The sequence below is a fragment of the Sander vitreus genome, chromosome 13 (assembly GCF_031162955.1).
Source record: "Sander vitreus isolate 19-12246 chromosome 13, sanVit1, whole genome shotgun sequence".
Lineage (NCBI taxonomy): Eukaryota > Metazoa > Chordata > Actinopteri > Perciformes > Percidae > Sander > Sander vitreus.
In genome coordinates, this window is record NC_135867.1 from 13,529,402 (window position 1) to 13,657,799 (window position 128,398).

Genomic DNA, 128,398 nt, shown 5'->3' on the forward strand with positions numbered 1-128,398 from the left:
AAGTATAGTCTAATGAACAATGCACATGAAAGGGGGGCACTATTCCCTATGTGACAAAGTTACACATTATTGTCATCTCTGATCTGAGAAATACGCCAAAGCAACTGAGAAGAACTGCAGCCTACTGTTGTGAGCTGCGAAAACCAAATACCAAGTTGATTATACAGCTCCATACAGGTATTTGTAGGATATATTTGTATTTTTTATTAAAAAAAAATTATAATTTATACTCTTTATTGATCCCCAATGGGGAAATTACAGTTTACACTTGGTTGTTATTACACAATAATAATATTGTATTTGCATTTTTATATGATTGACACAAGTCATGTCAAGTTCACATATAGGTAGGTATATGGCCTTTACACAGAATAACTACCCATTTCCAAATGTGTAAGCTCCAGTTTTGGAGGAATTAATTGCACATATGCATTAAACAAAGTGTTTTCCAGAGAATGAATGATGCATGTATGAATGTAGGCTCATATCTAAGCTTTATTATACCCAACTGCAATGACTGCAGACCTCTTAAGTATATAAACATGCAATGACACAGTGTTGAAATGCAACATTTTATTTAGAAATGAAAATAATCCACACGTCTTCATCTATTTAGAGGAAGAGTGTAAGAAAAGGTGGAAGAACCTAAGGGACAGGTACATAAAAGAGGAGACAAAAAAGTGGTGCAGGGGCAGACTCGGAAGTACTTTTCCATACTGTCTTGTCTGGAGCCACACGTCAGGGAGTGACAAATAGACAGACGCTCCGTTGTAGAAATGGGCTTTCGGAATGTTGTTCGCATCCGGGAAATCGTAGGCCCGACTCTCGTCAGCAGACTGTCAAATTGCTCCCTGTTGAGCCGAAAGTACCCCTGGAACCGGTCACAGTGAATGCGGAGCTCCTTCACCAGCCGGAATTCCCCCAACTGCTCTCTGGACCTGAGGGTCTCATGCACCCACACCCTTCTTCCTGCTGCCTTCCTCCGTCTTCTCCTCCCAACCAGGGCAAGTGCCAAGGCTTTCTTTTGTTTCAAAGACAGAAACATCGTCTCCACCAAATCACTACTGTGTATCCACAATGTCGTATGTACTGCACGTCTGATGTAAACACCGGAGACACACGCAGACGTGACGTGCATTCAAATATTGGCGCATATATGACGTAAATTTGCGCTGAGCCCAGCGGCAAGCACAACAAATATAGTTGAGAATAGGACAACCTAGCGGCGAGCGCAGCGCATGCCACGTACAATGTGAATGGCCCCTGAGGAAGGAAATCTAAACATTTATAGAGTTGTGATTAGTGCAGTTGCCCCTGCGCAGAAAAAGATCAGGGACACACTGCACTGTGGGTACGCTTCTCTCTGCCTTACTTGCCTCAGGTGAGGGAGAGAGTGGAGTGACTCTGCCTGGAATAAAATATTTCAGTTTAATACAAAAATCACAAATTGCAAAGAAGTCCTTTGTTGAAGAACCCTTGCCTTGTATGTGTGGTGTGTGTAAAAAGAGATGGAATTATCTGTGGAATAAAAGTATCAAAAAAAGATTTATGGGAAATGTATTCAGAGTTTAGCCTCTTTGGCAGCATTAAATATGTTGACAAATTAAACCTTGTAGAACCACATCCAGTCATGAACCAAACCCTTTACCTTAAAGAGTCGTTTCACCCAAATCACACAAATAATGTACTCCTCCGCCCCTTGTGGGTATCTCGCCATGCAGTTAGTTTTAGTTTTATTTGCCAAGGCTTTCATATGTCCATCTCTGAAACCTGTCGCCACGCTGATACAACAGAGGTGAATTGAATTTCGTTTCATGATGTGAAAAACCTCAACAGTGACATGTCTTCCCAGAAACAGTGTCCCAGTTATCCTTGATAATCCACAGACCTCTCTGTGAACGGTTTTCATTCAAACGACTGTACCCAAACAAATAGCGGCAATGAACTCAAAGCTACTGCACTCTATGAAAGCAGATAAATAAAACGTAGAGAAAGACAGGAAACAGGGGGAGCATACACATTGTGGACACAAAGCCAGAAAACTTAAGACCCCAAAAGGTAAAAAGGATCTGAAGCAAAAAAGGGAAATGGAAACAGGAATTAGAAGTGAATAAACAGAGAAGAGTAAAAGGTGCAAAAAAAAAAAATATATAGAGGAATGAAGTGATTGAATTATGGTGGCTGAGTGTAGAAATATTCACTGTCAAGAAATCTCAAGCATAGCCTGAATCATGCGAACCGATGCCATGCCACATTACTTCTGGAGTGCACCCATTCAGATGCTCCAGCAAAGCAACAAAGAGCTTCCCGCTCCACTCTTGAGCTCTTGTTCAATTCAAAAATATGCCACACTCAAACTATACAACTTCTGGTACTTTATTGACCCCATCAGCATTGCCAGGCCCTGAATGTTTTGACTGTAGCCCCGGATGTCATTTTAAATGTTGGCAATACCAAGTTTAGGTGCGCAATAATATTGCTAGATCTTGTTTGAAGTTCCCGTGACGTGACGTTTACAGTCTATGGTTCAGGATCAAACACACGAAGCTCTGACGCAGACCCATACGTCGCTTTGTGTCCGCTGGAATAGAGATGAGCAGCGTGGCTTCCGTGGTCTGTGCAGCTTCAGTTGATTATAGTGGACGCGCTCTGCTGTGTGTCACAGATTGCCGAGGGATGGACAAGGCTTGGACCCAAATGCAGTAGAGAAGGAATTTATTAAACAAAAACTTACAAGTGTCCAGAGGTTGGCAGGCAGGAATACTACAAAAAACCAAACAGGCATGAAGACCAGGAAGCAAAACACAAAAGACTAGCCACGACGACAGCAAACAACTTGACATGAAGCGACACTGAACAGAAAACATTAATCCGACAAGAGACAAAGACAGAACAGAGACTAAATACACAGGTAATGAGGGAACGAGAGGCAGGTGACACAAGGCTGGGAACATTAGGGCTGGGAGAACAATCAAAAAAGGCGGGAAAACACAGGAAGTAAACTAGACAAGACGAGGGAGACAAGACAGACTATCAAAATAAAAACCGGAAACAGAGCAAAACAGAAAAACAAGACTACCACAATAAAACAGAACATGGAACAAAATACCAAAACCCTGACACTATGGACATGGTGCGGCAGATTTGTCGCGCTTGTGCTCCATGTATTTCTGCCGTAGGTTCGGTTTTCCACCTCCGATGTAGAGAAGGGTTCAGCCGCTTCCCTAAACTTTGTCTCATTCAGAGACCCAAACCGGCATCTCTTATGCCTCTGTCTGTCAGGCGGTCTGAAAGAGATACTACCATATCAGCAGAGCAATAACGTAATGCACAGCAGACTATAGGGCAGGAGGATTGTTTCGTGAAATATGGTGACTTTATTCTTGTAATATTATAACTAGATTTTTCTCAAAATATCACGACTCCTCCAACTCTCAGAGAAAACAGATGGGAAAAGTTATATTTTGAATGTGCAGAACGTTTTGAACACTAGCAGAAATCTTGCTGAAACACATCTGAGCTGTTCAGGGGTTAAATGTATCCATGAGGTGAATAAGTGCCCCATGCACATTTAAAGAGGTTACTTCTCTAACAAAAGACGCAAGAGGAGGGAAGAGTAAATCATGTCTACTAGTGTGCTGACTCAGTCAGCAGAGATAATGAGAAAAATTGATCGACAGGAGAATAAATATTTGAACGCAATACAGAATGCCCGAGAGCCTTACTGCATTAGATTCCATTATAATTTTATACTTTGAATTGTCATCTGTGTTTCCCTTTACATAAACAAAGATATGTCCAGCATAAATTGATAATATTCTGGTGCATAACAATTCACCAGAATGCTGGAAATTAAGTGTTCAATCTCAACATTTTCTGGGGGAGGACCCCCTGATCCCCCCCACATCATGTGTGTCCCCACAAATGGAAACAAAACATTTGCCTTGGGGTTGCCTGGCCAGCTGTGAGTAGCCCAACTATTTGTGACATCTAACTAGCATCTACAAACTGGGCAGCTAAAATGAACATTAACATATTAACAAACTGGGCAAGCCAATCGCCGTTTTTGTGATCTGCTCTGTGTGCATTGCAATTAGTTTATTTGAATGGGTCCGGGCTAAGCTCCGAACCTCTTCAAGTCCTAGAAACACCCCTGATTGACCCTTGTGTATTCTAAGTCAAACTTAAATATAGATGAAATTGAATGTACTAGTGGGAACACAGAGTGAAACATCTCCGTAAAATGTGTGGCAGTTTTTCAGATTTTTAAATCAAGCCCCAGTGGAGTTGATTCCCAAGTTCAAGTCCCTAAAAATCATCATTTGTCATTTGCTGTTTAGGGCTTGAACACATTTCACTGCTTCATCAACTCTTATCTTATCGCCTAGATGAGAATCTTCATAGACATTACGCTTGACATTTAGAGACAAAACAATTGAAACTAGAACTCTCACTCTCTCTTGATGCCATTTATGTAAACTTATATTTATACTACAGAAAGACTGTCTTACAGTATATAAAGCATTACCATCTTCTTTTAATCCCTCTCATACTGCACTACATAAAAGTTATTTATAGAGCGAATCTCGAGTTTCTTTATTTTTAGAAATATTAGATTTCCAAACACATAAATGCCGTGTGCCTCTGGCTATTTTTATCTGTCTTCTATTAGGGTGCAAAATGCAAGAAAGTCACAATTCAGATCAGCAATAAAACACACAGAGTGACTTAATTACAGTGTGGACAGTGAGCATATAGCTCAACAGCAGAGAAGATGATTGTACTGCAGGAGTGGTTTGAGAGGTTTCTGTGAATGTTTTAGAAACATCATGCCTTGACTCAGTCATCACTGGAATCCATTGTTAACTGCCGTGAATGCAAGCTGTATGGCTGCCATAGAGGAGCAGGCTACAAACTTTCCAGAGCCACTTTTTAATCCTACAGGCGGATTTAAATAGAAACAGGACCTCCACAAATGGGAGGACAAACAGGTACATGATCAAAATCAAGAGGTAGTTGAGAAAATAACAGAGCACGACTTTACATGAACCACAGAAGAAACGCAGCATGCGGTGCTTGTTTCTAACTTGACATATCCCGATTTTTGTTGATTTATTTATTTATTTTATGAGTTGGCTCCTGTTTGTTCATCTACTAAAATAGCAGCATATTTGGGATGTATGCAAATTTACTGTTTTTACTTGTGTGTATATGGGAGAGGAGGGGGATCAGTTGTTGTTGGTTGTTGGAGTCAGGCTTGGGAATGATGTATGTATTTGTGAATGTATTTTGTGTTCTGTATTTACTGTTTAATTTTTTTAAGGGCCCCCTCGAAAATGAGATGATTCATCTCAAGGGGTTATCCTACTAATAAATACATCTAAATAACAAACTAGAAAGCAGAAGAAAAGCCGGACAAGACATTTCCAGATGATTCTAACTTTCACAGAAGCCGAACACTATGACTGATGGCGGTTTAACCAGCAAGCTTCAGATTAGCTAGATCCGATGACTGATCGAGGGAGTTCAACAGATATGCCTCCTCTCGCTTCATCCATCTCTCTTTGGCTGATGGAGCAAAGCTGTGACACCTCCTCCTGTTCGCTTGTCATACATCCTTCCTCTCCCTTTCACTGCCCTTCTCATATTTCCTGACTGATGTCTTCTCTCTGCTATTTCTCTGTCACGCCACCTGAATGTATTTTCCTCTACGTTCTACCTCTACGGTGTGAAAAATGTCAACAAGAAAAAGCATGCTAAACAGGGGAAGTATTAGCACTCTGCTACAGTAATATCGTGCTAATGGTGTTGTGAGAACGCTTAAAATTGCTGTCAGCTGTAAGCTATTAGAAACATTTTATTCTGACACTTTGGATTTAGATGGACAGGGTTGATCAGGCAATGTCATTCCAGCACAGCATAGTGTATATGTGCTCTCAAGTCATTAATCATTTTGCTGTAGGTCTCACATTTGTCAGCTGCTAGATAACTAATTTTGGAACAAAACTGATCGCATCAATTGCTGACAGTTCTATAGTGCTTAAAATCCTTCTCCATGGGGAGGTTGTTTAATAAGAGAACTGATGTCGCTTGTTTTGGCCAATCAGTGTGAAAAATGGCCCATGCCTGCCTGTGATTGGCTCAGTCAAAAGGCAAGTGTGCAGTAACAGCCTGTTATCTGATAAAAACACCTCGGTGACAGATGATCCCTCGGACATGTCACTGTGTTAAAATATCTTTCACTTCATTGTCATTCTGGATGTAACCCTTCATCTTGGTCGCCTTCTGCCTCCCTCCTCTTTTTCTTGAATCTGCGCGTGTCTGATTTACAAGTGTAATCCCCGAGCATGACAGAAATGTGTCACTCAGAGAGCCTCAAAAACAAATACTGTGGAAACAAGGTGCAAGAATGCAGACAGGCATTGCCATAAAAGATGTATGCAATATTAAGTCCTGATGTACTTTTACCAGTCTTTGTAATAGAGACGAATGGGAAACTAAACGAACAACAGGGAGAAGAGCGGAGGAGGGTGACAAATGGTGATTCATACCTGCAGCGTAGAGGAGAGAGCAGGGAATGATGTAGTCATAGGAAGAGAGATTTTCCTGTGCTGTGGGGAATTGGACAAACAGCTATTAAGAGAAGAAACAGCTCACCCCCATGCTGCACTTTCCCTTTTTCTTCTCATTCGTTCCCTTCCTCTTCTCATTGGCTTGTTGGACAGGCTCATTTCTCCCCACTCTCCACTGAGGATATCTGCCAAAGAGCGTTCCAGATCCAGTCATGGCAAGACATACACATACACATACACACACAGACACACACACACACACACACACACACACACAGACACACACACACAGAGACACACACACATGCACATGCACACACGCACACACACACACACCTTCTGCCAGATCAGGGTCAAATTCCTGTGAATTAACTCCATTGGGGTTGTACGTCTGTGTGTTAGTTGTTGTATAAGTGTCACTTTGCATCTGCATTCATGCCTGCAAGCTTGTGTGTGAATAGTGTACTTCTTATCGTTACTTTTTTCACATTTTCAACAAAATACTTTCACCCACACACCTAAACGTTGTGGTTCCTGCTTTGATGATGACATCAATTTACAATAAACAAGGTTTTATTTCAATAATAGCAGCTTAGATACTTAGATAACACCTCTGGGAATAGAAAGTGAAGAAAAAAATGGCACTAATGAGCATCTGATTGTGAACCAGTGTATCTCTAAGTAATTCAGAAAAGAGCAGTTAAAATAATTCTTTGCACTGCAAATTTTTAATAGGTTGTATTCCTGTTTTCAGGAAGATGATCAAAATAATGCTCCCCAAGAACAGGGTTAGAAGTCTGAAGTCTGAACATGCCCCCTCTTCCAATTGACACGTCAATACATTGTCACCCTGTCGGTCTGCGTTATCATCGTAGTTTTAGTGAGGCAGGACAAGACGGAGAGCAGCAGCAGCAATACTGTACTCCTGCTTACATCTTTCCTCCACTAATAGACAGGAGTTAAATAGGGAAAGCTGTGACCTGCATCATCTGATTATGCATGTGGAGAGTGTGCGTATATGAGAGGGAGGGGTGGGCAACGTTTTTCTGAGTATAATTAGAGCTTGATTAGTGTTGAGATAAGCTTAGCCTTTCAAATGACCCAATTACTGCATGCAAAGAGGGTAGAGGTTATTTTTGCATGTTCTCTCTTTCTCAATGTCTCTGCTTCTCTGTCTCCATCCTACACACACACACACACACACACACACACACACACACACACACACACACACGAGTAAAGTGTGTGTATTTTCTTTTCTTTTTTAAATCAGTTCAGTTCAGTTTTATTTATATAGCACATTTAAAAACAACCATAGTTGACCAAAGTGCTTAACAAGCACAAAAAAACAACCCAAAATAGACAATACACAATACAAAATAATCAACAGTTGAAAAGGGTCAAGGTGTCAAAGCACAACTTGAATTGAAAACCAATGCATAGTAATGGGTCTTAAGCAAGGACTTGAATGTTTCAACAGTCCGAGATGTTCTTATATGAATAGGTAGACTATTCCAGAGGTTTGGAGCAGCCACTGCAAAGGCTCGGTCACCTTTGTTTTTTAACCTGGATCTGGGCACATCGAGGAGCATATGATTGGAAGACCTCAGTGCTTTGACAGGTGTGTGGACATGTAAAAGCTCCGATAAATAATTTCTGGACTAACTGTAACCGACGAAGGGATGACTAATCCAATCCAACATAGAAAGAGTTACAGTAGTCTAATCGAGACGTAATAAATACATGTATGACTCTTTCAAAGTCATTGCGCAGCAGGTAGGGCTTAACCTTAGCCAAAAGTCTCAACTGGAAGAAACTGGTTTTAACAACAGAACTAATCTGTTTGTCAAATTTAAAAGCACTGTCAAAAATCACACCCAGATTCTTAGTAAAAGGACGAATATGGGAACCTAGAGTATCTAGAGCATCAACACAGGCACTAAAATGTCCAGCACGACCAAACACAACAATTTCAGTCTTATTGTCATTGAGACAGAGAAAATTCTGATCCAACCAATATTTTGAGATCTCTCAGGCAGTTAAGCAAAGGCTGGATAGTGTCCTTAACGTTGTTTTTTACAGGCAAATGAACGAAATGTTGAATGTTAAATGCTTTTTTAAAATGGACCCCAAGGGCAGCATGTACAGAGAAAATAGCATGGGTCCCAAAATGGTGCTTTGGGGGATCCCACAAGAAAGAGGGGCAGCAGATGAAGAGCAATTACCAAGGTGGACAGCAAACCTCCTATCTGTCAAGTAAGATTCAAACCATTTGAGGGCTATGCCCGTAATGCCAACACTTTGTTTGAGTCGGGATAAAAGGATAGAAGTTGATTAAAAACAACCCTCTCCAAGACTTGGGACAGTATTTTGTGTGCTGAACAGATGTCACAACGCCGGGCCGAGAGGGCCGCAGCAGAGAATCAGACCAGGAAGTGTCAGGCGGGGTAGACCACACAAGACCGCCGCTAATTATAAGACACCTACTGTAGATACCTTGAAAAATAGCTTTCAAGCAGGCCTTCTCGGATTTGTTAAACAGGTGAGGTACCACTTAAGGAGCTTCATGATAATGAACATAAATTTTCCTTTCAACTTTAAAGACTTCCCTGCTCGACAGAGGCAGGCAACGCCGCTGTGCTGGGAATCCTGGGGTTAAAGAGTCTGCAGTTTCCTATTATAACTATAACTGGTGGATTTGCATGCTTTAGTGCATTAACAATGGCTATTTTCCAAAGTACACTATACTGTAAGTTTTAAGATGCAATCCTCTCCAGGCAGCCACGGTGCTTAAGACATCAACTTGCTTGAGATGGGTAGTCCAACACAGTGCAGCACTTCATTGCTATTTATTTGACACTGTATATTCACAAACCAAGGATGATTTTGAAAACCACCATTGATGGTGTGTTCAAGGACACTTCAACATCCAAAACATCCAGAGAGTCGGCTGTTGAAAATCCTTGCATTGAGTAGTTATGCTTTCACAAAGCAGAACCTAGAAGAGTGATGACAACCAAACATGGAGGTTGTAAAAAAGGGTCACATCAGTTTGGTTGTTTCTGTTTGGAAAATCAAGGACACCAAAAACATACATTTCAATTCAATTTCAATTCAATTTTATTTATAGTGTCAAATCATAACAGGAATTATCTCAGGACACTTTACAGATAGAGTAGGTCTAGACCACACTCTGTATGGTTTTACTCTGTATAATTTACAAGGACCCAACAATTCCAGTGATTCCCCCAAGAGCATGCATGAATGCGTAAGTGCGACAGTGGCGAGGAAAAACTCCCTTTTAGGAAGAAACCTCGGACAGACCCAGGCTCTTGGTAGGCGGTGTCTGACGGTGCCGGTTGGGGGTATGATGAACAATGGCAATAATAGTCACAATAAAGATATTGTAATAGTTATAATAGTTCATGGTGTCGTAGAACACAGCAGGGTGTAACAGGGCGTGGCAGGGCGTTGGCCGGACATAGCAAGTCGAAGCCGGGCATTGCAATGCGTAGCAGGGTGTAATAGGGCACAGCAGGGGCATGACCATGATGTAGGTGCCATCATGATCCAAGATGATGATGCTGGGCGGAAAAAGAACATAAGGACATGATATGATATGTATATGTTAGTAACAAGCATTTCTGTGACACAAATACACACAGATGGAAAGAGAGAGGAGAGAGAAGCTCAGTGTGTCAAAGGAGGTACCCCGGTAGTCTAGATTTAGATCATTTAAAATGAGTATTCTAATAGATTTGAATGTGTAAACTCTTTCTGGGTCTGCAATATTTTTGTTCTTCAAGCCACATCCTAAAGGCATTACTATCCCAACTTCTAAGATGCTCTGTTAACATTCAGACAGGATCATCATGGATCAAGACTCGGATGTAGATACTATCATGTCTGTTTCACAAAATCAATTGCCCGTTCAGCCAGTGATTTGCCTGTAAGCTATGTTTAGTTTTTTTGTTTGGGGTCACAGAAGTGGGACTTTAAATAAAAGAAACTTTCAGTATTATGAAACAGTAATTCCTAGGTCACAGAGGATCAGTGGTGCAGAGACGGCAATATTGACCTGATTTGTCTCCAATATGAAGATGGATGTAATGGTTATGTACTATATTACATGAGGGGAGGATTATATAGTGCAGAGATATTTCAGCTGTGTCTTTGAGGCAATGACGCCACTTAAATCTCTCATTAACTCTGCCAGAGATTTATCACCATTTGAATGAGCAACGCTAAATGATCTTTAGGATTATGCTAAGCTAAATCAACCACCAACAAGAGAGGAGCAGCATCTATATTGAGTGTCTGAGCTAGCCGTCGTCCCTGCTGCACCATTTCTCACTCTATTCCCTTCCTAATTTTTGTAAATTCCACTCTTATTTATCTCCCTTTTCACTGAATTTTGCTTTTGCTTAAAAAAAAAAAAAAATCTGGTTAAATCCTGCCACTGCTTACCTAATTAGGGCTGATTATCTGTGTCTGTATGTGGGTGTATGCGCCTCCGGCCTGCATGCACATGGTTCTGCGCACCTGGATGCACAAGAGAATACATGTGTTTCAGTGTGACTAAATTATCTGCAAGTTGTGTATGCATGTGTATTAATCAATTTGCAAGTGTTCATCTGACTCACCTCACAGAAGGTCATAGAATTAGTTGGCAATTCATCGGAAATCACAGTTGTGTTCTGTGCAGCGCACACAGACATTTACACACCTACCTATATAATGGTCTACACTTCGCAGTAGATCCCTGTCACCCCCATCCTGCTTTTTTAGCTACAGTCTCACTCACTCTGGTCTCTTTCCCTCCCACACCGCCATGCTGTGCCTCTCTCCCCTTGCCTCAGCTTTCATGTTTTAAGAGCTCCTCATTCCCTTTGAGTATGATATTGCCCATTCCTCCATCCTCTCCCTTTCCCTCCCTCTCTCACATTCCCTGCTCTGTTACTTTTTCCTTGTGTTTGCCAGAATGAATGGCAGGTGTCTCCTCCAGATGCCAAGTTGTAGTTGAGAGGCAGTTGTGATGATGGCCTGACAAGCAGCATGTGTATGTGCTTATGTGGGGTTTCTTTTCTTTTGTGTGTGTGTATGTGTGGGTTTGTGAGTGCACATGATGACTGGTGTGGAGTGATGGGAGAGAGACAGAGGAGGGAGATGGCTCTTGTAATTGAACCCTGGCTGTGCTTGATGAAGCTTCAGCAAATATCTAACCGGGGAGGCTAAGATGAGAATTTAGACAAACAACCAGCGGAAAACGGATGCATGAGCAGAGAGAGCGAGAGAGAGAGAGAGAGAGAGAGAGAGAGAGACAGAGAGAGAGAGAGAGAGAGAGAGAGAGAGAGAGAGAGAGAGAGAGAGAGAGAGAGAGAGAGAGAGAGAGAGAGAGAGAGGGAAAGAGAGAAAATGAGAGTTGTGATTAAAAAGGCATCAATGCTGAAATGGACAATTATTGGAATAAAGTGAAAGCCATGTGTCTACACCAACCCAGAGAACAAAAGGGCATCACCAATGTGATTAAGTTCCAATCAAGCTCAAATTTGAACAGTAAAACATCTTTGTCTGTGTGGTGTAGTAGAAAGTCCAATTTTATTTGTGAGTTCCAATACATAAAAGCTTACAATAATGCTACAGCATTCAGTGATATTTTAAGTGAAACTGAAATGTGAATTATCTACACTTTTTGTATAAACAGAATAGAAACTTAAATGATACTGCAGACATTTTGCATAAGTTTCCATCTTTCAAAGTAGGATAAAACTGTTTTGGTCACATTTGTGGAAAACCAATACATGTATGTCCAACTCTCAGATGTACCGTAAGTGATTTAGGCATCTGTCCCTTCACCACATTTAGGAGGACCAATTGTGCTATTAAGTTTGTGTTTCGCTCAGTTAGTGGAAGCCAGCAAGTTAGGCTAACCAGTTTCCACTCCAAAAGTCAAAGCAAGTTAGCCTAGCTTTCTAACAACAGCACTGATTCCCATTAACAACATGCAATACAATGCTTATAATGCAGGTTGGGTTCCTAATATCACGTGGTGATATTATGAACTATGTTTAGTCCCTGCCCACACAGACACTGAACCAATCAAATTACAGTACCAACATCCTTAGTTTGAACAAAAAAATCCAAAAAACATGGCCCTGTGGGGAACAATAATGTAGAGGGGGGCTATCACAGTCACCCCCTCCTTATGAACAATAACAATTTTGGCCAGAAAACTTCACGTCAAAAGAAAAAACACAGAGCATATGTATACAGATTTCTGAAAACTAATTTTATTTCAGTTCAACTTTAAGACAAGAGCCTTTAAGACCATAAACAAGGCCAGGTCGAGTTTGCTGTGAGATCCAGGCCTGCACAGAGCCTTGACCTCTGACCTCAACCTCACCTCACAACACTTTTAGGATTAACTGGAATACCGACTACGAGCCAGGCCTCATCGTCGGTGTCTAATCTCTGATCTCACTAATGCAAATCCCTGCAGCCAGGTTCAAAAATATCGCATACGCTTTTCCAGAAGAGTGGAGGCTGTTATACTGTAACAGCAGATTTCTTTATGTATTTTTTGGGGCATTTTAAGCATTTATTACAGACAGAGGTGAGATTACAGGAAAAGCGGGAGGAGATACAACAAAAGATCCTTGGCTGGACATTGTGGTTCATGGTCAGCATCTTAACCCCTGAGCTGATGGGGCACCCCATAGCGGCAAATTAATGCCAATGGTTTTGGAATGAGATGATTAACAATTACATGCTGTGTGCTCAGGTGTCCACATACTTATGTACTGAATGTATGTGTAATGACTGAAGTTTATTGTGATAGTCTAAGCCTTCAGGTATTTTATCAATATTAGATGAACAGTAGAGAAAATATATATATATATTTCTTTGATGGTTGCCTTTTTTGCTTTCCCCATGCTTGAGTAATCAAATTTGCAAATGATTTAGCACAAGCAAACATAATATAATTAAGCGGCAGCCCACATACAATACTCCACCCTTGTTGCCTGGTTGATGAAATTACTAGAAATATTTCAATCTTAATAATAATAATAAGTTTATTTGATATAGCACATTTTACAGACAAAGTCACAAAGTGCTTCACATGATAAACATTTGTAAAAAATATAGTAAGATCCAACAGAAAATAAGCAAGGAAAAAATAATTGAAAGAACGCTGAAAATCATTTTAAAGACCCAAAGTTACAAACATGAGTCAAAAGCAAATTTAAACAAGTGCGTCTTCAGCTGCTTTTTAAAAGCTTCAACAGAGACTGCAGAACGTAAGACAATAGGAAGAGCGTTCCACAGGTTTGGAGCCACCGATTCAAAGGAACGGTCACCTTTAGTTTTTAAGCGAGTGCAAGGGACCAGTAATCCTTGGTTAGAAGACCTGAGGGACCTGTTAGTAGTGTACGGATGGAGCAGGTCTGAGATATCAACAGGTGCCTGACCATGCAACGCTTTATAAGTCACAACAAGAACTTTAAATTGGATCCTGAACTTGATCGGAAGCCGATGTAATGAGTATAAAATTGGAGTGATGTGCAACTGCTGGACCTGGTCAACAGCCTTGCAGCAGAGTTCTGGACCAGTTGTAGATGGTCCTGGGACGACTTGCTGAGAAAGGTGAAAATGGAGTTGCAGTAATCAAGCCAGGATTATATAAAACCATGAATGATCATCTCAAGCTCAGAATGCGAAACAACAGCTCTAAGTTTGGCAAACCCTAATAAACCGGAGCAAAAACAATAGGGTTCTACCCCTTCGGGGTTTGAAACGTAAAAATTAAAGACTGCAGGGGTAAACAGAATGCAACGAAGAAGCAAAAGCAAGTGGGAATGCAAACGCTAGAAGCACTATCACAAGGATGTGTCAAGCAGACTAAAGACAATTTGAATGTAAAAATAAATAAATAAATGGGACCAGTGGGGACACCCCATTGGCGAGTTTAAAAATTGTAAACATACACCAACAACTGAGAAATCACAATTGTCATTTGTGATGCAGTTGAGTTTTAAACAAAGAAAATGGCTTAACTCTAATTTATGGAACCCTTTCTAGTCACAGATAGAGCATAAGACATGACGACCTTAAGATATACATGAAGAGCTAAATCTCCCAGTCATGTGAATTATTTTACAATAAAATGTTTCCCACTAAGAAACACAAAGACACAAAGTCACCGATACTTACAGACATGCACATACAATGCAGATTTGTACACGCTCGCATACACAAAGTAGCAAAAAGCAGCTTTCTATCTAATTAACAGACACAGCAGGCGAGGCAGAGCAGTGCATGAAGATAAAGATGTGGAGGAAGGGAAGAGTAAACGTGCAGAAAGAAGGCAGAGAAGCATGAAGCAAAGGGCAACACAGATGGATAGATAAAGCAGAGGAGTAGAGAAGAGGAGGAAAGAACAGAAAGATATTATTTTGATTACCCAAGGGACTGAATACACACTTTACAGTATGTTACAGTGTATAACAATAACATTTGACCAATCAAAGCTATCGACAGACTGTGAGAAAACAAATCTGTGTAAAACAGATAAGGCAGAGTAGAGGGGAAGAAAGAGGAAAGGGAGACCAGGGCACACGTAAATGCCTCACACTTCAGCAAAAGCATCAATAATGAAGTGAATTGAGCATTGTTCAATATTTATTATTCAACCTTCCTCCAACCCAACACTGGGTCTATCAATACGATCATATTTCAAATGGCCAAACTGTTTACACCAAGAGATCTTGGTGATGAATGGAAATGTGTGTAAAATGAGGCACCATTTGATGTGATATATATACACACATAAATATTTCTTTTTTCTTCCTTTGTATGATACAGCTGCAAAGACTTGACCGCAGAAGGAGATACAGAATATATGCATAGTGTTGTTATGTGTTGTTAAACGTGTAAACAAATATTGCTCCAACTGTTAATTAGCAGTTAGTTTGTTAGAAGTTTGTAGATTGGTTACTCACTAACGTAAAATGACAAAATGGCACACTGTATATTCATTTGTCTATAATAATTGTTAAAGAAGAAATTACTTCACATTTGTTATTATTACTTTGTTGTTATCTAGATAACTCCGATAACAAGACTAAGAGTCAGTCATGAAAGTGGCTCTGTGAGACTCTCTTGTACTGTACAGCGGTGCTTAAAGCTAAAAGCTATCATCAAGCTATCAACTGCTAGCATGGCCACAATTACAATGGTAGTGTGCTCATGTTTAGCATGCATAATGTTTACCCATGTTCACCATCTTCTTTTGGTCTGTTAGCATGCTAACATTTGCTAATTAACATTAATTAAAAGTACAGTTGAGGATGGAATGTCTCATTAATTTAGAATTTGTTAAATATTTTTTTTTAAATTTAAATTTAAATATTGACCTGATGATGGCGCTAGATGGGAAGTCAGCAAGTGGTGGATCGACTGGCAGAAGGACATTGCCATCCAGTCTAATATAGGCTCATAATAGAAAGTTGTAAATAATGTTCACAATAACTAATTAAAAAAAAGGTTGTATTGTTTTAGTCATATGTCATAAAAAAAAGTCTTGTTTCATAAACTAGTGATGAATGTGTATTTTTCTCAATTGAATAGTAAAATCCACAATTAATTTAAGAAGTTGCTGCTTAACCATCCATATATATATATATATATGTTAAATAGTCAATCATTCATAGAGTATTAGAAAAGGACTGCACAGTATGGTACTACTCTGGTTTAATGGCATTTCTTTAAACCAATCACAATCGGCGCTAAGCTCCGCACAGAGCTGCTGCGAAATAGTCGTGTGAGAGAAAACTCAGATTGGACAGATAGTCTAGCTAGCTGTCTCAATTTACCATGCAGAGATCTGAGGAGCAGTCAAAAATAGTCCTCATAAATCCACCGAATTTAAGATTCTAACACAAAGAAAGCAGAAGGAAATGGATAATACATGCATCCGGCGGAATTTCCTGCGGCACTGGAACAATCCCGGAAGTGGAACGTCAAGGATATAGACTAGCCTTGTCAAATGCAACAGACACAGCTCTAACAATATGTTTCAGATAAAATGTCACGTATACAGAGAGACATGCGGACAAACACATACGCACCTGTGTGAACATGGTTACACAAGTATACAGAGCTATACAGACACATGTGTACCACACAGGATAATACGGCTCTGTCCTCAGCTGGAATTTTAGAACATGTTGTTCTTTACAAAGCAGAGCAGCAGTGTCCTGCCCATCACATCTGCTCATGCCACTGACACACACAAGGCTGGACACATGTCAGCATGATATTCATACTGTATCATATCGAAATTACTCTGCGGATCAGCATGTCTCCACCCTCATCTCTTTTTCATTTACAACGTTGTTACCTCTTTGGCCCCACAATACATCAAACACTGGAGTAGAAAAAAATAATAAAAATGAATAAGGAGTGAGACGAGGGGAATCTGAACACAAAAAGTAATATCCACTTCACAGGCATGCTGCAGATGATTCCCGCTTCATCCTCTACCTCTTCTCTCTCCCTCTTTCTCACTTTCCTTATTGTGGAACTGTATAACAGGTGAGGTGCGCGTTCACTTGTAAGCAGGAGAAACATCGATTTTCTGTCGCCTTTAGAGGATAACCAAAGAATATAACACTGTAAGGTGCGTGCATGGGCGTGAATCTGATCTAACAGTAGGGAGGGACAATAAACATCAAATTTCGTAAAGAGCAATTTTTGAAGGGGACACAAATAATACAGCCAATTATACTCGTAGAGGACATGTGTACACAGAGGAAAGCCTTAATAATATCATTAGTGTAGCATGGAGACTGTACCATTATCCTTCTTTTCAGCGTTTCTCTTGATTCAATGAAAAAGCTGACTAAATTGACCAAAATATTCTTCTTTAAAACTATGTATTTATTTTTAAGTTGTTTAAAATACCTTAAAACATAATGACTTATTTTTAAAAAGTGTCCCCATATAAAAGAAATACAATGCTTTTGTACACTTGTTAAATTAGCTGATCATAATGTAAATTAGTGAGCCACTAGTAAAGCTCATCTGCTCACCCTGACAGCCACATACCTCCAAAAATATGAACTAAGCTCAACACACTTACCTGAGACTCTACACCTGACTGTCCCTGGTCTCCCTGTTCCTCAGTTCTTTCTGTCTCCTTTGCCAGTGACATAGTGACGTTAGTATTTCCATAAGCACCCATTCTTATAAAGATGTTACAAAATTGTCTTGATATGAGGACTTATTGTACTTACTTGGCGTTTTGGTGTAAGCCCACTGAAAAAGGATCTTATGTCTGTTTTTCTTTTCTCTTGTCATTTTATCTGGGCAACGACAACACAAATCTTTAACGTCAGATGTCTAAATATGAGTTCATAGGTTCACCACGCGGTCATATTATAATTATGAAATGATCTTGCGTCCTCCACATAAATATTAGGTTTCGTCTGGGACAGAGGATATATATTTAACTGATCAGCCACTTAACTTCATATTGAGCAAAACACAACTGTAGATCTTCAATATTAACCCTAATATCAGTTCACACACATAACGTTAGTCTTATCGCTGTGGTAACGTTGTAGTGGGTGCATTTCTATCCAACAAGCTATTAAATAAGCTAGGTAACGTTACGTTATATTACACTAACATAGCAAACTTTTTTGTCATGACTAATTCATTAATTACTCAGCATAATTTCTATTTGAGAAAAGAACAACTTCATCCGATGTTTAATGTGAATAAAACAGCCTTGAACCGCCTACTTACTACATTCCTGTCACTACCCGATGTGACTGTGAGTCTAGTGCAGATCCTGAGTACAGCAGGCAGTGGACCAAACCACTGTGAGGCAAGGGAGGGGGGACCCAAAATGTTTCTAAACTTAAAAAGTTTTTTTTGGGGTTTGTATTGTTTTACTACTTACACAGATATTTTAAGTATACATCATTATGTTATTTATAATACACAGCATTGTTTTAATGATATTTCTAGGGGGGGACAACCCTTAGATGGTTGGGGTCCTGACCCCCCCGACCCCCCTGGGATTTATGCCCTTGGGTGCGTGATGGGATGCTGTGTGTGTGCTGTATCGTCAAGATTGGTCCAAGGAACACAAATACAAATGTCACAATCACATTACCGCACTATAAAATAAAATAAGACTACACACACATTCTGATCCGAAAAAAAGCTCCTAGCAGATTTTCTTTTCTACGTGGTGTAGGAGCCTCTTGCTATTAACGATTTCCAAGGTTTTTGCAAAACAACCAAAATGCACTGTAAAACATTACAGACCCATTTAGTTATGTCCACTTATTTCTTATTTTTAATTGATGCTTATACAAGTTGTGGATTTTGAACTTAACTTTATGAGTTTTTGAAAGTTAAACTTGCATTTATTCATTGGGTCAACTATTTAAATTTTTTGTCAGATATGTATGTGTTGATTGAACTGGGTATGTAAGTTAAGTTATCAGTTGAAAAGCGGTTGTGTGTGTTGCAACAAAAAAGAGTTGCCTTTCGAGTCTTCTTTCACGGCAGAGTTAAAGCATGGACACAATAAATGAATTATACACCACAGATAAGTGATGTAGCCTATTCAAATTTCAACTAAAATATAACACGTGTTGTGGCAAACAAGAAAGCACTAGTGCCACCGGCGAAGGGATTACCTGTCAAAGGCTTGTGAATTTGGCATTTCACTCTTCTCAAATTGAAATGGAAAGTACTTTTGAAAAGTCAAACGTTTAGCTCCACCCACATTTAGCCCAACCCCGATCTGCATACTGCAGTCAGGTGCAATTGGTTCATTGGCTGGTCAATTCCCATGATGCAAGGCGGTAAATAGAGTTGTGTTAAAATTTGCTGAAAAGTTTGCAGTTTGTTCAAAATACAAATGTAACTTTATGAATTCCGTTTATTAAACATGTCTGCTTAGAATGTAGTATTTTTTTGCCTGGTAATTGTCATTGTTGTGCTGGTTTACATTTGTAACCATGAGTTAAGTGACTGTTACGTTTGATAAGAAGAGCTGGAGTATGACAGTGTTAAACTTTGAGCAGTAATAGGCTTCCTTCAGCATGTCACTTCACTAGCAGCCCTTTAATGTCAAGTCACGCAAGATCAGCAGCTTTAGAGGGGCAGCCGCACCCATGCTGTCTCTGCTATAAATGTGGTTATGTTGTTTTAACTTGAAACTGTGAGTTGTAATAAAGCAGAAAAGTATGTCTGTTATACTAGGCAAGGAAGGTTTCTTGCATTATTAAAGAAAATAAGTTATTTGTTTTAAAGTATAAAGTTAAACCAAGTAATAAAAAGTTAAATCAACTAAAAGAACAACTTTAACAAAACCAGAACCCCAACCTCATTAACTTTAATTTCTAAGTTGAAACAAAGGCAGTCTTCAAGATGAGTGAACTTCGATTTTCAAGGCAGCAGGTGAACTTGCATTTCCAAGTTAAACTACCATGACATTTCTTACAGTGTGGTCCCCTGAGTTTGGATTTGAAGGGTGGGCAATGTTAAAGTTAAGAGTAAACTGTTGGGAAGGAAAATATGTGAGAAGAACGGGCTCAAATAACAAAGTGTGTGTAAGTGTGTGTGTGTGTGTGTGTGTGTGTGTGTGTGTGTGTGTGTGTGTGTGTGTGTGTGTGTGTGTGTGTGTGTGTGTGTGTGTGTGTTTTGAGTGTGTTTTGTGTGTGTTTTGTGTGATTTGTGTCAGCATTGTAATTTGCCTGCACTGAACCATGCCTATTGTTGTCCTTGTAAACTGAGAGCAATGAGTGTTTCATTTAAGATGTGTCTGATAACAGGAGCTCTGCCGTATGAATTCAATTAATTCTGCTTCTCTTTCTCTCATGCTCTCTTTATTTCATTTTCATCCTCCTCTCCTCTTTCAGGTTATGGTGGGGTGGAGTTACTGTTGGTGCTGTGTGGCCTGGATCTCTCTCTGCCCTGCCCTCGCCACTGCATCTGCTACACTTCACCCAGCACTGTCTCCTGCCAGGCCCACAACTTCCATGCCGTGCCTGAGGGCATCCCTGCCCAGAGCGAGCGCGTCTTTCTGCAGAACAACAAGATCCAGAGGCTACTTCGAGGCCACTTCTCGCCCACCACAACCATGTTGTGGCTTTACTCTAACAACATCTCCTACATACAACCCTCAACCTTCCACGGCTTTGACCGCCTGGAGGAGCTCGATCTTGGGGACAACAGGCACCTGCAGGCCGTTGCGTCAGACACCTTCCTGGGCCTGGGTAGGCTACATGCCCTGCACCTATACCACTGTGGCCTGATCACCCTGCCTCCAGGGATCTTTGCAGGCCTCCATAATCTCCAGTATCTCTACTTACAGGTACATGGATAAAAGCTTGCTTTTATCTGTACTGAATATTGCATCTGCCATCACAATCGCATTATGGTGCAATCTGTCCATCAGCCTGGCTCAGCACTTACTGTCTATTCTGATTTATTAATCAATTTTAACTGGACACTGATGAAATGCTAGCTGCTATCCTCTGTGCAGGTAAAACGCCACAAATCAGCCCTCACATCAAAGTCCAGTAGAGCTTCTGTGATTAAGTATGATAACAGTACTGGAATTGATATCTAAGATTGGTAATATGATTTAATTTACATGGTGGGTTTATGAGGAGAACATCTTCTATTACATGGAAAAGATCTAACCATATTATTGATGGGAAAATCAATTGATATTGAGTGAGTGGGGTGAAGGTTACAGCTTGAATGTTTAACAGCACTGTTATGTCATCTATAACAGCTTGTCAAGCGTACAGCTAGTTGTGAGTAAATCACCCACGATCATTGGCCACTGATCCCCTTTCTTTAACAGGGTCCTCGACCTCAAAACGCACCATTCAAATGGCAAAGAAATCCTTTCCGACCCCATTTACACTGCTCACCACTTTTTTAGCTACTGCCCTCTAGAAGCTGTACAGATCACGGATTATCCACCCATCCTGCATCCAAAAATAATAAAGACTTTGAATTCCTTGCATAGTCCAGCTCTTTCCTGCACTTAGAATAGACTTTATTGCAATTGCACAAGCTTATGTACAACGCAATTTGCAGTGCCGTAACTGAATACAAAAGTAATAAATTTACAAATACTCTTACATACACTCGTGCACATCATCCCGTCATCCCAGTCAATAAATATATGAACAAGCATTTTAAAAGCATGGAAGCAGTATTGCACAGGTTGTATTATTGCACATATAGTTCATGACACCAAGATGGGGAAATGTTCAAATTTGCTTAGTCAATTTATTCTGTGCAATAAGACAAACCTGTTATTTGAGTTGCATAATGTATGCAATACTGTGATATTATTCATTTGTTGTGTGATGCCGGAACTGAGCTATTAGCCATACAAGGGCAGACTACTGCTGATATTAATGTTACAATAGGATATAAATGTTTTTTCAATAACAATATATCACAATACAGTGAATAAATGTACTCAAACAATATCAAAGTGATGTCCAATGCACTGCACTCCATTTTAAGCTTCTGTTTTTATCTTCCCCTTCCCCTACATCCTGGCAGGACAACCAGTTAGAGTTCCTGGAGGACGATCTGTTCATCGACCTCCTGAACCTCAGTCATCTTTTCCTGCATGGCAATAAACTATGGAGCCTTCGCCAAAACACTTTCCGTGGTCTGGGGGTCTTAGACCGCCTGCTTCTCCACCAGAACCGAATCCAGTGGGTTGACCGCCAGGCTTTCCATGACCTGCGGCGCCTCACCACCCTGTACCTGTTTAACAACTCTCTGACTGAGCTATCCGGATCCAGCTTGACTGTACTGCCTGCCCTGGAGTACCTACGACTTAACGACAACCCGTGGGAGTGTGACTGCAAGGCGCTGTCACTTTGGGATTGGCTGCGGAGGTTCAGAGGCTCCACCTCCTCTCTGATGTGTGTTTCACCACCAGAGCTGGCAGAGAAGGACCTGAAAATGCTGAAGAAAGAGGAGCTGCCCAGTTGCCTGTCAGGAGAAGGTCATGCACATGGTGCCCCAGGTGGTGAGATGGAGCATGGAGAGTCTTTGAACCACCTGAATCGTCACAGAAACCATCACAACCACCATCAGCGGCCATACCTGCCCCACGGGGATCAGTACAGCTTGCCTTCACCCTCGCCCCTGCCGCGGCCACCTAAGGGAGGCCGCAGAAACTGCACCCGCCGGGGCCGCAAGGCTAAAGGGGGAGTCAATGAGGTGCAGGTACTACAGGAGGAGGGTGAAAAAGACTATACTCCAGATGGAGGTAAATATGACCTGTCTGGAACTGCAAGGAGGAAGAACAAGTGCATCCCCAGGACTTCTGTCGGCCCACCAAGTGGGGTCCAGAGAGCCAATAATAAAGCAGGGTCACAAATTGCAGATTATATTTTCTGTTTACCATCAGCTCTGCTGCTGTCACTCATCTCTGTCATCCTACGCTGAGACAAGAAATGGACACTTTGATTCATTCTCCTGAACAACCCTGCCCTGGTTCTTTAAATTAGGCATGTGTGCATTAACTATTGGTGTACATGACTGTGTATAAAGAACATGATCAAATATCTAATGTTATAGTATCCCTGCGTTATAAAGGCAGGAAACTTAATGAGTCATAATCAAAACTTGGAAGTCAGGGAAAACAATTTAGCCCATTGCTTTGATGATGTCACCAAGGGAAACATCAGGAAAACTGTCTTCTATCTGTCTCTGTGGCATCGATTGCTTCACTAATTCATGTTAAAAACTGTACGGCCACATAAAATAACAAGCCAATGATTAATTCAAGTAATAGCGAGAACAATGCACAATAAGGATCAAAACAGCTCAGTCTCTATGTTTAGCCCTCTTGACACAATAGTGATCTCTCAGTGCACCCTCCATCTGTCACTCATGTTGAGAGTCATTCATAACTGTCACACTGCTCACTCAACAGCACCTCAAGATCCAGAAACAAGTTACTGCAGGCACAAGTGGCATTAAAATGAGTGATCATAGAGCCATAGCAGTAATAACTACAATCACTATATATCTACTAATAAAGTGGTTTTACTTAAATGTCTCACAGGAAGGTGAACCCACTTTAATGCCTATCTGTATCCTTGGCTTTTAGTCTAAACTCTAAAAAAACACCACTGAAGTTGTGACACGTCGATAGAATTGACACCTCTAACTAGTCCTGTTAAAAGGTGTCCCATTGTCCCCTTGCAACCCATCAACTTAAAAGCCATTCAGAACTAACCTTTCATTATGAGAGCCAATCAGTCATAGTCAGTGTAAATGAGCAAGTGAATGAATGTCTGTTTCACTGTGTATGAGTGTGTGTCCAGAAAACACTAAAGCCATGTGGGTAAAACGACACTAGATAAGAGTGCCTAATTAAAGCCAGTGGCCAACGAGGACAAACTATGGAGGTAAGGGATGGTTTCATTCACTCTTCAAACTCACTGGCTACTGTACGAAACGTCGAAACGTACGAAAGGTCAACACACGCAGGCCAAGGAAAAGCTGAGGCTAGAGTCTGGCTCACAAAACGTCTGGACTCCCAGAAACTGGTATGTACTTTAATACTGTGGAGATTAATGGCAAAAAGATATCCTTCAAGCAGAGATGATTCAATCTAAATAGTCACAGGAGGGTTTCAAATGCCATACAATCATCAGGAGTGCTGATGACCACCACACCACCACAAAAGATCTCCTGCAATGGTCTAATCAACTGCTTAAACTGGAAAACAAAAGCAGTTAGAGTATGTGACGATCACCACAGGCACTGACAAACTTTTACTGCATTTCTGTCCTTGTCCTCTCTGGTGTATTTAGTGTGCTCCAAAACAGATGGATTTGACAATCTGTAAGCCCTAATTGGAGAGTTGTATATTATTGCTGCTACGTCCGAGAAGACCGGCACTTTCTGAGTCTTCTTCAGGAAATAACAAGGACAGAGAGGACTATGGGACATGGTGCCCTGGATGAACTGGAGCAGTTCAAACACACACACCCCTAACGAAGCTCGATCACCTTCACAGCCTTCCTGTCCCACTGCAAACTACTAACCCTTGTCAGTCCAGGGCTTTCAAATCCAAGAGCAGAGCACCACAACTATTTCAAGTGCTACAAAAGGTAAAACCTGTACCGATACACATGAGCCATCCGGGTACCTTAACTAGCAAGTAATCTTAAAAGTCTATTTCTTATAGCATTACAAAGTTATAACTTCTATTTTAAGATGGAGCTGCTCTTGTATGCAAAGGATGACCCAGCAAAAAGGTTAAATTATGACAAGTTGACAAAAAGCACAAGAAATTATTAGTATGGTTTGCTGGCGACCTAAAAAATGTGTGGTTTGGATGGGAATCAAAGATCAGGGGCTACATTTGTACACGGCTTGTGTGTGTTTCCTGCTGAGCCCCGCCTTTTCGTGTCCATCTATCTAAATGTTGGGGACGAACAGAAGCCTGTCACTGGTGTCATTTTCCTGACATGTAGGATTAGAGACCCCTTCTGGTGAACATGTTTGTGCTGCTGTGAACCCACAGATGATGTAAATTGTGTCTGTTAATTCCTGTGAGGATGACTTTTTTTTAAAATAAAATAAAAAATGAAGAAAAAAAAACTCTGTTATGTCTCGCTAGTTCCCTAAAAAAATAAAACAGGGAACTAGGGGATGGAACTTTAATTTTTATTTAATACGATTATTATAATTTTTTCAGTTTTTTTTGTTTTGCTGACTCATTCAAGATAAACTGTACACTGCATCCCCCCCCTCTCCTCCTCTATTCATTCTTCTCTTTCTCTCCCTCCTTCTCCTCTCCTCCCCTCCCTCCGTCTGCTTTTTCTCTTCCTCCCTCTCCACCTTCTATGCTTCGTTCTCCTCCACCGCCGTTGCTCCCTCTTTTCCCCCCCTCTATCTCCTTATTCTTTTCCTCTCCTAACTTCCTTTGTGCAACCCAAAATGTTTTGTATGTGGTTATCAAACAATGCCAGACTCAAAAGCTGTTTATAAATAACATTAAACAGAAAGTGTCCTCGAATAGCTGAGGTGGTCTGTGTTTGTTGCCTCCCTTTTGTAAGAGCATATGCGCATCTGTGTGTGTGTGTGTGTGTGTGTGTGTGTGTGTGTGTGTGTGTGTGTGTGTGTGTGTGTGTGTGTGTGTGTGTGTGTGTCTCTAATGGTCAGACCTCCAAAATGAGCTCTGAGGCTGAATGATAAGGCAATGAAAGGAAAGAAAAATTGTTAAAAAGTAAAAAAAGGTAATGGAATAAGTACGCATAACCAGGATATAGTTTGGCCTCCTTCATGCCCTAGTTTCCCTTGTACACTCAGCAGCCTCATATAAAATATGCATCTGAATGACTGTAAGCACATGCATGCACACACACAAACTCACAACTGCACACACCAGTCGAGCTGTATTAGCTGTGAGGGTGCGAGGGAGGTGTCTTGTGTCAGGTCAAGGTGAGGTCAAATGGAGCGCTAGCATGTGCTACGTCTACTATGATCGTTTACACGGTGTTCACATTTATGCATGTGTGTTTGCACGTGACACTGAATTGTTCTACGTCTGTGTGTGTTTGTGTATTATTTGTGCGTGTCCACCGGTGTACCAAGTATGCCCACTGTCACGGCAGATCCAGCCTGACAGCCGGCTAGGGCAGGGGAAGAGGTGTGCCTCTGAGAGACGGTATCACTGCTCTGTTTGTAAAACAAAGCTGACAATTGGGAGAGAGGGAGAGAGAGAATGAGTACAATGATTTAAAAAGCAGAGGGGTGGAGATGTCTGCAAAAGAAATCCAGAGCAGCAGCCAGGGGAGAGGCAGTGGGCATACAGTAATATGGGTGGCTGCAGCATCAGCTCCGAGTTGTGTGTCAATCGCTGCATGCGTCCCAAACAAAGCCTGGGGTGCAGTTCACGTGTGTTCACCCATGAAGAGACACTACATGTGAGGAGGAGCAGCATTTGAATCAGAGCACAGAGCTTCTGTCTTAATGAGTTCAGGGTGAATATGAAAAATGAATCAGTTCCTAAAACAGAAGTCACACGGGTAAAGGCACATTAATTAGTGAAGCAACTTAAAAGAAAAAGGTTATTAGAACAATAAAGAATGACCGATGAGATGGAGGGAAGAAAGATGAGTGAATGGAAGGAGGGAAGAAACAAACAAATGAGGAAAGGAACAATACAAAGTATTAAAAAAGGATTGCAACATTAAAGATACAACAATAAAGAGAATGATGAAGCAAGGGAGGATCTCATTAAGGAAGAAGAGGGACGAAGAAATGCAGTGATAAAAGTTAGAAAGATGGCAGAAACTTAGTAAAATAGTAGAACAGTGAAGGCAAAATGAGAAAAAACTAGAGCTGTCAAACGATTCATTTTTTTAATCGCGATTAATCGCTGAATTTATATAGTTAATCGCGATTAATCGCATTTTTATCACATGATTAAAATTCTATTATTTTGCATTTCAGAACAGTTTTTAAGTACATATTAACAATGGAAAGCAATTCTTACCAGTGTATCTTTACTGGGAATCAAATAAATGCAAAGAAAGTTATACAAATACAAATCTTAAAGTCAAGTTCATAAAGTAATTACTTAATGAACTTGACTTTAACATTTGTATTTGTTTATTATTTATTTACTGTAAACAAAAGAATGCGTGAATCTGTCATTATTGCACAATTCCTCCAAGTACCTAACTAAAAAACTAAAAAGCCCTATCCTTACCAGAGTCAATATAGTGTTTAGTAACTCCTAAATAATGTTGATTACTCACTGACGTCCAGTGATCACCGGTTAATGAGACAGCGTTTGCAGCACTTTGCAGCAGTTCCAGTTGGGCTGCTTTCTCCGTGTCGTACAGGCTGTGTACGCGTGAAAGTACTGTCCCCCTCGACGGCAATGTATAAGACGGATCAGAACATGCCAACCGTAGTCTTTAAGACCAGAGTCTTCTACGATGCTGACAGGTCTGCAGTTAGTTGCCACCCATTTCGCAAGAGCTGTAGTAATCTTTTTGGATTTGGTTTCATCAACAGGTCGGCAAGTAGCACTCTCCAAAATAATGCTTTGCCTGAGCCCACTAGCATCAACGTGAGTCACGTTAATTAGCTCGTAGGTGGTAGCTCAAGCTTGACGTGCTTTGGTGATAGTTTTATTCGGTTTTACACAATGTGCATGTGGCTTTCGACTTGTCTAATGACCTGTCCAGGAGTTTTGGAAAGTAAAAAGCGCCATTCAGAATTGTGTTGCTGCTGTCTTTCTCCATCATGCCTGCAGCCTGCAGCATCAGGATGTGTTACGAGGAAGTATGGCAACTTTGATTATAAGTAAAGGTGCGGCAAAGGGTCAAAATAGCAGCCTGTTATGCACGACACAAAGCCGAGTGAAGTGTAAAATAAATTAATAAATGGCGGCAGGCGATTAATGCGATTAAAAAAAATGTACGCGTTATGCTCGGCCCTTAATTGCATCGCGGTTAACGCGTTAATGCTGACAGCCATAGAAAAAAGTTAAGGATAAAGAGGATAAGATAATAAGTTAGGAGGGAAGGAAAATGAAAAAGAAACAGAGTGAGGGAAGGATGGATGGATGAAGAGAAAAAAGGAAAGGAAAAGGAATAAAGTCAAGAAGGAAAGTTGATAGGAGGCAAAAGAGAAGGAAAAATATAAAAATGCTGTAAAGGACGATCAGAAGAATTTGAGAAGTTAAGGAAGGGAGGCTTTCAGGGGGGAAAAAAGGTAGTGAAAAAGGTAGTGAGGAGAGAAATCATCCATAGAGACACATGTATACAGGCTTCATGATCAAACAGAAGAACAGCTCATCCACTAGTTCAGTCCCTAAGCTGAGGATCTGAAATAGCCGCATGTGAATATTTATACATGCCTATGTTCCCTTCCAAAGGCAAAGAGGCCAAGCAAAATTGATTTCTCTGTGTGAATCCCCGAAGAGTTGAGACTCCGCAAAAGAAAAGCAGAAAAGAGCTAGGGAGAGTTAAAAGAAAGAAATAAAACACTGCTAGAAAGAACAGTGTTGGGAGATTTTGTGAAACAAGCGGAAAACTAAGAAATGGGAGACACCTTCAGTAAAATGCAAATGTATGATGTTTCCACCAATCTGATGCACACACCATGTGTCCTGTATTCACTTTCTCTCAGAAGCAGGATGTTTCCACAGACGCAATTTGATTTTCGTTTCCATTGCCATCCAAGCACATAGCATCTATCACACACCAGCTCACGTGCCTTACAGGACCTTCCTGTAAGCACCATTTAACACCAGCCGTCTTTTCAGTACCATAACTCCGTCAGGCTTCATTACAGGCAGATATCTGATTCTAATTACGAAGAAGGTCAAAGTGTGGGGCCGTAACGAAGGTGACGAGGATGTGCAGCCATAAAACCATGAGCCTATAATATTTAGGATCAGACTTGAACTGTCTGGAAAAATGCCTGTCTGTTTCAAGTCAAAACATTCACTTGCACTTTTACATTTATTGACGGCTCCCTTTATTCCATTTTAGTCATACTGAATGGTTAAATTACTCAATATGTCTACATCTTTTTAAAAGGGTAACAAAAGTTAATGTGCACTTGAACAAAAAGGGGGAACAGTCAGCCACAGTTTGTTTACATTTTCAACCTTTCAGCACCCGAGTCTTACACAAGGAAATCTGAGAAATGGCATTTGAATATGCAGCTGATGTCTTCATCATCTGTTGGCATACGCATGCTGAATCAAAACTGGCAGCGTGTGTTTCAGTCTTGCTGCAGCTTTATTAAATGTTTCATCATCCTGGATTCATGTTTTGAATAAGTGAAAGTATCTGCACTGTAACACGGAGCCCTGTGTTGTGTCAATAACAATATTTATGTTTCTACATTTTTAATGCTCTGTTCCCTCATCCAAACAATCTCAAAAACACATCTAACAATTTAATTGAAGCATCTCTAGGGAAGTAACAGTAGTCAGATGTTATTATCACCATGGTATCCATCTGAGAGCTGATGAATACCACTGACAAACCATGATTGAATAGAAAGTATTTGTGGGCCAAAATAATAAATACTACAGAGAGCAAAACAAAGACGGAGTTGGCCAAAATTAATTTTAGACCAAACATATCTTAATAAGAGTCTGCAGCCACACTAGCAGCTCTGTTAGCCTGTACATAAGCACTATTTAGCTAAATGTAACATCAGCATCCTAATATGCTCACAATGACAATACTACAATAACATGCTAATTTTTAACAGGTAATGTTTACTATCTTAGTTTAGTGTGTGTTAGCATTTACATTTACACAGTACAGCTGAGGTTGATGGGAATGTCAGTTTTGCATGTGATGGAGCAAGATGAGAAGTTTAAGGATCACCAAAGTTATTACAGATCATCTTGAGGGGGAAATGAATGTGTGTAAGAAATATAATGGTAAATTAATTTGAATAGTTGTTGAGACATTTCACTTAAAACTACAAATGTCAACCTCGTGGTGACGCAAGAGGACAAGTCAGAGGATCACCAAAGTCAGTGGGATTTATTCTCTGGGAACCATGAATTTCTGTACAAGATTGTATATCAATCAATCCAGTAGTTGTTGAGATATTGCAGTCAGGATCAAAGTGGTGGACCGATCAACCAACTGCCAGCAGAGTCACGCTGTTAGTAGGCCGGTATGAGTATGCAATATGGGATAAAATTGTTGAATATCACAATAACGATAATGCAATAAACAGATATTAAAGCGTACTCAGTTCTGCCTTTCTGCTGCTTTTAGTGTACTGCTTAAATACAACAAATTATTTGTTATATTAAAAAATGAAACATTGAACTGAGCACAAAAGGCACCAAAAATATAGTTACATTTTGTCTTTTGCTCTGTGTCTATAGTGCAAGTTGACATTGTGATATATTGTGCAGCACTAGCCACTAGCGTGACTAAAATGTGTCAATGGTGGTCAACAGCAGTAATAATGGAAGCAACTGCACATGATCATGCAGTTAAATCTCACAGATATCTCAGATATCCACCCCCCATCCCCCCCCTCCACCACTGGCTGCCCACAGGGGACTGTGCGTGGCTGCCTGAACGATGACTTTAGTGCAACTGCCTGCTGCCTCACCACAAAGTGGTTTTCAGTGGTCTTGGCTGATTAGACCTCTACGGAAAATGCTTGACTGTCCTACTTTATACTCCTAACCCAAGATCTGACGACCCCCTTTAAAAGGAACACGCCGACTTATTGGGATTTTAGCTTATTCACCGTATCCCCCAGAGTTAGATAAGTCCATACATACCCTTCTCATCTCTGTGCGTGTCGTAACTCTCTGTCGCACCCCCCGCTAGCCTAGCTTAGCACAGATCCTGGAGGTAACCGGCTCCATCTAGCCTGCTGCTCCCAATAAGTGACAAAATAACGCCAACATTTTCCTATTTACGTATGTTGTGATTTGTATAGTCACAGCGTGTACAAATAAAGATAGAACTCCAGGCGAACTCTCTGCTCCTCACCATGGGGCTTCTAAGGTGCTGCGAGCAAATCACTCCACCCAAGTAGCAGGTGTAAACAGAAAAAGCATCACTATGCCAAGAATTACCACAGTTGTAGAATGCTTTTCAATGTGAGGCCATATACTCTAAACTCCTCCAGCTAAAAACCTTCCACGAGAACTATGAAACATATTTTTTTCCTACTTTTTTCTAAAAATAAAAAGAAGAAAAAAAGTTAAGAACATCACCCAGAGCTTCCCCACTAATGGGGTCCTATCTATTATTTCTCAGTGCTCTGCTGTGCTGGTTGGTTTCCTAGAAGAGACAGCAGCTCACTTTCAGTCCTCTACCTGTCATCTAGATGCCGTCCCAACTTAATTCCTACAGTGTAAGTCCTTCTATATTATTTATCATTTGCAGCTTTTTAGCAGTAAGTCATTCTCTTTTTAGTTTTTAAGATGCTTCACCTCGCATTGATTTTTGATCTCATCACCAACTACATATACAGTCAGGTCCATAAATATTGGGACATCGACACAATTCTAATCTTTTTGGCTCTATACACCACCACAATGGAGTTGAAATGAAACGAACAAGATGTGCTTTAACTGCAGACTTTCAGCTTTAATTTGAGGGTATTTACATCCAAATCAGGTGAACGGTGTAGGAATTACAACAGTTTGTATATGTGCCTCCCACTTTTTAAGGGACCAAAAGTAATGGGACAATTGGCTGCTCAGCTGTTCCATGGCCAGGTGTGTGTTATTCCCTCATTATCCCATTTACAAGGAGCAGATAAAAGGTCCAGAGTTCATTTCAAGTGTGCTATTTGCATTTGGAATCTGTTGCTGTCAACTCTCAATATGAGATCCAAAGAGCTGTCACTATCAGTGAAGCAAGCCATCATTAGGCTGAAAAATCTAAACAAACCCATCAGAGAGATAGCAAAAACATTAGGTGTGGCCAAATCAACTGTTTGGAACATTCTTAAAAAGAAAGAACGCACCGGTGAGCTCAGCAACACCAAAAGTCCCGGAAGACCACGGAAAACAACTGTGGTGGATGACCGAAGAATACTTTCCCTGGTGAAGAAAACACCCTTCACAACAGTTGGCCAGATCAAGAACACTCTCCAAGAGGTAGGTGTATGTGTGTCAAAGTCAACAATCAAGAGAAGACTTCACCAGAGTGAATACAGAGGGTTCACTACAAGATGTAAACCATTGGTGAGCCTCAAAAACAGGAAGGCCAGATTAGAGTTTGCCAAACAACATCTAAAAAAAGCCTTCACATTTCTGGAACAACATCCTATGGACAGATGAGACAAAGATCAACTTGTACCAGAGTGATGGGAAGAGAAGAGTATGGAGAAGGAAAGGAACTGCTCATGATCCAAAGCATACCACCTCATCAGTGAAGTATGGTGGTGGTAGTGTCATGGCGTGGGCATGTATGGCTGCCAATGGAACTGGTTCTCTTGTATTTATTGATGATGTGACTGCTGACAAAAGCAGCAGGATGAATTCTGAAGTGTTTCGGGCAATATTATCTGCTCATATTCAGCCAAATGCTTCAGAACTCATTGGACGGCGCTTCACAGTGCAGATGGACAATGACCCGAAGCATACTGCGAAAGCAACCAAAGAGTTTTTTAAGGGAAAGAAGTGGAATGTTATGCAATGGCCAAGTCAATCACCTGACCTGAATCGATTGAGCATGCATTTTACTTGCTGAAGACAAAACTGAAGGGAAAATGCCCCAAGAACAAGCAGGAACTGAAGACAGTTGCAGTAGAGGCCTGGCAGAGCATCACCAGGGATGAAACCCAGCATCTGGTGATGTCTATGCGTTCCAGACTTCAGGCTGTAATTGAATGCAAAGGATTTGCAACCAAGTATTAAAAAGTGAAAGTTTGATTTATGATTGTTAATCTGTCCCATTACTTTTGGTCCCTTAAAAAGTGGGAGGCACATATACAAACTGTTGTAATTCCTACACCGTTCACCTGATTTGGATGTAAATACCCTCAAATTAAAGCTGAAAGTCTGCAGTTAAAACACATCTTGTTCGTTTCATTTCAACTCCATTGTGGTGGTGTATAGAGCCAAAAAGATGAGAATTGTGTCGATGTCCCAATATTTATGGACCTGACTGTATGTCCCAACTTCTGAGCTCACATTTCTATCAAACCACTGCACTTTGCTTGGGAAAGTAGGATTGTTCCATCTTACCGGTTTACTCAGAGTGAGGTTTTTTTTTTTCACACCTCGTCAATCATTCACTTTAATGGTATGAGAAAGGCTAGATTGGCTCAACTGCTTGAAGTCACCTGCATAACTAAGCAGCTCTAGCCTGGATGTCAACCAAACTTAGCCCCGCCCACAACCAGAGCTGTTCGGACCAATCAAATTGTCAGGGCGGGCTTTATATGATGATAGAGAGATGATCAACAGTAATGTAATCAACCACGTCACCAAATAGCGCTTGGGTTGAATTTGTTTACAACAAAGATGGCTGCCGCTGGAGAATTGAGCTGTATAGGTACCGTTAAACCATTGCGTCTGTTATAGAAGATATCGACAGCGCATTCATTTTAAAAGAGGAACAGAGAACCGCGATCAAGGCATTTGTCGATCGGAAATATTTTCTTGCCGTCCTGCCTACGGGATTCGGCAAAAGTTCAATTTATCAGCTGGCCCCGATGGTCGCTAAGAAGATGGGGCGCTCTGATTGGTTGTAGGTCTATCCAATTGAGTGCAGGGGCATTGTCTTTCCTGGTTCGGTTGAAACACGCCCCATAATCACAGCCCAATGGAGCAGTATCAGACTCATATTCTGACTAGAATCTGAGTATGACGACGTCAGGCTAAAGCAGCTCCTCTCAAAAGTAGGAAGTGTTACTATAATACATACATTTATGAACCTGTAAATCTTCCACATTAACACTCTTTTTGTTGTAAGACTGCCAAGTCAGTAGTCATGAAATAGCAGTTTTGTGGTTTTTTAACTGTCTTTTTTAAATTTGAGGTCAGAAAGCTAAGTGGCAAGCTAAAAAAAGTGTTAAAAAAGATGACACAACATGACACAATGACATAATAAAAGGCATCAGTAAATGACTCTGGACAGGTAGCAATTTGTAATTAGACCTGAACTAACCATTTTAAACTAGTGCTGAACGCATTAAAGAGAGACATGAACACACAATACACGGTCAGACAACTTACACAGACTAGATTCATGTGAACGGGGGTTGATATTTCACATCTGTGCTCTGATCTCATCATTCTCCATGAGCTCACACCAAGCTCAGCTCAGCAGAGATCCTACAGTGATGATAAACTTCCTCCAAAACCACATTAGATACAGAGCCCAGATATTATGTGGACCCCGTGTGGTTATTCCCCAAATGAGCAACTCCAACCAGTGCAGGGAATATACTAATTAGTGCACTGATATGGATAAATCTAATCTAAACCCAGCAATCCACCTGATTTGCAGCAGCAGGCTAACACACATCCACTGCACATAGAGTAATTATTCACTCACTGACATGAGCACATTAAAAATTAAAACAAATTCTCGGCTTGGATCAGACAATCATAAAGCAGCAGACCATCCCTGCATGGAAACAAGTTCATTATACTCAGATATCCTATTGAAATCAAAGCATCATGATGCACCAGCCAAACAACAACCAAATGAAAAGAAAACTGAGCCACGACAAAAAAGTAATTCATAATGAATACCAATGCAGATTATTCACAGAGATAGATTGCAGCAGCAAGCAGACACCAATGTATCACCCACAACAGATCAACACTAGAGCCCGACCAATACTGGATATCAACAATATCTTTAACATAAACACATGGCATAAGCAAACATTTTAAAAAGGATCTTTTGAATTAGGTTCGGAAAGAACTGAGACAAAACGTGAGATATCTAATCGAAAATGTGTTTACAACGTCGGGGGATTTCACAGGTGGGACTGACTGGCAAGTTAGCCCATAGCTAGCATGATGCCTTCTATTTCTAGATCTAGATAAGTTTACCTACTTATCTGAACTACCGACATGATCACTGTCACTTGATATAAAGAAAACCTTGACTTTCACTCGGTGCTATTCACTGACAGTAAAAACCCCTCTTCCTCATCCCAGTCAGTCACCATAGTTCTAGTACTAGGCTGAGGCACATCTCCCCAACGTGACGTCATCACCAAATTGCGTTAAAAATAGAGATGGTCCGATACCATTTTTTGCTTCCCAATACCGATTCCGATACCTGAACTTGCGTATCGGCCGATACCGAGTACCGATCCGATACCAGTGCGTCATATATTTTATTATGTTTCAAGAACTGTATACTACTATCCCTGTATGGATGTGATATTATTTCTATCTTTGTTGTCAGTCTGGCTCAGGTTAAACTCTTTGTGAAACATGAACGCCACAGAACTTTCTTTTATTATCCAGTTTGACAGTCAGTTATAACGGAAAAAGAACATAAATAAACTACTTTAACGTATTTTTTCTTTAGGGCTTTATTACGTGGTATCGGATCGGTGCATAAACTCCAGTACTTCCCGATACCAGCGTTTTAGGCAGTATCGTATCGGTATCGGAACATCTCTAGTTAAAAAAAAAAACCACTATTTGGAGACATTTTTAACAATGATATACATATGTTGAGTGCTTTATGTACCCATTAATCAACAGTGGTGGTTAACCTGCAACATGGGCTTTAACGTTTAGGGAACATTATAACCATGAGGGAACGTTCCATAAACGTTAGTTTTTGGTTTGGTTCGAACTAACCTTTAGGGAACCAGAAACTAACGTTCCCCAACGTTCCCTAAACGTTCTGTGTTAGTGAGGATATTGCCAAGCACACAAACAGAGTGAACCCACTCATGTAAGCATGTTAGCACAAGCAGAGGATACATTACTTACCTTTGTAAAGTGTATCTCAGCAGTGCTTTCAGCCTGAGGCAAATAGCTGACATGGCAACCTTCAAGGAGAGGGGAGTTGCAGCTGCAGCCTGGAGTGGACACACACTTTTTCCTCCACAAAACCATCCTGAAGAGACATGACTGGACTGTTGGCAGGATAAAATGCTACATAAGCAGCAGTAGCAGGAAGAGTTTGAAACAGAGTTTGCATATGGCAGCAACAGCAGAGGAAAAGAGGAGGCATATTGTACAGCTGGTTTAAATAGACCGCCTTAATGCAAGGGTGCGATACGTTGCAGCAAGTATAACGTTATGTCACATGTAGCAGGGGACAACTGGTGTCGGTGTCAGCCCAAACTTTGTGGTTGAACGGTTAACTGTCTGTATTAAAACTACAATTTGAAAGAGCACTGTCAAACCGAGTGCCATAATTTTAACTACTACTTACATTATTGTCTTGACAAGCTCTTAGAGGTAAACGTTTAAGTTGGCGACTCAATTTCAATGGCAGAAATGATAACTCGAATTCATCGAAACTAAAATAAGTCATATACTTTAAATACATATTAGGCTAATTCCACGAGTTGGCTAACTACAAAACATGGCTTTTGCTCGGTTTGTACACTCGGTGAAAGATAGTTTATTAAAGCACGACACTCCACTCTGTATCATTTTGATGTCACAAGAATAAACGATTTATTTTTGCTATTCAAAAACACGAACAAAGTGGTGACTCTTTCACCACATAAACGCTCTACGTGATCGCGTAGATAGCCTACCTTAGTGTAAAAAGTAAAAGTGCTCGTTATTCAGAAAAATGTCCCCCGTCAGATATGACTTTGCATCAACATGTAAGCAGCATTTTAATGGTGTAGCTAGTCAAGTGGAACTCATTTTAATTATGTTGTATACTACGTAGTTTGTTCTATAACAATGCATCATATTTTATAAACTCACAGTTTTTCTTTGTAAAATCTTAAAATGCAAAGTAACTAGCAACTACAGCTTTAGATAGCTGTTAGATTAGACAAAAAGAATATGTCCCTCTGAAATGAAGTGTAGTATAAGTATAAAGTAGCAGGGAATAGAAATACTCAATTTAAATAAATGTACGTACATACAGAAGTGATATCTTACTGAATGTGGGACAGGAAACTAGCTAAGGTTACTCAGAAGTTGAATTTTATCCCTATGACTGGATTAAAAATATGCTTGGAGGGACCTCAAAAACATGTGACTCCATTATATGCATTATTTTTGGATTATGCATAGTTTATGCATTATTTTTGGATTATGCATAGTTATGTATATTGCTATGTAGGCCACCAGGCCTTTAGTTCATAAAATATATTTGCAGTGTATTGCAGTGCTGGTCAGGTAAATTACAATTAGATTTCCCCCAAAACTGTTCAGTCCTACCTGAAGGAGGCAGACTTCATTGCAGCTTCAGCACATTGAAAACAGTAGATGGGTGTATCATCTAGTTGCAGAGTTGCAAATGCACCATATGGCCAACAAGAGTCTACTCCTCCGACAGTTATGAATGATTATGAATCTGTAGTCAGCGAACACAAGATGTTCAGTTTTAATACTCTTAGAGTGCAAGGATCAATACTGTACCAAACCACTTTGAATTATGTCGTGATTTTGGCAGATCTTATGAATATTGCACATCTGATAAATGGGCACCTAGTCATTTTAAAATAAATAATAATACAGAGAAAATGGACTGTGTGAGAGTGGAATTAACAGAATGACAATATACGTTTACACTTTTCCAGCCAGTGTAGAGCTGTAAGTATCCCAAAGTGCAGTAGGCCAATGTACAATAGGGCCAATCAGGCCTCAGCACACAATACTGAGACTGTCGCTGCCCTAAAATCAAGAATGACTTTCGTCTGGCCGTGAACACTGGATGATATTCAGCTGTAATCCTATTAGCCAGAAGTGCAGGTTTCAACCCATTTTGATTGGCTGTGTCAGAAACTATCCCTAAGGTGACTTACATGGCTTCTTTTATTGTGCCATACATACATCACATGAGGCCAAAACATGCTTTCATGCATACGTCACATCACACACGTATTGTTGGAGAAATATTGTGAAATTTAACGAATTTGTCCTTCAGTATTTTTATATTATTTGGTGCAGTTTATAATGCATGGTATGAAATATGTGGTGTTGTGGTATGAGGAGTGTAAGGAATTGCATTGTTATGGAGAAAATAGAGCTGTCCTCAGGAGTAGTTTTTGTCTCTGGAATGCTTTCCATTAAGAGCTCCTCTTTTCCTTTATTAATTAAAGTCTAAGCATTTGGAAAATTAAAACCACATAGAGGGGCAGACAGAGAGAGAGAAAACAATGACTTAAGTGTAGGTGGCTGCTTGTGCCTTGAGCTTTGTGTGTGTGTGTGTGTGAGTGCACATCTTTAGTGTTCACATAATGGCAGGCAAAACAATCAGGAGGAGGTAGAAAGCATGGTGGGAGCAGGACTCAGAAAATGAAGGAGAAACAAAAGAGCTTCTTGTCATTCTCATCCTTATCTTCTTCTCCTCTTCATAACCTCACCCTGTTTTTCTAACTTGTGTTGCAGATTTCCTGATCCATCATGGTTTAATCTGTTGTTTATGAGTGTGTGTGTGTGTGTGTGTGTGTGTGTGTGTGTGTGTGTGTGTGTGTGTGTGTTTGTGCAAGAGGCTGGTTACGACGAAGAATGCTGTGTTTATTTGTTTATCATCAATTCAGTCAAAACACTGCTCAGTGTGTCCTTAGAAACCTAGGCTGATGTAGCATTCATGTACTGTAAGTCCTCAAGGCAGGAATACTACGGACAACATGGTGAAATGGTATTCATTGACAAATCCTTTGCAGGGATTGTTGCCACGGTATTTATCATCATTACAGATAAGAATTTTGTTTGGTGGGCAGCTCATTTGTAGACCAGCAGAAAGTAGTTAAGCATAATATGACTAATGAGAGAGATCATCGCTGGCTCCAACATATATACAGTACTGCATATTTCCTGTGTACAAGCAACTGTGCAACATCTGCAGTCATACGTGATGCATGTCTTCTTTTTATATTCCTTTATTCAAGTAGGTAAAAGTTTCATTGGGATTAAAATCTTTTTCAAGAGACGACAAAAACGATGCAGATAATATAAACAAGCCATAATAAGTATACATTTTATTTGATGGTGCCTTTCAGGACACCCAGGTCACCTTACAGTGGATAGAAACATTCATACAGATAAAACAGCGAGACATGGCAAAGACATGCCGCACACAGAGCGTAGAGAATACTGCACACAGTTTAGGTGAGCTTTTAAAGGTATTTAAATTTCCAAGTGACCGTCCAAATAAATTATAATACAAAACTTTTGACTGAGAGAGTTGGGTGAAGTCAGTTTAAACAATGACTTGAATTTATCAAGGCAATTTCATATCAAGGGAGCAGCATATTTAACCCTCAAACCTCACTGACCTGCAGGTGGGTCAGTCATTGCAAACCCTTAATTCTTGTTTCAAATATTTCAGGCTGAAATTAGCATACAGTAATAATTTCATTTGATGGAAATATTCTAGACAATGCAGCCATTAACATGTGGTGTAAGCATTATACAGCTTCAATTCAATTCAAATCAATTTTATTTATAGTATCAAATCACAACAAGAGTTATCTCGAGACACTTTACAGATAGAGTAGGTCTAGACCACACTCTGTAATTTACAAAGCCCCAACTATTACAGGGATTGCCTCAAGAGCAAGCAATAGCAGTAGCTATTGCGACAGTGGCGAGGAAAAACTCCCTTTTAGGAAGAAACCTCGGACAGACCCAGACTCTTGGTAGGTGGTGTCTGACGGTGCCGGTTGGGGGTGTGATGAACAGTGGCAATAATAGTCATAATAAAGATAGTGGAACAGTGACCACAATGGTAGTCGTAGTAGTTCATGTCATAGTAGGGCACAGCAGGGCGTTATGGGGTGTAGTGTGGCACAGCAGAGCATGGGTGGACGCGGCAGGATGCAGCCGGACACTGCAGGGAATCGCAGAGCGTAGCTTGGTGTAGTAGGTCCACAGCGACAGCTGCACCCAAGACCCAGGTCTTGGTGCCACCCTATTCCAAGGCGATATTCTGGGTGGAGAAGAAACATAAGGACTCCGGGGAGTAAACTCCCCAGAGCTAGGTTAGTAACAAGCATTTCTGGGACTATGATGGACACAAAAGGAAACAAGTGAAAGAGAGAAGAGAGAGCAGCTCATTGTGTCCTTGGAAGGAAGGAATTTCCAGAGCAGTCTAGAGTTATAATAGCATAACTAAGAGAGGCAGGCTATCAATGGAGAGTTGGAACAAGCTGATATAGAATATATAGATACTGTCAGACAGTGTGGAATAAGATGATTATTCCAAACGTACAAACTGTATGTTTATGGGGTGAAATGCCAGGAAAACAGCATTATTTGTTTTTTCAAATGCCTGAAATGACCTATGTTTACTTTTACCTGAGAAGGACTTCTTATAGAATGTGCAAATTATGGCCCCTATCTGTCTGAAGCAAAGGTTAACCGTGAAAGTAGTGTGGCTTCCGCAAAACCACAAATCAGTAAATTCTGTTACATTACTGAAACCTTGAAAGAAATTTGATTTAGATCCTCATAAATTGATGTGTTGTCCCTTTTGAGTGAGTACTTCATTTTAGGAAATGTATACTGTCTCTTCTCCATCTTCTGAAGCTAGGTGGAGGCTGATGCTTCCAAGGTGAATAAGCCTTCTAGAAGATAAATGGTATAACCACTTATTATATCAAATAAGCTTTTGCTTTAATGGAGCAAGCTTTCATCCAAATATATCAAACAAAGTGTTGGCAGAGATTGTTCAACACTGATGTTCAACGAAGTTCATGGACCTTTTTAACAGCAGACATTTGGGCTTGTCATAGTAGGAAAAGCACATCTGAAATTGATAACCTTAACAATTGCTCAATTCCATCAAGTGTCCCAATAAGCTATTTCAGTGAGTCAGCATGCACAATACCAGGGCCTCTCCTAAGTGGAATGCAGCCGTCATTAATGGTTTTGAATACACCTGTGCTTTTCCTACTATGACATGTCAACATGTCTGCAGTGAAAAAGGTCTATTGTTGACCTTGGGATGAGTACAAGTGACAAACCCGTCATCAACTCAGGCTCCACTTGAGTTTAGATTATTTTGTCATTTCATTAATTCTCCAGCTTGTAAGTGGATCGTTGAGATTTCTTTTCACACAGTCGTATCATTTATTTTTGTAAAGGGGGGATTTAAAATGGTTTGGGAGACTAGGAAACAATGTTGTCCTATGTAGTTAGTTAATGTAGAGGAGTCTCTTAATGCAGAGAGATGATATAAACACAAAAACACTAAAAATCACTGGGTCAAATTGGTTAAATGTTTTGTTAGTTGTACAATATAATAAACATAAGACATTTCATACTGCAAAGGATAAACATTATTAACAATCAGTAACAACAAATAGTAACATGTAAGTTTAAAAAGAGCGAGAGAGTATATAACAATCTGAAACCATACTGAATTTAGTTTGGGTAAATAACCCAAGAGTAAAATAAAAAAGTAACACTAACACTGGGTAAACGAGAAGTATTAACCCAATATTGCACTGGTGCTATGTTGACCCAAATTAGAAAACATCATGACACGGCACCCGGATAACTCAGTTGGTAGAGCGGGCGCTCGTATAAAGAGGTTTACTCCTCGACAAATCGGGTTCAACTTTAACCTGCGGCCCTTTGCTGCATGTCATTCCCCCTCTCTCTCCCCTTTCATGTCTTCAGCTGTTCTGTCAAAATAAAGGCCGAAAATGTCCCAAAAAAATCATCTTTAAAAAAAACATCATGACCGAACAGGTCATATTGGTTTAAAAATGAACTCTAGAATATTAGTTATACAAAAACTGATTAGATTTTTTGATAAAAACCTTCAAATTCTTATATTGAAGCTGAACCTGAATTCAACCTGAGTTCAAACAGGCACGTTATCAGCAGGGAACTGCTGTGCTCGTCTTGTGAGTGACTAAATTCTAAAGAATGAATTCTCCAGAAATGAAGGGAATCCATAACTTGCTGGTTCATGATAAACTCAATGAAGCTGTGAATTGCTCATACTGTCTACTGAAAAACTCTCCTGAATAAAAACGATCCAATACTCATTGTCACTCACTGTTTCTCTCTAAAGCTTTTCTCAGCTCCCTGTCCGAGAGCCCATTAATATCTGAAGAAAAAGTGATGGAATTGAATTTTTCTTTTCTTTTTTGCTGGGTAGAAAGCTGTCAACAGATTATGTGGGAGGACAGCGAGTTGACAAGATTTGTCAGTTTTCACTCCTTCTACCGCCCACTCTCACACACACACACACACACACACGCAGGCACGCACACACACACGCACACACACACACACACACACACACACACACACACACACACACACACACACACACAAGCAGAGAAAGCCCCCCACTAAATAAATAAGTGCCACAAAGAAGGACATATGGATAAACTTGCTGATTTACATGTATTACACTTTATTTGCCTCTCCTTCTCTGCTCATCATCCCTGCCTTACTTGCTGCTTTTGTTCCCTCCATCAAACTGACTCTGCCTCTCATTTTCTCCATCATTCTGTCTACTTTTGTCTTACTCACCCACTCTCTAACTCTGTCACCTCTCCTTATGTCTCACATCTCAGTCCCCATCCCCTACTCCCTCTCCTCTCCTGCCAGATGCCTGATTCAAGTCATATGTTTATACCTCCTGCTGTTCCTCTCTTTCCTCCCACGCTCCCACTCTTACCTCATCCTCACGGTTTCTCCCTCTTTTTCAGCTCTGCTCCTCTCTCTCTCTCTCTCTCTCTCTCTCTCTCTCTCTCTCTCTCTCTCTCTCTCTCTCATTCCTTCCCTCTCCTCATTTCTTCTTCTTCTCCCACTTTCTCCCTCCTCCTGTGCCTCTTAGATAACTGTCTAAGCTGCTGACACTTTTATCACTGTAAGACCAATAGAAATTGAGGAGGGTGCGACACCCATCCATGTCACCCTGTCACTCCCTCTTCATCCCCCCATATGGATTCCTTCCATCTTTTTTCTACAGCAGCTTTCTGAGATCCATCACATCCTCCATCCTTGTCAAGTAAATCACCTCCTCTCCTCCTTGTTACTCTGTGAGACTTTTTCCTTGTTGTGCTGTGACAAAGTTGCTTAAACATCTTCTCTTGGCAGCCTCAATAGAAGGTTGCTATATATACTGTATATGGTTCATATAGCCTATGGTTCAAACAAAAAAAGACTACCATAGAAGTTCCCTTTTCCAACACAGAGCTACATGATGCATTAACATGAAAGATTTGGGAATGATTCAGTCATGTATTCCGCTATAATCTTGCAGCATTGTCTCATTTTAAATTTCCTTTAATTGTTCCGCAGGTGGCAACGAGGGCTAAAAAATATGATTAAAGTTGTGGTTATCTTGATAAAATACAATACACAAGTTCAAGTTTTGGCAAAAATAAATCTCTACATAACCCAAGGCTGCTTTTCAGATATTTATGAGCCTCTGGTGACCTTTTCTATGAAAGAAAAAGTGCATAGTGAGTGAGGTGAGCAACTCACACCAGTCTGTATTTGAAACCATTGATATGCTCCACTAAATAAAGGCTTTAACATAACTTCTCTCCTTGCTCTGCCCAGGATTGTATGAAGAATGTTAAAAAAAAATAATTGTTGTTGTCACTAACAGTCTTTGTGGTTTAAGCACTTCAGCCTGATGTAATATTTGGTCTCAGTGCTGGCAACATATTACAGCATCCAATAACCACATCCAACTTCTCCCCATCACTCCTCACATGCTATTTGATTGCTGCATGGCTGTTGTTCAAAATTTAAGAGAGAGCTCAGAGAAACACAGCACATTTGCTTTTCATACAATTTCCTATAATTCACAACAATTTCTAGCTTAACTCACACACACAGACAGACACAGTTACAATGGACAAATTCAGCTGGCCATGCTTGTACACTCCACTAAACCAATTGTTCTGCAAACACACGCCAATGCTCTAGACACAAAAACAAACACACACATTCAAAATTGCCCACATGCGCGAGAAGATGTTCACTTGGCACTGAGTTCTGTCAAAAAAATGCATACTAGCCCTGATCACTTATGTAACATTTCTCAGTTGAATTGCCATCATTTTCAAAACTTATATAGCCTTTTTACTTCTGCTTTTATCATTTTCCTCACTAGGCGATATGAGGGGGGATGCCCTCCCTATTGTTAGCAAAATTACCAAAATGCATGCCCCTTGTTAACCTGCCATCCCCCTTTCTGTCCCCTAGTAGCAGAGAAAGTGCAAGGGCAGAGGGGTTGTTTAGTTGAATATGTTAGTCTAGTTTGCCTGACTCGTTAATCCTTTATCTGACCAAGGTTAGAATCTATGGCCCTAACCGTGGCTCTGAAATATCAATAGTCTAACTGTGTATTCATAATTCCATGGTGCTGTCCATGGTGCTGAAGAAGCAGATGGATTTGTAATTTTAATTTATTTAATCACCAACTACAGTATTATTTTACATGCTGAGATTAAAATAATGCTGATCTGATAAGGTTCCGACTGTTCCCATATGCTGGCCTTTAGTTCTTCCAGATCAGCACTAGTAAATATTCCTCTATTTTTGCCACAAAAGACAACTGATAGAACTCTGACCCAGGTTTTTTTTTCTTCACATAAAGCGCTGTCCATTAAAAAGTTGTGCAGAGGAATGCTGAAGTGAAGCTCCACCTGGCTCTGTTGTCAATCCTCATTATTTCTGCCTGCCCAGTGGTCAGTACCACACAGGCAGCTATTTACTAATGACAAATTGACAACTAACTTATTCCCCAGGCCGGGGAACTTTTGCTCATGTTCTTTCTTCTGGGTAGTAGACACACACACACACACACGCATACATAGGCTATAATCATGCCTCTTGGGTATTACTTCTGAGGTTATACACACAGACATGCACACACTTTGTCTCTGGTGTATTGTCCCAGACAGATAGTCCTGCTACCTCATAAATGTTAACCTACATTGTATGTGCGTCCTAGATCTGCCTGGTGGTCTGCATAAATTCTTTGTCTTACAAATGTGAACAGTCACACACACACACACACACACACACACACACACACACACACACACACACACACACACACACACACACACACACACACACACACAAAGTATCTCTTTTGGCTATAAAGTGGGTAACCTCATAAGTCCTCTAAGACAGTTACCCAAAATCATGTTGTTATTCCTACAGAAATCAAGCATCTCTCATATAAGGGAAACCTCAATGTGTACAAGGTTTGTGTGTGAGAGTTACAAAACTGTAGCCTATATAATATATCAGGTTTAAAATACTACACACTATAACATAACTGCAACTTAATTGTGGCTCTTTTGGACTCCACATGAAGACAAATACATGCCTTTTATCACCTTAAGAATATATCAAGAATAAAGAAAATATGTCTCCGCAGGGTTTAGAAAAATGCTTTACAGGTCTCTCTTAAACGTCAATCAGATTCAGAAAGCTGCTGCTAGAGTCCTCACTTAAGCAAAGAAAGAGGAGAACATGGGTGAATTTTAAAATCAAAGATTCCAAAATACATTTCTGACCTGCTGCTACATTATGAACAGTCCAGACCGCTCAGATCGTCTGGGACAGGTCTGCTTACTGTCCCCAGAGTCAAAACTAAACATGGAGAAGCAGCATTCAGTTTCTATGCACCACATATATAATAAAATACATTCATTTCTGACACTACTCTAACTGTGTTTTGTATTGCCTTTGTGCATTTTTTTGCACCCCTGACTCAGTGAATTTCCTTTTTGGATAATAAAGTGTCACAAGGAGAGAGTCCACGCAAGAAATACATTTATGAAAACTAAAGTTAACACAATATAAACAACAGGGTGTGAGATGAGCAATAAAAGTGTGGATGTGTGAGATGTGTGCTGTGAAAGTGTTAAAGATGCACAAAAAAAAGGAAAGGCAGGACTAAGCATACGGGCAAGCTTTTGTAGCTGGGGAACCTTCAACTACAGTAGATGAACTGACGACCCCCTACTGTCAACAAGACTTGACCAGGACAGCTCTCTGGACAATGTAGGATGCCATACCGCCCCCTCATAAGAATACGGTTCCACCGTGACATCTGAAACATTATACAAATTTAAACTCTAAGTCAAAGACAATACAATTTCCTAAGTTTTAACTTATGGCCTTTCTCAAGTAGCACCATTAGACCATCACAACATACCACCTATAGAAACATAATGGCCTAATGGCTCCACAAAACCCTGAAATATTCCGGTGTACACAGAGGAATGGCTGTTTAATTTTGATGTGTTTGAGTTTACTTTGTTTCAAAAGTCTGAAAATTACGACAAGATGGATTATTGAATTAGTATTTAGTTAACTTTCGTCAGTACTTGTAGTATTATGTTTTTGTTGTTGCTTCTCTATTTTTCTTTTTCTTTTTATTTTGGACTATACTGTTGTTTGGAAATGTATATGCAGCATTCTGGTCCTGGCTTGTATGAATTGATGGTGTCTTGAAGAATAATACTGGCTGGGCATAGTTATACTGTATGCATGACATAATAATAACACATTTCATTAATTAATCCATTCATATGTTAATCAAGACTTCAGTAGAGAAAATATAAGCTATTGTCTAAATGCTTTAAACCAAACATTATGGGTTAGTTTATGTCAGCGTACATATATTTACAGACAAACAAACCTTGGTAATGTTACACAGCAAATGTTGGCAAATTTACCTGATGCATTTACTGCTTCCCTTTAAACTATGAAAACATTTCACCTGGATCCACTTTTTATCGCAGCCCTAACACTTATTCTAACAGCATACTCAACACTATAAGATCAATTGTCACTCAGAACCTGAGTATCACCTGGAACTCAGTGACTCTTCATAACAACTTGATGTTAAGTGGAGCATCAGCACTGAACTATCCAAAAATGTCCAAATGCTTTACAACTTCCAACTCATGCACCAGTTCATGTTCAAATTAAAATATTATTTCAATCCCTTTTTTCACAAGTTGGGGGTTCAACATTTTCTGAAAATAGATGAACACTAAAACTTAATAGTTGACGGATGTCTTGTGTACAAATACAGGCTTGTGGAATCGCTGCAGTACTGTAATTCTTCCTGTGACTGCAAATACAGTAGCTGCTGTGTTTCTCACTCCTTCCTTACCTCTGTGTATCTTACAAACACACACTTAGCAGAAGGAGGTGTGTCATTGATCGAAGCAGCCTACTCACAGCATGTTGCCTTCTAAATTATTTGGAAACAGGACAGAAGCATAAATAAGCCCATACTTCAGCTACAATGCTTAAGAACAGTACTACATTTCACTGTATGAGCCTGCTGAATGCAGCATATTACATACAGTAATTTTTCTGTGGCGCTCATATCTTCAGAATTGTGGTCTATAAGGGACTGGAGGAAGGCACAATAGCATTTGTGAACAATGTCCTTCAGCAGTCTTAAGACAACACAATAAGTCACTATTCCCCTGAAAAACCCTCACTACAAGGCTATCTGTAATGAAATATGGCATTATTCCTCTGCAAAACACCTCTTTCAGTTTCCACAGTATGATCACCTTTCCTCTAATTATATCTGTGCTCCAGAAACACACTGCAAGAAAAGAATTCTTTGTGTTAAAGTAATCTACTGTGACTCTTGAACAGGCACAAAGAAAACGGCTGTATTTAAAAAAATAAAACAAGACAGACTGAGCAAGAAATCTTTTTATTAAATGAAAACTCCCCATGAATGATCTCACCATTTCATTGGTTTCTAAGTGAAATGGGATGCCTGATTAAACCCAACTCATTAGCAGAAGGTGCAGGATAAATGGGAAGGCAAAGAACTGAGGAGAGAGTGATTCTAATTAGACTGAAGACATAACGACCAAAAAGGATCTCAGTCATAATATTACAAAGATGGCTACATTTAAAAAGGGAAAAAAGATTGCCACTTACAGAATATTAACACTTCTGTTGCTTTAAAGAGAAAATGCCCTTATTAAAGCACTAACCACACCCAAATATACACTCTCCTTTTGTTAGTATCAATTTTGATTTATGAAACAACAAACAAGAATTTTTATTTTGCAACTTTCTGTCATGTTTGAGACTTAATGAAAATGGATGCTTGCTGCCAAAATGTGGCAGATTCCAAGAATTGAAATATCTGAGAAATGAATAATAAACATTTCAATCAAGGTTTTAAAGCATTTATTGCTGAATAATTTTAATTTTAATTTGGCGATGTGGTTCTGCACTTCTGATTGGAGCATGCTTGACACAGACTGTCCCTAAGCTCACAACCCCCCAGGTACAGCCTGAGATTCACAACATTTGATGAAACTGGAAGACATTAAATAAAACATTCAGCATTCACAACTTACAGCTAAATGCTGATAGGGAGGCTGGGGAGGTGGAGGGAGTTACATTTCTAAAAGCAGGCAGCCATGTAACAGCGAGGAGAACAGAGCTCAGCCTTGTGACTGATGCAGACAGAATGAGCGCCAAATGTCTATATGGACAGCCTGTTTCTTGAGAGCAATAGGTCGTGGACATACATGATGGATGTATGGAACATGTGACTATAAAATTAATCATGCTGTGTGAAAAGCTTACGAATACAAAGTCTGCTTCAAAAATGTGTAAGAAGCCAGGATGCTAAATACATTTTTCTTAAAGGGATATCACAGTCCTAGCTTGTTTTTATACACATAGTTCATGCGTATCTTTAAAATATGGTAGGAATACACATAGATTTGTTCATTTAAACCAAAATGTCTTCGGACTGATTGCGTTTACAGCAAATGTTGCATTTCTTTCTACTCTTCACTGCCATATACCTTGCTCATGGGCTAAACAGAGGGTTCAAGCATTTCATATTCAAAGCTAGAACAGTGATAAGTACAAGATACTGGAGTTTAGGGACAAATAAACTATACATTATTACATTCATTAATATTGCCAGCATATTATATGAGACTGTTAACAATGACAGCAAATGTCACATAGGTGGAGAAGACATGAAGAGAATAGCACGTTGGTATCCATGTAAAGAGCAGAAAAGTATACACAGTCTCATGGAAGTGGTGGTTGAGCTGAAAAAGTTGTAAATATGCAACTTCAGACAGGCTGGTAAAGGCTGGTGAAATCCATAATGCCCACAAAAGATACTGAAACAAAAAGATACCAGCTGTTGTCTGCACACTCATTTCCTGTCAAGAAGTTTGGAAGAGGACGAGATGACAAAAGGACTGTCCATTAGCCAGTCACAGGACTTAATCATGTCTTGGCAGATTAAAGTTCCTATTGTTTGATTGGACTATTACAATTAATCAACATGCCATCACTAAACATGCATTAACAAAGGGTTATGTAGTGTTATGAGAATGTGTTATTTGTCTTCTTTATAGGATACCAACATTTCATGGAGTTTAGAATCAAGCCTACATGATACCAACATTGATAGAAACATAGAACATGACAGCCAACATTAATGATTCCTACAAATTATCATCAGAAATTTTCTGTAAAATCTGTCATCAGTAATAACCAGGGATATTTGTGATGTCACTTTGAAATAGAGTTTATAGTTTGGCTTTACTGCTCACTGCCTTCTAATCAGCCAGAAAATCCAAAAGTTTGCACAGCAAAGTTCAATAAAGAAACTGCAACACTGAGTGTGATAGGGTGAGACAAGGATCTGACAGTACACAAAGTATCACACAAAACATACTTGTCTTCAGGCTTTAAAGTCCTTCATTGTGATCGGTCATTTAAAGATTTGCTACTAAGACATACAGAAGTGAACCTGAGCCCTAAATATGTGATTTTTGGATTAAAGAGTAAAAGGTTTTCAACATGTATGTATCTCACCCAAATGTATGGCGTGTATACTTAGAGCCTTGCAAACATGTTGAATTCAATTCATACCATATGAATCACTTCCAAAGCATTTTAATGTTTTTAAACTTGCATTTTAATATAATCCGCTTGCAGTCTTCTCCTCTTTCAGTGCATTAACTAACTCTCTATATGTATTATCGCTTTCTGTGCTCTGCAGAACAGTGGATCAATGTTAGATTACATCTGTCACATGAGTGCCACAACTGTTTTTGTAATGGCGCAGCAACATGGATTCCAAGGCAAATTTCCCTACAGGGACAATTAAATATTATTCTCTCTGAATACAGCACTTAAAAGGTGTCGCTGCAGTTCAGTGCCCTCAAGCACAAAGGAGAGATGTTACACTTTTTGTGCAATGGTGATAGGTTTTTGATTGGAGCTATTACTGTTATTCCAGTTTCTATTTCTGTGTTCTTCATCCCCTCCTGTGTTCTTGTGTGAAATTCATGAACAGATCAGCAGACAAAAAGAAGATTCAAGGCTATGATGATGATAATAAAAAAAGACGTTAACTTAGCTGAAGTAATTGCAGCATTTTGAGCGTGTGATTGATTAGTGGATGGCTTTGTGTGATTGAATATGTTAGCTCACATGCTTAACGTGGGTAAAAGTCACAACAAAGAATGTCTTTGAGCAGGTTGATATAATAGAACAAGGAAGAAAGATAATTTTTACACATTAACTCTACTGTGACAGCCCCTACTCTCCAATCCCCCATTTAATATAAACCCTCTCCTTTTTTCTTTAAAATCAAATTTAATACAAGGTTGCAAAATTTCCAGCAATCACCACCTCCTGAGGTTGTGTGTTTAGGAATGTGGTCTACAGCATTGTTGTTCGCTACCTCCTGCTGTTATAATCTGGCTAAATAACAGCTTCAGACATGTGGTGTGTCTGTGATTAGCCATGTTCCTCTGGAAGAGAGATTTATGAGTTTCAAGATGTTGTTTTATTGAAAGCTCAATAGCAAGACATACATGTTCTACTATGTCCGCCTTTTCAAATGCCTCTTTATTTATTTTCTATAAATCCTGCTCAAACGGTAAAATGTAAAGGGAGTTTGAATGCTTAATTCAAAATTAATCTGGCCTGTAAGCTTCAAGAAGACCCTCCCAATAACACTTCACTGATGTACCTGTGAGGAATCCACACAACACATAGAGGAAAAAGCCTCCGCACCCTCCACTTCCTCACACTCAGTACGCACTGCACACTCAACATGTAACTCTCCATAGGGGTGTAATTATGTTTGTAGTGTAGACTGAGTAATTAGCCATGTTTCTACTTAGCTCTCAGCTGGAAACGTGGAGAGGAGCGAGCAGAGCAGCAGACAGACACATCACCACATCTGCTGACTCTGATTCCATGGCAGGATAATGCAATTCTTCAACAAATCATTACAAAACACATGCTAGCATAATGAGAATTATCCATATGCTGCATAGACAATCACCATCGTTCCCTTTTATGTTTCACCCTCCCCTCCTAAAGCGCCCCTTTGTGAGAATACAAATGCACTGCACAGGGATTTCTACACACTCATGCACAGTATGTGCACAGTATTTGACTTCCCCAACATTAGATTATTTTCAGACAATCTTACATCTGATTTGGTTAATTTAATCAGAATCAGCAAATACTGTACTGTACCACGATCATGGTGCAAACTCCATCTGCTGATGAAGAGTTGAGACCATGAGACACAGTTGATGTTGAGGCCTGAATGAGTTTAAACCTCAACCTGAAGGTGGAAAACAACCAGTTAATTCATGAATGTATAACAAGCTAAATCACAGACATCTATGCAGACTTTAATGTAAACCTCTCTCTACCTGCTAATGGAAAAGTGGAGTATGTGGAACCATCCCTTAGCAGGTGTATCTAATCCTGCAGATAAGAAAAACAAACAAGGTGGAGTTATACCTGTCATCTCTCTGTGATCAGATTAGAGGTTATGCAGATAGAGGCTTAAGACAGTTATCTACTGGCTCATCCTGAAGACAATACAGGAGAACACAGAGATGGCATCACATGGACTGACTGAAAAATGTTTAGCTACTGGATGGGTACAGCAGGAGGAATTAATAAGAATACTAAAGCTAAATTACATTTTGAAATATTTAACATCTTGCACAGTTGTCATGCTCCCACCACTTTAAGGGTATTTGGGTTTTAATGCCATTTTTAATTTTGTGGACTGTTTCTTTTGCTAGCATGACCCAAATGCAGAAACCAGGATACAGACTGATGACATCAGCAACATCTACAGTATAGCAAAACAGACAGTAGAGACATATATGGTGAAACAGGTAGGCTGTGGCCGGTAGGTGGCCAAAGAACAGACAATTATAGGCATGTTCTAATTGTCATTGTGAGCATGTCAGCATGATGTTAGCATTTAACAGTACAGCCTTTACAAAGCCACTAGCGTGACTGTAGACTCTTACAGTAGTTTTGTTTACATGGAATCCTCAGAGCAGCATTGTTTTTTCAAAGCTGTGAGAACCACAAATAATAATAATAACCTTTATTTAATCAGGAAAATCCTATTGAGACAGAGATCTCATTGTCTAATTTTTTACTGGAACAACTTTCTAGTAAAGAAATAGTCCAGGTGGAAAAAGATTAATTAAAAAATGTATTAATGTAATCAAATTGTTTATGTAACTTTTCAATACTTCAAAGCTTACAAAACTATAACCCAAACCATATTCATATAAATAAGTACTATAGAATATAAATCATATTGTTAATTTGCCTTCGACAATGTGATATCTTTGTGTCCTTTGTTGCAATTAAAAACTTGTAAGCAGTGTATACTGAACTGTGCATCCATGCAGAGTATGGTCCTCTTGCTTAGCTTAGCTGCAGTTTTTTTTTACAGTTCAGATCAAAACCGTTAACAACAATGAATCTTAAAGGAAAAGTCTACTTTAAATAATTACCCTAAGTCTAACCTAAACATTTCAATAATGACAACAAAGTGAGTTTGGTTACTGTGGTGCACTGGTTATTATTATTATTTTTAAATATAACTGGTTGGACATTGTATCACATCGATATTTTAAAGGCAGCTGAAATGTTTTCGTAGGGGGCATTCAACAATTACAGAGGAAAACATCCATCAAAGGAAATGCAGCTGTGGCAGTAGCAATCACGAGAGGCAGTGCAATTGGGATGCCATGTCTTATAGGTATTTGTCCTTATGTCATCCACCTGCCACACACCAAAGGTGTATTGTGACACAGCATGCAGTTTTGTTCTGTGGCAATTATGCTGCTTTACTAAGTAATATGTCCATGAACATATAGATGATTTAAAAGCAAAGTTATAAAGAAAAACAACATACAGCCAGTAGAACCAATTTAATGCATTGATTCTTCAAGTCTTTAAAGTCCACTGGACAGATGAACCCCATTCTACCAAAATATATCTCTCCATTTGGTGTTTTGATGATGGTGGCAAAAAGCACTGTCTAACACTTTAGCCCAAACTATTCATGGCCCTCATGCCTTGTATGGAAAAATCAGCATTTGTTATGTTTCTCTGATCATTAGTTTGTCCTTCCCATCTGAATATTAATAGAACAACTTTTTCAACAACTGTATTCCAGCATGTGCCAGTACACTGTGATATCACTGTTGGGTGTGATTACAGATACACTCCCAGGTGCGACACACTTAAAACTTTTAGCCAGAGAGGGAAGTGAAACACTGCTTTACCGAGTCTTTAAAAGCTCACGCACTTTTTGCAGATGATATGCTGCTTAATATGACCTGATGAAATTCCTAAAATAGGCGGAATGGTGTCATACTATAAGGCTACTGCAGTCTGGCAGTGATGTGAATCTGATATCGGTCACAGTGTGCGACTTTAAGACCTTATCCCAACTAAAAAAAACAAACAAACAGAACTTTGCCACAGGTTATGTTTGCCCAAATATCATCAAAAAACTGTTTCTTGCATTGGATAACAGATGTCCTACAACAGCGCATTTATGTATTATCTAAGCTAATTGTGTGAATGCTGATTCTACAGCATTCACAGTATTGTTATCGGATTCTTTATTCTTCAACTTTCTGTGGTCACCTCTAACTTCTGTATATGTTCAGCTACAAAAAAAATTCAAATATCAAAATGTGCAGGTCTTAAAGCACATGATGGGACATCTTCAACCTTTTTTCTGCTATTTATACTTTTTAGAATATCAAGCTTTTTTCAATTTTTAGTTTACATTAAAGTCAATGTAGCAATCTTCAAATCCTCTTCAAAGCTTCTTCCTTTTTGAAATGCTACTCCTCCCACAAACTTTTACCAACAGACGTCCTTCAAACTTTAATTGTTCACAAAACCTTTAGCTCTTACAGTTGTATTCAGCTTCATTATATATTTTACAGTTTTTGTGGTATCACTGTTTAAGTTTAGTGTTTCATTCAGGCTTTTTCTGTGCTTATAATGGAGTGAGTATTACATGACTTAATGGGTGATGACTAGGGATAGACCGATAACTGATATTTCAACCCGATATGGATTTACAGTGAAAATGAAAATCTTTAAGTGAAAATTAAGATTTTGGTTACAAACTCCAACACAAAACCTGATTTAAATGCTTTAAGCAATTATTAAATAAATTAGAAACTTTCAACATAATACACAGTAAAAGATTGTCAGATTGTTGTGGGCGGGACATTAAGTCAGACTCAATGGTGAGTGAAAGTGAAGCAGAGGGACAGACACAGAGCTGTTGTGGAGCCAAAAGTAGCAGACTTTTTAATTAATTTTAATTAATTAACTTTATCAGTTATCAGGCAAATAAAACGCCGATAGAGATAATCTGCCAGGGCCGATAATCAGTCTATCCCTAGTGATGACATCACTAGAGTGGGAAGCCTTGGGAAATCGTCTTAATACCTCTATAACTTGCGCTGACGCTGACAATATTCACTTGTCATACACAATTTATACATCAAAATGTAGCTATTCTTGTATTTTTTCAGCCAATTTGCTCATTTAAGCAATAGGCCTTAAAAACTTAGCACAAAAAGTAAGGAAATTTGTGTTTGGTAGATTATTTCTCTGTGGTAACAATGCTTTTTGGCAATACATCTTATATCGTTGGAAAGCCTGTTTAGTTCCCTTTCAAATGGTGCCCCATTTGTAAGGAACATGCATTTGTGGGATGAGCAGCAGCGCTGAGTATGTGGATTCCGCCCATGAAAAATTTGCCAAATCTTCTCTGCCAATGCCAAACAGCTTATTCTGCCATTGACTCGTTTGGTGTTTGGCGGATTGGATGATTGAAGTTTGAAGAAACAAAACATATTGGCAATTCAACAATTTATTCATTTCACAAACAGGAGCCTCAGTAGTGTATTGAAGAACCATACACAGCCACAACAGCCTGGCACCTCCTCCTCATGCTGGTCACCAGCCTGGTCACACACTGCTGTGGGATGGCATCCCATTCTTCAACCAGCATTTGTCGCAAGTCAGCCAACGTGGTGGTGTTGGTTACTCTGGCACGAACAGCACGCCCACGCTGATCCCACGTGTTCAATGGAGTTGAGGTCAGGTCTGCTGGCAAGCCATTCCATCCTCTCTACTCCCACATTCTGGAGGTAGTCTCTGATAAACCCCGCCCTGTGGGGGCGAGCGTTGTCATCTTGGAGGATAGAGTTCGGTCCCAGACTGTGGAGATATGGGATTGCCACTTGATGCAGAATGTCATCTCTATATCTCTCTGCATTGAGATTGCCTCCAATGACAATTCCAGTGAGGGAGATGCCGCCCCACACCATCACACTGCCTCCACCAAAAGGTGTTACTCTTTTGGTGCAGCAATCAGCATAGTGTTCTCCGCTTTGACCCTACGATCCAACTGCCGTAGGCAGAATCTGGACTCATCACTGAACATAACGTTCCTCCACATGTTCAGGTTCCAGTGCATGTGTTGCCGGCACCAGCGCAAACGGGCCTGGTGAAGGGCAGTCATGGCAGGACTCCTGGCAGCCTTATGAGACCAGAGATTGGCTGCGTGCAGTCTGTTCCGGATTGTCTGGGCAGAAAGCCGTCGGCCATATCGTCCTGCAAACCTTGACTGCAAATCTGTAGAAGGTATAAGACTGTATAAGATTTATTGCCAAAAAGCATTGTTACCACAGAGAAATAATCTACCAAACACAAATTTCCTTACTTTTTCTGCTAAGTTTAGTTTTTAAATGAACTGCCTCAAAGAAACAAGATACCCTCCTCTTCTTCTCATCCATGGCAATGTTATTTCGCTTAATCGAGCACAAACCCTTTTTTAAAACTGTGATATTAGAGTAATTTTTAACTTTATCTACACAAATAACATGTCTACAGCTTCGGCAAAGTCTTGGGATGCTCAAAGTGAAGAGATTTTAGTAATACAGTTTAAGATTTTCAACTGGGAAGCATGGAAACCAGCAGTGTGCTTCCAATCATTCTCTGAGATTCTATCTCTCCCAGATGTCATTTAGCTATCACTATGACAACCATCTTATGAGCCACACCTGCTTTTTTTCAACCATGACACAGCACTTTTGTCTGTCTGTCTGCCTCGCTTTTTCCGTCTGCATTCAAACCTTAAAATGTTCCATATCTTTTATTCATTAAGAGTTGTATACAAGTTGTAAATTCTATTCCTACTTTTTGAAAATATTGAATATATATATTCATTCAAATTAAAGCCGGCAATTCAGTTTAGCATCGGCTTTTACAAGAACTTTCATACAATGTCAGTATATTTCAACTTTTAAAGACATTCATATTAATTAGAACCATTTCCACTTTTGCACATTTTCCTACAACTTCACCTTTTTCTTACACATTGAAACCAGCAATTCAGTGTAGTGACAGCTTTCCAGAAAACCTTAAAATATTCCACTTTTGTTTCATACATTTTTGGTGTTAACATTTTAATGAAATTTATACTAATTTAAACCATTCCCATGTCCTACTATTCTCACTGCTTTACCTTCTACTTACACATTAAAGAGGGCAATCTAGTTTAGCTTTAGCAAATTTTGCTTTTCAGCATTCACAAGCATTTTCTGCAGAAAATGCATTTTTTAGTTTAACTTACGGTGCTGCATATTTAATCACGGGAATTCTGCACCTCCCACACAAGGACATGAGTTTCCTCTTGAGAGAAGCTTTTGTAGTAAATCCACTTCCAACTGTTCTCTGTATCATAGACTGAGCTCCAATAAAGAAGAGACCAATTCTTTAGAAAGGAAAAAAAAGAAAAAGCTAATTTGATTGATGATGACTGACGCGGCGAGCCCCTACCCTACCATATTCTTATAATATATTTTCCATGATCACACCCTGTTACCAACTTCAATTATGCTACATGCCTCAAGCAATGAAATATCCAAAAGTCAGCTGCCACAGCATGAGCACAGCACTCTGCACCATTGATTCTTTAGAACAGAGCCCAGAGACACCAATTTGTTCCTCGACCACAGCCACAATAGACCAAAATATAACACAGTGTTTTGAGTAATGCCTGCTATTCACACATTTTTCTCATTCTATTTCTTTTAAATGTATGATTCTCCTGTTCTCTTGATAATGCAGTTCCTCTCTTCACCGACATCATAAGTACAACAAGTTCTCATCCTATCTCTGAGGGGGGCTGGAAGGCATTCTAGGAGATCATTAACCAAAAAGGTTTAGTCTACAGTACACTGTGTCCCAATTCAATTCAATAAACATACTATAAACTACTGTTTGCACCAATACAGTGCATGACTTTGGAAAGAAATTATTGTATTTCACCATGTGCTAAATGTGCCACTGTAAGAGATGTGAGACATGTCCTTCAAATTTTCAAATTAAATCAAAAACAAAAAAAAGTAGTTGGTACAAGCCCTTCAGAACAAAACACACAAAACACAGCGTTTTCTGATTTGACGCCACTGTAGGCACAAAAACAGTTTGATTGGGTTTAGAGAAACATTGTAGTTTGGGTTTAAATTACTACATCTACATCTACATCTAAAAACTACATCATTAAGGTAAGGGGATCTTTGTCAACAACACACTTGGTTACTGTTAGGGAATGACAGCTGTCACTGTTAAAACAAATCACACTGACAGTATTGGAAACGGGAAACAAACAGTGGTTTGTTGACCCACCCATCCACCCCGACCACCTGCCTTTGTGGATTTTCATGTCACAATACTCACAGTCATTCCGGCCGCTAGAGGGCTGTGTCACTTGAACATAATCATGTGTTGTTTTTGGGCATTGTCCACTTTTATGTCATTTTTTAATAAGCCACGAGAAGCTGTCTGGATTTCGTTTGCGAGAATAGTATCCAAACTCCCTGCCCCGGAAATGATCAAAAGATCTTAAAGTGCATCACTCCCATCAAAAATGTGTTTTTGTGGAAAAAACATGTCAGGCATAAATTATTATTCAAGGCAGTGCAAGTCTTAAAATACGATGGTGGATCTAATTTATAATAATACTGTATTTTCCATGTTTTGGGTACAAACTCAAAACACAATTTTGACACAATTTGTATATTGTACACAAGTGGATAACAACCATGGGCTTATCAGGATGATCAGGTGTGTACCACAAAAAGTATAATTTAAACCCCTCATTATAAAATAACTCCTGCAGCTCATTGATCATGACAGACTGATACACATGAATATTTAACCCCAAATTCCCACACTGAGTGCAAAAACAAATGCATTTACAAATGCATAATAATGCTTGTTGTATCTACAGTAAATGTGTCAGTGTAAACTATCATTTTTAGTCAAACAAAATGCCATTGTGATCATGTAATGCACCAGCTCCCTCTAACACCATTAGCCTTCCTGGTAGTGTTATTTAATTTAATCATCCATTTAATAGGTATGCATGCCAGATAAACATGCCAATGCCAATTGAATCTGCCAGTTATCATGTACCTACTGGAATAGACCACTAATGTGCACATAGTGTGCACAGTGCATGCTGGCCTTGGTGTTGGCATGGCCTCTGGCTCTCCAAGTGGAGCAGAAAAAACGTACTTAAATGCCCTCAGGCCAAATCTGCTTGTGGTGGAGAGAGAGAGAGGGCAATAGAGAAGGTTTATTTAACTGGTGGTGGGTAGGAGAGAAACAAAGACAAGAGAAGATGAGAGGCAGCGTGGAGTGGAGAAAGAAATCAATGAGGAGCTCAGAGAAATGATGATGAGGCTGGTGTGTGAAAAAAACAACAGATAATGTAGGTGGACAGGAAAAGACAGATGAGGAGAATAATGGAATGAGTAGGGTGTTGAAGGGGGATTGGGTAATTTATGTAAAGAGTGGAAGGAGGCAAGAAGGGAGGGCTGAACAATAGAATGGCCTTCTAGAAGAGAGGAAAGTTAAGAGCGAGAAATCTGCAGCTCTGCCATGAACATGTAATATGAAAGATCCTGCAGAATACCTGTGCTGCTGCCTCTGGAACCAAGTTCATACATACACTCACACACACGCAGGAAATAGAGCCTATAAATACGCTTGAGAGATTGTCCTTGATAACACTGTGAAATCCTTGAGCAGTCAAACCGATCAATCAAAATGTTCTGCAAGACCAGTAGAGATGAAGTTGGCTGACCGACAAGCTTTGGGGAAAACACAATTTTATCTTACTGCCAGTGGATGCATGTTATGGATTATATGAAGAATGTTTAAGTTATGCACATCAAAGCACAACATAGCTGATGGGATGTTGTGTGCGCTGGCTGAGTTCAGTTCTTTTTCTTCACAAACTGGAATCCGACTCCCTGGAGCACTTTAATGTTCACATATTTGTTTTAGTCTTTTAAGATATAAAAAATAAATATAAAGCTCTCTAAAAGAAGAGTATGATAGGCCTATTTGATGTTCAAAAGAACAGCTCATCATTCTTTTTTCTGGTTTTAGGGGGCGGGGGTTACTAGGTTTATCTGGGAAATAATCACAAGGATAATGATAGGGTCAAATTTTGATCAAATTCAAACTTAGACCTCCCACCAAACACTACAGTATACTCATGTGACTGGTCATTGCTTCAGTTACAGCTCTTTGCATTAGGGTTGGGTACCGAAACCCGGTTCCACTATGGAACCGGTTCCTACGCAAACGGTAGTATTCGGATCGGATTAGAACGCAAATTTCGGTTCCTCATTTTGTTTCCGACTGAAATATTTTCCCTCTGTCGCTCCGGACAGCGGCAGACTCTTTTTTTCTTTCTCCCTTTTCTGCCGAGTGGCGCACGTGCCCGCTTGCGGTGTGAAGCGCGTGTCCGCGCTATTCTCTGACATGCACTCTACAATCACTGCTGATAGACGGCTTTTTGTACACGCTCTGAAACTGACTTAAAAATATCACACTTTCTCTGTAGTCTACCGTTAGCTAGCTACCGTAAATGAAGGCTACTTTTAAAATGGCATATTTTCCCTCTGGGCTCACCAAAACGGACGTAAAAGCATATTAACCATTCATTGACTGCACGTGATCGCTAGTAAACATATTACACTTACTCTGCTAGTCTATTGTTCAGGACAAGACTCTGTAGCCTGGTGGTTGGGGAGGCTGCCCTTTCAAACTCATACCTGTGTGTCCAGGCCTCTTGGACACCATCTGAGAGAGTTTCCTCCTGTGCAGGACATGCCATAAGTCAGGAGAGGTGTCTTATCTTGCCAGAGAAGGCTAATATGGTCATTTTTCTGCAAAAGAAATGCTAAAGTTTGAAGCTGGTTGGCATACCAATTCAACATTTATTTTGTTGTTACTTGTTAATAGTGTAACTGTTATTTGTTAAATTATTGTAGTTATGTGTTAGGTGACTTAGGTTTATTTATTATATATTTAAGTACTTTAAAACGCTAATATAGGCTATTGTTCAATTTAAATAATTTTCAATTTTAAAAAAACTCTATAAAAAAGCCTTTCTTTTATGTCATGTCAATCGGTTAGGAATCGGAATCGTTTTAAAAGTACCGGTTCGGCATCGGAATCGTAAAAATCCAAACAGTACCCAACCCTACTCTGCATCTTCCGCACCTGAAAAGTGAAGCCAATGCGGAAGTGCCTCAAACCTGCATTCTATCTAATTTCAAGCAGAGGGCGACTCCACTGGCTCCAAAAAGACGTCTGTTTCTTTATGAGAAAATGACCCTACTTCTGCCTTGATTTATTACCTCAATAAACATTTTCCTAATGAGTTTATGCTAGTTTTCAAGTCTTCTACAGCAGGATGTTCATTTTGTCACTTGTTTTCAGGTGTTGCCCATGTTTTCATCTTAAACTTTGACCCTGTCACTGTTTTCACTTCATCAAAGTTAATTGGAACACTTCGGTTGCCTTGAAATGTCTTGTTTAACGTTCTGCCAACCAAGCTAGCTACTGCTGGCGTTAGCTGTTAACTTAAGAGAAAGTCTGCAGATTTTCAACCAGCTATGTGTACCGTGCCGTACATGCTGACCAAAGGCACTAGTACCCTGAGGTCCGCATTTACCCGCCAGTAAAACTCTGCTGGATGACTCACGTCAGAATGTTTGAAAATCTTTTAGCATTTAGCTTAGCACAGCACCATTAAACCATACATAACACTGGCTTAGACACATCATCCTCAACCCACTCAGCCCTTTTGCCCAAATAGGGTCACTTCTGGTTTCAAATTACCAAGATGACGACGGCCAAAATGCAAACTGCTGGCTTCAAAACGGCAGTCCACACATCAATGAGTGACATCACCGATGCTATCCATTATTTTTACAGTCTATGATCCCACCACACTTGCTCAACAGATATTTTTCTCAGGAGTTGGGGAAGACCTAAAACAGAGCAAAAAGAGAGTGAATATTGGACTTACATTCATCAGGAGTACAGGGAAATGGCGGTTTCCTGCAGTCACTCACACACACACACACACACACACACACACACACACACACACACACCAGCTTGACTGAACTACAGTGTGTTTTCAGATAAGACTGCGGTCAGATAGACTGTGATCAGGGCTACGACCTCCATGATAACCACAGCTCATTTCTATTTGCTGTCCTTGTAGCCTCACACACATTCTGCAGATAGTGACAAACTGCATATTTACTAGACTGAAGGTCCCACATTCCCAGAAAGAAGATATGACAACCTTACCAGCAATTCAGTTCACTACTGCTTAGCATGTCACATTCAGATAAAGTTCTCTAAGGGCAATACAAAAAAAATGTATTTCTCTTAATCTCTTCACTGTGTCCTCCTGTCCCATAATGCCTTGGGGTTGCAGACTGACGTGTCTCGATCTTAAGTCTCAATCACCAGCAAGGCTTTAAGTTGGAAATGACTTTCTGATCTCATGGACTCCTTTTTAGATTTGCTGAACAGAACACAGAGTTACACTCACAGCACCTGCTCATGCCAGCAAATTATAAAAATGTCCTGGCAGAGTTTCAGAGTAAAGTAAACCCTTAAAAGTTGGTGTCATGTGAACTGTTAGTGGTTTGAACTGTGTGGGACCATTTCTGATTTTGTTCATCAGTTACACATTAATCAGAAGCAATCTTTAATCATTCGCTTAATTCTGTTATACCTTTCACTTAGGGTTTAAAATGCAGTCTGTATAGTACATGCTAGGCCAGTAGGTCTGATTGTGTTGTCATTAAAAAAGAGATGATCAGAGACGTTGGCCTTAGAACTCTTACCTTCCTTAGAAGGGAGACAGAGATAATAGAAAAAGTTAAGGGAAAGGTGAAACTGATAAAAAAGATCAGTGTGTGCGTGTTTAATCTCCCAAACCTCCACACACAGTGTGGCAGGCAGGAGATGGTACTGATGGTGCTCAGAGTGAGTGGAGCAGGCGGCTTGCTGTCAACACAAATTAGTGCCATGTCCTTGAGCCACACCTTAGTAGAGAGGCACGCTACTGAAGCACTGTGCTTGCTTTCCAGTGTCTGAATGTACTGTATACAAACACTGAAGACTAGGGGTGGGGGGAAAAAATTGATACAGCATAGTATTGCGATATTCTTTGGCAATACTGTATCGATGCACAGACGCCAAGTATCGATCTATTATTATATATGTGTTGGTCGGTTTGTCTGCTTGACAATCCCATTTTGCAGCAATGAACAGAGAAATGTATCTTTACAGATGAAACAGATGTTGACAAGAATCCTTTTGGGGACATCATTTGAAATTGGGAAAAAAACTGAAGTTGTAAAAAAGGTAATATATTGCAATATAGCGTAGATGTTTAAAATCGTAATATCGTATCGTGACATGATATTGTATCGTGAGGCCTATGATGATTCCCAACCCTACTGAACATCCACATACTGTAGTTTCAAATGTTGATACATTTAATTTGAAAGTGATTTCCTAGTTCAGTGTAGAACAGGTGTGCAGAGCAGTAAAGTGCCTGATACATCAGTGAAATTATAATTTTATTTCAGTATTTACCAGCAGTATATAACAATAATTCCTAATGATAAAATGTATTAAATTAACACATCCTAGATCAGGATAAGCAGCAGAAATTGGACAGATGCGTAAATCAATGAAAAATGGTTAGGTTTTTGCAAAGAAAATTGACACTGTCCATAATGAGACAATGAGCTTCGTAGCTAGCAATAATTACAGTGCTTTCTACAGGTCTGATGGTGCTATTGGAAAAAGAAGGAACAGCCTTGTATGCGCACAATCCAGTGTTTAGATTATACAGTAGGCTGTGTTGGGCAGTAACATATTACTTTCATTCAAATGTTGCATGTCCTTGGCTGGCTTGTTTGTGTGCAGTCACCAAGGCTAAACTGGACCTGGCTGCTTTTTTATTTTTACACATTAAATACAAAAGATGCCACGTGTGGATAAGAAGATATGACAAAGTAAATTAAATGGATTTAAGAGTGAGTGATGGTGTAACAGTAATAAAGACAAACACTGTTTTTATCTTGACATCCTTTTAGTCTCTCATTCCTTTTTTGACATTTTTTGGAAGTGCAGAAGCAAACCAAACACATTTTTTAACTCAAACGATAATTTAAACAAGCAGTACACAATGTGTAAAACAGTTAAAACAAATGCGTTCACATGCATCTCGCACATCATTTTGCCATGCTTTCATCTTTAAAATGAAACAAAGAAAGTTAAATAAAATCTGACTCATCTACCTCTCACTCGACTCACACTGAGCATCACCACCACAGATTTAACACCAAAGAGATCATTTGTATATAAAAAAAAGGTAAAACGCTGTGATCTTAGCATGCATGATACATGAAACATAATAAAAATGTAAGCAGGTCTTAAACTGGTTATGTGTAATCAAATAGTCAAAGCTCTGTTGAAATGTCATTAAGTTAAAAAGTAAAAGTCATTTCCATCACGTTTCCAGTGTTTCACAAATGGCCTGTTCAAGGAAGTGAACAACTAAATATCAGCCTTTTGTTCAGCTGCCATTTAATTAGATGAATCACTGGCCGCCTCTCTGCTGCCTCAGTCAGATATGCTGCTATCTCGCTGATAGAAAAAGTCGGACACCAGTCAGAGACCAGTGGAAGACACGTTTAATCACCAGGCAGGCGTTTGGATGACTGGGACAGAGTTCATCTGGCCAATTTACGTATGTTACTGAGAAGTCTCCTGCTGTACTCCCTGTGGTCGACTGGCTGGACGTCCATTACAGTTACCTTTACTCGACTCTCATCCTGAGAAGGGAAGAAAAACCTTAAGTTAGGTGCTGCAACGTCTGAAAGAAAAGACATTTCTAGCCTCAAGAAATAAATGTTATAAGAGAATGTACTGAGAAAAAAAAATTGAATAGGTTTAAATAGTAACCAATTCCAAGCCTAAATTTGTGATAAGACCGAATGGGGTAAGCTGCTTCTGCTTTTCCCAAAATCTGTGCAAAAAGATGTTGAAGTAAATTTCACTGTACAGTACAGTCTAATTTCTGCTGTTTTTGCATGTTCGGTCATCTAAGACAGTATCAGCATTTCTTTAAACAATTTTTTACAGTGACAACTCTTGCTCTTTCTACTATTTTTGACTGCACACCTGGAAAACCCACAAGCATGTTACATTACTATGACCACCGGTAGGCGGGAGACATCAGGACATTAGCTTGGTCATAACTGCATATTTAACAGAGATATGTTGATTTTAATCTCGCAGCACCCTTCGCTTGTCATTGAGGCACCCACTTTGGGAACTGCTGCTGTAGACTACAAATCCATCTGTAGATACAAATGATGAATTCAAGGATTTCTCAACAAACTTGGGTCAAGGTCGGCCTCCAACTCAAGAACCTTGAACACCTCTATGGTGAATGCAATTTGTGGGGGAACAGCAGGATGTTTAGTCAGTGTTTATCTTTAATTAACAAGATAAACAATAATACAAGTATGTTTTAGTTTAATTATTACACATTATTTTGGGAGATGCCACACAATGCAGTGTCATTCAGCGTCAACAACGTGTAGTAAGAGCCACCATCGGCAAGATATATTTCACATTATATATCATCAACTAATGCAGTGGTTTCTCATGAACACAAAAAGCCAAATGCTCATTTCCATTAGAATCTCACTATGAGGATTAATTCTGAGAGACAATTCATTAATCAATTAGCAATTCAGCCAGCAAAACCAGCATCAATGAGTTAACAACCTCATAATGTATGTGGTTCAACACCTACATTAGTATTTTCAATTTGCATCTACCTGAGGATAGCAGGATAATTAAACAATACGGGGGGGCGTTGAGACAAGGTTCCATTTGAGAGAAGGTGGTCTTCCAAAGGACAAGGCACTGGGAGAAAGAAGGCTTGTTCATTTACTGTAATGTGTGTGGACTAATGTTCCAATCACATCTGGAGAAAACAATTACTCATTGGCCTAACATTCAACCCCTATTCTCTGCCTCAGATGGTGGGGTGCGGCGGGGTTCTTCTCCCTGAAGAATTGAAACAACACAACTTCTTGATGCTGGCACACTGACAAGACATGTAGACACACATGCAACAGAAGCCAATAGCCAACACACACCTCTTACTACCTCACAGAGAATTAATGAGATACTGTACTGAACACCAGAACTACACAAAATGGAGGATCACTGCGGAGAAATTTGGATTATTAAGCTGTAAAGAATTAAATAAACCAATATGAACAAGAATTTGTTTTCCAAATGGCAGCATGCTTACACACTAAACTAAGTTGCTAAACTTGGTGTGAGCAACTTAGGTTAACATGTTAGCATGCGGACGTTAGCGTGTAGTTTAAAGCACCGCTGTACCTAAGCAGAGCCTCAAGACAATTACATGCTGTATATTTACAGTAACATCATTTTCTATTTATCTTACGAACTTAAAAAGTTGGCACCATCGCTAAATGTGAAATTACAACTGGCCAAAAAAAAAACGCACTGATTACAACGCAGTGGCCCTAATTTCTTAACAGCACCACACACTACCTCATTGAATTAACATTACTGTCTTAATAAAAAATCATCAAAAGTATATTGAAGGGCTACTGTATTGTTTAATAGCTTTGTTAATTTGTTCACCCACCCCGTCATAAGTGCTCATTGTCAGACACGAGATAAGGAAGCAAGTAACAGAACCGATCATGTAAATGATCATATTCATAAGGCTTTGAATGGCACATTCTCAGAATATTTTTGTGAATCATCTACATAGGTGTTCACCTTCAGCCACATAAGGATATCCTCAACCATTTTCACATGCACAAGGACAGCAAATAGACCTCAATGTGATGTTGACAAAGATTGCCCAAAGTGTGGTTTGTATATGATCTAAAGGCAGGTCCCATCTGACACTAATGTATTCATTTAGACAAAAACAATTCATTCACTTAAGACAGACAACAAGCTTGGAATAGACTCAATGACTCACTACGACTGGGACTCAATATATTGGATCTAGTTATTGGTTGGAAATCAGATACACTTTCCCAAATTCTAATTGCATCAATAACCTTGGATCGTCTTTTAAACAAATGCAAATTAAGGGTGTATGTGAAAAATGCACTTTCTGTGCTCAGTAAATTTAATTCTGCAGGCCAAATCTGATCTTCACCATCATCTGAATTCCATTAATTCCACTAAGAGATGAGCCTCTACTATAAGTGCCTGATTCATGCACACTCTCCTGCCTCTGTGGGGCTCCACCTTAATGAAACATGACAGACAGTTAAGATGGAATCTTATTTAAATACTATATTGCATTTTTTTTAGTCGGTTTAGACTTTAATCTACATCCTCCTAAGATTATTTGTCAGTTTTTGGTACAAACCAGATGTTTCCATAATACATGAAAAACGTACAGCTGCAATCCTACTAACAACATAAACTATCAAAGTGGAAAATGTTTCATTTTGTCTTTTTCACATGGACTACTATACCGATAAGGGGCCAGTATGCTTCAACAGAAGGGCTTGTTGGATTTTCGAACAGTGTCTGAAAACCCGCTCACTGCATACCTGCTGTATATTTAATATAATTACATTTATTTTATGCAAACTATCTTTCTTCTCATATCTATTTGCACAGTTATTTGGACAGCTATTTAGACAATGCATAATTAATGTATATGTAATATATATATATATAATATATATATATAGCTTTTTTAAATATATTTAATATATTAAATACTGTAGTTCTGTTTCATACCTCTTTAAATTGTTTCTTGTAACATGAATTTCCCTTCTGCTGATCAATAAGGTCTCATCTCTTTAATCATGATATCAGTAATAGAGAAGGAAAACATTTGTATTAAAATGACTCTGTCAGAAAGTGTGGTCCAACACCTGCAGACAGACGTGTTTAAAAATAAAAGTCTGAAAATCAAGAAGCAAAGATTGCTGCACCACTGGAATCACTGGTTTCACACTTATACTTGATGGGGATTTTAGTGCATTGTGCTTGTTAAGTCTAAACATTTGTTTATTATCCCCTAAAATAATTCAAACTTGAGTTTATACGCAAGAGAACAAACAGCATCTTTAAAATATGATCCTGAACGTGGTTGTTCTTTCTGTGTGTCCTTGTTATAAAAAATGACAAAGCACAAATTTTGTAACTTCATTAATCTTGTTAGGCTCTGATATTTCATTACACTGTTCTATTTATATGAAAACACTGTGGTAGATGTCTGACCTTTTTTGACTGGGAAAGAACTAAAGCTGAGGTAGAAGGGCACTGAACAAGTGAATCACAGACTCTTTCTGCTCTGTGCTCGTCTTTTGAATCAGAAGCTTTGAAACAAAAACAGTCAACTTTGACCAACACCCACTGACAATAATATCTAAATACAATAAGACTCGTTCAGAATACGTATCTGCTCAGACCTCATTACGTAGCTCTACTTTGTGGCATACATATTATTGTCCTTTTGCTACAACACTACAAAAATAGGACAATTAATTAAAAGGTGCAGGAAAAAAACAGATGGGACTTATGTTAATTGTGTTGGTAGTCTTGACAAATAATTCCTAGAAATGTCATTAACACCAGTACGTCAATGCTGTTTCGCTCACTTCTGCTCCTCACTTTTGATGTGCAATTAATAGGTGAGGTTTTTCCAAATTAATTATTCTATTATTCTGTATGTTTAATTGTATTTTACTGTTATAGTTGTAGATTTGGGCGGGTCTAGTGTTTAACTTTGCTAAAAGGCATGCACTGCAAAATACAGACGTTAATGAGGAGTGCTTATTGTGCCATGCTATGCTATTCATTAATAGGTTGTTATGTTAAAGTAGCTACGAGGAATCTAATGATCATAAATGATCTGTAACAGCAAATGAGACTAACAGTGAAAATAACACTTTTTTTTAATTTTTTTTTTTTTATATATAGTTCTTATTAATGCCTCTGCCTGGGTCTGATTTTTCCAGCGAAGTCACAAAATGATTTACGGCAGGTAGACCGGCTCTACAGCAACACATTCTGAAGGGTCACAGATTTCGGGGCAACACTGGAAAAGCCTGTGTGAGTATCCAGCCAGGTAAAAATGTAGCAGGAGTTTTCTTTATTTTCTTATACTGAATTTTAATTTTATTTGAGGAGTTATCTGTTGTAGTTATGGCTGATACTGGGGCAGGGCCATCACAGAAAAAAGGAACGAAGAACAACTAAAAGCTTAAAGGGAAAGTGAAAGACAATGGGCGAAAACCCAAGTCAACTTGGGTCGGGCTTTCAACAGATGGAGACAATTACAGGACTGTACATGATTCAAAACCAACCCTGAATTGGCCCTCTTTCTCCTAAACAGGTATGTAATATGTCTATTTCATTCATAAAATAACTTTACAATGCGAGATGTGATTGTACGTCAGTAGCCTAAATGAAATGATGTCCCCCCCTTCCATTTAGCGCTCACTTTTTATTTCTTTTCAGTCCGTGTTTGTGTTAGCCTACTATTTTCTTTTTGTCCCCTTGTACTTATGTAAAGTGTCCGTGGGTTTCATGAAATGCGCTGTATATAAACAAGCAGTTCTAGTTATGTTGGTTGCTACAACAAACTCTTGCTAATTTGGCTCGTGACCGCTAGAAAAGATCTTTATGACAGCAGGTGTGGTAAAAACACTACCGCTTTTGTCCAAAGGGGCTGCTAGAACCAACACAAACTGAAAATTCCTCATAGCTGCTTTAGCGTTTTCACACCTACCTCATTTGGTCCGGACTTTCGGACTTTTCAGTTTGATCCAAACCAAAGTTACAGGTATGAAACCTCCCCCGGACCATGGTCCGGATCAAAAGACCAAATTTTGGTCCAATAAAAAGAGGTGGTCTCGGTCCGGACCAAACTGAACCATGGTCCGTTCGTTTATAGTGTGAAAGCATTTTTTGGATGGTTCGGACTTTCGCACCAAATACAAGAAGCTCTGGCAGGCTCTCCTTGCGTTACAAGACCGGGGAAGCTCCTTTAAGGAATAGCTCGGTGCTTAGTGTGTAGGCTACATGAGAGAGTGTGTGATGGTGAATGCGCTCAGAGCAGACAGCTTTCGGCTATCAGAGCAGAGAATACATCAGCAGTTTATTTGTTAAGTGGTAGTAAATGTACAGTGTAGGTTTCCGTTAGTCTCTGAATAAATGCTCCAGAAAGAAAGTTCCCGTGTTTTGCTTTTCAACATCACAACAAAACAAAAAAAAACGAGGCAGTAGGGGAGAGCAGCAGTCAGCTGAAAAAACTCCAACACAGAGAGAGGATACGAGAGGACGGGGAAGCCCGTCTACAAACCAATCAATTATAAGTATCTGGAGACGTAGCTCACGTATGTGATGACGGAGGACGTACTTTTGTCACGTATAGATCTTTAGTGCGTTTGCATAACTGCAGTGTGAAACCAAAACTTACCGGATCAAATGTATACAATGTAACAAAAACATGAACCTTGGTTCGGACTTACAGGTGTGAAAACGCCCAAAACTTATTTGGTGTAGGAAGTGTAAAGCTGGTCATATTTTTAAAAGGGATCACTCAGTTAGTTGTTTTGAACAAATAGTTCAATCGCACAGTAGATTACTTGAAACATCTGCTATAACGCTGCTGACATGTTTTCTATTTCCATTTTTTGCTCTCTTTTGTATTTCTGGATTGTGATGACTGTCAATCTTGCTGTTTGTCTCACATTTTATGTCCAGATTGCCATGAAAATGTGTTATTGATATTGATGGTTCTTAGAGGATGATTTACAGAGAACATTCATGCTTGTACCACATGACTCCTGTAATGCAGCCCTGAGGATCAACTGTATTTCAAGCTCCACTACTGGTAAGGCTGTAATAAAATCAAAATGAGCAGTATGTTGTTTGTTCTGACCAAACCTTCTGTATTGTGGGCTGTAATGGAAAATCGCAGCCTCCAGCATCTGCTAGTGGGGCTTCAGGCTTTTTCTTGTTCAATGGTAAGTAGCAGTGGTATGCTAACATTTACTGTAAACAGACAGTCAAGAATATTTAATTTTGTTTTGTTCCATTGTAAATGAAGATTCCTCTTCATTGCAACAAATATCACCATATGACAGTAGACAGCACCTACAGAAAATGTGCCTTTTGTGTGTAAAAAGACTGAATGGCAATACTTTCCAAAGGACTTTGTGCAACTCCTCATAGAGAAGGTTTTACATTATTTTCCAGACTATGAAGAACAGTTTATGGAATTTGCTTAATGTTCCTTGTGGGGTTTTTTGAGGTCAGAACACAGACCCTTCAGAGCTCATCCTACATCTCAATCATTCCACTCAGTCTCTCAGAGTGCGCCCCCCGTAGCAAATTAGCCTCTGAATAATTAAGCTAATTAGGCTTAGACAGACAATAGCTAAATGCTAATTAGTGCCTAATTAAGAGAAATTAATCCACAGCTATATTTGTTTTCTGTTATCCAAAGTGCACTGGCTACGTAACTCCCTTGTCACTGTGATACTAATTGAAATTATTTTGGATTCATGTTGTGTGACTGAGTGCGTTGTGATTATATTGCATTTTGCGTATCTTGTTTTGTGGCTTTACATGCTTGGGACTGCAGTTTAACCAAAGATAATAACTGGTGACAAGTCTTGTTGTTAAAAAATTACGAATGGGATGTAGCCCATTAATAAGAACCAACACACCTCAATGCATTATGCTTTAACACCAGGGGATGCTTCACATAAAAACAGCAAGTGTTCACTTTTTTAGTATTCATTGTGAATATTTTATCAAGCTCCTTGTAAGCCTTTATGCTATTCAATGTTTGGAAAGCATCTCCTTCCACCTCTGCCTGCAACTAGCTCATCCTGATGACTGCTGCAGATCAGACAAAATGTTGTGCCAATCAAAATACTTAATCTCTAAACACTGCAAGCTTTGCATCTCATCATGTTGTGACCATCATCCTTCATTCATCAGCACAAAACATGACAGGGGAAGTTCTATTAAGTGCTGCATCTTCCAGTTACAGTTTTATAACTGAAATGAGACCATTTAATGCTTTTACAACAATGTCACTTGTTTGCAATCCTGGTTATTTTGAAAGCCCATTTTCCAAAACCATTATAAGTGTACTGCTGGTGTATTTGTTCAGAACAGTGATAAGACAGCTGTGTGAAACAAACATGCATTAACCAATCATGGATGAGTATTCCTGCAAGGCAGATATCACTGACAGAGTTGCAGCACCATTGTAAAAGGTTACATTATGCGTTTTTTTATTCCTGGGAAACTAAATTGCATTGTATCAAATTCTATTGTGCTCCCGTTTATAGCTACTTACGTTGTACGTCTCCAGCTTGACTTTGTTTCTAAATATGTGAGTTGTGAAGTTGGTTTTCTGAAAAACTTCATTGAATGCAGCCTCGTCCTTAGGAACACACACACACACACACACACACACACACACACACACTACAAAGTCAGGGTCTGTTGAAGTTAGAGAAATTGTTAAGGCAATTTTCTTGTCAAATGGGAACAAACTAGTTTAAGGAGAACATTGTGTGTGTGTGTGTGTGTGTGTGTGTGTGTGTGTGTGTGTGTGTGTGTGTGTGTGTGTGTGTGTGCGTCTCACTGTGTCTCTGAGCTGTCCCAGTGTTTCTGCACTATGACCTAACAGGACCTCAGCTGTCTCCTGGAAGCATGTCACCCACTGGTTATCCCCGAAGTCTGCTAAGTTGGCCTGAGAGTCAGACAGAGAGATGATGAAGGGGGGAAGAGATTATTCATGTGTCCATGTTCGAGTATGCGCGATCACAGAAGTTACAATATTCCTCAAAGTCAGCGACACTGCATGTGTGACAAATGAACATTAATGACGTGCACTGTATGCATTTTGCACTTACAGAAAGTATGAGTCTGTATTTAAAGTTAGGGAACTCTTGGTTACACTTTTCACAGCGGTACAGTCCGTTTTCTTGATCGATGACCTTCTTGTTGCAGTCTGCAGATGGACAGGCCTGGTATAGACAATTCTCCTTACGAGTGTATAGCACTGTCGCCATGCAGCTGAAATAGTCCGCCTGAGAAGAGAGAACATAAATGGGAGAGGAAGAAATCTAATTATGTAGCGAGATCAATAAAAACTACCAAATCACATCAAACTGCTGCAATTTGAACGTCTAAGAGGCTGCAGTTAATTTGCAGGTGCTACCCCCTTCACAATATTGTGCTGAGGAGAAATCTAAGCTGCAAGTCAAGTTACATACTGGAAAAATATACCAAAGCTGAACCTTAAACACTAGTCACTAAACGTGGTAAATTGACAGAATACTACAGACTACTGTCGCAGGAGCAAGGAAGTGATGAAATAGCAGTCAGGATAGCAGTGTTATGGATCATCTAGTGTCCCTGTTTAACTGGAAGCTTTCTCCCTTGAATGTGTGGGTGGTTTCTTGTAGTACTGGCAGATGTTGAAGATAACTGTAGCTGTCCTTGTGACTGTCTTATATTTGCCTTGTTTCATTAAAATGTCAGATCATACCACTCTGATTCTTTTTTTCAAGTCTTAGCCTCGAGTAAAACTGTGTTACCAAGACTTTTTCAGTTGCATTGTCAATTTCAAACCAAAATCAATTGCAAGAAGAATTTAAGCCTACACCACAGACATGAAACAGCTTTTCATTTAAGGCTGTTAGTGTGAGGCCACATGATTCTGGAAATGATGCAGCCCAATGCACGTGTGACTACTCCACTCATGCACTCGGAACAGATAATTATGGACCTCTGAGCTTAAAAATGATTTTTAGTAAATGTATAAATGTTGACGGTTTACTTTAAAACAATCTTGTAATATTTCATTAAGCACATTTGCCTGGAACATTCTCAAAACTTTTTTTCTTATAAAAAATAAAGATACAGTATAGGTCCTAGTTGAGGTAGCGTCTTTGTCTCATTTTGAGGCTGGATGATCAATTAAAGAAATCCTGCCCCTGCAGAAGAAGTGGATCCTCTCTTTCATACGTCATTACTAGTGATGTCAGTTAACGAGTTATTAACAGTGTTAACGTAAACCCATTTTAACGGCGTACATTTTTTTTATCACAAGATTAACGTTCTTTTTGGCCTAGCAAACTTTGGAGTTGTTTTCACATGCGGTTGCAACAACTAGTAACGTTAGAAAAACTACAACGCCACACCGGATCTAGCTAGAACGGAAACAAAACAACAGGCAAGCCGCACACACAGGGCTTATGTTACGTTTTGAGTGGATGGCGAGCTCGAGGCGCCGAAATGGATGCCAATAAGATTCTGAATGGAAAGTTTATTTTTAAAAAGTTGCCAAATGGTTCCATTGACAAGACCAAAGTGATCTGTGTGTTTTGTCGTCGTGAACTGAGCTATCATCGCAGCACGTCCAGTCTGAAATACCACTTGATGGCCAAGCACACAGCTGATGCAAATTCTCCACCCCCTCGTCAAAGCCAGGCGACAAAAGCACAAAGCAAGCCGATCCACTTTTCTATGTTGATAAGAGCATTAAAATGAGAAAAAAATAATTGGACAAAAAGAAATCTAAGGACATTTAGAACAGATAAAAATGTGCGATTAATTGCGAGTTAACTTTGACATTAAATATTTTAATCGTTTGACAGCACTAGTCATTACATACACAGGATAAAAACCAGTGTGATTTCAGAGACTTTAAAATGTCATAGTTATGTGTGCCAGGAGTCAAGTCTGAACATTGCAAAAGCTGTTGCGAAGCTTTTTAAAAGCACAAATCTTAAAAGGTGTACAATGAATGTACCAGAACAAGACACCTCATTAAAGCGTTTGTTATGTAGGAGGCTGCATATTGGTAAATAAACAAGGTGCCAGGTGGCTCAGCCTGTAAAAACACAATGAGTAATCACTAGTCCATAGTACAAGAGTCAAAATCAGAAAACAGTGGTCAGGTACAATGACCAATTTCAGAACACATAATGCTTCAAACGTTTTTCTGTTGGGGTACAACAGCAGATTAGCTCAAAGGCTAGCTCCCCTGCCCACCATAAACTAAAACACATTTCCAGTGGGTGAAGACACATCAATAAAAAAAACTATTGATAACCGTAAAAACATTGTCTGGTCTGATGAATTCCAGTTCCAACCAGACCAACCACCGGAGGCGATGCATGGCATGCATAGTAACAACTCTACAGGCCATGTTCATTCATTCATGACCATCATGTAGCTTCAGGTGATAGGTACTGTGATAATCAAACTGAAGTGAGAGAAAAAGAAAGCAAGGAGGCGCAAACGTGCTCCTTCTAGTGCGGACAGGACATCCTTCAACAATTTTAATAATGCGAATAAATAAGCTGCTTTTTTTTTTTTTTTTTTTATTAAAATAAACTCAGATCAACCTTGACATCATCAGTAAAACTGTTGCCAACAAGCCAGTCCGGCTGGTTGATGCACGCTGTTTACACATCTTAATTTGACTTCCAAACAATCTTGGAACAGTTTAAAAAAAGAGAGCAGAGGGAGTTGGAGAGTTCTATGCATAATTGATGCAAGATGAGGCGAATCTCTCTCTCCCTCTCTAATACATAAATTGTGCTAATGTACACACACCAACACATACACATGACTAACATGCAAGGTTGTATGCAAAGACTCAAACTTACTTTGCAATACAGATACAATGGGCTAAACTTTTTTTCAGTTATGAATTTAAATTAAAGTGTACACAGTCAAACAGAATCAAATTAAAATGCAGCGATGTTGCGGTAATTTAAACCGATATTAACACCTAAAGCGGCAGAACTCACACTGTGTAAAATCAACAGCTAAAAAGGAAAGAAATGCTAATTCTGGGGAAAAAAAGAAGATATTTTCTCATCCTGTGGAGAAGCACAGGATTCAATTTCCATAAATACAAAAAATGCACACAGTAGATGAACTGTGTCTCATTGGGAAGAAGCACACGTGTACACGCCTGCATGCAAACGCTCGCACATCCATATAAACAAGCACAAAGCAATAAATATGATATACATGCATATGTAAGAGAAAAATCAGTTTCCCTAGCTTCACCAGAGGGTATTTCTTCCACCAGAGAGCAGGCCTTGAACAAGATGTTGGAATTACAGCCAGAATTTAAAATGAAATGCTATAAAATCCATTCTACACAAAAACTACAAGCAATAGCTGGGCCAGACTCATTACTAATGTTGGCCTAAATGAGTCTATCAAAGACTCTCTCTAGGACGCTGGCCAAATTCACACAGTGACTGAGCAATGCTGCCTTCATTATACAACCCACACGCTCTGTAAAGTGTTCAGTAGGAGCACTGAATGTGAAAAGGCCATTGTGTTCTCTGCATCCCTTGTGAGATGGTTGATGTTGTCCTGTGTCCCCACGACCTCTACAGATACTGTCAGTCAGACTTAGAGCTTCCTGACACTTTCTTCCCGCTAGCCAACACTGACTCACATCCCCATATCTGTCCACACATCCATCTACCCAGTACCCAAGCCACACAGCAAAACCCCCTCCGAAACACTTACTAAGAAGGTTTTTTTTAATTAGGAGAATTTCTCCCATTAGCAACAGCCCTCTCCCCCTCAAGACTCCTCTCCCATGTTTCCGCCCGCATGTCTGCCTCATCACATTTTGCAGACTTGGGCAGATTGGAGTGCTGGAAGGCTGAAGAGGTGGGAAGGCGATGGGTGGGGAAGGTGGTAGGAGGGTGGACGTGGCAGGAAGAAAAAAACAGGATGCTTTCTTTGGGGGCTTGTTGAAGGCTCATGATGTGGCAGATGCTACAGAGAATGCGAGGATAGAGGTCAGCAGGACCTGGACCATAGCACTTCCATCACAACTAGACCACTTTAAATAGATCCCCCTGCATTTGTCATCATCTCTGCCCTTCTTCTGTGTTTTTTGTCTCCCTCTGTATTCCAGTGTGTACACAGAAGCCTTGGGGTAAAGTCTGAACCTTAAGCACACTGAAAAGAAACCTAGAAGAGCAGCTGCTGATTAACGCTGCACAACAACAATGTTCACAGACACACAAAAATATGTGCGCAGACTTACCTAAAGATTCATACATGCACTCATAAACACACACACCTGAAAATACTTTTCATTCTTATCATACCAAATCCCTGTGTCACCTTCTGGCACCTAAATGCAATTAAAATGTGTATGTGGAAGGGCAACCAAGTGAAAATCTACTTCACATAATTGACGTGGCTGCACATGCCAACTTGAATGCGCTCACACACACACACACACACACACACACACACACACACACACAGGTAGAATGTCAAATTAGATCCCTTCAAAGTATAAGCTAATGATTTGGATTCCTTCATTATTACCAAAGCTGCTGCCTCAGAGTGTGTGATAGACAATCCCCTTAAAGCCATTTAATCACAGAAATGGTTGGGGGTACAAAAGGGCAGAGAGAGAAAAGACGAGAGAAAACAAAGAGAAGAAGGTAAAAAGACAGAAAAAGAGGAGGAATAAATCTGAGTTCAACTCTTTTTCCCCACATCTGCCAGTTAACCGTTCCTATTCGTATCCTTTTCTAAATAACCCTCGTCACTTCTCCCTCCCCCCTCCGTTTTATTTTTTTTTTTCTTCCTTTGGCCTTGTCCCCTTCCATCCTGCAACGCAGGTTTGTCAGTGACATGAAGTTTAAGTGCCTGGATTTTCTTCCCGTCTCTCACTCTCCCACGTTCTCCGTCCACGCTACTTCCCTTCTGGTAATGTTATGCCCTGTAGGCTTCCTCAAACTCCCAAACATAATTAGAAACTTTCATTAGAAACGACATTGATCTTGAAGCTACCCATAAGTGGCTTCTAATTAAACATGAGGGATGAGGGAGACTAGTCGGAGATAAACCTAATTAATTAGATAGAAGGTTTATGAGTGGCGCACACCACTTTTAGTCTAAAGCATCGCATAATTCTGTGCAATGACACTTTTTAAAATGTCACGAGGTTCAATTTCAGAGTTCTCACATGCTCCTCCAATGGCGTACGCCAGTTCAACCAGCACTGCCAATATGGGAGCATCACTATCTCCCTGCCACAGCTAAAACAAGAGAACCATGACTCTAATCCAGGAAGTCATAGAAAAGCACAGCCTGAAACTCTATTTACAATGAATGTAAAGACTCACTGTGGATTTGTGTTGGGTTAAACGTTACGTTCAAATGAGACTGACTAAATCCATGTCTGTTCAAAGAAAAATCTTCCCTGATAGTTTTAAATAAGAGGCTATCAGTGTTCTCTACATGGCTATATAAACACCATCCAACTGTTAGGTGTTATGCCCCTGCAATGTTTAGTAGCAGGGGTTGTTTTAGCGTGCCTGACGTCAAGTTCCACTTTGTCATTCCATACATTTTTCAGCCAATTCAGCTGTGGGTTATACTGTAACTAGAAAAAGTATAAGAGTAAAGCAAGTAAGAGCAAGTAAGTAAAATATGATGGACTTGTTTTCCATTATGACTGCAAAACTTTTGGGCAAAACGGTAAAGCTGTAACTCTTTCATTTTCAGGGACTGACGAAATATGTTCTTTTATCAAACTCTGTTGTACTGTAGCTATGCTGATGTTACGTCATCTGTAGGGTTTTCTTTCATTTCGTCTTGAAACAGTAGCCAGCTGCGAGAGAAGGATTTGTTGACTCACATATCAATCCTCTTCCAGCCAAGGTTTTCATAAAGAACTGGCTCAGAGATCCAACTAAAACTGCAATGCAAAAAACTAGATTTATGTTTTGCTGTTACACTCATCGTGGGTTCATTTCTACCGGATCTACTGTAGATCCCGTTTTGCGAGCGAGTAAACCTTAAACTTTAAGTTACACAGCCATATAAAAACAAGTTAAATTGTTAATGTCACAGTTGCTTATGGCTTTCTGGCCCTTTATTGTGGAATGCACTGAGCCATGCAAATGCCTTAATGAATCAACCAAAACCAAAGAAACAGAAATACTGTAAATGCAACACATTCATTCAAATGAAGACATTAAACCTTAGATTACATCTTCATTGCCTACTAGGGTTGGGCGATGCCCCCTAAATTGGCAGTTGACGATGTTTACAGTACTTTTTATTTTACTATCTCTCTTTACATACATATTTTTTTCTACTACTAGGTTAAAGGAGAATTCCGGGCGATTTCAACACGTAGCTCTGTTGTTTGGAAATGTGGAGTGCTGTCAGTAGCAAGAAAAACTAAAACAATCGGTGCTGCCTACACCGTGTTATCCCCTGCTAGCGTTAGCACCCAACAGGCTTAAACAGGGCAAGTTTTAAACGTGTTTTTAGCCTCTAAACATGCTCGAAATGTCATTACAAGTGCCTACCCATGTGCAGTGATTCCTTCCGAGGGAACACAGCAAATTTGACTGGAATATTGGATTGTATGAGTTCGACAATCGACTAGTGTGGACTTGACTGGAAAACAGGAAATAAACAGAGGTATGTGCACTGGCTGGATTAACACAACTTTTATGCCTTTCTGTCACATCTAATGCAGTCAGATTCACTGTGCTCCCTCGGAAGGAATCACTGCACATGGGTAGGCACTTGTAATGACATTTCGAGCATGTTTAGAGGCTTAAAACATGTTTAAAACTTGCCCTGTTTAAGCCTGCTAGGTGCTAATGCTAGCAGGGGAATAGCACGGTGTAGGCAGCACCGATTGTTTTCGTTTTTTTTGCTACTGACAGTACTCCACATTTCCAAACAACAGAGCTACGTGTTGAAATTGACCGGAATTCTCCTTTAACATAGAAACGATAAGACATACATTTAAATGCCTCCTGTAAATAGACAGTATTACATGGCTATGCTGCCGCCTGCTGGTAGGGGCAGTAAATTACAACTTGACCCACTTTCACTTAACTACGGCGCCGTAAAGTCTATACTCAATCAGTTCTCCGTGATCTGCGACAACAGTACAGTGGAACGTCTGCCTTTAACAGAGCGACCGTAATGACCTAATATACCATCATTACTGAGATTAAACTACATTCTCGGTTATATTTACACTGAATAACGCATTCAATAAACGGAAACATAACTCTTGCAGCGCACATGAACAATTGAATATTAGCTCACACATAAAATAGCACCCTCGTGATTTAGCCTACTGTTGCCTACGTACCTTCATAAATACTGCATAACATCAGACTTACTTATTGATGCACGCACACAGTAGCAGGGCTCTCAAGTGTCACGCATTGAGTGTGACACTCATTTCGGTCTTTTGTCACGCACTCCCGCCACACATTGTATTCCTCAAACGGAAAATCTATTTATAATATATTTAATATGCCACAGCGCCCATAATTTCTCTGGCGCACCGAAACAGACCCAAACGGGGCTCTGTGTCTGTCAGGAGGTCTGAGATCTACCATATCAGCAGAGTACAGTGTTCATTTTAGGACATCCTCAGATCTCAGACTCAGGTGTCAGACTCAAACGAAACGGCCTCAGCGTCGAAAAAACCTCCCTCATCCTCAGACAAAACAGCCTCAGCGTCGGAAAAACCTCTCTCATCCTCAGAAAAAACGGCCTCAGCGTCAGAAAAACCTCTGTCATCCTCAGAAAAAACAGCCTCAGCAATGACAGAGAAAACGTTTTTTCTGAGGCTGACAGAGGTTTTTCCGACAAAGTTTTTTCTGAGGCTGACAGAGGTTTTTCTGATGCTGAGGCCGTTTTTTCCGAGGATGACAGAGGTTTTTCTGACAACTTTTTGTCTGAGGATGAGAGAGGTTTTTCCGATGCTGAGGCCGTTTCGTTTGAGTCCGACACCTGAGTCTGAGATCTGAGGATGTCCTAAAACGAACACCGTAGCAGAGCAATCACGTAGCGCACAGCAGACTATGGTGCAAGTAGATTATTTTCTGAAATATAGTGACTATTATAACTTTATTTTTCTCAAAATATCACAACTCCTCCAAATCTCTGAGAACACAGATATATTTTGAATGTGCACAAAGTTTTGAACATGAGCAGAAATCTTGCTCAGACTTAATATTACAGTCCAGGGGTTTATCAATAAATTAAAATGAATTAATGTATCATTGAGGTGAATAATTGTCATATGCACATTTAAAGGAGGTTACTTCCTCAACAAAAGATGCAAAAGAGAAGGGAAGAGTAAATGATGCTAGGCTACATGTGTGCTGACTCAGATATAATTAGAAAAGTCGATCTACAGGAGAATAAATATATGATAGCAATACAGAATAGTATAGTATAGTAATAGCGTCTGGTGGCGCCTGGTGGAGCCCGGCCGGGCACAGCCCGAAAAAGCTACGTGGCGGACATCTCTCCATCCCATGGGCCCACCACCTGTGGGAGGAACCGCTGTGGTCGGGTGAGCTGCCACATGGGTGGCAGTGAAGGTCAGGGGCCTCGACGGACCAGACCCGGGCAGTAGAGGCTGGCTCTGGGGACGTGGAATGTCACCTCTCTGTGGGGGAAGGAGCCGGAACTTGTGCAGGAGGTGGAGCGCTACCGGTTAGATCTGGTGGGGCTTACCTCTACGCACAGTCTTGGTTCTGGAACCATACTCCTGGATAGGGGTTGGACTCTTTTCTTCTCCGGAGTTGCCCAGGGTGTGAGGCGCCGGGCGGGTGTGGGGATACTCACAAGCCCCCGGCTGAGCGCAGCTACATTGGAGGGTCGCCTCCCTACGCCTGCGGGTTGTGGGGGGGGAAACTCTGACTGTTGTTTGTGCATATGCACCAAACAAGAGTTCGGAGTATTCGGCCTTCTTGGAGACCTTGAGTGGAGTCCTGCATGGGGCTCCAGTCGGGGACTCCATAGTTCTGCTGGGGGACTTCTACCGGTCAGTTTTTGTTCCTACCCTCACCTATGGTCATGAAGGCTGGGTCATGACCGAAAGAACAAGATCCAGGGTACAAGCGGCCGAAATGGGTTTCCTCAGGAGGGTAGCTGGCGTCTCCCTTAGAGATAGGGTGAGAAGCTCAGTTATCTGTGAGGAGCTCGGAGTAGAGCCGCTGCTCCTTTGCGTCGAAAGGAGCCAGTTGAGGTGGTTCGGGCATCTGGTAAGGATGCCCCCTGGGCGCCTCCCTAGGGAGGTGTTCCAGGCACGTCCAGCTGGGAGGAGGCCTCGGGGGAGACCCAGGACTAGGTGGAGGGATTATATCTCTAACCTGGCCTGGGAACGCCTCGGGATCCCCCAGTCGGAGCTGGTTAATGTGGCCCGGGAAAGGGAAGTTTGGGGTCCCCTGCTGGAGCTGCTACCCCCGCGACCCGACCCCGGATAAGCGGATGAAGATGGATGGATGGATGGAATACAGAATACACTCACCTAATTTTTCAGTAATGCAATTATCTAATCAACCAATCACATGGCAGCTGCTTCAATGCATTTAGGGGTGTGGTCCTGGTCAAGACAATCTCCTGAACTCCAAACTGAATGTCAGAATGGGAAAGAAAGGTGATCTAAGCAACTTTGAGCGTGGCATGGTTGTTGGTGCCAGACGGGCTGGTCTGAGTATTTCACAATCTGCTCAGTTATTGGGATTTTCACGCAAAACCGTTTCTAGGGTTTATAAAGAATGGTCTGGAAAAGGAAAAACATCCAGTATGCTGCAGTCCTCTGGGCGAAAATGCCTTGTTGATGCTAGAGGTCAGAGGAAAATGGGCCGAGTGATTCAAGCTGCTAGAAGATCAACTTTGACTCAAATAAGCACTCGTTAACAACCGAGGTATGCAGCAAAGCATTTGTGAAGCCACAACACGCACAACCTCTGAGGTTTTCCGCCTTTTATTTTGACAGGACAGCTAGGTGAGAAAGAGGAGAGAGAGAGGGGGAAGACATGCAGGAAATCGTCACAGGTCGGATTCAAATCCTGGACCTCTGCGTCGAGGCATAAACCTCCAAGTTTATTATGTGCGCCTGCTCTACCCACTGAGCCAACACGCACAACCTTGAGGTGGATGGGCTACACCAGCAGAAGACACCGGGTACCACACATCTCCACTAAAAAGAGGAAAATGAGGCTACAATTTGCACGAGCTCACCAAAATCGGACAGTTGAAGACTAGAAAAATGTTGCCTGGTCTGATGAGTCTCGATTTCTGTTGAGACATTCAGATGGTAGAGTCAGAATTTGGCGTAAACAGAATGAGAACATGAATCCTTCATGCTTTGTTACCACTGTGCAGGCTGGTGGTGGTGGTGTAATGGTGTGGGGAATGTTTTCTTGGCACACTTTAGGCCCCTTAGTACTAATTGTCAATCCTTTTATGACCACCATGTACCCATCCTCTGATGGTATTAGTATGGTGTTCCTAATAATCCTTTAGATGAGTGTATATCTTTGGGGTTTGGACAGTTGGTTGGGTAAAACATTTGACATCTGATAATGACACTTTGGGCTTTGAAATTTTTTTTATATCAATTATTTAAGAAAATAATCATCAGATCGGTAAAACATTTACTTATTAGTTGCAGTTTCAATTTATTGTGAGGCCAGTTATCCATGAGAATACAACATTTGATATTGAAAGGGCCTAGAAATTAAAAATATGTCACCAAAGGTTTTATGGTAGCTTTTTCTTTAAAAGGGTCAATTAATCCAAATACCAAAAATAAATGGTGTCTAGCTACGGAAGTAATTCTGGTTTCATCTGGCCCAGTTTTTAAGATTTCTGTCTCTGATATCCGTAGTTATCAAGGTGAACTAACCCTTTAAAGAGTCACTTTCTGTTTTCTGTTTCTTGCCTTTAGATCGATGCCTTGCTATGCTTTACTGTATGCATTTATGTACAGTATGTATTTATGTATGCACTGCACCTTCTCTGCTTGTCCCAACTGTTCATTCTTAACGTCGCTCAGTGTTTTCCAGTTCGTCTTTGCTCCGCTCCCCACTGACCTCGTCTCTGTCAGGGATTGGCTGTCGAGCGCATAGCCTCTCTGGTCATACCTGTAGTGTTGACATTAAAACACACAGCACAATTGTGCAAATACATGTATGCCAACTCTTGCACACCAAAAACAAATACACATACATGTGAAATATAAATGCATTATTTAGAGTGTAGGAAGACAGAAAGAAAAGACCAAAGGAGGGTCTGTCTGTTGAGTCAAATTAAAACACAAATAGAGCATGCTTGAGAACACAATCACTGGATACTAAGGTGATTGAACTTGACAGGTACATCAATATTAGTCGTCTGTGAACATGTCCAGAAGTCTATAGCGAAAAACAGGGTGTAAAAGCAAGTGAGTTTGTGTGTGTTTGTTTATATGTATGCATGTGTTTTATATTAACAGACTTTGATTTTTCCTGCGAAGGAGATACTGCACTGGATTTGCTATTATCTAAAGAAACCGCCTTCAGCCATGACTGAATTGCTCCCTTAACTGATTTACAGCCACTGCATCTGTATCCTGCAATCAATTTTATCTGACGTATGGCTGTCTATCATGGACAAATGCATTCATACTTTAATCAGCTTTTTATATTTACATACATTTTGTTCATAAACAGTTTCTTTGCTGAGGTTAAAAGAAAAACAATGCTCGTCTGTCTTTTGTGTAGCCACTCCATCTATTAATGTATCTACCTTTTTAATATTCCCTTTTAAATCTTAATGCATCAGCGTGACTCCTGCTCTGTATTCTAGCCGAGCAGAGCAATCTAATCAAGGCATCATCCAAATTCATCAGTTTCCTCCAATTATGCAAGGCAGCATGGTCAAAACAATCCCACAAAGCACCACATCGCCACAGGAACTAGAGTCAGGCAGATACTCTTTGTCTTTGTAAAGCGCAGACCTACATGTAAAAAAGAAATGGAAAACACTCCGTCTGCTCCTTGAATAACATTCATTGTCATTCCTTCACCATTGTCGGTGTGTAAACTGAAGAGAGGACCAAACAGTAGCAGAGATGGGGGGGGGGAGTAAGGGTTTGAGAATGGAATGGAAGAGGAGCACTGCTTTTATTTAGCCATTTGAATGTCAGGATGCAATGGTGTATTATATACATACTATAGATATTGTATGGTATAGTAAAGACTATAAGACCAAGATTAAAGCTGGAGCAGTGGATGCTCTCTCTCCACTCTAACACACAGCACGCACACACAGACTATTGTTCAAGTAGCATCTAATCTAAACATTTAGAAACCAGATTAAAAGAGTGAACAGAAAAATGTCCACAGGTACCAACAAACCTAAATTGTATTCACACTTTGATGCTGTGAGTGCACTGTTTGACACAGTTGCCGGCCTAATAATAGCTTTGAGTGTAACACACACACACACACACACACACACACACACACACAGGGGGGGCATTTATATTTCAGCACCTTAATGAGTGAATGAGTCATAATTTAAAATCCCTCTACAGGAAGTGCTAATAACAATCCAGTTTGATGCGGCTCACCATGTCCCCATATTTCTGTGCACATACAGTAGCAGTTCAGAGCTGGAATCTAGAAATATCCGTGTTCTGCTTTTCTGTTATTCTTGCATCCCATCCGGTCTACATCCTGTCTAGAGTCCCGCTGAAACTGAAGAGGCACATGCCACCAGTCTCCTGACACGTGATCATCAGGGCTTTCCACTTAGGTTTGTTCATTAGTGTTTGGCATTTATTATACTATATTTTACGTATATAAGCGTTACAGAAACAGGACGGATATGATCTCTCCATTTGTAGAGTGATTTGTCTGTCTGTTTGAACATACCATGTCTTGAGTGGTGCTTGTGATAAAGTGATTGGATATCCGTGCGCACTGCACATCCAAGCATTTGTGGATCATTTTGTAAGTGTTTATGAATGTGTGTGGGTGAGCGTTGGTGTATGTGTGCACACCAGTTTGACTCACCAGGCCCGCAGACTAAAGGCCTCCGGTATGTCTGGGTTGACCATGACTGTTGAACTGAACAAAGCAGAGAGAGATATGCCCCCAAAATCAGATAAGCGAGCTCCTTTGATGGCGACTACAGGCTCCCCAGAACCATCAAACTTCTCCGCCTGGAGAAAGGACAAACTGTGTCAAAGACAGGAATTGAGGAGAGAAAGACGAAGAACAAGGGATGGCAAAAGCATTTGTGTTGTCTGTTTCTGCAGCTTGCAGAAACCAGAAAGTAATATGTGGTATAGTTTGCTTTTATAATTGGACAACCTACAAGTTAATTTGAAAGTCATTTTTGGATTTTGGCAAAGAGGAGGGATTAGCTCTTGCAGATTGAATGAGCTTAGTGAAGAATAGTGCCATTTCATGCACATTCGAGAGTTATTTAGCCTTCCGTCTCAAATCAGGGACTCTGGTCCAAAACAATCCTGAAGGTCACACGGATGATTTGACTGATCCAAATTTTACAGCCTAGAAAACCCAATCAAACAGCTCTGAATGCAAGAGCACTCACACAGATATGTTATGCACATAAACGGATGGGCACCTTCATAAACACACGATTAATTACAGCCTGATCAACATGTTTTTAAGTTAAACTGCGAATCCATCCCTAGATACAGACAGAGAGCAAGGAGAGAGCAAGAGAGAGATTATAGTTATTACCTCCTCTCCCCACAGTGTGACAGTCACCACTTTGCCAGTTGTGTCTATTAGGTTGAGGGCCCTCTTGGAGACTTCTCTGCTGGTCTTAGTGGTGATACGGGATACATCCTCAGCACTCTTACACACTCCAATCACATCTACAGGCAGAGAGAGAGAGTAATTTTACATATCTATCTATAGATAGCTCACGAATACAGGCAGAAAATTATACTTATGAGGTAAAACAGGGAGAAAGCAATAGTTCATTATGTGAAGAGAACCTTTTGAAATGTCTTCACATGGTGTAAAGTGTAAAAATGCCCCCTGGGTAACATCACAGGAGTAAAGACCCAACACAGCAGAGTTTACACCCCTCTGATATTGCCAAGTCAAAGCAATATGACATAAATGTCATAACAGGCTGGATAACACCCTGGCCCACACTCCAAATCACAACAAACACACTCATTCATGTTTCCTGTCATGCCCGAGGCCTAAAAACTTCATTCAGGATTGCTGCACTGAAGAGCTGTCGCTGCTGAGCTCAAAGACAGTGAAGAGCCTGGCCTATCATGACTAATATTAAAACATCATCAAAAGTCAAATTAATTTAAAAAGTGCTTATGTATAACAAATGTCACAAGAATACTGAAAACAAAGAAAATTAGAGATTAATCAAGAAATTGTGTAAATTTGGATGGATGGAATGCATCTCAATTCTATGACGTAGGGTTATCAATATAACATTTGTTAAACAATATTTTAATATTGCATTGTATACGATCATGTTTTCAAGAGTGCAGTCTTCTTCTTCCTTGCTGTCTTATCTGTCGATAAGTGGAATAGTGTAAAACAGGCTACAGATAATAATAATAATAATAATAATAATAATAAATTTTATTTATAGTATCAAATCACAACAAGAGTGATCTCAAGACACTTTACAGATAGAGTAGGTCTAGACCACACTATAATTTACAAAGACACAACAATTCCAGTAATTCCCCCAAGAGTAAGCATTTAGTGCGACAGTGGTGAGGAAAACTCCCTTTCAGGGAGAAACCTCGGACAGACCCAGGCTCTTGATAGGCGGTGTCTGACAGTGCCGGTTGGTGTGATGAACAGTGGCAATAACAGTCACAATAAAGACAACGGAACTATGACTAGAAATAGTATTTGTAGTAGTTCATGGCATAGCAGGGCACTGCAGGGCATTACATGGTGTAGCAGGGCATAGCAGGACGTAGCAGGCCACTGTAGGGCATAGCAGGACGTAGCAGGACATAGCAGGACGTAGCAGGGTGTAGCAGGGTGTAGCAGGGCGTAGCAGGGCGTAGCAGGGCGTGGAGCAGGACCATGGTGACAGCTGCAACCATGCTTTAGGTGCCACCCTAATCCAAGGAAAACTGCTGGGCGAATAAACATAAGGACTCCAGGGAATAAGCTCCCCAGAGCTAAGTTAGTAACAAGCGTTTCTGGGACATGGATGCACACAGATGGAAAGAGAGAGGAGAGAGAAGCTCAGTGTGTCAAAGGAAGTCCCCCGGATGTCTAAAACTATAACAGTATAATTAACAGCTGGTGCAAGGCAAACCTGAGCCAGTTATATAAGGGTTGGAAGATGAATCTGATGACTATGAAGAGAAGCAGAGAAGAGAAGGGGTGCCGTGTCTGAAGCTATACACCATCCCCCGCCAGGCTAGGCGAATGCTGCAACTCCTCACTCCCTAACTATAAGCTTTATCAAAGAGGAAAGTTTTAAGTTTACTCTTAAATGTGGTGATGGTGTCTGCCTCCCGAACCAAGACTGGGAGCTGGTTCCACAGGAGAGGAGCTTAATAATAATAATAATAATAACTTTATTTGTACAGCACCTTTAAAAACAATAGTTTACGAAGTGCTTTGACAGGAGACACAAAATCACATACAATATACATACCCATATATACACATAATTGTAATAGTGAAAATAGAAGATGGGACAGCTTTAAAAGGACAGAAAACAATGATTTAACAGGTGAAAAGACAATAAAAAGTATATCTGCGTTGTGTGTCCTTGTGTGTGTGCACAATACAATCAAAACAATTAAAACAAAGACCCACCTATAAAAACATTGCTCTATAGCACTACTAGTGACAATCTTATGGTGTCAAAACTAGTGCACATGCGTTAAATAAAATGACTGGACGAATTATAATATAGATTCAATGCAAACCAGTCAGTCATTCTCTGAACTTCATCCTCCTGTCTGCTAACCTTTCTCTAAACTCTTCCTCTCCCCCCTCCTTCACCGTTACTCTCTTGCTCTCTGTCTGTGCTCTTTCAGCCCTCCTTAATTCCATTATGATTGAGACGATGTCATCCACCTCTGAACTCCATTATCACCACAGGAACAGGCTGACAGTTCTCATTACCATGCTATAATCCCCTACTTAACAAAGGAGCGAGGAGAGCGGTATTGGAGAGAGGGTGAATGGAGAGACAACAGATGACACACAGGACATGTAATGCTGCCCCTCTGCGACCAGCGCAAACACACTCCTCCAGGTAAACCGCTCAGTGCATCTCTAAACTGTGTTGCTGTACTGGCTTGCATTGCTCATAGTTTACACACTAGTATAATCATGCAATATTACTGCTCTGAATGTAAACCTACATGAATCTTCCACTCAGTAGGTTTGCAACCATTAATGTATTGTCTAATATGGCATGTCCAACGCTTGAAAGAATTAATAGCCTTTCTTGTGCTGCCATCCTACAGTCTCCTGACCCTATGCAGTATAGCACTGCACTATTGTGCAATGCAAAATCACATCGGGGTGTGTGGCTGATCACAAGTATAAACTGTGCTGATTGGTATGGTGAAAAATGCATCTGAAATTGCCCTTTAAATTGTACTGTAACTATGCTACTTACTCCCCTTTTAACTATTGTACAGCACATGGTCACTTTGTTTTGAAAATGTGTTACTTTGTTGGTACAGACTGAAATGTGATTGAAAAATTATTTATTCTGTGATCAGATAGTTCCTGATTTAAATCAGAATTTGTGCCAAATTTATGAAGTTTAAGTTATTGTATGGCTTCTTGCTTTTAGACATTATTTAACATTTAATATATTCAGCCTCTGTTGTTAAATGAAACAAAGGTTTTGTAGAAAAAACATGTCTGAATTTCTCAAAAATAAATTTTTTGTATCTGTACCGAAACTCAGGTATTGCATCATCACTAGTATTGAAAACTTTTAAATAATGCCCAGCCCTACTCATAAGTAACAAAACAAATGATTAATGTAAGTCTAAAAAGTTGATCAAACAATTAAAAGGGGTCCAACACTGTAACATTCAATGTTATGTCCTCAACTTTCAACTTGCATACAGCCTAAGGGCAGTCTTTAAAAAAATACATCCTCATTGCCACAACTACAGAAAAATCACCTGTGCATCAACTCAAGAATAATATTGACCAGACTGTCAATCACTAATTTAAACCCCAATCTACACTTGGACCATCCCAATTTAGCTGTCACAGAGATAAGACATTCCTGTCAGGCACAGAAGGCAGGAACTGCAACTAACCTTCATAAAAACAGTGGAACGAACATTATCCTCTTTTATCTCTCATCTTTACCATATGCCTGAATTAACCTTCCCTCTGACCCTGTCATTAATGTATTCTTTCAGGACACCTGGTACATAACTGACTGGCACGTGCCTGTCTATTAGCTCAGTTTTTATACCATCTATATCTAGAACTTGTAATTGCCTGGGTCGACGGAGCAGATAGAGCGATGATCCAGCTGATAACCCAAATGTCTGACATGCCTGACATCACCAGCCTACTTTTCGGTTACTCAATGGGCCTCATGCAAGAAGCATTCGTACAAACAGATTCATTCTTAAGTGGCACAAATGAGGGATTTTAGAGGATTTGTGACTTTTTTTTAACAAATTTTCTTGTACTTAATATTTTTTCTTAGGTACGAACAAAATTCACGAGTGGGCCAGACCTGTTGTACGAGTCATGTACAGATAGTCTTACTCTCTCCACAAAGGGGAAAAACACTCATCTGAATGAATTTGGAGTTTAAATAGGAAATCATACTACTAAATAAATAACTATATAACTAAGCTTTGTGCAAAGTTAATATTCTGTTCACCATATAATCATCATCATGGCTTCCAATTTACTAAGAGATTTTTTAGATATTTTTATTGGCCTATTTCGGCAAACAGATTTGTACAGTTCAGTAGTGACAGCTGCCTCAAGGTCTATAGGCAGGTCGCTGTATTCCTCTGTAGCATGCAACAGTCTAACATCACCTGCTACTGTAGGCTATAATATTCTCTCATCTAATATCTCCATGTCACATGAACGCCTTTCATATAAGTTAGTCATGGACCGCTTTTCTTTTCTTTAGCATTTGACTTTAACCATTCACTGTTTTTTTCTGTCACAGTGCCACACTTCTCTGATGACAGGTTGTTGACAGCTGTACTATAAATATTTTCTAACAGTTCCAGGTCTTCTAAAACCACTACTGACACTGCTTAACGTAGCATCATCTGCTGATTTCCAAAAGCAGTACCTGAGTGAAAATCTTCTTTTTACTCTTTAAGATTGTTGTGCATGAAACGTAACCACAGATAGATGTGAGCACAGGTGGGTCCACCTGCTGGGCATTTCTGCCTGACGCACCTCCGACGGTGCCGTTGTGCCGGCTACACAACAGCACCAGGTACCAAACTAACCCAACAGCCAGCCATATATGGCAAATTTAATTATGTAAATGCACAAATCTCACGTATGTGTATGTCCTCATGAACAGGTGGCATTCATCAGGCTAAAACAAGCAATTTATGACAAATTTGTCCAGTTAAAAGAGTTTGGGTGATCTGACTTGGAACACTCGTACAAGCAAACATCATAGCAGAAAGTGAGATTTAGGATAAAAATATGAAAATGTTCTTGCATGATGAGGCCCAATGTGTTCTGGCAAGCTTTTTCTTTACAGACAAGCCAGACCAAGTAAGCTGTAGAGCAACAGATTGACATCCCTTTTCTTCAAACAGATATCAACATGAACCTTTTCTTCACCTGACTGGACTAACGCACCCACTCACTGGGCTGTTAGTCGTGGCTTGTGATTTTCACAATAGATGTATTGTACATGGCAGCCATTTAGCAATGTGGTTAAATCCCTCCTTGACTATCCACAAAAATCAATATCTGAATGAATTTGTAGCAAAGAAATATGCCACACCGTTGCTGAATCACACATTTTCTGACACTTTTTTTCTTTACAAAGTTTGGAGAGGGAGTAAGTATTTATTCGAGCCCTCACCACAGATTGCTGATTGGTTGTGACACATACCTATCTTAATCAGTTGATTATAATTTTTTTTACGCCTTGATTGCAAAAAACAAGCTGTATGTGCGATGTAGTTGGGGGGAAAAAAAACTCAAACAGCCCTGTCTCCTGCCGTCGCCTTTTTTCCAAACTGTCCTCAGCACTAAAGCTCTACATGCTCACCTACGGTTAGTAAAGTTGTTTGTTTGTCGGTTAAATAATAGAAATGTACAAATAAAGTCTTATTGATGAAATTCTTCTCTTACCAATGATGGTGTCCTTGTCTCGGTTCTCCAGCTCTGCAATGGGCACAAAGTCACAGTGCACTGCAGGGATGCCCTGATTGTCATCACATGGCACGATGGATGATTGAGCGTGGAGGGTCATCTCGTAGTTGTTCTTCAGTGTGTTGTACTGTTTGTTGGCCACCTTCAGCGTAGCCTTGGTTATGTAGTACACCTACAGAGAATGGACAAGCAAGGTGAGCTGCATTATAAAATTAGAGCTTATCAGACTGGTGATTTCCTGTGAATTTGAGGCAAATGTGATCGAATTGGGTGACCACTATATTGATCCTGCAAAGGAAATTATTATTACAATGCAGCTTCTGTTCCAAAAAAAGCTTTTAATAAGAAAGGAAAACCCTTCAGGTCCAACTAAGATGTGGTGTCATTTCAGGCTCATCACTTCACAAATTCACCAGAAAATAACTAGCAGCTGAGAGTGAGTCTGTTAAACAGCACAATTTAAACTCAATATGCGAGGCACACTTCTTCATTAACTCTCCCAACTCTCCAATACCCCCCCACCCCCTTTCCCTCCTCTTCTCTCTCTCTCTTTGATTTACCCCACACAGAGATAGGAGCATGAAACTAATGTGATAAGCATTCTGGCCGCTCAGAGCCAGTCACACCCACTCACTGTTCTGTCAATGCTCAAATCACGAAGGGAAGACAGATTCATTCCTTTATTTATCTTTGGAGGGCAGAGGGCCCAAATTGGATCTATGGCTGAGTTGGGATACACTGCCAAGTGGCTGATACCTGAGCCAGTGTGACTAGCAAAATGATGGTCGGGGTTAATTGAGTTATTAAGCTCTGTGGGCCAGTCTGAGTTGAGCAAGAGCTTTAACATGTGTTCTACCGGTCTGTAATTTCATTGGTATACTGGAACATGCGAACAAACATGCCACTTTGATGCAATATATACTAGTACTTGACTTCCCATGTTGGTAAAACTGAAGTCACAAGTTTCAGTGAGGGCAGTACTATTTCCTCCTAAGTATAATAAGGAATTCCTAAAATGAATTGTTCCTTAGTACTCATGATTATTTTAAGGATCCTACTGTATGAACTTTAATTCTTGTATAACAGTCTGTTTGATTTGCAGGCCTTCACCAAGGTCAGAGGTCAGCTTCAGTGTCAGTTATGCAACAGCAGCTGGAGCTGGTGGGCATTACATTTTCTTACTAAAGGACAGTAAAGCAGATGCTTGCTGAAACAAGGTCTTGACTTAGGATCCTCTGGATGAAAGATGATCCCATTAACAAATACCTCCAAGATTCTTTAAAAACAGCTGGATTGGCAAAAAGATTAATATGCAATAGTGTGTGACTGACTTTAATTCTGGTACTACTCTATATGATAAACGTAAGAATACCTTTGGTTTGGAATATTCACATGCCCGCACAAATCGGGAGAATTATTGGTTGCTGTAATCATTCCTCCTCTACAAACTTGTTGTGAAGAGATTGTGCCATGACTACATTGTAAAAGAGGGGTGACAAAACCCAGTGTCCTTGTATTGTAAATGTTTTGTAAATTTCAGCCAAAGATAATATGAAGCTTCAGAGTTACCCAGATGGAGTGGTACAAAGGGAATGTTCACTTCCAGTATGGAGAGGAGGAGGGATTACAGTGACCCATAAAAACTATAATCTCTGTATCAATTACTTATGCCAGAAGAGAAACTTTATACAGTACATGCATCCTCCATGGAGAACACAGCCTGCAAGACTGTCAGCTTTTTCTGATACAATTAAGATAACTTTAAGATAACACTTTAACAACAGCAAAACAATATCAACACATCAGATTTGACAAGTTTTCTCACACTGTTCTCAGCAGCATACTCCCAGCCTCATATATCCACCCAAATGCTCAATGTCTCCAACATATATATTTCAGTAAAATATGAGTTAATAAATCCCTTCCACAAAATCCTCTAATACTTGCCTCTGGCTCATTCATTGGCCTAAAGTCCTGCAGGCATGAGAGTATTTTGCAGAAGGGTTTATTAGGCACTATTTTATCTATGATAAATTAATTTGAGGCGTTATGTGCATACAAAATGGATAGCTGCGACTGAGGCTTACTCTGCAAGTGTTTTTGTGAATGTTTTATAGCCTTTAGATATTGTCTTACGGTTGTCAATTTTATCGAAGAAATTAAATGGCTACGGTGTTTGAAAGCTCCTTTTGAAACAATATGAGTACAAACATTTTCTTGCAGCATTCAAAGCTATTGCCGATGTGTAATATTTGCAAAATGTATCCTTTTTAAGTGAAGTTTCTAAGATGCTCTTATCACTTCAAGTGAGGAAGGATATGGGTGAGTGGAATCTGCTCACCTTGCCTTGCTCCACTAGAGAGAAAAACTTGTCCACTTCTTTGTTAAAGGCTGTAATCTTGATTTCTCCCTGTTGACCACCAGCACATTTCCATTAAACATTTCGTTTCACGGATAAAACCACATAAACAGATATTCAGGCCTCTCCACTCCTCTACTCACACTCTCATCCACTATCTCAAAGGAGAAAAGCTTGCCCTCTCCTTTAGAGTTACTCCAGGTGCGGATACTGGACTTGTTGGTGACCCGGGCTCTGACAGTCCACCTAGGGAGATACACAGAGTGACACTTGAATCAGTGCTTTCAAAGTATATGTCAACAAAACAAACTTATCTAAACAACATGCTGTAAGTGATTTTTAGGGGAAAACATCCCCATACTTTAAACAAAAAAAAAATACCTTAATTAAAATTGAACAAGTTTTCGGATATAAAAAAACATGCCAACTGACCAAAATCTAACCTTTGCAAATGTTTTACTTGAATGTCTTCCATCATGTTTTCAGTTTGTTTTTCCATCAATGGATTTATTTTATGTGAATGCACACAGATCACTTAACATAAATCCTGTTTTAAAAATAAGGACAAAAAAGTTTTGAACAACACAGTTATGTGCAACTTAACTAAGAGTTGCAGTCTAAAGGTCAGCACAAACAGTAAAGAATGCTGCAGAGACACTTCTTTTGTTAATGAGCATCCCAACTCAGCTCACATCAGTCACCAACGTGAAACAACTGCACAAAAGAACAATTCCCAAGAAAATTGGATGAGTGTCTTCTCAGTCTTTTAAAAGTTCCATGAAAGAAAAAAAAAAAGCATCAAGCAACTTTGTGAACTAGGTGTTGTACATCCGCCAACTCCTGGATGCATTTGAAATGTGCTTCTTGTTCTGTTTTTAACAATAGCCAGCCAAGTTCGGCAGTTTATGCAGCAGTGAGCTTTTTGACTGCATTGATAATTGTGCAGTGGAGGATATTCATACCATAACTTTGCCTGCAATTAAATCCCCTATCATGAGAGCAGCTGCTGGCCCAGTGTGAACCCCATTCCCTGCTCAGTATGGATAAGACTGCTACACCAAGGTTTATGGCAGCCAAAAGCCAATTATAGTCTGCTCTAGATGCTATTACTTAACACCAGCAGAATGGGATGAGAAAGCTATGCAAACGGCCATAAAAAAAAGAATGTGAACATACACAGCATCCCTATATAATCTGCTGTATGTAACACTTTGTGTCACACACCCGCACTTTTCATTTCACGCAAACCTACGCAGAAGGACCACAGCTGCTGAAGTCATCTGTTTTACTCACTGTAGGTACTCCCTAACTTCAAAGTTAGAACAGTCATCAGTTTATTACAACACCTAGAGGCACAGTTATCTTTACAGCTTGCAATTTCAAACAGGGCTACGTAATCAGAGCCCATACACAGAGAGAAAGTTGACAGAGGTGACACGGACTTGAATGAGAGCTAGGGCACCACTGTCTCAACTTACATAGCATGAGTTTGTAAGGTGGAAATTCCACAGCACTATCCACTACAAAAGTTAAGCCGTGTTTAAAGTATTATGAAGATACCATAGATGTATGTGTAAGCAGGCGCATGCAGACATGGACACACAGACTTACTTGCTTTGGTAGGGGTTAAGGATTGCTATAGGAATCACTTTTGTTGAAGAACCAGGAGAAGTGCTGGTAGCCTTCATGGGTGAAAACTTCGTTGGTGAAGCCTTCATGGGTGAAGCCATTGGTGAAGCCTTCATGGGTGAAAACTTCGTTGGCGAAGCCTTCATGGGTGAAGCCATTGGTGAAGCCTTCATGGGTGAAAACTTCGTTGGTGAAGCCTTCATGGGTGAAGCCATTGGTGAAGCCTTCATGGGTGAAGCCATTGGTGAAGCCTTCATGGGTGACTTTCCCGTAAAACCTCGGGGAGGAGAAAGGGCTGCAGGGAAACAAAGTAAGATGATACTTACTGTATATGGAGTAGTGATACAATTTAATAGTAATGAAAGATTAGTACATTTATTGAACAATCTTTTTGAATTATTTCATTGTAAAATGAATATCTTCAGGTTTTGGACTATTTGGCGAACAAAACAAGCACTGCGAAGAAGACCTTAGGCTTTAAAAAAAGCTATGTTTTGTATTGTATCAGTGTATTGCCATGTGTACTTCTTCTCATACCGAAAGAAACAAGAAGGCCTGCCTTATTGTATGATCCAAATGTTCTGCAAAACTTGCCATGTTCAGCGTGTAGCTTGCTAGCTCGAAGTTTGTTGTTGTTCACCGAAATGAAAGGAGTTTGAGAACGGCAACACACAGAGAACGGAAGGTGAGGACATCCAGCATGTGAGCCACGCGCGGGATGTCAGGCAATTATCCTGGAAATGTACTAGTAATAGAGTAATTTTAATTGCGTAATGAATCAAGTGTGGAATGTGCTGTACGTGGCCAGGCAGTCCAAGTCTTCACCACATTATCAGCATCAACTTCAATCTCAAGCTCTGGATGCAGCGACATTGCCCTTGCAAAATAGATAGCAGAAGGAGTAAAGAGTGCCTGACATCCGGCATGTCTCCGTCATGCTTTATCCCAGCACTGTACATCCAGTGACCCAGACTACCCATAATGCAACTCGACTGCTGACAGTACAATCTGAGATTCAGATGTGTTGTGCTAGTAGTGGCTAATGTGGCCTTGAGCTGCTGGCCTAAAGCAGAAAATAATATTTTGATTTTTTTCTATTGACTGTAAAGGAGTTCCACACATGTGAGATACTTAGTACCTCAAAGCACATGCAAAAGTTTCCAAGAACAGTAGTTGAAGTAGACAAGACAAATTAATTTGCTGATACAGATACGCAACTGGTAGAGCACCTACCAGTTTACCATTAAGCAGTACAAACTTAAGTAAACACCCTAAAAAAGGTTTCAGCGATTATAAAATATTAGTAGTAGTACTATTATCTGATTGTGTGAGCAGCTGCCAAAATGATAAGGAAGGAAATTAAACTCTCCCCACAGAGTTACTAATTTCCCTGTTAACATCAGCTGTGCCAATGAATGAATTAGTGTTTTTCTTCTTGGGTAAGACAGCCAATCAGTTATTAATTTCATAATTACTGTACTTATGCCCTTGTAAATACTAGTCATGAATTGTGACCATTTTATATTTAGTTTGAGTCAGAGTGAAAGAGTTTAGAGGGTATTACATTGATTTTAAAAAGGTAAAAGGATTATTTTAAATGGGCAGCAGAGTATATAATAGCATAATGAATGAGGAAGCCTTAAGTTTATACTGTAGGTTGTTCCTCACAGATGCTTCTAATAATCATGATATATTTATCATGTTATGTAAAGGCCCTGACACACCAACCAGATGGCTGACCGTCAGCAGAAAAGGCAGTCGGACTGATCAGTCGGGTCCCCGAGGACCAAAAAGTGACTCAGAACACACTGAGGCGACGCCGACTTGAGCGTATGCTCTGCGCGTGCGCGAAACGTAATACGTATCCATAGCAGCAGGCAGCGCTGCTCTGTATTGTTTCCATTAACAGTCTGATTATTTCCCAGAAAATTAAAACCGGCAGCTGATTGGACGAACGCATCACGTGGTTCTTTTTTCGCCGGAAATTCACAGCCAGACTGTCATGGCGGCTTGTTCAGAATACGATCTCATATTGTACTAAAATAGTTCACCGAAACGTGTTTCTGAAAACATTTTAAGCGAGAAATATGCCGTGCAGTTTCTGAATCGGTCTTCATTTCAAATCGACAAAGGTTAGTTTAAAAGATTTCCGTCAGATTTTGAGCGGCTCATCTGCTCCCCATTTCCGGGCGAGTCCCAACTGCCCTGTCTCCAGACTGAACATGTCGGGTCGGCCCAAATGAAGGTTGACGGCTCCTCGGACGGCCGACGGCACGGGACACACCGAACAGACTCAAGTCACCGACCTCGCCAGACGGTCCAACGGCCGATTATTGGGCTGCTGTGTCGCCTCTATAAGAGATTTTTTTTGATAAGTGTGCTCTCCTCATATGTTAAATTGAATTACTATGTTATTATTTCTGTCATGGTTAGGTGTGCACTTATAATATAAGACCTTATATAAAATACAAAAAAAACTACAATTAATAAAAAAAGTAAAGAATAGGTTCCTTTTTTTTCTAAAACAACTGATTCGCTTTCATATTTCTTTTACAAATGACAATGCCAGAAAACAGTTCGGACCAACAGCCAACAGAATCGCATCAGCCCCATTAGCAATGATTCAGGCTCGATAGTTGGCTGTTGTTAAAATATATTTTACGCACAGCCTCATTTTGGCATGAATGATGTGCCATATTGAGGAAAAGTATTTGAGGGAAGAATTGTCAGGGATAAAAAGATGCAATTCCACAGAGACCACTCCCCAATATAAGCTCCTGTTCTGGAGCACAACAAATACTCGCCGCTACGGTACCCTCCTTTGTGGGTGTGCACTATTTTGTGTATGTAGATGTGTGTGTGTGTGTGTGTGTGTGTGTGTGTGTGTGTGTCATGAGCTAATTCCTTGGGGAAATCACAGATTGAACAGCTATTTTTCAGGCGAGGGGTAATTAACATCAATATTCATACACACGCAACTCGGATTGGAGTGTTAAGAGGGAAGAAGCTGGTAGCGAAAGAAGAGAAGGGGAGATGATGGGTGTAGATGGGTGGGGGGGTGAAGAAAAGAGCAAAGAGAGGGGCATAGAGGTTTGTCAAGGATCCTCATTTTTTGTGATTAAGATCAGTACAGAGTTCTAATATGTATTCCACTAACGTATTCAACAGCCCCTGTTTGTGGAGAGTGCTTAGTGGTGAGGAACTATAGGAGAAAAAATGAGAAATATATATATACACACACACAAGAAAAAGGCAATACGTGGAGAATGTGAATAAGAAAGTAAATGTCTAAAAGTGTGTGTGTGTTTGTGTGTGTGTGTGTGTGTGTGTGTGTGTGTAGGGCTGGGCGATATGGAGAAAATCAAATATCACAACATTTTGACCAAATACCTCGATATCAGTACCTCAACGATATTGTAGTGTTGACTATTGGTGCTTTCACAAAATATTTGCACAATGAGATTTTTGATAAATAATCATCAGTAATGTGGCTATAATGACTAAGTGGGTAAATAATAGAACAGTTACAACAATTTGGTATGTTCAGAAAATGACATAACTTTACTGTAATGCAGCCTTTAAAACCAGGAAAAGACAACACTTATGCCATATTACGATATCCAAAATCTAAGACGATATCTAGTCTCATATCACAATATCGATATAATATTGATATATTGCTCAGTTCTGTGTGTGCGTGTGTGTATATATATATATATATATATGAGAGAGAGAAGAGAAAAAGAGTTGTGAGGACAAAGGAAACCTGCAGAGAATGGTTAGTGATGAATAATAAATATTTTCTTTAACTGCACTTCAGCGAGTGCAGATCTCTTTTTGGAATTTAAATATCATCTGTGAAGCAGTTTGAAGGTAGTCTATTTCAAGTGTTGCTGCTGATTAATATTTAAATTGGAACACAGAACCATCAGTGACTACTGTGTCATGATCTTTGCCTAATGCTGCAGGTCTAGTATATCTTTTTTTTAATTGAGAGTACTAGGTCACTTGTGACAGACCGAGTTTACAAGGCATGATCAAAACAATAATAATGCTAAAAACATTTTAAATTATTCCTTCAAACTTTGCTGACACCAGAAGAAACATGCTCTGAACACATCCCCCCCAAGAATGTCAGAGGTCAGGCTTCACAACGGAACAGAACGCCTGAAGCTGAAAGGAGATACTTTCCATTCAGTTAATTATGCTTTCTCCTGTCCTCACTCCCCCGCCCTTTGGCCCGTGACCTGGAAATCAATCAAGTTCATCATCAAGAATGATATGTCTTGTTGAAGACAAGGAACGAAGTCCCACAGGTGCATCCTATTAGGGCTGGGAAATATATCGATATTATATCGACATCAATATATGAGGCTAGATATCGTCTTAAATTTTGGATATCGTAATATCGTGATATGACAAAGTGTTGTCAGTTTCTGGTTTTAAAGGCTGCATTACAGAAAGGTGATTTCATTTTCCAGACTTACTTTTATTATTTGCCTTTACCCACTTGATTGTATCCACATTATTGGTGATTATCAAAAATCTCATTGTGTTAATGTTTTGTGAAAGCACCAATAGTCAACCCTACAATATCGCCGCACAATCAACATCGCCGTATTTGGTCAAAAATATCGTGATATTTGATTTTCTCAATATCACCCAGCTTTACATCCTATGTGGACGTTTTTTAATGTACAGCAACATTTAAATCAGAATCAGTTTAGTGATTGGTTGGCTAATCTAATGGGATGGTAAAGGAGCGGACAGATGGACAGTTGTAGAAACAGCAATATTGTAATATTATTGCAATACTGTAGATTGAGCAAAATACCAGTAGAACCAAACCACACCAACGGAAGCGCTAATGTTTTCATGTTTATCCAGAAAATGAATGAATCACAAATTAATAACAAACTGAAGTTATTATTAATCCTGTAATATCCAACCTGAGCCTGAATAAGACAATCTTACTGTATCTGGAGACTTTTACGGACACGTCTGCTATTTTATTGTGCCCTCTTGTGTGTTCTGTTCTTTCAGTAATAAATACATTAACTATCTATTGGTGTTATTTCTATCATGCTCTGATGCAGCAATAGATCTATAATTGCTATTGGAGTAGCAGGCATCGGGCAGTTGAGATGCTGCACGTAATGAGTAATAGCAGTCTCTTTGAAAAGACCCTGGAGAGAGCGAGGATGCCCCCTTTGGTAAATACAATTCCTCCATCATTGCATCTCTTCTTCAGGCCTTAGCTCTCTCCCACATACCTGCTGGGAGGAGCTACGATACGAGGAAGAGACTGGGTTGCTGAAGGACTGGGTTGCTGTGAAGTCTTCACAGAGGCTTGAACCCAGACTCTAATAAAACAGCAGCCAACCCAGTCATTACATCGCCCACAGCTCATTGGAAACACTTAATTTGTTGCACTTAGCAAGCTTGTGAATGCACACAAATGTATCGACTTATTGAAAATGCAATTTATAAAAACACTGAAAAGTCATCAAACACATCCAGTAGGAGAAAATACTTTGAGACAAGAAGGCTTGTTTTGGCTTTAAAAGGAGATGCAGACAGAACAATTAAATAGAACAGCAGGTTTTCTGTATCTCGGGTGAGATCTCTGAGGTAACATGATTCAAAGGATATAACGAGGAAGGAGTCTGATGAACTACTTAATCCAGAGCCTCATCTTTGCCAAGTCAAATGAGTTGACTGTCTCTTTCTTTCTCTCTCTCTCTCTCTCTCTCTCTCTCTCTCCCCCTCTGTCTGTGCATCGTTACAAGGGGATTCAGTCCACAACACAATATTCACGAAGCCATGAACTGGAGGAGCCATCGGCCCACACAAGCTCCCTCAGTCACAACACACACACTTAAACACAGGCACAAACACACAATATAAACCAAGCACTCATTATCCACCCACATGCCTACATCCTCCACGGAGGACTATTGGGTAGGTTTCTGCCACATAACAAAATCAATGTTGATGCTGAGAGTGGTATAAAACAAGTGAGTGAAACAAAGACTAAGCTAATAAAAGAAAATCCAATAAAACACATGCTACTTTTGGCATGATACATGGCACCAGCCATTTTGGCAGAAAACCAACCATCATTTGGAGGTCTTATTCTGTTATAAAAACTGGTTGGCGGTAAAACAGTGAAAGGTGTGAGTAATGGACTCTACCAGCCACAGTGGCCAGTGGGCAAGATAGTTTCCTGCTCTGATAGCTAAACAGTAAATATTCTAAAAGTGCACAATGTAATATGAAAATATGGCACTTGAGGTGAAGAAACTGCAGCGTTCCATTAATTTGGCATTTGCTGAGGCTACCTTCAACTGGTGAAAACCATGCTGTACCTTATGATCCCATGTCATCTAGTTCTTAACTCACACTCAGACTACAGCCTTTGAACCATTAAGTGCTTTGAATAGCAAATTAATGAAAACCTGGATTTACTTTTTAGGCAATAGTGCTTGTTGAAAGCTGGACAACAAAGATCCCGTTGGTCCGAAATGATAGTGGCAAAACAACAGTATTAAGGTGAAAAAACAGTTAGAGGCCTGCAAACCATTCATCGGCACACTTCTCTTAAAAGGATACATGGCTCCCTCTGTTGGTTAGATGAGAGTTTGTCAAATTATTCAGAGTCTTTAAAATAGGCAAAAATGGGTCAAACTAACAACAATCTAACCAACTCCTAAATATCTTGTTATTCTCAACTACAATTCAATTCTTACTACAGTGTAATACACATGATAATGACTGCTGTAAACAATCAACAACATATGTTGTTATGTTAAGATCTAAGAAAAGAATTAACTCTGAGAAGCAGAGGGTTGTTTAGAAAAATACAGAAGACTAACCAAGAAGCTAACATTTTAGTCCAAAATCATGTTGATGTTAGTCCTTGAAAATTACCACTAATTGCTTCCCTGACTTCATACTATTAGTCATAGATATGGTTTGGTCCTCTATAAGCTTTGCATTTTAAGAGTTCCTTCTGAATGACTGCATAATAAAAAAAGAACTCAACAAAATGGTATTCAGTTTGAGCAAAGCCCTCATGCTCATTGTATCCAACTTTGCTAAATGAAGAAATTAACACTTGCCTATATTAGTGAGGTATTTAATTACTGTAATCTGAGCAGCAAATGAGTAGTATCAATCTATATGACATGTAATATCCATGAACAGAGAGCTTGAGGGCCTCTGGGTGCATTGTTTTGTTGTGTTTTTTTAAAATGATTTATTCAGACGTCTCTGCCTTGCATGCAGTGGCTTGGGAAAGCAAACACATATATTTTTGGTACCACTGTCAATACCAGGGCTCCAGATAGGGGTGCGTGATTTATCGACTCAATATCGTTATCGCAATATCACGTTGCGCAATATTATATCGAAAGTGTCACAATAAGTATGCAATATTTTGTTTATTTTGTAGAGCGCTGCGCTGCGTCCAGTCCGTTGACTGTGTGGCTGTGTTGTGTTTGATTTAGAGCCCGCTTGAAACGCTATAATGATCATGTTTCATTGGCCAGTTACCGTGCCACTTACACGTTAGTGCACGTCAGCGCACGGGGCCACTACATGACAAACCCTATGTAGCGTACCACGTGTCTGCATATTTCAACACAGTGACAGTGTAAGTAAAGAAATAGATAGAGACAACAAAACGGAACAAATCAGAGAAGCGGAAGAAAAGTTGTGTCCTGTTCTCTTTATATATTTTATACTGTCCAACCAGTAAAACATTGACACATGTTCTGTAGACATGGTCCTTATTTATTTATTTATTCATTCATGTTGTACCAGTCCAATATGACTGTCAGTTGAAATAAACCTTGTGTTGTATTTGTTATGAATCTATTTTGATGCGTTTTCCCATAATTTTTGTAATTGTACATATGTTTTAAAATATCGAAATTAATATCGATATAGCAATATTCATAATCGATATCGCAATATCACATTTTGTCAATATCGTGCAACCCTAGCTCCAGACTATGGCCAAATGGCATTTTGCAAGCATTTTCTTTGAGACATTGCGAGCATTTTTTTACAACTACTCGCACATGGGCGACCTGCAAATTTGACAACTTTTTTTATTTCATGTTGAAAAACGAGGAGAAGCGAGTCTGCCAAGGTTGGCCAACGTGTGCGAGAAGGGGAGGGTCCGTGAGTGATGAGTCAACTGTGGGTAACGCATGGATGTGATCTACACTCGTGTGTCTCTCTTTCGTGGCGTCGCACTCATCACACATGAGCTGCACAGCGCTGCTGTTACCATGTTTCCGTGAAAATCACGTTGTATGATGTTGCAGTCCATAATACATTTATGTGTGGTGATCCGCAGCCGAAGTTCATCCATTTTGTTTGCTAAAGACTGTACATTGGCGAGGAAATGCTAAACAGTAATAGACGATAAGGAGTTAAGGCCGTTACACACAGGGGGCGTGACAAATAAACGACACGGAAATGCAAAATAATCGTAATAGAAATCAAACACCATTATCATGGCACTGATAATTTCAAAATTGTTACAGCATTTATGTGTAATGACTGAGAGGACAAGATAATTATATATACATAGAAGCATGAAATCATATACAAAATCTTTGATATGACACTCACTGCTGCTGTTCTTATAGGAGGGTCCGGGTACTGCAGCAGATGGAGGGGAGGCCGGGACAGAGGTACTTGAGGCCGACTGCTGTGGAGATGACATGTCTGCAAGTTGAACAAACACCATAAGGGACCTGCAGAAGCAGTTTACAGTATTACTGTTTCTACCGGCATGCATGTGAATTTTAAAAGAATCATACCAACTGTATTATATTGAGTGGGATTTCCAATCTTCCCTCCAGTTTCCTCGGCCGATTGCAGTATCTCCATGTCCATCACAACCACCACACGCCTGGAAGAAAGTTAAAATAAGCACAAAGGGAATTATATGTGGCAAACAAATAGACAGAAGGGAGCAGGAGGAAGGAAATGCGAATGAAAACACAAACCTGCCATCTGACAATGTGTTGACGGTTGTCTTCTTCAACATACACACACAGTTAGGTACCAGGAGGTTCTCTTCGTGCAGATTGTTTAACTGTGTGGCCAGCAGGAAAGCTACATACACAAACAAAAAATGATTGAACAGATTTATCTATCATTGGTCCCCAATTATCTTCTAAGATACAATTTTTGCTTAGAAATACTTTTGTACTTTGTAATTCACAGAGGTGGGTAGTAACTCAACTAGCAAGTATGATATTTTAAAATTGATCTTATCAATACATTCATGCAGATAAAATAAAATAATTTAAAAAAATAAGTAACATACTTGTATTAAACAGAAATAAATTTAGAGATAATCAAAATGTAAAGCAGTGCATTACCTAGAAATAATCATGTTTCACAGTGGCAATTTCTAACCTGATGCACAGCAGATGTAACATTATTATTCCAAAAAGAGACTTGACTCAGACTCTTGACCAAAACTTTACTTGGACTCTAGCTCAAGACTTGATACTTGACAAGGACTTGCATTAAATTACTTTTCAAGATCTCTGGCCTGCACAGACTAAATAATAATAAAACACACAGTAACTTGTACTTTAAGTATTTTATTGATCAAGTACTTTTACTTGAGTAGGTTTGTCAAATGGTAATTTTACTTGAGCATTTTTTTACAGTAGTAATTGTACTTTTACTTGAGTAAAGATTTTCAGTACTCCACCCACCACTGGTAATACATGATATTACCCTTGTTGGAATGTTTGCCTGTCAACTTGCTGTCTGACAGTGTTGTGGCTACTGCAAGATACTCACAAGTAAAATAGTGCTGACCATCACTCATTATAACCCGGAACCTGGGTGGACCAGAACCATTACTGACCTGACGGAGGTTCTGACAAACAAATTTAAATTATTTGATAGTAAAAGCAGAAAAAGACAGGAAATGCAGGGAGAGAACCCAGAAAAGAAATAGAAACAGAGCCGTTTTCCTAGGTGAAGGGAAAGCAGCTCCTCTAGCAGATAAACATGTATCTGCCTGCCTACATTTATAACAAGGGTAGGTATCCCTTTATAATCTTTAGGTGGACTAAACCAGTAAATCTCAGTGACCGGGCCGTAAAGATGTAGGCCTATTCTTCAACAATATTAAATAATAAGGAGGTATAAAACATAAATAAATACATACATAAAGAAGTCTGATTCTATCATGTTGAGACAGGCAGAGACAAACTGTCCTGTATTTTATTTCTCCCAGTACAATTTGTAGTTTTCAATATGAAAACAGCTATTAAACTGTGGGTTTGTAAATTTTAGGAAGAACTCTTCTGGGACAGATTTCAATTTTGCCCATTGGGTTAGGAAGTGCAGCTCTGTCTCTACAGCAGTTCCTTCATGCTGTTGGCACAGTCACTCCACTTTTGGCAACCATGTTTTCTGCCCGTTTTTATGGACAGGCTGTGAGCACTCAGTGAGTACTTTGTTCACATCAAGGTTTAAGGTTATTTTTTATTGTTCTACTTGGGGACATTTGTTTGTTTTGCAGCCAAGGTTCACATAAAAACAGAATACCAAAAAACAACGGACACATCGACACAATAAATCACAGAGCTAGAGAAGGGAAATGGAAATTCATACCAAGTACACAAGTAGAAGAGTGCAAGGGAAGTGCAAGGAATGCAGCCAGAGTGCTATTTGTTATTAAGCATATCAATAGCACATGTTTTGAAGTCATCAGTCACCTTAACAGATAACGCAGACTTTTACTTTGTGTGTGTAATTTTGCCATGTTATAATTTGGTTGACTTTGATAGTGATGCAGAACACAGTTCGTACTGTTTGTAAACAAAGCATCAGGAATCAGCTGAGTGAGGCTCATACGTTGGGGCTGCAGGGCTTGCTGCAGGGCTTGCAGTGGTAGAAGTGGGGTCACGTTGTTTTAGATGAAGCCAATACTTAATTGATCATTTTTGGATTGGTTGGTCAAGTGGACTCTTAAATATAGGTCTACTTACCAGCAGCTGCAGCACTGGGTTGCTCATCGGTGATCCTTTTAACAGGGCCTAGACAATAACATACATGGACTTGTTAGTATCCACCGTACTGCTGGCCCCATCCTGTCCAATCACATTAGCATGTTACTAATGCAAAGTTACATTCCAACATTAATAAATAAATGAAGTGGCATTTATATTGTACCGCCCCTAGCAGGTGAGCAGTAAGTTAGTGGATGACGGAACGGGACTAGATCAGACCGTCCTGTTGTTTTCATTCACTCTCTGGGCCCCAAACGTTTTTGAAGAACTGACCAAATGGTAAGACTTCAGTCCAACCCATGGAAGGTCTATCCACATAACTGATGCGTCAATATTTCAATAAATGACGCAAGCCTGCATTTATTTCACCCCATTAACAGAGAAACTTCAGACTTACAACAGCAAAGTTTAAACAATTTGAAAGGTTAATGCTAACGTTACTGTAGTGTAGATTCAGATGTGAAACTGGTATCTCATTAACTTAGCTGACAGTGCTAACAGCTGTAGCTAGCAGAGCTAACGTTACATTGGTAAATACCAATAGTCTCGATGTCAGTATTTCAAATACAAAAACAGTAATTCAGTTATATTAATAGTTATGCTTACTTCAATTGCCCCCTGTGTGAGTATTTCACCCATGTCTCACGAGTAAAGTGCTCCTCAAAGCCAGCAGACTTTTGTTTTTATGCGTAGCCAAGTTAAAGTTATAGAACTTATCGCGAGAGAAATGAGACAAACGGTATTTTAGCAAAAAGACTACGTCAAAGCAACAAACACAAACTACAAGGAAATGGCACATTTATGCCTTCAAAATAAAATAAAATAGCACAGCTTTATTAATTAGCATAATGGCAAGATACTTAATATAAAATAAAATAAATAAAACGCTCAAGTAAAAACCGTAAGGTAAATCATACTTGAACAAAACATGAATTGTTAGTCTCGCTTTGCCAGACCCTCCTCCACCGTGAAATAGGGTCTGGCAGAGCGAGACTAACAATTCATAATGTAACTGTAAAGGATAGGCCTACTCTTTCACAGCAATGTGAAAATCAATTATTTCCCGAAATAAAATCACATTTATCTTGTTTTAAACTTCATGACAATGCATAATAAGGCTAATACAATGGATTTAGCTAAGATTAAGGACATTTTTTCATACATGTGAAAAATACACGTGTATTTGAATTTTCCTTGGACAGCGATGGGTTCTATAGTACAGGCTTTATTTTGAAGGTTGTGTTCGGAAACTCCCTTTTTTAGCCACGCTGGCTTGTTGCAGTGGAGCACTGTCTGCTACAAGCATGCGTGAAACGGACTCAAAACAAACCAAAAACTGTCCTCCTGTGCTAATGTGGTTTATTTTTAGTTCATGATGGATCTACCGTGCGTCCAGTGGCAAGATCATGTTGCACAGAAATGGACGAGACTCGACCCCGAGCTAAAGGAAAAGTTTACATCCCTGCTTGAAATATATGATGTTTTCAAATTTGCCCTAACTCTGACAACGTGAGTAGCTAACGTTAGCTTATTTCTGTTTGGTGCTTGTGGGTTTTCGGCCCGGCTTCTATCTGATTAATCTAAGTACACAGTTTATTATCTAAATAAATGGCCATTTAAAGCGTACATTACTGTTTTGATCAACCATTAGGGGACACGACCTTATTTTTGATTGGACCAGTTGACCCATTTACACAGTCTATATTACCTTGGCTAATGTGAACAGTTTCTAGAACTTGTGTAAGGCTATAAACAATAAAACCCCCAAAGTAAAAAGTAAAGCCCAGCTTTCCTTCTGCTGGGGAACACTTTGAACCCAGAGGCAATCATTTAGTGGTTGATATAGAGAAACTTTCTAATTTGTCTACATTTATGTTTTACAGCCAAGAAGATCTGGACTTCGTGCAATCAATCTCTGCAGGATACTCTGCAGAGAAGGATGCAGAGCAAGCAGCCAAATGCAGGGAGAGGGGCAACTCTAGTTTTAAGACCAGAGAATACACTGCAGCCGCTCTGCACTATTCACAGGTGAAGTGAAAATGATGTTCTATTGATCCCTATAAGACAGAAAACAAAAAAGTCAATGACACCTAAACTGGTTTAAAATCGGAGACATTGCTTATATTTTGAGAACAGTAATGTAGAACAATAATTTGGGATTATATAGCAGTATGTCTTAAAGTCCTAATTAATGTGCCTTTTCATCCAGCTTCTCTGTCTCCTGTCATGACAGGGCATATGTTTTGCTCCTCTAAGTTCGGAGCAGCTGTCTCTGTGCTATGCCAACCGCTCTGCTGCCCTCTACCATCTGCAGCACTACCAGGTGAGATGGTGCCATCTTCAACAATTAAATAATGAAATAGTGTTGTACTTGTGGTATCATTAAACCCTGTTATGCTTCTTATTTGACTTAGTTGACTGAAAGTGGGCCTGTAACAGATTGAAAGATTATTTTAGATGTCCACCAGGTACTTCTGGAACCAGTGGCTCATCTTCTATAATGCTTCATTTAATTGAAGCATATTGGCCACATGATTGGCTAATTGACTCAACCTTGTTTCACAAATTAATTTCTTCTGACTCTACTAAAGAAAGTCAAAAACATTCCAGGTCTTTTATGTGCCGTTGTTACTACTTGTTTATGAGAAATGGCTTCATCATTCCTTTCTCAGCCTTCTCAAGACAGCATTTCCTTGTTTTAAGTTTAGATCTGTCCTAGAATTTTCCCAACATCTTAAAGTTAAGATGCTGACTTGTATACATTATTAAAATGTCAGTCATCTTTATGTTTTGCTCACAATCTTAGATTTTGTAGTGACTAACACTCCAGTGTTTGTTTTTCCCCCTCAGGAATCCCTTGATGACATTGACAGAGCTCTAAAGAACAGCTATCCCTCTCATCTTTTACACAAACTAGAGGACCGTCACACGCAATGCCTCAAGCACCTCTCTGTAGGTCAAAAGGCAAAAGAGGATCAACCCAATCCTGCCTCAAAGAATCATAAAGATCCAGACAGAGTAAAAAGGGAATCTGTTGATCCTCTTACAATTGGGATTCATCCTCAAGCTGCTGTTGGCTTCAGCCCTGAGAAAGGTCGACACCTTGTGGCTGAAGGGAGAATAGCAGCTGGGGAGGTGATCCTTCATGACAGGCCATACAGCTGTGTCCTTATACCAGGGATGGAGGAGTTGAAAGAGAAGGGACGAAGGCAGGACGCAGAGAGAGCAGAGTTGTTTGGAGTGGAACACAGGCGCTGTCACAGGTGTTTGATTGAAACACTGTGTCCTGTGCCGTGTGAGGGGTGCAGCTACAGCCGATACTGTTCAACTTCCTGTCAGCGAGACGCCTGGGAGGAACATCACTGCTGGGAGTGTCCGCTGGGAGCAGATCTGATGGTGATGGGTGTGATGTCACAGCTCGCTTTGAGGGTAACACTAAAAGCGGGGTTAAAAAGCATCCAAATGGCCAGGGATCCAATCAGAGACGAGCACACAAGCTGTCTAAACAGAGAGTCCAGTGATCCTTGTACTTCATACTACGGTGACTCTTACTCAAGCGTGTTTCACTTACGGCACCACCTGGATCACCACAGCCCTGGTGTTTGTTTCCTCTGTGCAGTTACCATAGCAGCACTCTACCTAAAGCTCAGCAAGGCAGGATCTCCACCTGCATCTTGGGACCTTAGTAGACCCTTAGGGGCAAACAGCCAATCACCAGATGAGGAGGGAGGTATCGCAGATTGGAACTCGGAGCTGTGGCTGCTGGGAAGTGCAGTTCTGAGGCACATGCTGCAGCTGAGGTGTAACGCACAGGCAATCCTCATGCTGCAAGATACAGGTGACTGATTTGACAAGAGGTATCACCTTGCCTCAAATTGAGTTTTGTCACAATGAAAAATCATAACTACCGTATGTCTTAAAGTCAGAAATATGAAAGCAGTTTGTTCCCCCTTTAATCTTGAGTGTCCAAAATTCAAAGGTATTCAGTTTATTATAATAGAAAAACACAAACATTGACATTTGAGAAGTTAGAAACAGTGAATTGGGGCATTTTTGCTTAAAAATGACTTTTAACTCTATCTAAACTGTTGAACCGTAGATTCATTTTCTGGTGATTGACTAATTGATTCAGTGTAATTGTCATTGTGTTCATCATACCATCCACATGGAAGAAGTTATGTTCTTGAGTCACACTGACATTTACTTCCTGGTTCTTGCATCTCACAGGAGCAGCAAACTCACCAGTGCAGTCCAGCAAGGAAATTCGCATTGCTACGGCAATATTCCCAACGCTTAGTCTTCTGAATCACTCCTGCTGTCCCAACACCAGTCTGGTGTTCAGCACTGGAACCAGACTGTCTGCAGACTTCAGTGAGAATGTGCCTGAGTCCAGAAGCACAGCACGCGGAGTAACTGTGACTGTCAGAGCAGCCAAAGTTATCACTCTGGGACAAGAGATCCTGCACTGCTATGGTAAGAAAATGTGTAATTTTGCCAAGTCCAATGAGTGCAAAAGAGATGTCCATTAATGGGAAAAGTGCACCTTTCCCACATGAAACAGTAGGGGTGTATTAACCACAAAGCTCATTTACATTATTATTCTCACCCTTTGTAGCATATGCTCAATAGGAAAATTGACATATTTCAGAAGATACAAGGGTGCATAGCAAAACTGAACCTTACATATTGTGGAGATGAAAAATGCTGTTTGGATGAAGACTAAACATTGACATTATTCAACTATACATCATGAGTTGTTATGTCTGGTACAAATGTATTTACCAAACCTTGTGAGTTATAACTTGTGCTGTTATCAACCCCTATCTTCCCTCCCTCAGGTCCCCACAACAGTAGGATGGCAACCCAAGAACGCCAGCGTCTCCTGCAAGAACAGTACTATTTCCTGTGTCAGTGTGAGGCCTGCACCCTGCAGCAGGAGGGTGGTTCAGAGGGCAGACAGCAGTGGTCGGGGGTTGGAGGCAGTCTACAATCTGGACTTCTGTGTGGCAAGTGCAAAGGATCTCTCAAAGTAGGCATTTATTAGTGTGGTTTTCTGTTACTTACAATTGTACTACATGATTAATTGTACTACTTATTGATGAATTCCTCTTCTGATATTTACCTTACTACTGTTCCATCTCAATCATTTGAGGCGCTTTATATGATTTTTAGAAAAGCAGTGAGGCCAGAGGAATAGGATTTATATGTTCGCAGTCATCCTGTGATCATCGAATGTCTTCATCTGAAGTGAGCCACAGGCTGCAGGAGATCAGGGTCGACCTGGAGAAGGCTGTGGACCTCATGGAAAGAGAGAGGCCAGGTGGTTGTTAAAAGAAACTCCATCCATATGCTGACTGCAATATGCAGATACAGTGTATCATTGTCATTTGTTTAGAAGGTCTTTGTTACATCTCCATGTTATTCTTCTGCTCCTCCCTCCCTCAGATGAGGCTCTGACACTGTTGAGACGGACCCAGAGTCAGTCTGGACTGATACTTGCAGAGACACACCCAGTACAGGGGGAGTTGGCAGATGCCACAGCCAGAGCATATGCTTCAATGGGTGAGAATAATAATGCACATGAGCTTTGTGGTTAATACACCCCTACTGTTTCATGTGGGAAAGGTGCACTTTCTTCCATTAATGGACATCTCTACGATTTGTTGAGCATGTTAACGTTAACTTCCTGGAAGGTTGCCACCTGAAAAGGTCTGTCTCTAAAAACCCAGTGCACTCTGGGGATTTTATTAGGCTTAACATACTTCAACGGAGTGCTAGAGATGGCTTAATCAGTTGAGTATTTATTTTTTCAACTAGATATTACAACTCAAACACTCTACCAAACAGCAAAGAAAACTACTAAAGGGTAAAGGAAGAACTGATTAACTTGTTATACTAATGTACCATTGATAGTAGTGTTGTATGATCGAAGTAAACATTATTGGCCCTGGCAATAATGTCGCTGTGGAAGGCTTATTTTTAGGTAAGAAATAAAGAACCACCATGACACTTAATTAGCTAGAATGCTTAATAGTATCAGGTTTAATTTCAGATAAGTAGCTAAAGCCAAGAAACCAATGACAGAATTCTCAGACACCTTGGGGTGTCAGATAAATCATTTTGACCTTTGGCTTAGTCATCACCAGATCTGTGGGCAGTTTAGATTTTTGCATTGCTCTCATTGCTTTTTTTTCTTTTCTGCTGTTCCTGTACTGTAGGTGACTGGAACAATGCAGCCTCCCATCTGGAGAGAAGTGCTGCAGCTATTGGCTCCCAGTACGGAGAAGACAGTATTGAATTGGGTCGACAACTCTTCAAATTAGCTCAGCTACACTTCAATGGGTGAGTCGACAATTTTCATGGCATGCCATGTTCAATGTCTGATGTTATATGTGTATATACAGTGTAACTATCCAACTACTTAATTATTTTGATTGACATTATTATTAGAAACAACAGTTATGTGTGTGTGTCTCTCTCCTCTCCTTCTCCCAGTAGTGCCAGAGGCCCAGCTCTCTCTGTCATCCCCAAAGTCAGAGAACTCCTCTGCCTTCACATTGGCCCTGACTGTCACGAATTACAGGAGCTGCGAGCTATGGAGGACTGTCTACGGGGGTAGTTTAACATATAGGTGACACAAGAGCGAACATTTTTACAATATAATTACAGTTTTGAACTACGTTTGTAAGTCAAAGTAATTAAAATCTGTGAAAGTTTCTGATTGTGGGTCTTGTGTGCGTTTGTATGTATTAAGAAATTTATATATTACCGTTTATAAGCACTTGTGTACTTTTATACTGATGTACAGTTATACTGTTTTAGAAGGGACATTCCAGTCTGCACAGCTACCAAATTGCCACAGGGATACATGCATACATACATTATTGTGGCTCTGTGACTTCTTGGTCTCAGAATGTATCCATCAATAATTTCCATGTCATGTGGTAGTCTTACAGTGTGAAGCAACTTATCCACCAGGTACTGCCACGTTACATATACTTCTCTGAATGAAACTGAAGTAAATGTGTGTTTTCATGATTGTGGACTTTTTGTTTGAAGACAGTCAAAAAGCAGGCATGGTTTGTACTTTACCAAGTAATCAATCTATACAATCTGCAAACACTCTACACATATAGGTAGTCCTCTGACCTTTTGGTGGCAGCAGTTATCCACCAACAAATTCAATTTCATGCTTCGATGGCCGTAAAGCAAGATGTAGCTCTGACTCTTGTACCTACAGTTCCCACCCCATGTCCCCCAATACCTTTTATACCTTCAACCTTAAAGTATTTATGAGCAAGTCATATTAAAGCATTATGTTAAGGTTTTAAAAGGGTTTTTTTTTCTCAACTTGTGATCAACTAGTAACACTCAATGTAACTGGTGGATGAGGAGTAATGCTAAATGTGCCACATAAACAGCAAGAAAATAAGGGGTCAGATTACAGATTCCTTGGTTTTCAGAGATGAGTGAAAGCTCCTGTTGGGCAAAGACAATAAAATCTTGACCACAGCTGCAACTCCTGAGCCATCTGCCAGTTAGACATCAACAGTATCTGGAGGGCAGCCAATCTGCCAGATGTGGGTACGCACTTACAGAAAGTCAAGGTCGAGACAAAAAACTCAGGGGAGAGGCAGCTGGTGAAATCAGCTGAGAAGTCGTGTATGAACTCCAAAGGGTCCACAGGGCGGGTCCATGCAGGACTAAAAAAAGTAAAGCCATTCATGAGCTGTTAGGATCCATAATGTAGTCACTTACAAAAATCTGAGCCTGTCAGTGGCAAAACAAGCACTTTTAGTGGACAGAAAATTGATGGTGCACATTTTCCCTACAGGGTTACATTGCAGCCCGGTTTGCGGTTGCCAGTTACAGCGTTCTCGCTCAATACTGGACCAATTTCGCATTTTTGTACATTTTGCCATACAGTAACATCTTTCTCTTGATAAAAATCTGAGAATTGATTGACTAAATCATGCTGATATACAATCTGTAGCCACTCCGCAAACAACTACATTCTAAAGTCAAATGAAACTGATGTAGTAATTCCACTCCCTGCTCAAATCACTCAAAATCCTGAGCATGTCCCTTTTTGTATAGTTTTTTCTCTAATGAGCTACTGTATATTAACGTAATGTAAGCATGACATGTAATGTTAGCATGATAATGTATTCTTATAGTGGGAGAGTCACTGATGCAGTTTATAATCTGCAAAATCTGCATAGATAACATTGCTTACATTGGCATAGAGAGATTCAGCGCACAATAGGAGATGTTCAATAATGTAGCTTAACATCCCTAACGTAGAGCTAGTGATAACATAGCTAGCTGTCATAGTAATCCTAGATAGTAATCTTAGAGATAATAAAGCTACTTCAATTCAATTCAATTTTATTTATGGTATCAAATCATAACAAGAGTTATCTCAGGACACTTTACAGATAGAGTAGGTCTAGACCACACTCTATAATTTACAAAGACCCAACAATTCCAGTAATTCCCCCAAGAGCAAGCATTTAGTGCGACAGTGGCAAGGAAAAACTCATTTTAGGAAGAAACCTCGGGTGGTGAGAAAAACTTCATTTTAGGAAGAAACCTTGGACAGACCCAGGCTCTTGGTAGGCGGTGTCTGACGGTTGGGGGTGTGATGAACAATGGCAATAATAGTCACAATAAAGATACTTCAATGAAATCCAGTAATATTCCTCTCTAAACACACTGATGTAAGACTATTAATATACCCCCCCCCCCACTCCCCCAAGCAAATCCTGTACATCTCACGATCTAAAGTCACACAAACTGCACATTCATGTTTTGAGTTATTTCAGTTTGTTTGCTTTCTTTTTTGTAAGCTTCTGTATCAGTCAGGAGCTCAAGGACGAAAATGTGAGCTCATGTTCAAAAGGAAAAACACAAGCAAACCAAATATTGTAACGTAGGGAGGGAAGCGGAGCACAAGAAAGAGAAACAGTCATGAGTAAGTCTGCAGAGAGTGCAGACATCTTCTTGCTGCTGCAGTATCAGATCACAGGTTCCTCATTTGACTGTCCAGTGCCATTTGAGGCCATTTCCAGGGGCTGTGATCTTGGGCTTATCAAATGTCTTGCTATACATAATGCAATCAAAATTGGCCAGACCGCAAACAAAAAGTTGCCGCGTGTGTATTCTGTAACAAGGACTGCGTCAATATCTGTAACACAGACCGACAGAGTTACTAACAACTGAGTTCACCTGACTCATCTTGTCTCCTGTAAGCCGCTGGTCATCAACAGTAGAACCAACCCTGTATGACTTATACACACAGCTGGTAACAATAACAATGAACTCTGATCTTCAGTCCGAAGGTGTGGCTGAAATGTGAAAGAAAAGACCAACACACTGACGGTGAAGTCCTCACCTGGCATACATTTTAAGCACTTGATAATACCAGCTGTTTTGTTCTTACAAACATCAACACACTTCTAATGAGAGATACATTTACAGTAAATAGCCTGAATGGTTTTTTTTACTTATGATAAGAAATTATGTATGGAATTACTATTTTGTATTCTTAAAAATGTAATGATTACAAACTACAATAACAGTCACCTGACACAATTACAACTACTATCTAGAAGAGCTAAATATGACATCACTTGGGTCATTTTCTGACTTGACAAAGCTCCTCCAGACTCTTAGGAGACATTATACGACTCTTTCACAGGTACTTTCAGGTACTAATTGGTGTCCCTTTGCTTGCCTTCTGGGTTGTGTCTCTAACTCGCCTTTTCTGTTTTTTTTTTCTTTGGAGCTTAGTTTTTCAGACATTACTGACAGTTTATCTGACCAACAAAGAGCAGACGCCCCAATACTTATCATTGCCACTAGAGGTCAAGCTCAGAAACCCAAAAGACAACACAAAACTAAAACCTAAATGCAAGCAATGTGGTTATGCTGGAACTGTTCACTTTTAAGCTTTGTCATATTTTTACAGCTTTAATAGTTTCAGGTAGCTGTTTGTGATCATAATTTATTTTCACTTTGGTTCTACTATCCCACTGACCTCCCTTTCACTGCTTATCCATCAACCTGCAATTTAAATTCTCCCATGCAGACCTCTTTGGAGGGTCTCATGTTCACCCTTTATTGGACAAAATATCCCCTCTGACTTCTTTCCATCCTCATAGTTACATGAGCCCCTCACTTCCTTTTCGAGAGCTCCGACCCCCTCAAGCTATCCGATATCTGCATCTGCCTTTAAGTGGATTTGTTCCTTTAGTCAGTTTCCTCAATGCTCGATCTCTCAGCCCCTCTCTCCACAACAGAGGACATGCGATACATGATGCAGACGATGGTAATGTGGCTGGTGCTCATGTTAAAATAAAATCCCCATCAATCTCTCACACAGGCAAGGTTATTACCAACTATTATGGAAATGGCTGACAGTAAATAATAGTCACTCAAGTCTGACTGTTAGTGTACAATGATGTATTTAAAACATTTTGAAAGGACTCGACTGTTCTCAATTTTGGTTGGAGAAAAAATATAAACAATTATTAGATTTTGTTTGAACTTGCAGACTACAATTTCAACATCTAATTCTTTATTAGAAAGAGAGAGAGAGAGAGAGAGAGAGAGAGAGAGAGAGAGAGAGAGAGAGAGAGAGAGAGAGAGAGAGAGAGAGAGAGAGAGAGAGAGATGGGGTCTTGTGGGTCAAATGACAATCACGATCTACGTGTATGACGTGTATGAGGTGTAATTTTAGGTGCACCAGATGAGGGTCAGCTGGGCTGGCAGACTTACCGGCAATCACTCTCTTAAAACAAGTCTGTTCACCTTGTTGGAACAAAGTCACACACACCTATGACTAAGCAGCCCGAACCATACAAGGTTAGGCACTCCAAACTTCTGCATCTTCGGCCCCGCTATCCTCATACCTGTCAACTGTTGGTCTGTCATTCGGCCCACCACTTTGGTCCCGACTGAAATAATCTTAACAACTGTTAAGACATTTTGTGGAGATATTCATGGTTCCCAGAGAATGAATCCTACTGTCTTGGTGAACCTCAGACTTTTCCTCTAGCACCACCATGAGCTTGAGTTGACCTTAGTATTCACCTCTAAGCACCTTGTGTAATTTATATGATGTTCAAATCTCCATTGTGAAGTTAGATCACTTGCTATTTAGCAATGTTAGAATACAATTATGTTTTGGATCCTGCACATGGTTAGCTTGCTGAAGTTAGCATTTAGCTCAAAGTACCACTGTGCATCCTGACAGAGCTGCTAGCATCTGTAGACTTAGTCTTATTTCTTTGTTTGTGAGTTTGGTAAGTTACGTTTAACCTTATATCAGCTGGTTCTTGTCATTTAAATCCTCAGGTCGTATTTACATGAGTGCAATTTTTATTAAGCATAATTTTAGTTTCATTGTCATCACATTATCTTCCACAATGAGAGATGTTGTTGACAAACTAAGGAGGAATCCTCCCATCCCCTGACTAGTGTTTGCTCTCATGTTATGATGTTCCCTGATATGAAAGCTGAATATTGCTGACATTATTTATCCCACTCCAGGGAACAATAACCCATATGACATACTTCGAACCTCAAAAGCAAATAAAAAATATTGAGGAGAAAGTCGCCATTGGGGAAATTTATTTATTTACTTAGTTTATATTCTGTGGCATCAGCATTCCCCGCTGCTGCCTGGGGCACTAAATACGTTGACTAAGAACTGCAACTCTTTTTTTCTTTTTTCATAACTGCCATAAAAGTATATTCATCTGACAAACCAATGATAATATACAGTAAGAAGGAGATAGTGTGTGTCTGATGAAGCAGTATTTTGGCAGAGTCAGGCTTGGGGTTCTAAAACAGGCTCACATAAAACTGTAGATCTATCTTGCCGACCAGCCACAGGGGTAAAAGCTAAGAATAGGTTTCTCTCTCTCTCTACTCTCCATATAAAAATAATGACCTCCCCTTTTTAATAACCTCGCACATAATGAATGTAAGATAATATCTTCCTCCTCCTTCTCCATCTATCCATGCCTCCTTTTTCTCTTCAAATGTCCCGTTTTGTTCTCAGACATAATGGCACGAGTATTTTCAGCACTGTGGTGAAACATGGATGGATGATGAAGACATTTCCCTCTATGACTGCTCATGCATGTCCTTCATCAGTTATCCCCTCCCTGTAATGTAATGTGATTCTTTATTGCTCTCTGTAGGGAAATGTATTTTTACTTTCACAAGAAGAGCGCAGGATCAGCTGCAGAGCAGGTAGGTATTTGGTGTCGCGTTTAAAGCCACTTCAGCAGGGATAATACTTTCTGGTCCTGTTGATAAGTGGTCTAATCTAATTGGAGCTGGGTTTTAACTACCTTATATACAGTTATGTTGTTTAGTCCTGAAGTTCCCAACCTAGGGATAGTTCACATCTTCTCAAATATTAGATCATTTAACCTCTTTGGTCATTTAAATAAAACCTACTCTATCTCTTTGGTGGAACTGCTAACAAGAAATGTGACAAGGGTGCCAGACACTACTTTTTATTAATGGGTCACAAGCCAGAAAGGTTGGGAATCTTTGACAATACATTATATTTTGTAAGCTTTTTTTTATTTATTTAAAATGCAGGGTAACCAGTAACTACAGCTGTCAGATAAATGTAGTGGAGGAAAAGTACAATACTGCCTGTGAAATGTATGTAGTGGAGTAGAAGTATAAAGTTAGAGTAAATGGAAATACTCTAATAAGTAAGTAAATACCAAATACCTAACATTATAGTAAAATACAGTACTAGAGTAAATGTACTTAATTTCCATCACTGTCTGGTGGCTACTCTCTGACCACACATAGTCCTGGGGCTCTCACATCACACATTTATAAATGAGAGACAAGAGCACTCGATTCTGGTTGCGGGTCGTCCATCTCCACGTGTCCTGCTGCCCTGGATGCAGAGCAGAACAACGGCAGTTTACCCTGGAAAGTTCACCCTGACTGTGGGTAGAAGTGATGAGCAGTCTAGTTGCTGATGGATGGAGGGCACTACTCTGATTGCCTGACCTTGCCAAACATAAATATTGTCTCTTACTTTGCCTCTTCGGGAGAGCCTGACAGCTCCAAGGTTTATTTAAAGACGTTGAGGGAGTGATGTCCGGCTGGCTTGGCCACAATCAGAATGTATTACTCTGCTCTAAAAAAAAATGTTGTTCAAGTCCTTAATTTGTCCTTTTTATTTATTATATTTTACTATATTTGGATAGCCTGGTGCTGGTATTTAACAAATAACGAACAAATTTAATCTGATGACCTCTATTGACTCTGGAAACTCCTGACTTTAATCAAATCCTCACCCTGCCCCTGACCAAAGTTAATTCTGACCCCAGTTCCCAGTCCTACTGTATACTTAAACAAATAGACACCCTGTGGCCATGTGATCACAAGTTGAGTAGTCCATCATCAGCATATTATTTTATTAAAATGTGACCAAAAATACAAAGCAAATTTTGTATTTTGTTTTGTTTATATGGGACCACCATGTTATTAAGCTCAAATGAGTGACTGAGCTTCTTTTTTTTCAGCAAAGAAAGATAGAAAACATACAGTACATTATTCATAGTCCAATTATCTAATAGATAAATGGAAGTAATTCTCCTTTTTCCAAAACATTATATCCGTAAACTGGTACTGAAACAGGATTGTCTACCACTGGACCTGATTAACCACTTCTAACAGGACTGGCAGCAGGCCAGTGTCTTGCCCTGACTCAGGCAGTTGGTTCACTTTCCAAGGTGTCACTGATACACTTCACCCCTCAGCAGGAGTGTCTTAACTGCCATGGGGGCCTCTGTGTCGTCGGCCAATGACAACCAGAAGGACAAACAGCGGTCACCTGAACATAAGATATCAACCGTTTTGTAATTCAATCTATATAGAGACATTACAAGCCAAGTATCCGTATCATTTGTTTGTTATGTGATCGTTAGAAACTTAATGTTATTATGGACTGAGAGGAGACGTAAACTAATCCATCCGACTACTGGAGGAGTCATTAATGTGTAATCCTAACTGTGTAACGCCATAAGGACTTTTGAGGGTTAAAAATATACATAAAGTCATGAATATCTGTTTACATGCTTATCACCTCATATCACCCCGACTCCCTGATAATAGTTATTCATATTTAAGTCCTCAGATCCTAAAGGTTTATTTTGTGGCCAAATAAACAAGAATAAACAAAGTCGTAGTAGTAAAGTGGTAGTAGAGGAACTAAAAAAAAAGCTATAATAACGCTGAGGAACTCTTGTGACTCATACATTTTGTAATTCAATCTAAATACCTCTTAGCAGGTCAGTATCCACATCAATTGATTATTACATTAACAAGATAAAGTCAGTGTTCTTTGACTCTTGGATATTAATCAACAAACTATGACTTGTGCAGGTGAAGTTGAATTATATACACAATGAATTCAAAGACCTTTATATTTATTTAGAGAGGAAAATATGTGAATATGTTCTTCACCACTACCCTGTACTATTGGTTTCCATATCATATTACATTCAGACTCCAAATCTTAAGAGTTTGAGGACTATAGATTACCAATGAGTGATATACCCCCAGTCAAGACTGTAATGTGAAAGATAATGAATTAATACTTCACTGTGACTATAAGACTAGAAAACATCCTTCATCTGCAACCTTGAAATGGAATATTAACTTTTTATTATATGCAGGCAAGTAGGATAGTTAATGGAATATTATATTGAATATGATATTATTTAAAGAAATTGTTTTTAAATCACATAATAATATATAAAGAAAAAACTAACAAAGAAAAAGTCATGTTACCACCAGATTTGGTTCGTTTTTAATATTCTTTTTTTATCTTGTTGTATTGTTTTACAGTATGTGCCAACGTTGTTTGACTACTTGTTGTCTGACTTTTATGTATTTAGACATCCCATATGGAATGTGTTTATGTCCTGGCTCTAAATCATTGTCATTTGTCTATAAAGTATTGTATATCTTGTTTTTGCGTTTCATTTTAAAACACACTGGAAAAATGCTATTCAAATAAAATCATTATTATCATTTTTCTCATTATACAAATGATCCTACATATAATCCTTAATTTGTCTCTGAAAATCTCAGGATCCAACAAAGAGAATATATTCCACTTTAATTATATGTAATGTTATGACATGGACTCCTGACAGTGATTCCTCTGATCATCTATAGTTTTCCACTCACAGAGTGATTAACAGCCACAGCTAACTCCTCTGATTCAGTGACTTGGCTTTGTTTGGCAGGTTGTGTCTTTCAGGCTATGGCTCATTCCATTACAAATCTAAATGACTAATTAATGGTCCCAGGACAGGTGACACCTGCTCCTGAAGATCCATTTACACCCTCATCCCCACAGGGCTCTACATGGACTCCACTGTACTTCCTAACTTCAACCTCCATCCTCATCCCCTCATCTCTTATTCATCCGGTGGTGGAGAACTGTTTAAGGAGCACATTTGCGGATAGACAGATTAAGAGATGGTTGGACCAGACAAACACACTGCCTTTGGGACCACAGGACGTTCTCTGGCCCCCATCTAACACACAGCAGCAGTATAAGTGTGTGTGCCTCTAGCCAGTAATTATCCTGCACATACAAAGCTCTTGAAGTCACTTATATTGCTAACAGTCTCTAAGTCTCTACAGAGAGGGAAATACATTTTCACTTTTATTTAAGGTAGTCCTCAGGTTTAAGTCCTTTTCATGCAAAACTTAAATGAACATTGTTAATCCGTCAAAGGTAAGAAGAAGGGCAGAATGAATCAATTGAAGATGTAACACTGCAAAACTGTGGGAAGGCGAAAGCAGTTTGAGATAGTAGTAAAATTGACCAATCTGTTATTTAAAGGTCATGATTTCAGAGTGGGCTTCTGAATGCAGCATGAACATGGGAGAAGTTGGAAAATGACTTAGTTGTTTTATGCCTTACATGTCTTTGACGCTGTCACAACCAAAACTGCACATCATAAGGGATGACAAGGACCGATCAGGTTGGCTATTAAAACAAGGTTAATGAATGTTGAGTGACGCAGGAAGGATGAGGGAGGAAATCAAAATGTGAGTGGGGAATTTGCAGTGGAGATACATTTCTACAGCGTAAACAAAATATAATCTGGCATACATACTGCACAGTACATGCACACATAAAAATAGCATGCCGCTGATAATTTAGCATGTGCACCAGAGCTGTCAGAAAAAATGACACAGTTGAGGATATGAGGAAAACTCGACCGCCAAGGTTATTGGCAACTGGTCAAAGCTTAACACACACACACACACACACACACACACACACACACATACACACTATAGTGAGGAGATAGGGATGGGCAGCCTTGAGTAAATCAATTACAAGGTTCAGTGTCAAGTTGAAGGCCACGAGGAGGGCACCATAACAATATCACAGCAACAGCCTGTGAAAAGTAGCCACCACTATATCAGCTCTCTGTACCGGCAGATAGAGCTGACACTTGTGGAGCAGGCTAAGGGGTCCTGAAAGAAGAAGAGGAGGACTGAGCAGATGTCCTTGTTTGTTTGGAAGACAAAATACGATCCCATATGCTGTAATGGGCAAAACAACCTGACAGTAATATGGCCCTCCATGCTTATCAGGAGCACCAGCAGGAGTACCCTTCTCCATCATTCTCTATCTCTTTCTGTCTTGTTGCCTCTCTGTCTCGTTTTTGTCCACCCGTTCCAGATTTAGTGCTCTTGAGCATGGCAGCGAACTGCAATCAGCTTATGACTCCCCAGTGCCATGGCCTCTGTTTAATACAAACAAACACTCTGCGTAAATGTCTTCTATGGTTCCTATTGTCCTTTAAAGGAATAGTTTGTCATTTTGAGTAATATGCGTATTTGCTTTCTTGCTGAGATTAGAAGATCAATATCACTCTCATGTCTCATGTGGCAAAGATATATGGATACACTTGTGCACATAATTAACAGTGGAAGTTTTTCATGGTTTGGGCCCCTTGGTTCTTATTAAGACATATGTCAATTGTATAGCATACACTGATATTTCATTTCATATAGGTATGTACATTCATATTTCAACATGAAAATATGCACAAACCAAAGTCCATAAAGAAAAGGTTTTATAGGTTTTTTGAAGGCAGAAGAGTGGAGGCTGTTATAGCTGTAGATTTTTGCCCATGGTTTTAGAAAAATATGTTAAACAAACACATATGGTTGTAATGTTTGGGGCATCCGGATACTTTCAGCTACGTAGTATACGTGCGTGTACAGCTTGCGCTGTGAGACTAGCATATAGGCTGGATTTATAGCATTGTGGGACTAAATCAATGAAATACAAACAAACTTTTTTTACTAAATAGCCAGTTTCTATTATACAATTGTAAATGTTCCCTTTCTGTGAAGAATGCAGGTACACATTTTGCTTTATCAGGACAGAGATGTTACTAGATGTCAGTAAGTATGTTTAATGACCAATGACAGCTTACTGTTACCCTACATCTGCTCCAATTAAGTAAACTAGAAATAATCTGGTGTAGCATTATGTTTCGGCAGCATTTTTAGTTACAGTAAAAGTGAAAGTAGTTAAATCAGGCCCTGGGGTCAGTGGGTTGCAGTGCACTCAGTTAGAGCACCTCTACACTTATATAATTAGGCCGAAAATGGCTTTAGTGCTCCTGATGTTTCCTTTCCAGTAGGAAACATAAACAACAGGCACTGTGGTGCTTGTGGATATCTGCATGTGTGTGTTTGTTGTCTATCTTCTGCCCACACTATGCGCGTAATTACATATGGTGCGAGCTAAACACACTTCCAATAAAGCAGTTGGACTGAAAGCAATAGTGAAACTGTGAAAACAGTATTGGACAACAAATTGAATTATAGTGATTAAAAGTGAGAAAAAGATTAAATATAATTAACAAGAGTTATACCACAGGTAGGCTATTATAAAAAATAATTAGTACAGTAAATCTAGCAAAGTAGATTCATAAAAGTAGTGTACATAGAGTACATAGACTGTCAAATTTCTTGCATTATCCCTCATGCTAGAAAATATACAGAGTCTAGCATAGTAAAAGTGAAATGAGTGGAACACATAAGTTAGTGCTTTGGGCACCCTTTTTTCCTGACCCCAGGGCTTTTGTTTTGAAACGAAACAGTAAGTGTTAAGTTAAAAATCAACAGTTATATTTGTTTTATTTCTGTGATATATTCTACATTTATAGACATTGAAGTTGTATGAAAGGTGTAATGTTACTAGTATGATGTCATTATGACTATCAACAGATCATGTCATCATCTTGTATTTATGTTATAGAAAAAGGTTTTGAAGCGTGTGCTAAATTGTAAATAATAATAAAGCTAGAGGGCTTTTATTTTGAAATGAAACAGGCAGTGTAGGGTTAATAAATATTTACATGTATTTAATGCATGTGACATTTTCTACAGATATATACATAAAAATGTAGTGTAATGTTACTGGTATGATGTCAGTATGACTATCATATCATTTCAACTGAATATGTGGATGAGCTGCAGCCACACAGCCTGGTCACGATTGCTCTAAAGTTATTTTGCAATATTCTTTAGAAATCAAACCTGACTTCTCTGGAGATCCGCTACCGCGAGCAAATCTCCTCCGTTTGGCACGACTTAATTTGCTGGCATGATGCAAACCTTAATGTAAAACTGAAAACTCTGAAAACTCCCTACTATTTCTTCTTCTTCTGTTATATACCCAGTAGATTGAACACTTGGTTGACAGTAGTTCTTCCAAAATAAAGGCTTTAAAAAGAAGTAAAACTGCCAAGCAGTATATATAGTGTAAGATTAAAAATTAAATGTTTTTTAGTATAATAATTCATGACAGAACTCTTCCTTGGGTCTCCAGCAATAAACCAGCAAAGTGTGAAGTTGAGCGGTTTAACGGTTCTCTTGATATGCACGTTTACACAAACGAGCACACCGCTCTCCAATTATAGTATGGGATCCCAAATGGTTTGATTTAAACTTCCTTTGTTAAAAGGCTATTATGGTTAGGTCATCCTGAAAGTTATTTTGGTGTCCAATGTCTATTAGAAATGGGACCACACATAACAGAGTGGAATGGATGGTGTTAAGTAGAATTTAGCCTTTCTTTCTTTCCTTAATCAACTATTTCCAGTTGTGCTTTACTCTATGTGCTATCCATGGTCTTGAATCTATCTATGTTTATCTTCAACAGACTTTCTTCCTCCACATCTTTATTTCTTTTCCTTTCTTCACTTTCCTTCTTTCATTCTGTACTCAGAACTGCACTACTCTGCCATTTGGAGCTATCCTTGGTGCTGAACCTTTTTACTTCTGTATTTCTTTTTCTCCCTCAGCTCATCTTGTATTTGTTGTCAGTTAAAAAGAAAAAGGAAAAAACTAAAGGACCTTCCTCTTTTCTTTTTCCTACATTTATTCTTACCATTTGTAAGCTACTTTTTTCATTGCTTCCTTTTGAACAAAGAACAATACAAGTTCCTATAAGCCAAGTACTGTGGTGCTCTGTGGAGCTGTCCATAGTGCTGAACCTCTAGCAGGTGTTACAACCTCTGAGCAGACTTTCTTTCTTCATTATTATTGTCAGTGTGTTGTGTCATGGTTAATCAGAGTATAATTAATTTCTTCCTAATTACTTATAGCTGAAATGTCAAACTCCTTGTTGTTCCATGAGCAAAGACAACATGACATAGCCAGACACATGTCAGTGCAGAAATGTAGTGGAGTAGAAGTAGAAAGTGGCATGAAAAGTAAAGTACAAGTACCTCAAATGTGTACTTAAGTACAGTACCTGAGTAAATGTACTTAGTTATATTCCACCACTGACTAAAATTAGGATGACTTGGGAGTACTTGTATTGTGGCGTGCATATTTCTCTCTCTCTCTCTCTCTCTCTCTCTCTCTCTCTCTCTCTCTCTCTCTCTCTCTCTCTCTCTCTCTCAGTGACAGGCGTCAAAAATACCACCAAGGGAGCGCAGCTTTCTTCGCAGCCACACTCGGCTGTTGTCCACCGTACCGATGCGTAAATATCCCAAAAAGAAAATCTATACAGATCACCAAGGTGACTGTGGTAAGAGCGTTTCTTTCTATTCTGATGGTTTAAAGTAACCGAAGCCGGACTGATTAGACTTTACATGCCTAGGAGGATTGTAGTCGGTCACCTACTTTGCAAGACGCATCGGCAAAGAGCTGCTTTGAGACTAAAATGAGAGAGAATATGTGGATATTTCACAGTGCCGACAATTCAAAGTGTCTTTTTTCTATTTGGTGGGGTTTGAATTTCGCAGCAGTGGTGTGTTTGTTGTTTTCGCCTGTCAGGACGGATGATGCCTGCCCGTCGTCATGCATCTGTGCCAGAGACTCCGGGACTGTGACCTGCCGTGATGGGGAGGACACCGAGATACCTGGAAACATACCGGAGTGGACGTCCACCCTGATACTCAAGGGGAAAAACATTTCAACTTTACAGCGTGGTGCGTTCATGAATAACGGGACGGAATTGGAAATGACGGCACTCTCGCTGTCCAATAACGGGATAAAGGCTATTGAGCCTTACGCCTTCCTGGGACTCTCCCGATTGCATATGCTGGATCTGAGCCACAATCAGCTAGAGTCTATCTCAGCCAGGGCTTTCCACGGGTTACTGGAGCTGCGCTCCCTTTACCTAAATCACTCTATTTTGCCTCCGGCCACCGAGCAGCTCTCACATGCGCTCAGCACTTTGCGCAACCTCCACAGACTGGAGTTGGCGGGAAACATGCTAAAGGCTATTCCCCTATTAGATATGTATAATCTTCACGCGTTAGTGCTGATAAATAACTCAATAGAGAGCATAGGGGGGGGAGATGTAACCATTTTGTACCAGCAAAGGCGCATACGCATCTACTTGTCTTTAAATCCGTTTCGGTGTAACTGTGAACTGGAGGCGTTTTACTACTGGTTGAAAAACTCATCCCAGTGCCCGGATGCAGGACGACTCCTGTGCAGCGAGCCGGAGGCCAAGAGAGGGGTTCCTGTGGAGAAGC

At 39.9% G+C, this 128,398-nt stretch overlaps 4 protein-coding genes across 8 annotated transcripts in view; 3 read left to right on the top strand and 1 right to left on the bottom strand.

Annotated features, from left to right (window-relative positions):
• The first annotated feature begins 19,443 nt into the window (after positions 1-19,443).
• Positions 19,444-23,455, top strand: rtn4rl1a (reticulon 4 receptor-like 1a). Its single transcript, XM_078266715.1, has 3 exons — positions 19,444-19,453; positions 20,513-20,967; positions 22,182-23,455. Exons 1-3 carry the CDS (start codon positions 19,444-19,446, stop codon positions 23,079-23,081), a joined length of 1,365 nt encoding a protein of 454 aa, XP_078122841.1. The 3' UTR covers positions 23,082-23,455.
• A 40,628-nt stretch (positions 23,456-64,083) lies between these two features.
• On the bottom strand, positions 64,084-108,040 carry LOC144527470 (replication protein A 70 kDa DNA-binding subunit-like). 4 transcript variants are annotated; one of them, XM_078265510.1, is made up of 18 exons: positions 107,925-108,040; positions 107,298-107,345; positions 106,099-106,177; positions 105,288-105,396; positions 105,099-105,190; positions 104,908-105,003; positions 96,247-96,559; positions 94,779-94,881; positions 94,618-94,686; positions 92,256-92,448; positions 86,661-86,797; positions 85,965-86,113; positions 83,921-84,050; positions 83,146-83,202; positions 72,981-73,157; positions 72,710-72,817; positions 72,419-72,505; positions 64,084-64,847 (listed from the first exon to the last, which is right to left on the bottom strand). In XM_078265510.1, exons 1-18 carry the CDS (start codon positions 107,955-107,957, stop codon positions 64,746-64,748), a joined length of 2,082 nt encoding a protein of 693 aa, XP_078121636.1. In that variant the 5' UTR covers positions 107,958-108,040; the 3' UTR covers positions 64,084-64,745. The 4 variants fall into 4 exon arrangements, with proteins under 4 accessions (XP_078121636.1, XP_078121638.1, XP_078121635.1 ...); XM_078265509.1 differs by lacking the exon at positions 64,084-64,847 and adding an exon at positions 64,866-65,949; XM_078265512.1 differs by lacking the exon at positions 83,146-83,202.
• A 570-nt stretch (positions 108,041-108,610) lies between these two features.
• Positions 108,611-114,039, top strand: smyd4 (SET and MYND domain containing 4). Of its 2 annotated transcripts, none has more exons than XM_078266431.1 (10): positions 108,611-108,827; positions 109,202-109,346; positions 109,552-109,641; positions 110,169-111,156; positions 111,546-111,791; positions 112,157-112,347; positions 112,491-112,638; positions 112,764-112,880; positions 113,537-113,660; positions 113,814-114,039. In XM_078266431.1, exons 1-10 carry the CDS (start codon positions 108,691-108,693, stop codon positions 113,935-113,937), a joined length of 2,310 nt encoding a protein of 769 aa, XP_078122557.1. In that variant the 5' UTR covers positions 108,611-108,690; the 3' UTR covers positions 113,938-114,039. The 2 variants fall into 2 exon arrangements, with proteins under 2 accessions (XP_078122557.1, XP_078122558.1); XM_078266432.1 differs by having other exon boundaries at positions 112,533-112,638.
• Positions 114,040-127,578: 13,539 nt separating this feature from the next.
• Positions 127,579-128,398, top strand: part of tpbgl (trophoblast glycoprotein like) — a 1,056-nt gene continuing 236 nt past the window's right edge. Inside the window, exon 1 of the mRNA XM_078265310.1 lies at positions 127,579-128,398. This exon is cut by the window's right edge and continues 236 nt beyond it. Coding sequence (XP_078121436.1) covers positions 127,579-128,398 — 820 coding nt within the window.

Excerpts from the sequence above, each read along its gene's own strand:
- smyd4 (XM_078266431.1), top strand. The coding sequence starts at position 108,691 with ATGATGGATCTACCGTGCGTCCAGTGGCAAGATCATGTTGCACAGAAA. Across the intron at positions 109,642-110,168 it reads ACCATCTGCAGCACTACCAG|GAATCCCTTGATGACATTGA; the intron begins GTGAGATGGTGC and ends TTTCCCCCTCAG. Across the intron at positions 111,792-112,156 it reads AGAGATCCTGCACTGCTATG|GTCCCCACAACAGTAGGATG; the intron begins GTAAGAAAATGT and ends TCCCTCCCTCAG.
- rtn4rl1a (XM_078266715.1), top strand. Across the intron at positions 20,968-22,181 it reads TCCAGTATCTCTACTTACAG|GACAACCAGTTAGAGTTCCT; the intron begins GTACATGGATAA and ends ACATCCTGGCAG.
- LOC144527470 (XM_078265509.1), bottom strand. The coding sequence starts at position 107,957 with ATGGGTGAAATACTCACACAGGGGGCAATTGAA. Across the intron at positions 105,397-106,098 it reads TGGTCAGCACTATTTTACTT|CTTTCCTGCTGGCCACACAG; the intron begins GTGAGTATCTTG and ends TTGTGTATGTAG. Across the intron at positions 73,158-83,145 it reads TCTTCAACTGTCCGATTTTG|GCGGACTATTTCAGCTGCAT; the intron begins GTGAGCTCGTGC and ends CTCTCTTCTCAG.